This window comes from Armigeres subalbatus, chromosome 2 (assembly GCF_024139115.2).
Source record: "Armigeres subalbatus isolate Guangzhou_Male chromosome 2, GZ_Asu_2, whole genome shotgun sequence".
Taxonomy (NCBI): domain Eukaryota; kingdom Metazoa; phylum Arthropoda; class Insecta; order Diptera; family Culicidae; genus Armigeres; species Armigeres subalbatus.
Genome location: NC_085140.1, coordinates 430,855,825 through 430,957,124, shown reverse-complemented (window position 1 = coordinate 430,957,124; position 101,300 = coordinate 430,855,825). Strand labels below are relative to the sequence as shown.

Sequence of the window (101,300 nt, the reverse complement as noted above, 5' to 3'; positions counted from 1 at the left end):
TGTCAGACGATGAGCCCACCATTAAATAGATGGTGCGTTTCAGGGTCGTAGGGTGGTCCTCCCAACACACACCAAGCGTCAACAAAAAATCTCCATTCTTTCTGCCCAAGCTTTCGTTTAGTGGATTGAATTGATCGCAAATCGTATCGAATATCCCCCAACCCCATAACTAAGGATATCATACATTTATTAATTAACAAAAATAGTCAACATGTGATACCACCACGACAGGATATGTCTTTGGTTGCCATATTAGTGCTAATGGCGTAAGCCCACCCACCGCGGCAAGGTAACATATCCAAGGGGAGGGGTGTATCTAAATTAACAAAAATTGCATAAAAGCTAGCTAATATGCGGTATACCACGTAGTACGGTGCTTGCTTACAAATTCTCGACATCTGATATTCTGGGGCCATGTAGACGCATTTAGAGCAATGGACCTCCATTTATTTATCAAGAACGACCTTGAATGAAATATAGTCCATTTCTTCGCACGACTTCCATCTTGATACGAGCTTTGTAACATTATGTGTTTCTCCTAATCCCGTTATTCCGACTGAATGGCATACTAAAGTATCGACACAGAGAAACAGACGTCTCACTTAGAACAAAATGGAATCAAAATCATCGTCACGAAAACATTACCGCTCAATGCTAAAAGCACTGTAGGTGGACAAGCGGCAACCAGGTGACGGTAGTGATCAAACGTCAAACACAAGCAAAACCGATTGAAGCGCCATCGGTGGCCGATCGACCACCTACAAAAAATTGAATCCACCGTTAAAAAGATGAACGATGATACATGTGTAGAGTGAGACGTCTGTTTCTCTGTGGTATCGATTTCTCGTTCTGTTATCCGATTATCGATGTTTGATAGCAACAGTGAAAACGATTGTTTCGCTTTAGCACCAGTGTTGATATTTGAGCCAACACTGCAAGAAGCCTCCAGTCCAACAAATATTTCATCCAGAGCCTGTGATGAGGTGATCGGCGTAGAAGTCTGTCTTGGCGAAGATGTAACGTGCATTTTTTGCGCAAAGTCTTCACAATGTCGGAAACTTGGCATTTCAATATGCTTATTTCGCTCATTATTTGTTCTTCTCCCCTCGCTTCTGGCCCAGTGTGCTTCTTCACATGAACTCCATCGCACGCTTGGAACTCATCGGTTTCAAACAGCAATGTAGATAAAGTACTCAAACACTCGTTGCATCCACATCAACATCAACATCCACAGCTGGGTCTCAGATCCACAGTAGCTTGATTGCGTCCAACGCAGTGTGCGTGGAACCTTTCGCAGCACCTACCTCCGCATACAACAAAAATCTCTGTTTTGATGTTTACTGATTTAGAGCACTTTGGACAATCCATGCTGCGTGTTTGAAGAGGTGTAATGGAGTCCCGGAGAGATGATTTCCACAGCGAATATAATAAATTCGAAGCTTCGGCAGAGACCCGTTCTTGAGCAGTAATTTCTATCCGCCAAACACGAAGGTCATACAGCAGGGATTCTGATCAGCGTTCTTCTTCAATTATAACAAGCGGTAAGACGGTTTTAAATCAGATTTTCTCGGCAATAGAAAAGTGAACCAATGTAATCGTCAGATACACATCCAACATCAAATATACGTATATGAATTGATATGAAATGGTTCCCGTTTTCCTTGTGCGAACAAAATATTACAAGTCAGTCAAAAAGCCGCTTGGTGCGGTTTGGCTGAACCCCGACCAGTTCAAAGTTTTATCAATGTTAGACTTGATATCAAATATTAAATTGTATTCTTTAATTGAACTTTGTCTACTGAGGGCGGAACTGAGGGTGGTCATTTTAAGTCCCCTCCCCGTTCCAAGTGCCCCTGTACATGGTACTTACGACGAGTGAAGAACTGATTCAAATATCAATTCACATAAAGAAAAAAAAAATTAAAAAAATAATTGGAAATTTTGAATGGAACACTGCTGGATAAATCAGGGAATCTGTTCTATTTTGCTCCAGACTCAAACTAGAATAGTGGCCGAAAGTTTGGAATGAAACTACTGATTTCACTCTTAACAGTGATTGTTACTACCGGCGACCATGCGTCTGCGGCATGCACAGGCATGGATGTCCGTGTTCATAAAGTCGTGCTGCTTTAGCAACGCTGAAGAAATTGGACCATAGAAAATAATTGGTTGGTTCAGCGTTTGCAAGATCCATAATGTAGGCAATTATTTATGATGTGTATCATACTAAGGCAAAACCAAGGGATTGAATCGAGAAAGGCATCGTCACCGCTAGGTGAATTAATCTGGGTTTTTCTAACGATTTTTGAACATCATCGATCATATGCCCCAACCAGCTCTTCGCAAAATGCACTTCCGAGGAGTCACTTTCACATGTATTTTCATCACTGCATTCTTTGTCTTATTAGGACATCGTGTAATATTAGGAGGCGAATGTCGCAAATTGGTGCGGCCTTCTCTCGTTCGTCGGCTTCTCCTTTTCAATTGCCTTCGGTATGTTATTTTCTCGGGAATATTCTTTCCTTGACAAAAAACCACAATTTCGATTTATATAATAACAACGGGTGACTCCTTCCGTAGGTTTTAATATGAGCTTCCGTACATTTTCCATACCTACGTTCCAAGTTTTTTTCGAATTATTATCCAGCATGTTATTATGGGAGGCAATGACGCGAACAGAACTAGCCTTTTCGCAATTTCTGTTTGTGGTATGTTTTCCTTAACTAAACCGGGTATGATCTCTGCATAATTCCCCATATTTTTCATGCGGTAGACGTTGCTAAAAATAGAACTTACCGTCCAGAACCAGCTGCTTCTTAGGCCATCTTGTTGATGATGGCCGTTTGTACCGAGTTGATCTGGCTGGACCACTTCTCGATAGCGCTATCACGTGCTCCGCATCGGGCTTCCTTATTGAGCTCTAGCACCTGGTTGACTTGATCAATGCGTCCCTGGATAGTGCTGTGAAGATATCATGAAAGTTCTATTCTCATAGCTATACCAAAAAAAGTATTCTCACCTATCCAGAATACATGAAACCAGCAAACTCTCGACCTCGACGGGTTCGATGTTCAATTCGTTTGATATGAACGGAATCGTAATCTTAGTGTAGGGACGAATAAGCTTGATCAGCACCTGAGTCCGGATGTTGCGCAGCAGATCCTCGATGTGCTCCCGGATGAACGGATCGGCCATTATATTGTTTCGATTGTTCCGCAGAATCGATTCAAATTCCATAATGTCGTTGTTTTGGTAGCTTACCACTAAGTTGGTCATGGCCAGTATCTCCGGATCGTTCTTGTACGGTTTGGCTTCCTGGGAATCGAACGGGTTGATTCCCGACTTCATCAGCATATTTGCCAGCACCAGGTACTTGAGGCAGGTTGTACGCCGGGAGGATCCCGATTCGTCGTAATTTTTGAACGCCTCGAAGAAGTCCGTGTGTGCCTTTTCGAACTCGCCCTCTCGAAGGTGCATCTTGCCACCGCACTCTCGAATCACGCCCATAATTAGAGGGTGCGGGATGGCTGATTTTATGTGCAACGACTGCTCGTAAAGAGCTTTCAACTTCTTATTGTTCTTTTGAACGGTGTACATTTGGATTTCAAGTGCGTAGATTTCCAATAACTGGGTGCCCTTCTTCAGATCATCTTCGCCGTCGTCCGTTTGACACGATTGATGTAACTGCTTGAGGATCTTTTGAAGCTTACCAAAGTCGCTTCGGTCAAAGTAGAGTTTACCGAGTTTGGTATTGGTCTTGAACCAAAGCCGATCATTCTTTGCATCTTTCAATGCATCCAAAGTGGTCTCGTAGAAGTTTTGGAGAAGTTCCATCTGGAATTATCAAAAAAATATCATTAAGCTGGTGTTAAATATTTTTTCAAGACTTCATTGACGCAAATACGAACGCAAAAAAAAGTTAGTTAATGTAAGTCAATGGGTTCATTAAGGTATTAATAAATGCGGTCGTGGCCAAGTAAGCCTTTAACCAAAAATGATCTTTATACAGTATAGATAGACTCCAATGCTTATTCAAAGGGACGTATGTGACTTTGTGAACAAAGATTCAAACGTCTATTTGAATAAGTACCCGAGATTTGTACTCCTGGAGAAGATTCATTGAGTATATCACGCAATTAAAGGTTGCGATCGTACGATTTTCGTATTATCATCAAGACTTTAGTAATGATCGTCACACTTCTTGAAACCACATTCCCCCTACAGACGTGACGAACTTTACCGATGACCCCTTACTTAATTTGAAAATAATTCAAACTTACGTTCTTAGACGTCGAAATGTAATCCAGAATTGAATTAATAGATTTTTCCGAATGATTTCGTGTTACGGCACTTTTGATGTAAGTCAGCAGTTGTTTATATCGGGTCATCATTTCTGGATAATTTTGCTACAAAATTCCAAAGAAGTTGAGAAAAAGAAATACTTGAGAAATTGCCTTGCAAATAGAATATTCTCATCAGTCACCTACCAATTTGAAATTGATTTTAATCATCTGTTTGAGGGCCTTGAAACCCCATTCGCCCTTCTCGCCATTTTCCAGGTCCAGCACCTTCTGGAAGGACTTGAGCGCTTCATGGGGTGCCTCCTCCTTGAGCGCTTTACTGTTGTAGTATTGATTCTCTAAATCCACATCCGGCTCCGAGTTGCTGTCTTCAGAGTACTCCTAAGAATTCACAACAGAAACGCAAAAATAAAACCATCGTTAAAAATAGTCGCGCACATAACGGAGATTCCTTTCAAGCAACATTCGAAGTCTTTTTATTTTGTCCGGCGAATTGACGAAAGGCTATTTTTCAACTAGTCGCCACTTACCAATCCGTAGTCCTCCTCATCTTCGCACATGAAATCATCGTCGATATCGGACATTCTCACCGGTTTTCCTAATGCTACTTGTTTTCACTGCGGCTACGCTGGAATCTACAGTAGAAATAGGCTTACTACTGCCGGTTTTGTAACTAAAATTTGAAAAAAATAATTTTTCTTCCGCTGCCGACGTTCTGGTTTACTTTTTTCTTGCGGGCCAGTGCGCGAGAGGAGCGAGGTGACGGCACCGACGGACGGCTTGCAAGCGAATGACAAACACAAAACGGAAAAGGAAATATGTCAGGGGATAGGAAACTTCTATCAATCACACGCACGCTCATTTGAATCTACTCAAAAGTGAGCCCAAATGACTCACTTTTGAATTTTAATGCTAATGTCAAAAAGTAAGTAAACATCCCGAATAAAAACAACCATAAAAAACAATAATTTTAATTGTTACAAAATAAAAAACATTAAAATTACAATAAGAAACAATGTGAGTTTTACAATACATACACAACACAAGGGCTCATTCACAAATTACATAACACTTTAAGGGGTGGGTGGGTACACAATATTGCGTTACAAATCGTTACACTGCTAAAAATCCACACATATTTATTGGCAAAAATCCATAGATTTAACTAGAGGCTTGAATAAGAGAAACGCGGATAGAAAATATATCTCTGCCAACACTGCATTCAATCTTCTGCATCAAAGAACAACACATGAAAAGAAAGAAATGGTTTATGTAGATAAAAACTCACAATCCGCTATTTTATGTGTCCACATCGCATAACAAAAAAATCCAATAAACAATGGAATTTCATTTCATAATCTATAAATGACTTGCATATATTATTGCAAACTAATGTAAAATACATTCGATTCTAAAAAATGGCATAAAATCAAATTTGGCCGTTTTCAGTATTTGAGCCAACATTTTGGCTGCTTGACAGGTCTCCTGCTCGATTGGCTGCTATTTTTTGATGGTTCGATTAGCGGCACATACCTATCCGCGTTTCTCTAATTTAGGCCTCTAGATTTAACTTATGATCTATATCAGCACACACCTAACCATTCTCCACGCGAACTACTAATAAAATATATATCCAAATAAATGTTATGTGTGGTCTCGAATTAGCAATTATTTAATTTATGTGTGGTTCTATATCGATTATATTAGGGTGGAGAAAAGATATTTTAGTTACTAGATAAAGATTGTCGTTTCGGTTCCCTTTGTTCGGCTGTCCGGAACATGTTGGGTACCAAGCTGTCAAATCGTATGGATTTTCCTTCTTTGACATTTAGCTCCCCTATCCTCGCCAGCAAAAGATGTTCCGGACAGCGACGACAGCGACAATCTTTATCTAGTAACTAAAATATCTTTTGGGTGGGGCTATTGCAAAAATTAATAACGGTGACACATATATCTTATATAAATATTTTTGGCAGTGTACGGTTGGTCTAATAGTACGTTCAGATTATGAGCTATATCACTTGATATAGCGAATCTTGACATGAGATGCCATATGCATTATTTCCAGTGAAAACTAGATGTACAAACACTGATGTCAAAATGCTCTATATCAAGTGATATAGCTCATAATCTGAACGTACTATAAAGGGGTGTGTGGGTTTGTTCAATTCTGTTAGAGTCCCCATCTGGGTCCCTATCGCTATTTCCGGGCCCTTTATAGGGACTCACTTGTACACCGGAGGTATCTAAATGGGAATGTAAAATAAGAACGCAACTCAAAATTAGCCGTGAGTTTCCAAATTTAGCGCCCCATACTGGGTTGCTAAATTTCCATACAGGGTTGCTATTTTGTGAAACGTCACTTTGGTATTGATAAAAAATTGCAGAAAATTTGTTTTTCTTTTTCAGAACAATTTCGACGTAAATTGAATAGCAAAGGAAATATTTTTTTTTTGATCTAGTGCCCCAGTTCAACTTCGCGACGTAATTACAGTAATTAATAAAACTATAATGACTAGCGTTTCGCACCAGCGCCCGCTAAAGCCCGAAATATTCATAGATTTTTCGCGAATGAAAATTCTACTGTTTTTATTTTGCAAGTTAATTCGAGGAGGTCTTCCAGGATTCCCTCAGAAAATTCCTTTTGTATTTGTTCTGTATGTCCTTCAAGTAGAAGTAGCTCCTTCATAAATCTCCAGAAAGTTTTTTTTGCTGTAGTTCGTTTAAAAATCATTTTATCTTTGTGTTCTTTCAAGAATCTTTAGCAGTTCTCCCAGAATAGTTTTAGGCTTTCTTCCAGATTCTTTCGGGATTTTTTAGTATTGGAATTGCACTATAATTTTTTTGTGGTTCGTTTGAAAACATAGTTTTTTTAAGAGAATTCTCCGGATTCTTCCGAATGCTGTTACAAATGTTTTCCTTCAAAAACTCTGGGAGAATTCCTGCAGGATTTTGTCAAGAGATTCCTGAATTTTTGAAATTTCAGAAGGACTTTCTTCGACTGGAAGTATAAATTCCCGAAGGAAATTTCCAGGATGAAGGAAATCTAGAAGGAATAATGGTGAAAAAATTACTATGACGGGTCTCCAGTGAGACTTGCGAGCAAAAGCGTAGAATTGCCCTCCGGAGATGGCGAGCTCTATTCTCGATTTGGCCAAGGATGTTTTCGAGTGGGCTTCTTGGGCATAATTGTTTGTTACACAAAATACATACTCAAGCAATGGCGGGCACAGGAAAGCTTTCAATTAATAACTGAGGAAATGCTAATAGAATACTAAGTTGAGCAGCTAGCCAAGTTCCAGTTGGAATATAGAGCCATTGCAGTAGATGATGACTACTTTTAGCAACGCCCGGTGAGAACTTGATATGTTTACGAAGTCGCTATACCTAAAACAGAAACCACCGGTGGGAAGATGGGGCGCTATCCTAAAATAGCACTCGGGAAGGAGCGCTATTATAAGAATAGCGATGAGGCCTCCCGTGGAGGTGCTCTTACGGGTAATAGTACGTTCAGATTATGAGCTATATCACTTGATATAGCGAATCTTGACATGAGATGCCATATGCATTATATGGCATCTCATGTCAAGATTCGCTATAGAGCTTGCTGACGTTTGATCATCTTTCTCTTGTACGCGCACAGAATGGATAGGATTTGTTTTCATCGGGAAACGCTTCGGTAGCGTCTCCCGATGAAAACAAAACCCATTCTTTCTGTGCGCGTGCAAGAGAAAGATGACTAAACGTCAGCAAGCTCTATATCAAGTGATATATTCTAACATTTCTGATAATAAAATTATATAAGGGCCTGTTCAAATATTACGTAACGCAATAGGGGGTGGGGATTGTTTTACTTTTGTTACGATTTGTTACGCAAAATATAGGGGTGGAGGTCCTTTGAGAAATTGTTACGCGTAACAATTGAGGAAAAATTATTTACATTTTTCAAATAATAGTCTTCAAATCAGCATAAAATACACAAAAAATAATAATTCATTGTATCGCGGTATAAATTCTACCAAAAACAAGATTTAAAAAAAAAGTATTTGTTACGCGTTACGCATAGGGGTGGGGGCGAGGATAAATATTGTTATATTGCTCATATGCAATTTGAACAAAATTTTCAGAAGTTATCAATGATTAAAATGTATGCACTAAGGCTGTGAACCATTCCACCGATTCGTTTAACTTTTAGTTAAAATTTGACAGTTCGATGGTTATTTCGCCGTGGTTAAAAATAACCCTGCTCCGGAGCATGGTTAGATTTGACAATTCGATAGTTAAACTTTGTTCGCGAGAAAATTGGCGCCAAATCCATTTCGTTCCAAATAACTATCAATCTGTCAAAACTCAAATGGGTCGGCTTCGGGGTAAAATTTTAACCACGATGGGAAAATAACCATCGAAGTGTCATATTTTAACTAAAAGTTAAACGAATCGGTGGAATGGTTCACAGCCTAAATGTTCTAAAAACATTTGGAAGTATTGTTACATTAGAGAACTATGTTGACGTACTATATCCACGGTATTGATACAATATGGACAACCATCAAGAAACAATATATCCTATTGTATACCGTTGAGAGTATGGTAATTCAATTGTTTACATTGTTGAGCCTATGGTACACGTAAAAAAATTTAATGTTGTTTATTATTAATATTTCTAATACTTTTTTGCCAAAGCAGGCGCTTAATGACATGTATAAGAAAAAACTTATACATCGCATTAGTCACATACATTCGGAAACTTATACTTTTCATTAACTTATGAATGTTATTAGCTTTTTGATATGGGATCATTCATTAGGTGGCATAATGAAGAGTATAAGTATTTTCGAATGGTTTTTGTCATAACATATAAGCATATAAGGTTATTTTTTTACGTGTACACTTTTATCCGGGTAACCAGAGAAAATGCATGAAATCGTGAAAATAATACTGGCATCACTTGAAACTTTTTGCTTGCTTCTTATGAATGCAAAAAGTAAACAAGTCGAATTGGGACCGCTTTTGACGGTTCGATTGGAAACAAGATTGCGTCTTCGCCGATCTCTTATTGTAGTATTTCGAGGGAAAACTACCCAAATTTGGGTAATTTTTTTCTACGATATTCTCATCAGTGCGTATATTGAACTCAACTTTTGGGTTGATTTATCTGTCCGTGTATCAGTGTTTGATTATCTGGGTAGGATTCCTACCCCTTGCAACGCATGTATTTTGCGAAGAAAACACAATTAGGAACACCGTGATATAAACAACAAATTTTTTTAGAAAATCACAAAAAATATAAGAAATTGCATCGTATTTTAAATTTCTGCGGTTTTTGCTGATTGATCTTGTTTTCTAAATAATCTACTTTAAATGACCACCGTAAATGATCCGGAGCTTCATGCAAAAGTGAAGAAAAGTAAGTACTGCAGTAGAATTAATTCAGTTTTCAAGACGAGATTATTAACGCACATTACAGCGACTGAAAAAATCTCCGAGAATATGCACATCATAGCGAACGAGCCCAGTTTGGCCTTCTACCGAATACAGGAGCACGTTCGGAAGGTCATTCCGTTAATTGTGGACCGCAGGGGCGAGGTTTACCAGCTGCAAAAGGACTTGCAAGGGAAATGTTACGACATGGAATATGCGATACAGTGGGTTTCGTTCGCCATTGATTCCACAGACAAACAAACGTAACAATTATTGAGTGTTGCACAATAGTGCTGTCCAATGAGCAGCTCAAAGTTGTTCCCGTCCTGCTCGTTCTTTTTTGTCAACAAATGGGCATGAGCAGGACAGGGGGAAACTTCGAGCTACTTTTCTTCTACTGTATAATAAACACAATATTTCTATTCGAAATTTTATTTTGTAATATTACACTTAAAACACAGTATAAGAAAATTCAAACCTCGTACTGCTTATCGTTTTAAATTAAATTGCTTCTAGAATTTTTGAGAAGAATTAAAAACTTCACAGTATGGTTTCCCGTGGAGATTTTTTCGATTATCATCTTTCTGCTTCTTCTTCTTCTTCGTGCAACATCAAAGCGCCAATCACCTGATTGTGTTGCAATGAATTTTTGGTATTATATGCGCGTAACTTCTAATTGTTACACCTGTTTGTCAGTGGATATTGAGTAGTATGCAACGAGATTCTAATCCTACTAATGTGACTGCACTTTCATCCCGCCAGGGCAGTGAAGGACATTGAAGCAGCGGATGAATCGCTGAAAAACATCCAGGAAGCTCTAAAAAATGCAATTTTCCTCAAACAGCAGCTGAAATACGTGGAATCACGACGACCCAAGAAGGATTCCAATAGTTCCGTGTACAAACGACTGTCGGCGCATATCACGTTGGATTTGCCAGACCTGCCGGACATCTCCGGAGTTATGCGGGAAACTTCGAATAGAATGGAGCACATGATGTCTCAGGCGCGAAGTTCCTCGACTGGCAACGGGACGGGACCAACGGAGTTGCAAAGGTCCTACACGACACTACATTGAAAGAGCGTTTTAATAGTTTGTTGTTTATTTCTGTGATTGCTTAGTTTTTTTTTCAGCGAATATTTAAATTTAATTAACATGACATGATAATAAAAGAATAAAATTATAAAATGATCTCTGCAGAAACTCTTTAAATTTTAGATCGAAGACGACATTGTGAGAAATATTATAAACTTGTTTTTGTATATTGTACTAGCGAAAGAAACCCAACTTTGCCCGGGTGTTGCAAATGTCACAATGAAGTATTTGCAGCACCGCACTCTAGATCAATTGCCGTGCATTTGTTTTGTTTTTCTTAACAGCTAACCCAAAATTGTATTCTAATGATTTTTTACATTTCCCCGTTAAATTCATTAACTTTTTGTTTATACAAACCTTGCGGATCCCAAAACGAATTGATTAGGGAAAAAATCTTGCAAATCGGTCAACCCGTTCGCGAGTTAAATCGTCAGGAAGGAAATCTCAACTCATTTTTATTAGGGGGAATGACGGCTTTGGCAGGTTTTGTTCTATTATTGGCAGGGGTTTTCTTATGACTGACTAGGCTCAAATTTGGCCTAAACATTATTTGCATATCAAAGAATATTGTGACCAAATTTCATAAAATTTGGTCGACAAAAACCCCCCTGCCAATAATAGAACAAAACCTGCCAAATCCGTCTTTCCCCCTATATAGAGAAGATATTTTTTCGATTGTTGTAGTCTTAATAGACTGTTACCATGACTGGGTTCTCCGTGTAATACACATACGTGCATACTTGTACCAAATTCAAAAAAATGAAACTAAAAATTTCATGTAGAATAAAACTACAATTTCCATTGCTGGTGTCAACCGACACTTAATATATTTGTTACATTTGGCTTGAAGGCCTTCAATGTGATTTTTAAAAGTTAATTTTTGGTCCAGCAGAATCCTAAATATTTGGCTTCGCTAGACCAATTAATTGGAACCCCATTCATAGTGACAATATGTCTGCTAGAAGGTTTCAAATAAGAAGCTCTCGGCTTATGTGGGAAAATTATAAGCTGAGTTTTGGAAGCATTCGGGTAAATTTTCCATTTTTGCAAGTAAGTGGAGAAAATATCCAAACTTTTTTGCAATCTACTACAAATGACACGAAGGCTTCGCACTTTGGCTTAAAGGCCCGTGTCATCTGCAAACAAAGATTTTTGACACCCTGGTGGTAAATCAGGTAAGTCAGAAGTAAAAATGTTATACAATACGGGCCCCAGTATGCTGCCTTGGGGAACACCAGCTCTTACAGGTAATCTATCAGATTTAGAATTCTGATAATTTACCCGCAGTGAGCGATCTGATAAATAATTTTGGATCAGTTTAATGATGTACAGAGGAAAATTAAAATTCATCAATTTTACAATCAAACCTTCATGCCAAACACTGTCAAATGCTTTCTCTATATCAAGAAGAGCAACTCCAGTCGAATATCCTTCAGATTTGTTGAGCCGTATTAAATTCGTTACTCTTAATAACTGATGGGTGGTTGAATGTCCATGGCGAAAACCAAATTGCTCATCAGCAAAAATAGAATTGTCATTAATATGAACCATCATTCTATTTAAAATAATCTTTTCTAACAGTTTGCTTATTGAAGAAAGCAAACTAATTGGGCGATAACTAGAAGCCTCAGCTGGATTTTTGTCCGGCTTCAAAATTGGAACAACTTTGGCGTTTTTCCATTTATCTGGGAAGTATGCCAATTGAAAACATTTGTTAAATAAATTAACCAAAAAGGATAAAGAGCTCTCAGAAAGTTTTTTGATAAGTATGAAGAAAATACCATCATCACCCGGGGCTTTCAGATTTTTAAATTTTCTAGTAATAGATCTCACTTCATCCAAATTAGTTCCCAACAAAGGGTCGAAAACATTCTCTTGATTGAGAATGTCTTCGAAGCTCCGTGTAACCTGATCCTCAATTGGACTAGTGAGACCTAGACTAAAATTATGGGCACTCTCGAACTGCTGAGCAAGTTTTTGAGCCTTTTCGCCATTTGATAATAAAATTTTATTTCCCTCTTTAAGCGCTGGAATTGGCTTTTGAGGTTTTTTTTAAAGAATTTTCGTTAATTTCCAAAAGGGTTACGAACAGGGATCCAACTTCGAGACATTATTCTCAAAGTTGGTATTTCTCAGAATAGCGAAACGATTTTTAATTTCATTTTGCAAATCTCGCCAAATAACTTTCAACGCGGGATCACGAGTTCTTTGGTATTGCCTTCGCCTGACATTTTTAAGACGGATCAGAAGCTGAAGATCGCGTCGTCAATAATAATGGAGTTGAATTTAATTTCACATTTAGGAATTGCAATGCCTCTGGGTTCGACAATTAAATTTATCAAAGATACGAGCGCATTGTCAATATCACTTATGGTATCCAAAGGAATATCAACATCAAAATTCCTATCGATATATGTTTTATATTGGCGTAACTAACGAAAAATTCTAGGGGGGACTAACTTTTTTCTTCTATTTTTATAGTCAAAAATCAAAAAAAAAAGTTATCGTTCTCGCTCAACACTCGACCCAAATCATGTATACTGTTCATAAACTGGCCTACAGCTATTTCAACAGATCCAGTGACGACTTGAACATTACAAATAACGTTCATCAAGGCCCAGCACTGCTGACTTAAAAAAATCTAGATACGTCTTAGGAAAACTTTGGTACGTTTTGAAGGAACTTAGCAATAAATCCATCTGAAAGTTCTTTCACATTTAAATTTTAGTTGCCTCTCCTTGAAATCTCTGAGTATGCCTTGATAATCCTTTTAGTAAGGTCATGCATCTTTTAGGGCCATATCAAAAAGCGGAAGGTCACACGTTCGGAAAAAATACTCCCAAAGCTCTGAAAAACGTGTAGTTCTTGGGGGCTGTACATGTACCACGTGGACAGGTTTTGGTCAGTTTTAGTTACCCCCCTCCCCCAGCGTGGACATTTGTTCGTATAATTTTTTAAAATTAGTGTGGACCGTGGACATTTAACATACCCCCTCCTCCCCCCTAAGCAGTCCACGTCCACGGATTGGGAGATTTTTTATTTGTACATCTAATCCTTGAAGAAGGTAAAATAAATTACCGAAACCGTCACATGCGGAAATAAACTTATTTTTGCTGCGTTACAAGACTTCAACAGCAGAAAACTACACGCTCCGCTCTGAAAATAATTTAAAAATATTAAAGGATTGATCATTTGCTGCAAAAAATCATTGAAAATCAGAGTTTGCTACAAAATTTCTGGTAATCTAAGCACCCTATGTCTCTTTGAATCTAAGACAATTTGCCAAAAAATTAACTTCTTCTTCATTACATCATTACATCCCCACACTCGGACAGAGCCGCCTCGCAGCTTAGTGTTCATTAAGCACTTCCACAGTTATTAACTGCGAGGTTTCTAAGCCAAGTTACCATTTTAGCATTCGTATATCATGAGGCTAACACGATGATACTTTTTTGCCCAGGGAAGTCGAGACGATTTCCAATCCGAAAATTGCCTAGACCGGCACCGGGAATCGAACCCAGCCACCCTCAGCATGGTCTTGCTTTGTAGCCGCGCGTCTTACCGCGTCTTACCGCACGGCTAAGGAGGGCCCCACATTAGCATTAAGGTTCCCCCAAACACACGCGACGCGACAGTCGCGACGCGATTCTATCGCTTGGCGACAACGGTTCTGTCGCCGTTGGTATGGAAGCGTAAATAGAACATTGCCTGCAGCGACCCAACGATAAAATCGCGGCGACTTGTTGTCGCCGTTGCGGCGATGAAATCGCTTCGGTCTGGGGGAGCCTCTACTCCCTGTAAAAAAAACAGAAGGCCTGCCTTTTCAATTTGGGCTGAAAGTCTCGTTAAGAAAGACAAAAAATAAAAATCTGTATCCAGTAGCCTACCGAGCAAAGGCGTAGGATTGCATATCCGGGAATGGCGAGTTGAATTCTCGGTCCGGTCTATGATGTTTTCGGGTTGGTAACTTTCTCGACACCATAGGCATAGTGTATCTCAGGGCTGCCCAACGTACGGCCCGCGGGCCGGATGCGACCCGTGGCTCCATTTTTTGTGGCCCGCGGCCATAGGCGTAACTAGAGTCTCGGTCTAGGGGGGGCCATGGCACCAGCTGGTGGGATCCTTTGGATCCCTATAGTGTTTTTTATGAGTCATAAATTCCATGAGTCATAAAATTATGAGTCATAAATCAAATTCCAGAATAACATAGGGTTTTTGTAGTTACTGACGTTAGGAAGAGGCTTTATTATGGTTTTCTGAATAGGTGAGAGATTTCTCTGCAAAAATCAAAGAGACTTAAGAAGCAACCAAATCGATCTGAATTGTGCTGCAAAAGAAATGTTTTCTGATACGAACTGGTTTCTAAATCTAATTTTTTTTATCTTAAAAAACAAATTCTAACTGCAGGCACAAAATAGTTTTCCGATGATCCTTATGAAATCGCCAAAAAATTAAATGGAACAAGATCTTTTGAGTATTATAAAAATATTTCTTTAATGCAATCTCTGTTGCGAGTGCGAAGGTTGCCTAAGTTTTGTCCTAAAACTTGCAATGGAATGCGTTGTTGATTTTTCTGTCATTGTAACAAAGATTTATAAGTTTTATAATTTTATATCTTTCTGTGCCAGAATTATATAGCGAGAGCAAAAAGCTCCATGTGGTGGATGGTGTGCAAAACTGTGTGAAGATCTCGGGCGAACACTCCAGTTCGTTCGAATCGCACCGGGGACTAAGACAAGGTGATGGACTTTCGTGCCTGTTGTTCAACATTGCGCTAGAAGGTGTCATGCGGAGAGCCGGGTGTAACAACCGGGGTACGATTTTCAACAGATCCAGTCAATTTATTTGCTTCGCGGATGACATGGACATTGTCGGCCGAACATTTGCAAAGGTGGCAGAACTGTACACCCGCCTGAAACGTGAAGCAACAAAAGTTGGACTGGTGGTGAATGCGTCAAAGACAAAGTACATGCTTGTGGGTGGAACCGAGCGCGACAGGGCCCGCCTGGGAAGCAGTGTTACGATAGACGGGGATACCTTCGAGGTGGTCGAGGAATTCGTCTACCTCGCATCCTTGCTAACGACTGACAACAACGTTAGTCGTGAAATACGAAGGCGCATCATCTGTGGAAGTCGGGCCTACTACGGGCTCCAGAAGAAACTGCGGTCGAAAAAGATTCGCCACCGCACCAAATGTGTCATGTACAAGACGTTAATAAGACCGGTAGTCCTCTACGGACATGAAACATGGACAATGCTCGAGGAGGACTTGCAAGCACTCGGAGTATTCGAGAGACGGGTGCTTAGGACCATCTTTGGCGGTGTACAAGAAGACGGTGTGTGGCGGCGAAGAATGAACCATGAGCTCGCCCAGCTCTACGGCGAACCCAGTATCCAGAAGGTAGCTAAAGCCGGAAGGGTACGATGGGCAGGGCATGTTGCAAGAATGCCGGACAGCAACCCTGCAAAGATGGTGTTCGCTTCCGATCCGGCAGGTACGAGACGACGTGGAGCGCAGCGAGCGAGATGGGCAGACCAGGTGCAGAACGACTTGGCGAGCGTGGGGCGTATTCGAGGATGGAGAGATGCGGCCTCAAACCGTGTATTGTGGCGTCAAATTGTTGATTCAGTGTTATCTGTATAGATGTAGACTAAATAAATGAAATAAATGAAAAAGCTCCATAGGAATTTGATCAACTGTTTTGTATGCCACCTTGCGATTAACTCGAAGATTTTCGAAAGAATGGTCGGTCGAAAATTCATTGACCGGATTTGTGTACATGCGCTCATTTTGATGTAGTTGCTTCAGTCTTTCTTGAAGCGGATGGTAGTTTAATAGAACAGAAATATTTATATCTTAATACAATTATGTTTTTATGTTTCTGCGACCAGGATACTAGTCAAACAAATGCAGAACAAATTTATTATTTTAAGCTAGCAACTGAATTAGAATCGGCATTGATTTTAGCTTAAAAATCGAGAAAATGTTCTCGGGGGTCCAACTTAAATATTTCGATGCTTTGCTGAACAAATGGTCATAGATGTGATAACGCAACAAAAAATATGTTTATAGAATTCATAATCAAAATTAAGAAATATGTAGGAAATATGTAAATGAAATAAAAACTGACTAAGTTGGAATTACTTTTCAAAATTTTCTGGGGGGGGGGGCACAAGTAGGTCTGGAAAGGGCCAGGCCCCCCCGGCCCCCCCTTATTTACGCCAATGCCCGCGGCGTGTGATAAAAAATACTTCATAACCAGCCCGAAAGCTTTTCTATCTGGCATGAGAAGCTCCTTCTCATTGTTTATTAATGTGAGTGCATATTTCTTAAACAGATGTAGTGTTCCGTGACCTTAGTTTCTGTCAATCAGCTTGTAGAAGCTGTTTTGTATAGTAGCCATGATTTTTAACTCTATGGTGTCTATTTATTAATAAATACTGTAATTTATTACTGATTAAAAGATAAAATATGTGCAAGAACGGAGTCAAACAATGCAGTACAGGCTAGTATTGCTGTTAATACAATTTTGTCATTACGGATGAAACCTTTCCAGGACGGCTGTCGGCTTCAGTAGCATTAGTTTGTCGTAAAGCACGATGGAGAGTTACAGTTCTCACAGAAGATTTGAAAACTACGTTGCGTGAAAAAGCCACCTGCTCCTGATTATGTACCTCCTCGCAATCGATGAAAATACTTAATGTAAAAAACAAGGTACATATAGCTGTCTTAATAAGGGGAATTTATGATCATCTTCATATTTTCACAAAGGAATTAGCAGTCTTGATCCCAATGAAGGAAACGACTACCGGTATCGACCTGGGGAAAGCTGTTAAGACCTGAATGAAGGAGCATGAATTCATCCTTGAAAACTGAAGGGCTAACAACTGATGGAGCTCCGGTAATGATAGGAAAGAACACTGGCTTTGTGACACTTGGAAATTAAAGCAATTTGTTTATTTTTTTTTATGAATTGTTAATCAATTTTGCATTTTTCATCAAAAAGGATCTATGTACAAAAACGATGAATAATCGTGATGTAGCGTCGCTCATTATTAAGAAAATCAACTTTACCTACGCGAAGAAACTCAACCACCACTAATTCAGAATTATGTGGACGGAAATGGACGAAGCTAAACCAATGCCCAAGCTGCATGATCCTGAATGACTTGGCCTTTATAGTACATGTCACTAAACATCTCAATGACTTGAACATTAAGCTGCAAGTTAAGGATCAATAGGTTGAACTTTCATTATCCAACATACAAACTATTGAAACAAAATTGAAACAATTTGACACAACTGATTGTCGAAAACTAATACTAATCTACCCTAATCCGTTAGATAACAGTTTCTGCAAATCTGTTGAACATGCTGGTAAACTCGAAGCCTTTCGACATTACTTTCAAGCCTCTTCGCTAATGTTTGAGAACACCGTTCCTCAATACCTTTTCCTGATGCAAATGCACCTGAAATGTTTCAAATGGAGATAATTGACCTCGAATGCAACAACGAGCTCAAATTTAAATTTTTTAAGGCAGTTCTCTTGGAAGTTATTTTCTCTCTCCAGAAGTACATATCTGTGTGAACAGCGCTTATCAAGAATGAAAGCAGTAAAAAGTAGTTGCTGATCTTCATTATCTGCTGCCAAATTCGATCACCGATTGTGAAGTCAATATGCGTCGAGTATTGGAAAGAAGTCAACAATTCCATGTCCTGTTACTAAAAAAGAAAAAAAATAAGCACACACAAAAATGATTGCTTAAACGTAATTATATTGTGTTTAGTTTTTCCTTTAAAAAATGAGCCATTCTGTAAAACTTAATCCCATTCTGAAAAAAATGTATTTTACTTTGGTTATTTTGAAAATGTTTAAAAAATATGTTCCGAATATTTCCTTGGCGCCAGCAAGTGGCCAATTTGAAAATTGGCCCGTGTGGCTTGAAAAGGTTGGCCAGGCCTGGTGTATCTATTGCACTTGCCACACAAGAAACATACTCCAGGGTTCGTAATGCTCACTTAATATCAGGAGCACAGGATGCTCCCTCACGTAAACTTTCGGGGAGAAATCACTTTTCGGGAAAGAAAAACAGTCTGGAGAGTAGACAGGCCCAGGAAACAAAAAGTTGTCGAATTTCACGGGGCACCCTCCAGGATTGTTTCTTTTGGTGAGAAAATCAATCTCTGAAAATTTCAGCTCAATCGCTTGTTGCATAAGCTGGCGCATTTGATTTGAAGTTTGTTTGGGAATTTCAGTCAAAATATATTGGAAAATACACCTCCGACACTCATTCGATCTGGAAAGTAGTTCTGATTGCTCGATTGAGCTCAGAATTGCAAAAACGGCTGATTTATTAGGGGCTGTTTTGTGTACTTTTGGATTTATTGATCGAATCGAGTCAGCTGAAAAGTATATAAAAGTTCATTTAATCATCGTGCAATGTTTGAAATGTGGAATTAAAAAAACCTAAATGATTCTCTCTTTATACTGCAAAATCATTTTTCCAAAATCCTTCCCCATATCCGTATTGAAATCAAAGACGTAGTCCTACGTCAAAACAGCAATCAGAAATCCTTGCAGGAGCATTTGATAAATACAGTAATATCCCGTTTTTATCACTCCCTGGTAAATTTTGGAGTGATAAAATAGGAAATGTGACAAAATTGGATTTAAGATTATTTCCACTTGTCATAAGACGAGTTTGTACAATCCGCTTGAATTCCACCACTTAGTTGTATCTTGACAGATACGTATTTCAACAGTAAGGCCGTCTTCAGTGTCTCGTACTTGACTCGACTTCTTTTTGAATTCATTTGTATAGACGACGACGATCTTTTTGAATTCATTTCACAAATATGTTGCCTATGATCGCATATCAGACCCATTTTTGCTGGATTTCCTATTCATATTGGACAAATATTCGATTTTGGGCATTATGTGTCAGTTTATGCCTTGAAAAGGTAAAATACGTTAACGGTACCAGTCACTTCTTGCCAAGAAGGCTTAACAAAGCCTTGATATACACTACGAAATGATTCATAATAAAACACAGACAATGAAAGTTATTTCAAGAAAATCTTTTTTGTTTCTAGGTTTATTTACGAGAAAGAAAAGAACGACTAAATTTTTCAAGAATTTTTTGTAGATCTAAAGGCCTTACTTCAGATATTTCATGGATGACAAAGAACTTATGCTTTGAACACAGTCTATCCTATGAGTCACAAAGAGCATACATACCATATATGATACAGCCCGATAGATCTTTGATTACGCGTGTAGATCTGAAAGGCTTAATTCGAGGATTTCTTGGATGACTCAGAGCATATCAGCATATGTTGTGTTCATATTCTTGTTTTCTATCAGATGGATCATGTATCATATCCCGATCTAAACTAGTGTACTATAACCTACGAACAACACCTAGCGAACAAATAGGTAGAAGCCCCGTACATTATAACTAGCAACTAAAAAAAACCTCAGTGTACACTAATTGCATGTTCAGTTTACGAAGTTTTTCCTTTGAGATAATCTTCTTCTTCTTCTTCTTATATATAAAAATGAAATGGTCTGTGTTCGTATCCGCATAACTCGAAAACGGTTGGATGGATTTTTTTCATTTCTTCAGCAGAAACATTCGTTATAGTTTCCGACGGGTTTATATGATATTTCCTCAGTCTAAAATCATTAGTAAAGTTGAGTAAATCATGAAATACTAAAACAAAGATTGGTATGGGAATCTCGCATAGGCAGTTCTCAACTTTCATTTTCGCCTACTATGCAGGACAACGTCTGCCGGGTCAACTAGTATTAAATAAAAATAAGATGAGGAAGCTATAATATCAAGATAATCTTCATCGTGTCATAAAGCTTGTAATCTGAACATTCTTAAAGAAATCAAATGAGCGCAATCAGATCCGCTCTGTTAAAGCAATGATGATAAAATCGTGATGATTTAAAACATGGAACACAGTTTAACATCTAGTTCATCGCTTACTATGATTTACGATGTAAATTCCTTTGTATCGCAGCAGCAACAACTAACAAGTAATATGCTGTGGGCTGTTTAGTCAACCGACAAAAGCTCGCTTAGTTCGATACAAGGCCTGCGCGCGATCAAACGAACGGCACATCCTGAGACTGACTTGGTTTTTTTGTTTCTGGTATTTTATTGTAGGTAAAGAGCGAAAGGCGGTAGAAACAGAAGGTTTTGCTCTCCCCGAGTGGAGTGTCGCACGCCACCCGTTTCTGTTTTTTCTGCATACGGTTTCAGTTGGTTGGTGTAAAGCACGTGCAAGTGTGTGATGCTGACTGCTACTGTTCAGTGCTCAGTTTCTGTATCGCCGTGATCGTCGTCGTTATCGTTTTGTCTCGCGTGGCGATCTACCGCCCAATATAGGTTTCCGAGGTGCATCCCTATTAGAAATTCTGAAGTGTTTTCCATGGGCTGTGTGTGTTGAACAAAGCTGATAAGGCTTGTAGGAGTTTTCTAACCATTTGCAACATTCGAAGCAGTTAGTTTGTCCCGAAATCATTCCCAATAAAGTGTGCTGTTTAAGTGTTGAGTGTCTACTAACAAGGAAGAATAGAATATCTTTTTGGTGGCATTTTGCGGCATTTGGTGAAGGTCAGTTGCAAAACAGAGCGCTGGAAGCTAGCCGCTGACCTTGTGTTGTGTTAGTATATAGCGCCGTATAAACACGTTGTTTGGATAGCGGTGGCGTGATAGTTTGCAAGGTATGTTGGTTTCGCTTCTTCTCTTCGTTAGTAACGTGGTAGGACTTAGTTTAGAGGGTCTTGTCGGGGCTCGTAAAGAATGAGTATAATGTTTGCAAAAACAAGCAAAAGGGCACTGAACTGGGTCAAATGTGGCGATGTTCGTATCGTACACATTTGCGATATTAAACCAGTATTGGTGCATCTTGATTGAAGTTTGTAAAACGTGGAAAAAAACACAATAAAATCCTTTCTCTCTTTTGCCTAATCGTACGAGTTCCCAGCTCATTCATCTGTTGAATGTAATAACGGCGCGTTTAGTAGTTGGAGGTAAAATATCACTAAAACTTCGTTCCAATCAATCTCAAAAGTTCATTTCGAAAACATTTCGAAAATTGGAAATTGCCCTTCAATGAGAATCACAGGTGGATTCAATAGTAAGACCAATCACGGTGTCTCTATGGGGAAATATTATTTTTCAAAAATTACTATCTCAGAAACACCCACCACGCGAAAGTATAGGCTCTCCTCTTTCATATAGTGGGTGAACTAAAATGTTCTATCGGGGGATCTAGAACAATTTTTATTTTTTACACTATTTTTTGTGCAAACTCCATAGAAATTTCAAACGATTTCACCTCCTCAAAAATGTATGAAAAAATGACTTCCGATAGGACATTTTAAAAATGCACCTATGTGAAAGAGGTAAACCTATACTTTCGTGTAGTGGGTGGGTGGGTTATTTTTTGAAAATAAGACTCTTCGGACAAAGACACCGTGCAATAAGACATCTGACATTGAAAATTATTGAACTGTTAAGTTTAATTTGATCTTCATTTGGTGATATAAGTCAGCCTCGGGCTGAAAATCTCGTTAATATAGATAAAAAAATATTTCGTTCTTCGTTTCATGCCCAAATGCTGTTAACTTTCCTAAATTTGGTAAAGGTAGTCACGCACCTCGGGAATTTGGTGCTGTTTTTGGGATTTGGATGTTGTTGGATGTTTGGAGTTTATTAGGGTGGTTTCAAAAATGCCTTCATAGAATTAGGCAAGACGGGGAAAACATTAAAGATTTTATTTAGAATTTTATTACAGTGTTGACCCGATTTTATCACTCCTCGATTTTGTCTATCCTTGTTTTCGACCCGATTTTGCAAACATAATTTTTTTTTGAAATTTTAGTCATTCTTTTTATTTTCGTTAATAATACCGCACACTACAATGATTTGCATGAAATAACATTCACCGCCTGTGGTTTATTATGAACCATTTCTGAGTGCTTGTCAAAGATTTTGTAAGCCGGGGCGACAAGAAATAACGAGTACCGTTCACGTATTTTACCTTTCCAAAGCTTGAACTGATTCATATGTTTGTAAAATTAATTAAAAAGTTGAATTTAAAAAAAATGGATTTCGCACATTCCCTATTAATATATAATAGGATAAAAATACAGTACCTTCCCGATTTTGACAACATGGCCAGATTTTTATGTTGTTAAAAAAAGGAAAAAAAATCATATAAAATTTCATTTTTTTAATTTCATGGTTAAAGTTATACAGTAATATCTCGATTTTATCACCCCCCTGATAAATTTTGGGGTGATAATATAGGGCAAGGGCATGTGACAAAATCGGATTTTTTTTTATTTTGAATTTTTCAATTCATTTCACAAATATGCTTTGAGAAAAAACGCGTGAACGGTACCTGTTATTTCTTGTTGAAAATGCTTACAGAATCCGTCACAGGTACTCAGAAGTCATTCATAATAAACCACTGGCGGTAAAAGTTATCTCATGAAAACCGTTGTTGTTTGCGGTATTATTCACGAAAATAAAAAGAAAAACTAAAATTTTCAAAATTTTTGGGTGTGACAAAATCGGGTCGAAAACGTGACAAAATCGGGACGTGATAAAATCGGGTCGAAAACGTGATAAAATCGGGGGTAGACAAAATCGGGGAGTGACAAAATCGGGTCAACACACATGTTGGACATGTTCATATGGGACATGTTCTACAAATTATTTGTAGTATAGTCATATGATGCAGGAGAGTAATTCTCGCTGAGACCGGGCCACTATTTGCACGAGGTTTTTAAAAATGCCTAAATTTATATTCATTTCAAAGCTTTCGGCGAATATATTAAGGATCCGAGTTAAATTCTTCAGAAAGATGAACCCCTCGTTAGTTATACACGAAATCATTTTAATGGACCCCTTGATTTTTGTCAATTTTTAACTTACCAAAACTGTCATAACTCCAATATTTCTCAACCGATATTAGAGGTCACCATATTGTTGGAAAGAGGAAAACTGTATAAAAAAACTGTATGGTGAGTCAAAAATTGACAAAAATCGAATGGTCTGAAGAATTTAACTCGGATTCTTAATATACTCGCCTGAAAGCTTTGAATGAATGAATGAATATAAATTTAGGCATTTTTAAGAACCTCGTGTAAATAGTGGCCCGTTCTAAGCGAGAATTACTCAAGAGCATCATGATAGCTCGGGTACTTATTCAAAAGGACGTATGTGATTTTGTAAACAAAGATTCAAACGTCGTTTTGTCCAATCTGATAGCACTCCCACGCAAACCATCACCTCAGACAAGTAGGAGAAGCCTTCGGCTACATGTTGGTGGTGTTGGTTTGCGTGGGAGTGCCATCAGATTGGACAAATCGACATTTGAATCTTTGCTTACAAAATCACATACGTCCTTTTGAATAAGTACCCGAGACAGGCGTTTTTCGATATTATAAATTACCCCGAGGGCCAAGATCACAAGAACATAGTTCAAACAGAAATGTAACAAACTTGAGAATGGTGTTTTAACGATAATGTGGCCAATAAGCTGGTTTTTATGCAAAGTAATGTATTCTATAATATCAACTATTTAACGGTTACGTCCTTACAACAATTAGTAATGATTTCTTTTCTGAGTATCTAATACAGTTCATTGATATGCTGACTTCAATCCAGCTTGAAACAGTCGATCATTCATATCTGATGTTATCATAGTCTACTATATGAAACAGATAGCGTTTCGATGGGTGGAAGAAGGCGATATGCGCAGCGAGCAAAATTAATTGATTAAGTGGAACACGATTTGTGTGGACTAGATGGTAGACAAAGTACAGCCGAGGACCGAGCTGAATATATTAAAGTATTACAGATAAAATATACTTTGAAATTGTTGAAGACTTCATTTAATTTAAAGCGCTATTAATTACAACATACGATATATGATTTGCGTATGTAGAAAAGACTTCCTGCTTATAAAAACGAATAAAATTAGCTCTAGAATTCCGTTTAATCCAGTATAATGAAAGTTTATTGTCTATATTTTGGGTATTGACCACCCTATATGGTCATTAATTTTCATGGGAGAGATTGCTGCAACACCGCAGGAGAGCGAACGAGGCACTATACAAAAAGGTGCGGAACAAACAAAACTCAATTTTCCGAAGGAAAAAGTGTCAGCAGGAAAATCGGAATTTCTTTGAGAAGTTGAACTGTTCGCGTAAGGGCCACGTGCCGCAGCCTGATATGTGTAAGGAATAAAGAGAAATCTTCTTACGGACGAGCGTAAGGTGATCCAAAGGGGGTGACAGCACTGCGAAGAGCACCTGAATGGCGATGTGGTATGCAACGAGGGCGGTACGCATAACATACGTTTTCCAACTCCGGATCGCCAGGAAATCCAGGAGGAGATTGGCCAGCTAAAAAACAACAAAGCCACTGTCGTTTCTCTTTTTCTTTCAAAAATCATTACACTCCTTAGTGATGCTGAATCACGTTTTCAGCGTTTGCATTGAATTTTACCATAAGAGTGGTAATAAGGCCTAATTAGCGGAGGTAGTCCTGTATTAAAAGCGCAACTAGCGTATAACGGTATAACCATGTAAATCAATTAATGGGAAAATTAAATTCCCACATTCTCGTAATGGGCATGGTGAAGGTTAGATTCTCACGTTACCGGGTTCTCACGTTCTCAACAGTGGACCTTGTCACAGTTCATACATCTGATTTTCACGGCAATTAAAAAATAAGGCATAAACTTATAGTCTGAACACACTATTAAACTTCTAAAACATTTTAATCAATAAACTTTATACACGTTTCATATACTGAACTACTAAACGCACCTTTCAAATGGGCAAAAAATCGCACGACCGCGGGACTTTTATTTTAGAAACGGAGAGATGAAAAACGATCGTATGATTTTTGCTGAGGTTCAAGTCCCCCTCGACAGCGTGCCTTTGCATCAAAGCGCCGTAGGCAGCGCATGGCCAACTCACACGCGCATTATGCCACGCCACGAGAAATCGCGTCGCAGTCGCGCGCGACTATGCAAACAACCGCCGCGAAGCTCTTTCGCTCTATCTCTTTGTTTTGTTTTCACTATGGTGAAATTTACATGATTGCTTCGATCTGAGATGCGAAGGAACGCGCGTGTAAAACACATGATAGGTAGCTGCATGTTTACAATGTAGGTATAGACTAAAAAGAATTACGAAGCAGAATAAAGAATATCGCAAAATATTTCAAGGGAAAAATGGTACCGTGCCACGATCCATTGTAATATTTATTGTCTTTGAGATGTACGATCGACACGAATTCCGCCTGACGGATAAATAACACGCTGTAGCTTCTTGTCGCATGGCGTGTAGATTGATGTTTGAACGATTGTGCTCTTTTTCTGCAGTTGCTTCAAGCGGCACTTTTTGGTTGGTAGAGTATGTCCGCAGTCCCACAAAAAATGTCCACAAGATGCTTAGGAAAGATTGAGTCTGGAGCCTGATCAGCTAGTTACTCACGATGAGTTGCGCGTCGGGTTCAAACATCAGAGTTGAGGCATTTATGCAGTCATCGAGATAAGAATCAAAATGCGCTGATAGCTTGGACGGTTGTTGTATGAACTTTGGATTTGAACATGCTGAACTGACATTCGATAAATAGACCAGAAGAATCCGCCTAGCTATGCGAAGCTGTTGATGAGATTCGCTTGGCTTATGTGTTACTAAATCATTTTTGAATAATTTAAATTTACATGGATGATGTTTGCATATTAATAAGCATACAGTGAATTTCATATGATGGCAAGGGCGGTGTAGTCCAACCTAGTTTGCGAAGCTCTCATGATAAAAAACCTTTCTGAACTGACTCAATACAAGTAGATAAAGTTATACTTCAATAGTTGTGTCGAAATGGTCAACACAAGTAAATTTTGAATATTTGAGTCCTTGATTCGGTCAATTTATTTGTCATAAGACGGGTTTAGTACTATGCCATTTTATTCCACCACGTACTTGACTCGACTTACGAGACACTGAAGACGGACATACAGTTAAAGTCGAAATGCGTAATAAAAGGTAAAACGGTGTAAATTGCAACAACTCTTCGACTCGCTTGATTTGACTTGACTCTAGTTTTGGCATCAACAAGTTTTTTCAACAGCAAAACAAGGGAGACCCTCGAAACTGTTTCTGAAAGGGCGAAGCGACGTTTTGTGGACAACGAAATCTAGAATCTCAAATCAGATAGTGTAGAGAAAACTTTGTTTTCACCCAGAAAAACAGCAGTAATCACCGAGACATAGACATCGTAAAACGTCCTTCGTAGCTTAGTTTTAGTTAAAAGCACCAGTCTAGTGTAGTGAGTGTCGTGGGTTTGAGTTCCGAGTCGAAGGAAAGTGGTTACCTCCAAATCTCCAATACATTTTTCAAATTAAAATCTTCCACATAATGTACATATTCACATCACATTGTAAATTAATGTCCAAGTCGGGTGGTCCAACACCCGGAAAATAGGCAATTAACTTTGATTGAACTGAATTCAACTGTAATTTAAACGACAATAAAAATATGAAGGACGAACGCTAGTATCGTCTTTGGTAATGCATATATTTTTTTATTCTTTATTAAAGTGAATTTACAAAAATTTAAAGAGTTAATTACTAAAGTAATGCATATAGCACAGGCATGTATATTCCGGTTGATCACTATGGCGTTCGTAGTACTGATACGCAGCATTTGTTTCTTGCCAAATTGTGTAAAAACCAATTAGATTAAGATGATGAATAAAAATAGTAAAACCACCTTTGTTCGAACAACTACTGGATGATCTGAGACTTGATCAGCGTAGAAGCTCTTAAAAATTCGCTTTGTAACCGATCTTGTTTTCTTCTGCCAGCTCATGGACTTTACTCTGCAAAACTTGTCTTACCTTATCCACAGTTTCTGTCTTATATAAGATACATTCCGTTCCTTCCTTAAAATTTCCTTCTAATTGTAATAACTGAACTCAGTCTCAGTCAAACAGCAATCTAGTTCATCGCCGGTGAGATCTGAAATTTTTCTCTAAGCTTCTTCTAAATACAGCAATCTCGTAATGATATTTGATACTATGTTTTGTAGCGTAACTCTGTATTCTTTTCAAAACCGGAGGAGCAAATAATATTTTTTCCATGCCGCATTGCTTCTGCCCATGGCACTAAAGCGTATACATCGGAAACGTACTTCGTGTATATTCGATTATCGCTTTACTTTTTATTGTGTAGTGCCAGCCTTGTGGTGTAACGATCTTTCTGCTGTGAGCTTAACCAGTTTCTCTCGCCCCATGTCCTTCGTCAAAATTGTGCACGCCCATTTCTCCCCCTGAGTCCTCCTGCCATAAAAGGCGATGAACATTTTCATACATTTCTTTCCAGCAACTCTCAACTGCATTTCCAGTGGCTTTATTTTTGCGTGAGTCTCACATATCTCACTCTTAAGACTTTCAGAGAGTAATTTAAATCTTTTAGATTTCGTACCACATTTCTCACACCTGTGTTGAGGATAACTATTGGATCTTCCTAATTGAAGTGAATTATTACTTAATATAGATCTTTGAAAATGCCCACAGCCTCATAATGTAGAAGAAAGACTCAATTATGCTATTTATTAAATTTTACATATACTATATAAATAGACATAGGAATAGGAATTCAAAGAAGAATTGCCAGAAAACATATGCGACATCATCAATGCTTCGATTCGTCAATCTCGTATACCGTGCTGTGCCCTTATTCCGTTCACCTAAGACAATGCGCTATGTCCAAAAGCTCTAAAAATGGCCGTTTAGTATTTTGAAGCTGCAATTTCGCTGCATAGTGTCATTTTCTATATACAATTGAAAATAAAATATGTTGGGATGCATTCATAGACTTAGGCTCCAATAGTGAAAACAAAATTGACCAATTATGCGGTCCTAATTCCAATCGCCTGAAATGCCATTGTTCCTAATTCCGTTCATTCGTGTTCCTAATTCCAATCACCCGAAAAACATTTGATTTCTTGGAGATGCTAATACCAGGCATCATTTTTCTCACAAATCCATCTTTTCATTTATTATATTATTGCAAATAAAAAGCTTAAAATGTAATTTCCTTCCAAATTTTAAATACAAACAATGAAAGATATTTTCTTATATAGGCAAGTTGACTGTTTTTTCGTTTGTTTCACTTACCATTCGAGATATATTCAACATGAACATTGATGCTAGCTGCCCAGTTGCATTAGGTACCACAGAAAAGGACAGATACAATACCTTATCGGAGTTTTACACCTTATCCTCAACGTAATTTTTACTTGAGCCTGGATACTAGGCCTTTAATTCTGACCTGAACCTTCCAAAACAATGTCTCTGTTTGTTTAGAATTGTTTGTACCACTGTTTCGTTCAAATTGAATATTATTTAATGTTTCGGTTCTTTTGAGTACCAGATAACCCTTTTTCTACGAAGTATTCACGGATTTCGGTAAAACATAATCTTATTTGCAGCTCAGAGAGGGCAGTGTTTTTTTTTATAGAAATTCGCCAAGAAATTTCCGGATAAAGCTTGTAAACAAGAACGCCACTATTAAATGGATTGTGCTGTTTAAAACTGTCCGTATTCTTCGAAAACCCTTTTTCAACATTTTCCAGCATTAACTTTATAAATCATCATTAAATCATTAACTGAAAAAACTGTATTTTCCCGGCACGAGTTGAAAAAGGTCCCATAACTTTTTCGCGTAGAGTCGTTCCTTTCGGTCTGCCTGCTTGCGGGATAAAGTTTCAAATGTTCACCATTCATATGGTTTCATGTACGATGTATTTTTTCTTGCCATTGATTATATTCTCAAACACGGAATTTTCAGAATCCATCCTCCAAACCCGATGAACGGAATAAGGAACGAGTAGATTTAGATGTACCCTTATTCCGGTCAAGATATTTTTCACTTTTCAGCATTTTCTATCGGGAAAATACAGACAACAATTTGGTAATACGCTATAATGTTACCTGTTTTGTCTTGTCATGCTGCTGTATTTGAAATCCAGGGCAAATTTTCACTTAAAAATGCTTAAATATTATGACAGACGTTCTTAGCAAGTGGGTTAATGAAAACAGTCAAAATGGCGCTTGTAGTGACGACCAACAAATTTTGTTTTAATTTTCACTATTAATCGCTATAAATGACGCTGGTTTTCATTTCATTTCATGCATACATAACCATAGAAAAGAACAAGGATATTTTTATGTTGTTTTTAGACAAAAACTCTTTATTATTTAATATTTTGTGTTGCGTGAACGGAATTAGGCGCTGATTGGAATAAGGGCACAGCACGGTACCAAGTGCTCTAAAAATTGTTAAAAGTAGTAGCAATTCCGAAAGGCACTATGTCAACTGGGTTCTCGGACTTTAGACCCATTTCTATTCCTTGCGTAGTCGACAAAATTTTGCAACGAATCGTCAATGAACAGCTCATGGAACATCTCGACCATCATCGTTTGCTTTCACCATACCAATACGGATTTCATCCTAAGTCTAACAGTCAAGCAGCTTTGTTCGATGTCGTTTCAACAATTCAAACATTATGTGACCAAAAGCAGAAGGTTGCTGCCGTTTTTTAGACCTTAGTAAAGCTTTCGATACATGTGACAGAAAAATACTGCTGCGTCGTTTGAATGAACTTGGGGTAAGAGGAAATAGTTGCAATTGGTTTAGAGATTTCCTTTGTCACCGCAAACAGTACCTCTCCGATAAATGCATCAATAGTACAGAACGTATAATTGGCATTGGATTTGATCAAGGTAGCACGCTAGGCCCAACGTTGTTTAACTGCTACGTTAATAACTTGAAGGACCTACATCTGAACGGAATGCTATTTATGTACGCCGATGATATAGTGCTTATATATAGTGGAACACTCTGTGAAGAACTTCAGCAGTTAATCAACCAAGATCTGGAAGTTTTGCGTAAGTGGATGAATCAGCACAAGCTCACGGTCAACATCACCAAAACAAAATACATGTTGTTCAATGTACCACGAACAAGCAATATCGTTGTTTCATACGGAAATAACACAATTGAAAGAGTCAGTGGCGTAGCCACGGGGGGGTTTTGGGCATAACACCCCCCCCCCCAAGAGACGAAATTTTTAGAAGAAATTTTTTTTGGAAAAAAAAAATGTTCAAAAACCCCCCCCCCCCCCCAGACCAATTTTCTGGCTACGCCACTGGAAAGAGTATACTCTTTCCAATATTTGGGAGTACTTCTAGATGAACAGCTTAAATGGAATGAACACATCAACAAGCTTAGTTCTAAGCTTGCCCAGATTGCTGGTGATTTCAGGAAAATTTCAGATCTTGTGCCATTAGCAATGAAACGAAATCTGTATTTCTCTCTATTTCATAGTCATCTTACCTACGGAATACTAGTGTGGGACACTGCAAGCAAAACTTCACTAAAAGCATTAGAAAATATCCAGAATAAGGCAATAAAGAATTTGTTTGGCTATCATCGGAGAACATCTACGGCATTCATCCACTCACAGCTTAACATATTGACCGTTAACAGCGTGCATTCCAGCGCAGCTTGCACACATGTCCACCGAATCCTAAATCGTGATATTTATACAAATACAACAATTAATCGATTCCACGAGCAACACAATCATCGCACCAGAGGAAGAGACCCCCTAATATCAACCAGACAGAACACGACAACATTTGGTCAAAACTCTGCCTTGAATAAAGCAATTAGTTTGAACAACGATCTTCAGCTAGATTTAAAACTTCTCCCACCAAATGGTTTTAAATTTAAATTTAAAGCAATGCTTTTAAATAACCAGTGCCACGAATAATCTTGTTCTTGTTTTGTTATATTTATTATACAGTAATGTAATTAGTTTGTTCACATACAATGATGATATTCGAAGATGTAATGTTTTTTCTTGCACATCAAAGTAATTTTTAAGTTTATGTCTCTATTTCTTTTTATTTTTTAGAAAGTCACCACGAGCCCAAGGCTCATCGACAAATAAAACATTTAAATACAATTTAAATAAATAGACATAACTTATCTATCAATAATACATAAATGGCCCTCCAGATTATACTCGAATAGAAGAAACCCTACAAATATTGGAATATTAAAATACGGTCTAGTAATAACCATTGGGAGCGGTAACAGGGGTACCAATACAAAAAAAGGTTCTTTCCCCTATTTGAAATGTATTTATGAATTGCATCAATCTTAGCACCAGGTGCAGCAAAATCTAAAGCTCGGCGATACGTTTATGGTCTTTACTGCTGTCAAGTTCGATGGTATTTCACTTTATCAGCGAATCGAGCAAAAAATACGTTCGATATCACCTCGGTGTTACAAGATCAAAGGGTATTACCACCCAAGAGAATGTCACACAACGAATTGGGTATAAATAATTTGTCAATAAAGTGTCGATAGCGCACATGAGGTGATAACTCGGCCAAACATACCACCGTGGATTTGGTTCCGAAAATAAATGGAGATACACCATCAAATACTGTCACAATGACGTACTCAAATGACCAGCACATATGTCGATAGTCGATCAATCAGCTGCAATAGAATGCGCATCATCGGCATGTGAACCTGCACCATGAATTTCAATATTTATTGTTTGTATATAGTAATTGGATTAATAGATATTAAATTCTCAAAAGAAAAAAAACGTTTCCCTTTATGCACCTAATTGCGTAAGTTATCTCTTATCAGTTCATTTAAATATATTACTCATCTGTTATCAAGATATTGAGTATCGTATGAGGGATAGAATTTCAATCACCCAAGAGATAATGTTTTACGCACTTCATTAATGTTATAGATTTTTCTGTTAGGATTCGATGGTGTGGTAGTATCTATGATTATGTTGAAAATAAAATTGACGTTTTCGAAAAAAAAGCATGAATTATTTGAATGCAAACGAAAGTGTTAATCAAAGCAATCGACTTCTGCATGAATAAGTGCCCATGATTATCTTGATATAAGCTCGATTGACAGAACAAAACAAACAAAAACAAAAACGATTCTGATTCGAACATTTGGTACATCGCCTATGTTTCACTTAGGTTTCACTAGAGCCACATGTTCTTGCTGGACATACCTACTTGGTACTTGTGAGTGTGCAGAACCACGGTATACAGAAAACAAGGTAGGCTCGTTAGAAAAATGACACTTCGAATGTGACGCATGTTTTATCGCCACATGTTAGAGTACAAAAGTAAGCATGCTGCGACCGTAGAGCATCGTCTCGGTCCAGCTTGTGCGAAGATAGCAGTGACGTCACATGTTTACATTCAAACTGAATATTTATATACGTGATGAGCCTGCCTTGTTTTTTGTATGCCGTGGTGCAGCACATAAAAATTCAGATATTCGACGGATGTCTAAGCCAAGGTGAATACAAACAGGTGTAGCAGTATGCCAATTACATGATTCAGCCATCTTGGATTTTTATATGGGGCAGCCACCGAGTTTGTTTATGTTTTGCACTGAAAATGAATCTTTCACCCCCGCGCTAGTCTCTCCCATCTACTGTCGAAGTGAGTGAACCCTGATATAAGAACCCTGGTCTAAGCCATTCGCTCGGCCACGACAGATGGATTAAGAGAAGCTCAGATCAACTAATTACAGTCGACTCTCCACATCTCGATGTTCTACATCTAGATATTTTCGCCTATGCCGATGGTTCCTTCGGTCCTTTCAGTTTTCGTACAGTTTTCCTTCCCATATCTCGATAACGACCTTATCTCGATATCTCGCTATATCGATGCATTCTTGTTGTTTTTTGTCCGGATTCACTCTCCTTATGTCGATGTGCATTCGATTACAGGCTACAAGACTTTATTCTACGTAAATATTAATCCAAAACGTTTAGAAATGTGACGTTTGCTGTTTATGCTTTACATTTAGTTTTGTTATTTCCTAGTTCAAAATGTTTAAGTCAAATGAAAAAAGAAAACTTAAAGTTCTGACTCTTGATGAACGCCTACAAGTTATCGAGAAGCATGAAGCCGGAAATAATATTTCAGAAGTGGCCGCGACGTTCCGGCACGTACCACAGAGGACCGTTTCTACGATCGTGAAAGAGAAGAGCAAATTGCTGGATAGGAAAAGAAGTAACAATCCGATGACGAAGAGGTGTCGCGGATTTACGATTGGAAAGGTCGATTGAAATTTTCGTCTAACATGCACGTGCAAATAACTTGCCATTATCGGGAACCATTATCCAGAAGACAGCAAGAGAATTCGCTCAGGATTTCAATCTGTATGAATTGAAAGCTAGTTCTGGGTGGCTGACAAAAATTGTAAAACACTCAAAGTTTTCATTCAATTCAAGAAACTCTGTGGAGAAAGCGCTAGCGTAGACACTAACATGACGGATGGCGATGACTGGATGAAAAACATATTTCCTGGAATTTAAAATTACGAGCCTCATGACATTTTTAATGCCGACGAAACAGAACTGTTCTATAAGTGTCTCCCGGATAAAACTTATACTTCCAGAACGAAATTTGCCATGGCGGAAAATATTCTAAGCAGAGGGTTTCCGTCATGTGTGCCAGTAACGGATGGTAGCGAAAAGTTACCTTTATAGGTTTTAGGTTTAGCCAAAATCGGCGTTGCTACGAAAACAATACGAAAGCCTGGATGACTTCCGTTTTCGAAAAGTTGTTGATTGGATTAGATGAAAAATTCGAACGAGAAGATCGTCAAGTGTTGATGTTCGTAGATAACTGTACGGCTCATCCAAAAACTGTACAGCTGAAACTCAAATGCATCACATTAATATTTTTCCCGCCGAACGCTACATCAGTGCTCCACCGTTAGATCTTGGCATCATCAAAACACTCAAGTACCATTATCGATATTCTCTTGTAAAACGACGACTGCACGAAATGGAACAAACCAAGGTAATGATCAATAAAAAAATCAATTCGCGATTATTAAAAAAAAAATCTAATTACTTTGCATTCAACAATTTCAGGATTATTCAGAAATTACAACTGGATGCAATAAACATATTATCTCGATCCTGGGAAATAGACCTCAAACCATCAACAATAACGAACTGCTTCCGGAAGGGTGGATCCGCTTTCAACGATGAACCAGATATATTCACAGAAGATGTTGATTCAAGATCCCAAGATCATGCTTCTGATACAATAATGTTTGACCTATTGCTTATTGCTTATTGCCTACATTTCGGCGGGTAAGGCTTAAATTACCGTCATCCAGTCATTGACGAGAAAGACAGCCACGTGCTCGTACCACCCCCCAGTAATAAAACCACCCACCGAGGCGAAAAAGCAGTCTCCAGCTGGATGGGGGAAGTATTTTCGATTCAAAACTACATCATCCAATAGCGAAGACTGAAGACATAATTATATCCGGTGGATACTTCATTTGGTTGAATTTCGGTTTAGTTTTCAAAAAAACTGCCTTTTGCAACATTTTTTCCCATGAGGGGAAATCGACGATTTACTCTCACGCTCTCTTATATATCAAGACAAAATTTTCAAAACGACTTATCTGCTTTTGTAAACAATGATTCAAACAACTGCAAAACTTTCTATAAATATAAATGAATGTGAATTATGGAATATATTCACCATATCGAAAGTGCTTACTTTTTTTTCTTCATACATTTTTTCATATGTAAAGCATGCGAAAGCACATTAACCGGATAGGTGGATAATCAGACGTTGTCTTATGGGCGTACATTAATTAATTCAATTTACTGAAATCACATTGATATTAAGTTTCAGCTATCAAAAATTAACTGGAGGAAGGAAAAAATTAGAGTGTAAAATCTTAAATTATTTGCTTTCATGGTACAACCCATTACAAATTGAATGGGATTAGTTTTGTAATAGTCACCTGATATAAATTGCACTCTGAAAAAGGGACAATTGATGCAAATAAGATTTGATTTTATGATGAAAAATCAACTTCGCGAAACCTAAATGACAGTTCAAGTGTTAACCACGTTAGTGTATGTATTATAAATTTTAATATAGTATTAGTGTGGCATCAGATCAGCATATTCTGCACAATGTTATGGTGTGCGGTAAAATCTGTAAGTATGTGCAATTCCAATTTTTTGAATCGATTTACCATTTACCCCTTTTTCCATTTCCCCAATTCCTATTATAATCAACTGTAATTTTGAAGAGATAAAACAGTTTAAACTAAATCAAAATGGCGCCTATTATCAAAGCTATCTCGAATTTCGATAGGTTTCAGCAGGATTACCTATACAAAATTGATAGTTTGAAAGAAAATGTAAATCGGCATGTCAACAAAATTATTAAGAAAATCGGAAAGAAACGCACTGTCAATGGATTTTTCCAATATGCGTTACTTTATTTGTCCGTGCAGCATTGATTTGGCAACGGTTGAGCGAGGTTTCGAGCGGTCGCTAAATTTGCCAACCCACCGTTGATAGAGATAAGATTTTTTATGTACAGGTTATCCGACGTGTCAATATCCCCAACTCAGCCATCTTGGATTTTGTATGGAATTATGCCTCGTTTGTTTACGTTTTGCACGAAAATGTATGTCTTCGTGCTGGTTATTCCCATCTACTGACGAAGTCGGATAACCTGAACATAAAAAAAAATCTTGGATAGAGATTGCTATTTTTGGTTTATTCACGCAACTGGTGGGGACTGTTTATGGTCAACTCTTTTATTTCCTTAGATCAGATTAAACTGTCTTCTTTGGTAGTTATCCTCCCTGAGCCACTCTTTTTCATTCTGTTATTTAGGGGCCACCCGTTAATGCTGTGTGAAACGATTAAAATACACACGTCACGTGTGTGGTGAGATGAGCTGTTGATCACGTTCTAATCTTAAGCCGTGAACAGTGGCCGAAAGAAGTCTGCCAAGCATCATTGGACAGTATCTTTGAAAAAATCGTTATGTATTACAATCGACTCTCAAATTCTTGTTTTTCTTGACTCTTGATAGGCGCCTTAAATGTTAAATTATTTTCCACACGGATGAATGGCTATTTTTATTCCCGCACTTTTCCTGTTGTCCAATTCAACATAAAACGAAATCGATCGACATTAGATCACAAATGTATAAGCGACGTGTTTAGGTTGAGCTTGGTACGCCACCTTTGGTGGTTTCATTCATGCATTGCGCAATGCATATTAAGAAAGAATCAAAGTTTTTGTTTTTCCATAATGAATAAAGGTCTCTTCGATATAACTGATATTGCTCACAATGAAGATGTATAAGTGTTCATCTCTGATCAACCAGATGCATGTTTAGCACTATACTATTAGTTTTTGAAATTTTTGATTTCACGCAAACCAACACCATCAACAGGTAACGGAATCCTTCACCTACCGATTGATGTTGTTGGTTTGCGTGGAAGAGCTATCAGATTCGTCAAATCGTCGTTTGAATCATTGTTTACAAAAGCAGATAAGTCGTTTTGAAAATTTTGTCTTGATATATAAGAGAGCGTGAGAGTAAATCGTCGATTTCCCCTCATGGGAAAAAATGTTGCAAAAGGCAGTGATTAATGAACGGCTAAAATGATTAATGATTCAATGTGTGACAAGTATTTTGTTTATTAAAAAATAAAAATATAATCCAAACTGCTTGATTTATTGAAAAACAAAAACAATACTTATTGTCCAACTAGGAAATTTGCTCCATCGAATGAAACCAGCTGCACTCGAATCTGTCAAGTGGGCTACACACATACACACTTTTGGAGTGAAATTATAGTCTTCTGGTATTGTCTATCCGGAACAAAGTTATACCGCCTTTTATACCGAAGTTGGATTTTTCTCCAGATACAGGCAACTTTCCCAACTTCGAAAGTAGTGCGCTGGATTCACCTAAAGATGCGCTAAACAACGCATCAATTAGTTTGACAGATAACACTTCGGAAGAAAGTTCGGTTCGGAAGTCCCGACTTCCGAATTCTAAGTTGGTGCTACGCCGACAATACAACTTTGTTGTACGAGAAAGGCAAAAACTTACTATGGAATTCAATATTATCGGTTACCATCGAGAGGGATAAACATTTATTCTAGATTGCTTTGAGAATAGGTCGTATGTGCAAAAGAGAGATTCTCTTTGTTCACGCTCTCTTTCGCTAATAGATCGGCAAGTTTAGCATTTTCTGCTACATTTTCACTTTAGCACGCTAGACAAAGTTATTGTCTTTAGATATCTTTCAAAAAATCCAACATAAATTTGTGTATAGCTTTGTAATAATCGAAAGAGAATGTAACTGAAGAGAGGCTCTCTTTTGCACATACGACCTATTCTCAAAGCACTCTAGTATTAATCGTTTGTATGGAAAAACAAAAAACTTTGATTCTTTCTTAATATGCATTGCGCAATGCACATGAATGAAATATACACCAAAGGTGTGGCAAAGATACCAAGCTCAACCTAAACACGTCGCTTATACATTGTGATCTAATGTCGATCGATTTCGTTTATGTTGAATTGAACAACGGGAAAAGTGCGGAAATACTAAAAATGGCAGATTCGTGATCCGAGTGGAAACGTAATTGGTATTAGACAAATCAAGGCCAAGATAAACAAGCTGTCGTCAAATCAAAATTTCAAAGAATTTGAGAGTCGATTGTAATACAAAACGATTTTTTCGCAGAGACTCTCCAATGATGCTTGGCAGACTTCTTTCGGCCACTGTTCACGGCTTAAGATGAACGTGATCTTAACAACTCATCTCACCACACACGTGACGTGTGTATTTTTAACGCCGTTTCCACACAGCATTAACGGGTGGCCCCTAAATAACGGGAATGAAAAGAGTGGCTCAGGAGGATAACTACAAAGAAGTACAGTTTAATCTGATCTAATATGAAATAAAAAGAGTTGACCTTAAACGATCCCCACCAGTGCGTGAATAAAGCCAAAATAGCAATCTCTATCCAAGATTTTTTTATGTACAGGTTATCCGACTTCGTCAGTAGATGGGAATAACCAGCGCGGGGGGGAACATACATTTTCAGTGCAAAACGTAAACAAACGAGCATAAATTCCATACAAAAATCCAAGATGGCTGAGTTGGGGATATTGACACGTCGGATAACCTGTACATAAAAAAATCTTATCTCTATCAACAGTGAGTTGGCAAATTTAGCGACCCGCTCAAACCCTCGCTCCAACCGTTGCCAAATCAATATACGGACAAATAAAGTAACGCATATTGGAAAAATCTCATTGACAGTGCGTTTCTTTCCGATTTTCTTAATGATTTTGTTGACATGCCGATTTACATTTTTTCTACAAACTGTCAATTTTGCTTATAAAAATCCTGCTGGGAAACCTATCGAAATTCGAGAAACTTTGACAATAGGCGCCATTTTGTTGGATTTAAACTGTTTTATCTCTTCAAAAATTACAGTTGATTATAATAAGGTGGGGGGAAATGGAAAAAGGGGGTAAATGTAAAAATCGATTCGAAAAATTGGAATTGTACATACTTTACAGATTTTACCACACCATAACATTGTGCAAGAATATACTTTGATGCCCACACTAATACTATATTAAAATTTGTATAATACATACACTAACGTGGTTAACACTTGAACTGTCATTTTAGGTTTCGCGAGAAGTTGATTTTTTCATTCATAAAATCAAATCTTATTTGCATCAATTGTCCCTTTTTCAAGTGAATTTATATCACAGGTGACTATTACAATAAAACTAATCCCATTCAATTTGTAGTGGGTTGTACCATGAAAGCAAATAATTTAAAGATTTTACACTCTAATTTTTCCTTCCCTCCAGGGTTAATTTTGATAGCTGTGAAACTTAATATCAATGTGATTTCAGTGGTAATTGGACTAATGTACATAAGACAACGTCTGATTAATCCACCTATCGGTATTAATGTCTTTCGCATGCTTTACATATGAAAAAAATGTATGAGAAAGAAAAAAGTAGCACCGGTAGGTGAATATATTCCATAATTCACATTCATTTATATTTATAGAAAGTTTTGCAGTTGAATGCATTTTTTTGTGCGAACAAATTGGTTTAGGACAAGTGCTTAAAAATAGGAGATAATTTTGTACGTATTTTGCGCACACACATACATACAAACACGCAAACACAGACATCACCTCAATTCGTTAAACTAAGTTGATTAGTTTATAACCCTGTAAGCCCCATTTTTCCTACGAAAAGTTCATCTTTGGGGCGAACCTATAGATTTTACGTACACTTAATGTTCGAGAAGGCAAAACCAGTCCTCCACTAGCTATTACGAGAGTTCCTTGGGGACCTATTCCGCCAATGAAATTATTCATCAAAAGATACTCAGGGTAATTATCGTTTTGATTTTAGTTATATGTAACTACTCATCACAATTGAATGTCAAGGTAACATTGGGCTAAGTGGTAAAACCACTCCTAATTTTTAATTTTTTTTCCATCAATTTCAAGCAACCGCACAGTTGATGCAAAATTGACTGTTTTTGATAGCCCATTTTGATTGAATGCATTTAGATCATTTTAATTGGTTTTACACTAATTCAAACATGCACTATCGATTTTTCCTTTTCCACTTCCCCCAGTGTACCTTATATGATAAAGCAAACTCCATCAAAATTGACCAATCTGTCTGTTTTATATCGTCATGTAAAAGTGTCCTCTCAATAAACTGAACAGTCCATAGCACTTGTCATAAGACGAGTTTGTACAATCCCATTGAATTCCACCCCTTAACCCCTTAAGTGGTGGGATTCAATGGGATTGTACAAACTCGTCTTATGACCAAGGATGTTAACGATCATTCAGTAATTTGCGTTCGATCATTTAGTAGTTTATCAATAACACATTCCAGAAGCTGAATTTCAAAATATGTTGTATGGTTGACTTCTAGTGCGAAGGTTTTTCTACAACTTCGCCTAATGGTTCGTTATTAGAATTCAACTAATAACGGAGTTACCCGAGCAAAGATTGAGAGCAAATCGATAACTAATTTTGTTGTAGTGAAATCGCCTAATTATGATAACTCAGGTTGATATCCTTTTGGTCGTTTTAACGGTTAAAAGATCAAAATCTACAGCAGAAAAATCTTACTGTGACATCAAATCGAAAACTATTCCTGCTATCGATGAGAGCAAATCGAAAACTAATTTTGATATTGGGTCCGATAACAAAATAAGTACACAGTTTGATGTCAGATCATACAATTTAGAAATCAACAGCAAAATGAGATCAAAATATGTAATCAGTCATAATGATTCATATTTGAAAACAAATTATGATTCAATATCAAAATATGTTTTCTCTATGCTCTCATTATGTTTTCAGACTTTGCTCGGGTAGAGCGCTAGTGGCAGTAACTTAAACTAAATGATTGAAATTTTGTTATCATTTAGTCTAAGTTACTGAAACTATAGCTATAATTCCGTTACTAGTGGAATTCAAACAACGAACCATTAGGAAGAGTTGTAGAGAAACCTTCGCACTAGAAGTCCACCATACAACATAATTTGAAATTCAGCTTCTGGAATGTGTTATTGATAAACTACTAAATGATCGAACGCAAATTACTGAATGATCGTTAACATCCTTGCTTATGACAAGTGAAGACATTCCACTAAAAAGCTCAAAATAATTTTCTTAATAGTCCATAGCAGCCATTGTAATGAAGGTCAGTTCAGTTTGGATTTCGATATCTAGGATACTACAAATTTCAGGTTTCCAGGTTTGATACCGATACTAAAATTTCCAGAATATTACCGTCTTCTATAAAGGTGTTCGGAACCATTATGGTAGCAGCAATTTTAGTTTGAAGCTACCTGATAGGTTCGATATCTCGGTTACTGTATTTTTTACAATTTTGCCGGCCTCTACAAAGTTGTTTGGATGGTCAGAGCCATTTGATGGAAACAAATTTAGTTTAGAATTCAACTGCTTGGCGGGGCTAGTTGTATAGAAAAATTACCTGATTGGTTCAATATCTCGGATACTGAAATTTCCAGAATATGTATTGCCGTCTCCTACTAAGTTTTTCGGATGATCAGAAACATTATGGTGGCAGTAAGTTTAGTTTGAAATTCAACCGCTTGGCGGTGCTAGTGTATAAGAAGTTACCTTATAGATTAGATAAATCGGAATCTAAAATATTTAAAATATTGCGGTATGTGAAATTTTACTTGGATAAACCATTTCTTCCTTTCCATGTGTTGTTCTTGTAAGGAAGAAGATTGACTGCAGTGTTGGCAGAGTTACATTTTCTATCCGCGTTTCTTTTATCAAGGCCTCTAGTCAGAGCCATTTTGATGGAAACAAATTAAATTTGAAATTCATCCGCTTGGCGGCGCTAGTGTATAAGATTGGCTTCTTCTTCTTCTTATTGGTATCACATCCCCCACTGGGACAGAGCCGCCTCGCAGCTTAGTGTTCATTAAGCACTTTCACAATTATTAACTGCGAGGTTTCTTAGCCAGGTTACCATTTTTGCATTCGTATATCATGAGGCTAACACGATGATACTTTTATGCCCAGGGAAGTCGAGACAATTTTCAAGCAGAAAATTGCCTAGATCGGCACTGGGAATCGAACCCAGCCACCCTCAGCATGGTCTTGCTTTGTAGCCGCGTGTCTTACCGTACGGCTAAGATTGGCTAATAGAGGTAAAAAACTATAGAGGAAGATTGTCGCTGTCGTCACTGGCGAAACATCTTTTGCTGGTGAGGATAGGGCACTAAATGTCAACGAAGGAAAAATCAGTACGTTTTGACAGACAGGTACCCAACATGTTTGGGGACGATAACAAAGGGAACCGCAGCGACAATCGTCCTCTATACTGCTGTAATCTGACAAAGTGACGTATGCGCCAAATTACAACATGCATGTTTTCTATTTTTCTGTTAAAGAGCTCGTTAAGTATTACTCGTTAAAACCATTTTTGGAAAATGGCATATACGTCACTTTTTCAGATTACGGCAGTATAGTTTATTACCTCTGTTGATTGGCTAGATATACGGATAACATGTTTGAATAGAATCTATTTATTTCTAGAACAAATTGAAAATGGTATTGGTGGTGGTGGTGCGTATTTATTTTCATTATTTTACACTATCGCTGTCTAGATAATTCATTGTACACGAGCATCACCAATTGAAGTGGTTAAAATACAAGTTGAGATAATGTTTCGATCATTCAAACAACTTTGTCGAAAATGTCGCCTTCAAAATCTTACAGATTTGGGAGTATCTAATCAAACAGATAATACCTTATACACGAACGACGGTTGACGAACGCAATGTGGTTGATTTTTAAACTAATCTTGCCTCCATCATAACTGTTTCAACCATCCGAATAACTTTATAGAAGAATACAGCTTTCCAAATCATACAGATCTTGAAATATCCAACCTTTCGTATCTACCTAACATGTTATTCCTTATACACTAGCGCTGCCAAGGGGGTGAATCCCAAACTAAACTGTCCTCCATCATAAATGTTTTGGCTACCCGAACAACCTTGTAGGAGACAAAATCTCTCAAAGTTTTATAGATCTCGAGATATCCATCTCACTTGTTGCACATACGCTAGCGCCATCTAGCAGATGTGTGTCTAACTAAGCTGATCATCGCAAAATGTATAATGCGCATGGAGGTGTTACAAAAGTTGGAGCGCGTTAAAAAAAATGGAACTAAGGCTGTGAACCATTCCAGCGATTTGTTTAACTTTTAGTTAAAATTTGACAGTTCGATAGTTATTTCTCTGTGGTTAAAAATAACCCTGTTCCGGAGCAAGGTTAGATTTGACAGTTCGAAAGTTTAACTTTGTTCGCGAGGAAAATCCAATTTGTTCCAAATAACTATTAATCTGTCAAAACTCAAATGGGTCGGCTTCGGGTTAAAATTTTAACCACGATGGGAAAATTACAATCGATCTGTCAAATTTTAGCTAAAAGTTAAAAGAATTGGAGAAATGGTTCATTTCCTGAGTAATAAGCGAAACATGATTGTACTTCAACACCCTTGATAGAAACAAAATAAAAATAAAATATCAACGCATTTTGTTCCTATAGTAGACACTCGTATAGATACGATCCGGTGGCAGGGTTTGGATCTAAAGGAGAATGAGAAAATCTCTCACTTATCATGTCTGTATTGTATACACTCTAATTTGGGGGGCTACAACACATGATAAATTTGTTTTAATAAGCCCCAATTGCGGGGGGACACCGGTTGCGATGATGCATTTCAACTTGTTTTATGCAACGTACACACCAGTCAAGCAGTTTGACGAACATTGACTCCGCCCCCAAGAAAACGCTTCGGTTGCTGCTTTGTTTGAACGTGTGTGAAGTTGTTCGAACAACCATTTGACAGTTGGCGGCTCGGTTGGAAAAAATTAAAACGGTTTGATTTTGGTTTCAGTTGTCGGGGGTGGAGTCAAGGTTCGTCGAACGTGTTCGAGCATTTGTAGTGAAGTTGTACAAACCCCCATATATCAACCGTCTAAGACGAATTAAGTACTGTCCATTTAATTCCACCAGTTAATTTTCGTTATCTTTGCAGATACGTATTTCGACCACAACTGTGTGGTCGAAATACGTATCTGCAAAGATAACGAAAATTAACTGGTGGAGTTAAATGGACAGTACTTAATTCGTCTTAGACGGTTGAATACATTCCACTAAAAGAGCTATATATATTTTCCCCCATATATATTTTTTGATGGTTGGTGCTCAAGTTGGCGCTCCGGTCGTTCGTGTGTGATATTGTTGGTCGAATAAATTGATTGTTCGTGCCGCTGTTGGTAAAACTTGATGGATGTTTGAATAAACGAGAGGTGGAGTCAATGTTGGTCAAACTGCTTGACCGTGTGTACGTTCCATTACACAGCTGTGCGAAAAAAATATGGTTCCCAACATGAAATGAGCGAGAACAACGCGTTTTATCAAACTCCATCGGTGGGGGCCGCCTATCCGAATCAGTTTTTTTTCCAATTTGTATACAAGTGCGATAGTTTTGATTTCATGGCTTGTTATGATTCGAAGAGGTTTTTTTTTTAATTGTCTTTATTAATGAGGTTTTCGAAAAGATATTTTAGTTACTAGATAAAGATTGTCGCTGTCGTCGCTGTCCGGAACATCTTTTGCTGGCGAGGATAGGGGAGCTAAATGTCAAAGATGGAAAATCCATACGATTTGACAGGTATGTACCACACATATTTTGGACATCAGAACAAAGGGAACCGAAGCGACAATCTTTATCTAGGAACTAAAATATCTTTTGGTTTTCGGCCCTAGACCGGTTCACCACATACCCATTCGAAGAGGTTTTTGCCTCTCTTTTATCGTTGTTCGTTATCTATTGAGTGAGAGCGATTTCTGCAAAGGGGTCGTACACTTATTACGTAAGCAATTCTTCTTGGCTTTTCGACCCCCACTCACCCCATGTAAGATTTTTTTCATACAAATGATTTTTTATTTATATGGAGCGTAAGATATTGCCCAACCCCCTCCCCCCATAAGTGCTTACGTAATATGTGTACGGCCCCAAACCCTGACCGGTGGGCAAAGTCTTAGTCATCAAACTTAGATTAATGAATATTAGCATATGGTCCGTGGTCCTGTTGATGAATTGCTTCGTGTTCTTGGCCTTGTAATCATTTTTGTATACAATGGAGCTAAGGAAACAAAAACAATCCTATGACAGTTTTTGAAACATTTCACGCTCAAAATGGTTCACCGTGTACTCACACAATCTTCACACTTTTTTTTTTTTAACGGGCTCGGTAAATGAATTACCGATTTCTCAACAGCTGAACTCTCGGTAGTCAGCTCAGTAAAAAGTTCAACAATTTACCGAGTTCTCAGTTCTGCATTCTCGATAACGAAATGTCAAATATTACCGAGCACTCGGTAAAGAAATACAGGGCGATCTGTATAAAAAATACGGGCTTCTGTAATACAAATTACCGAACAGAATGTAATTTCGCATCCTTTTTGTTTTAGCGGAAAAAAGAAAAACAAAAGTATTTTCTATTGTAACATATTTCTTTATTAATTTCCAATACGAAGTGGGAATAATGGGGAGTTATATTCGCAGAGCTTTTAAACATCTGAATCTCAACTGCCGACTTCCTCAGCCCTTCTTGTGAAGGAAAAACGGGCCGTTCTCAGCGGATGCTGTCGAATTCCTGCAATTTTTAAACTTCGATAATTTTTCTGTTGGCTGAGAGTTTTATGTTTTTTCTTACCTTAACATTAACTTAAATCCGATACGACGATCTATCAGTGGACAATTTAATTCCTCGTAAAGGAAAAACACTAGAGAAATTAAAATGCAAATCTTCCAGCAAAGCCATCTAAAAAACGAAAATTGTTAATTTAAAATCCACTTTCATTCTAAAACTGACGGAAAACTGATATTATTATTGAAACTTACCTGCCGGCAACTCAATTATTTCCATTTCCATTGCAAATAAAACGTGAAACGTGCGCAACACACTGCCTCAAGGAAAACATATAATTTTTTTTTTTTTTACAGGACAAATATGGCGGTACATTAGGCGTCACGGAGGTCTTTCGGAAACTGAGAAGTCGGTTATTAAACTACCGTAAGCTCAGTAAAATTTTTTTTTACCGAGTGCTCAGTATAATTGTTTGACAGAATTTAAAATTTTGATAAATATCGAGTTATTCGGTAATTTACACTACCGAGGTCCAGTACTTCATTTTATAGTGCTGAGGCATCGGTTAAATTATTACAAAGATCGGATAATTCTGATGTTTTTACTGAGCTTTCGGTTTAAAATAAGTTATACAGGATAAAATCGGTAAAAATCTTTACCGAGCTGAAATTTGGGATTTAAGTGTGTTGAAAGAATTATGTGAAGAAATGCGGGTTGCAGTACTTCCTGTTTCGACGGCATGTTGCAAATAACTGAATATGTTGGAGTGAAAGCGTGTGTGCGACAATTTTCTGAATATTCTAAAGATTCATTCACAGGTAATATTTCTCTGAAAGCATTAATGTTCTGATCTGATAGAAAAGTATTCGAGTCATTCCCGTTAATTAGTAACCGTTCGATGCGCGCATTCATATGCAAAAATTGCTGCGTAGGCATCAGGCCTGAAAAAGGTGTGTCAAATATCAGACTTGTTCAAAATAAACTTGTTAAGGAGTTTATTTCTCAACATAGATTCTGGACCATGACCAATAAAAATTGGTGAAATAAGTACAAAAAATCAGTACTGTTAGGTGGATGATTGTGTTTTGTTTTGTTTCTGACAGTGTTCAACACTTTATCTCTCAACGACTTTGTAGTGTATCAATATTAACCCCCTAGTGCCTAGTCGATGACTGAAAACGCAATCTTTTGTGCTTACGTCGTATTCATGGTATACCCATTAGCTTATTAGATAAGTTTGAATTTAATCTGAACCAAGTTAAACGAGGGTGAGCTCGTTTCGTAAAGATAAGCAGAACCGTACCAAGGTTGTTATTGAGTTTCAAACCCAATAGTACAGCAGGAGTTTGATAACTATTGAGTTTCAGTTTACAAATGCCGTTGTGTTCACTTTTGCTTTTCGGATTCTCGCTTTTACACGAAGTTCAAGGTTTTCAGGAGATCCATCAAGTTCAGTTATTTTTAAAGGTTTTTTTTGTTAGCTGATTAGCACGCTCAAGCTTGAAGATTCATGTCGTCAGTCTTGAAACTGGTCTAAGGTTGATTCAGTTGCATTTTCATAATTTAGTCCATTGACCATCTCTACAAGAAACACTAAAAATACAGCTGATGGGCAATCGAAAAGATTTCAAAACATTTTACATTTGTACCACAGTTCGGGTCCATATAATTTGATCATTTTACAAAAAGAGCGCCGAAAACTCGATTCGACTACAGGTCATAGAATAAGCGCAGTCTACTTTTTAATCCAGTTGAAGAAAACATCCAAATATCGGTGTTGTAATAACTGAGACAATTTATTCAACAATTCATTGTCATCCGAATCTTTGAATATACAAATAAATTCACAGCATTTTCAGTATTTCCAGAAATATCCAGGTTTCAAGGCTGATCAATCGGTTTTCTATTGATGCGCAATCGATTCATGTTTCATTACTTGAGTATTCGAAAATGACTCCCATAGCTGAGCCATACATATCGTATCACGCAACGGCTGGAGTGCGTGTCACTCAACAATTATTAGTGCCGTCAGTGTCAGTACTGTGTGAAAAATATAATGCCAGTTTTTGACTTTTGAAAATGGGATAAAAGATACAAAAAAACAACCTAAGTTAATGAATAGAAAAATCTAATTTTATTATGATTGATGAGATCCGTATTCTTCTTTGATTTTCCTACGTGTTTTTCTTGTTTCTTTCTAATTCATTCTCCCGCTTGGTGGATTAACTTAATTGTTTTTCCAAGCATATTGGCCAAACACAATGGATACGTTTGCGTGCGTTTTGCAGTTTTCCCATGGAAAACGTGCGGAAAACTGTCAAAACGCACGCAATCGTATCCATTGTGTTTGGCCCATGAAAATGCACAATGAATTAATTTTCTCTTTTATTTACTACAGGTTTTAATCAGGTAATCGTCCCAAACATCCAATAGTGATTGACATTATAATGCAGAGTCCACTAAATCGTTATCATAAATTGTCTTATTTCCGGAGAAGCACCCAAACAACATTGTTGTACCAATTGTTGAGACAGCGTGGTTTAGATAGATCGCTACAAACTAATCAGACCACTCAAAGTCCACGCTTCATTATTATGCATCCTCACCGGCGCAGTTGTTTACCGTCACTTCGTCTCTTGGACCGGGCCATCGGGGCACAAACTATCAGCATTTTTTTTCAACTATTCAAACCCCACATTTCTTCTCATGATCAGCAGTAAGTGGTGGTGCTACTAAGTTGTCCAGTCACCTCATGGTTGATAACTTAACGCTCAATTACCCATCTCCCTCTCGGCGGCTAAATCGTTATTTATGTGATGATAGCTGGATAATCCATCCGGAACAAAGTCCGGCCGGCCCAAAGACGCTTGGTCATTGCTATCGAATCGACTGATAGTTCGAGCGATTAGGCTTGGGCCAAGTGCTGCGCCTACGCCTTATCGACCGATACGAAATCCGACAGTCGGTGGTTCTACGATGAGGGAAACGGGCAAGAAAGGAAGAAGCCTTTGGCTTAAGCTAAGCAATACTTCGGTTGTAGTGGGCTTTTCGTTGTGTGCACATATAGTACGTGGTATACTAATGATGGTTATCAGTCGTTATCGCATTTGCAGTATGAGTTATTTACTGCTCCGGTCAATAATGAGCAGGTTAGAAGTACAGATGCTGACAACTGTTATGAGACGGGCCATGGCACTTAATAACAATGTATCATATGAATAACTCATTAGGGACTCATTAGTTTCTTATCTCGTAGAATAGATTATTGAAAACTACCAAACTGGTGAAAAATAAAAATGACAACGCAGCCAATATATCTAGACCAACATTTGAAAAGGGCGTAACAGGTTTCATAATGTCGTTGCAGATAATATTCCTTTAACTATATAAGTAAACCGGATTCACTTTAGCCAACGAGAAACAAAAAAACTTATGTAAAATACATATAATTTTTTGGTTTAAATTCAAATAAATGGTTTTGTAACTCGAAGGTTGGTTTAAAAACTTCCGTCCTGCCAGTGGCGTAGCCAGAAAATTGGTCTGGGGGGGGTTTTCCGAACATTTTTTTTTATGAAAAAAAAAATTCTTCCAAAAATTTTGTCTCTGGGGGGGGGGGTTATGCCCAAAACCACCCCCGTGGCTACGCCACTGCGTCCTGCATGTAGTTGAACAGCTCCAGAGGCGTTGGCCACGTTCCGAGACGTGTGTAGGACAAAAACTGAGTTATCATATCTATAAAATACTTACTTTTAGGGAATTTCAGGGACTTTCCGTAGCTTCTCTCGGATTTCAAGAGATTTTTTCGGACATTTTTTTTAAGCTTTATTATCGTGTTTTTTTTATTTATAGATAAGTTCATCACGTTTTTTCGGACATCCTTAGATATATAATAAAACTTCTTATGGCTGTTAAGACAATCAATACATTTTCAGAGTTTATAGAACATTTCCAAGAAGCATGTCTTCAAACATATTTACGAATTTCCAGAAGAGATATTGGATTTCTTTAAATTTTATAAAATATTTAGTAGTATCAAGCAATTATCACAAACTTCTTGGATTTCGAACCTTAAGAAATCTTTAAAAACATCGCTACGATCTACCAGTAAAGCTTATGATCGTCGAAGAATCTGTTTACGGATTTCAGAAATCTCAAGAATAATGTTACTCCGAATTTAGATTTCTTTCTTTCTAACTTCTAAGATTTCATGCAATGTAGGTATTTTTGATTCTCATAGATTCCAATAAACTCTTAGAAGCTTTCAGAGTTCTGTCGCACATAGGCTTGCTACTACATATCCTCATGTGCTACCAATAATCATAAACTACTTCATATTTGGATATTTCTGTAATTGTTCTCTCATATCCTTGGTTAATTTCTCAACATTTGAAGACGAGCTCGACAGTCCTGTGACTACAGCTTCTGTCTTATAGGCAGGAGGTCTAGCAAACGCTACATCACATAATTTGGCATAGACTACATGTAGTCGATGTAGTCGAGTAGTCGGCTCTTCGTGGCCGTGCGGTTAGCGACCCCAATCGTCTAGACGCATGGGCTATGTAGCGTGGGTTCGATTCCCGCCCCGGTAAGAAGGAAACTTTTCATGATCGAAAAATCCTCCACTGGTCCACTGGGTGTTATGTGTCCTGTCCGCTGTCTAGATGTTAAGTGTTCAGTCTGTACGACCTCTGGTCGAAGACGGTGTTCCTATCTTTATACTTCTCTTTATCGACTCTACCGAATTACCCAAATTTCCTTTCCGTGGTATTGTGGGGGAAGCAGAGGCTGTCTAGGTCTCTAGTAGAAACAATAACCACACACTAACATTCCTCTCCTTTCCCAACTGACTGGCGTCTCTATTGATCTATATTTGAGTGCTGCTGAAACGTGTACATAAAGAATAGAAGATAAATCTCAACCATTATTCACCTGCAGCGTAACGCAATTTACACAAATTCTGATCAGTTAATCGTTGACCAGTACAGTCCGGCTTGTTTAGATATTCAACTTTTGTTCAATTCGCCTGTCGGTCTGTCAATTCTTATACAACTTAAGAAATTCTCTGAGCCTCCATGAACTAGCAGAAATAATAACGTACTTCTAGAAAGTTTTCAACAATTTTATGGAAGAGCAAAAACTATTATAAACTGATAAGAAAATTATTTTGAGCTTTTTAGTGGAATGTTTTCACCTGTCATAAGACGAGTTTATACAATCCCATTGAATTCCACCACTTAATTGTATCTTGACAGATACGTATTTCGACCTCAAAAGTAAGGCCGTCTTCAGTGTCTCGTACTTGACTCGACTTAGTCGTCGACTTAGACACATTTTTGCTTTTCTCGTATACTAAGCATACGTAAAGGCTATATGATCACTCCAAAACTAAACTTTTGATAGAAGGCTCGGAGATCCATAGCCAATCGACTCAGCTCGACGAATTGAGGTGATGTCTGTTTGTGTGTATGTATGTATGTGTGTGTATTTGTACAAAATTTTGTAGACACACTTTTTGGAACTTAGCATTGTCCGAATTACTCGCAACAAGTTCCATTCGACTGATAATCCTGTCCCATTGTTTGCTATTGGAAATTGGCCAAATTGAACTATGGGATCAACAGCAAAACACGCTAAAAGCACTCATTCATATTTTTAAATTTTTTTTTTTGCGCGAGAAAGGCACCAACACCGCTAGATGGATTGATTCAATTTAATGGAGAAAAATGTTCAAAAGATTTTCCCCACGCTAAAAACAATGTTCTTTCGTGTCAGCGACTGCGAACCTCTGTCAGGACTTGAAATTGGACGGACGATCGTCGCTTCTCAACGGATGACTTAGTTGCACTTGAAGTGTACTGGGCGTTGCGATAGAATCCCATGAGAGAGGATGCTGATAAGTTATCCCGAAAGACAAACACGAAAGGGAATTTTTGACGTACCTACCTACACTTGCTGTACGCTGCGCTGACCCGACTTGGTACTGATTGGTGCCGCTGTGATAGGAGGAACGTTCAATTGATAATGGGCCCAAAATACACGGTCCAACAGGCTGATATTAGAAATAAATTGAGTAATACGAGCGATATGGGACGAGGAGGCTTTTTTTTGGTTTCATTTCGGTACTCTCCGTCACCAATGGTCTGCGTGCCACCGCTACGGCGTTCTTCGCTGGTTGGTACTTGAAGATATGCTTTGATAGGTATATAACGGAACGATGACGGCGGTTCGAAGTACTACGACGACCGCTAGTTAATGATTAGATTATTTGTTGTTATTTTTTACGGATCGCATGGATTTGTATGGGTGGTTTTGAAATATAGGTTGGAACATGTCGAGGAAGCTAGCGGCTCTCTAGGATTCAGATCTCGGCAGAACGGTTTCAGTGTCAGTCGGTGCATCGAAGCGGTCAGGTTGTCGCAGCCTTTTGAGTTCGGTTCCGCGTGGAAGTGGCTTTGGTGGGTTATTCGAGATAGTGAGCTAGCAGCGTGATCAAAAGTGATTGTTGAGTGAAGAATCATTGTAGTGACCTTACGCGTGATCGGCGAGTTTTGAAGTAAGTGTTATTTGGCAATATCTTTGATAAAATGCACTTTTAGCTAACGGAGTGCTAAAAACTTTTTTTTAACCTAATAGCTACATATTATGTAGATTTCTGCATGGTGGTCAAGTGTTGATACAAATTTTCTCGCCGACCATACGAAAAAATGTAGAAAATAATTTCTCGCTCGGAAGATTTATAGAAATTAAGAGCAAATTCGAGATAGGCACTTGAACGTTTTGAAAAAGTATCTCACAGTAGAAGTGTCAAATCATTCGAAACGTATCATAGTTCGTTATAAGATTGATATTGAAACGGTGAAAATTTGTGAATGTTTAACGATGTTCGGACACATAAAACATAATTTTTAAAAAACTAAAAAAGTGGACAAGTGCAAGCAATAAGTCTCCAAATTAGTATACATATTGTGAAGCTAAAAAACGAATGTAGTTTTAATGCGATACTGGTAAAACAATGAGTTACCAGAGTCATTTATAATTTGATATTCATCTAATCTATGGTCTCATTGGCAGACTAATTCCCTCTGTTATTGTCAAGACGTCAATGCGATATAACTTCATTTGTTTAATCAGTTTTTTTTTAATCACACATTGAATAAAACGCTATCAATATACGCGAGTAACATCATTGCAAAACAACACATGACATTTACAGAAACTCGTGAATTATTTATCTTTCAGGACTGAGGCAGAAATTCATATGAATAAAAAAACTTTTTACAAATGTGGTGAATTTCTGTTCTTTTTTCTACAATTTTTTGAGTTGTGAATTGTTTTATAATTCTTTTAACACCTATAATAGACAGTTCCACAGATATCTCAATAGAAGAACTGTTTGGTGAATAATTTGACCGATAGTTATGACGATGATTCGACGAAATTTCTTGGAAATCTGTGAAATGAGTAAAGCACACACTTTACGATATAGAAATGAGTAAAATGCACACTTATCGATATTATATTACTGAAGTATCCTAACAGAAAGCAACAGTCTCGTTCGTTTCGAAGTACTATCAAATAAATTACTATGCCTCCACTCCCTGATAACACAATGGAAGCATCTGGTTGGTGGGTGTCTCGTATCAGCTCTAAGGGCCTGTCTCAATTGCCACAATCGAGTGACAAATAAAAAAGAATGGTGTTTTTTCTCAAAATATTAACTAGTATTATACTTCAATTGAATTTAAATAAATTATTTTTATTGAATACAGTTTGTAAAAAATCTACATAATAATATTATTGTGAAAGTTTTTCTCTTTTAATGAGTGTAGTTGACACTTCAGAACAATCTCTAAATCGTCATGCTATCGCTTTACACTACCATATTTATTATTCTTCTTCGTTTGCCTCAAAATCGTGAAGTAAGCTTGAGCCTAAAATGTGAAGAAGGTTCCTGATCCGATCACACTCTCAGGAATGCCATTGACATGCCCAAGTACACACTCGGCAAAAATATTCAAACAAGGAGGCTCTTCTGTCCGAAGATTATTCCGGGTTGGAGTGGGTTGGCGTTATGTCCTATTGCTATGCAGTTGCTGCAGTATCTGTAGTGCAAAATCCGTCGACGACGGCGCTGGGAGTACAGTTCCATCCCCCGACAGCAGATGCATCGTGCAATAACATCCATTTTGAATGCTGGCTTTTTACCTCAACAGCATAAGGACATCCGTATTATCTCCTCTTACTCACGTCGCATCGCAAGCCGAAAGAGATTGATTGTACAAGTTGTAAGCAAAAGATGATATACAAGTGACTAATAAAGTAAGGGATGGGAATGCGATTATCAAGGATGTACACACCAATACCATACTGACATTCAGGGTTTAATATTTGATCTTTTTGTGAATACTGTTCGCAAGTGGTGTATAAATGGGAAGTACTCTTTATATAACTCTTGAATTGATTCACGTTCGTCGCAAACTTTCTGATTAATCAGATTGTCCTATCTGTAATCAGGCGAATACGTGTGGATTCCAGCTCATTTGTTCCAAAATGCTAAATTGCTTCCAATTGCTGTTCTGGGATTGAGCTTCACCAATCGGCACAATAGTTTGCAATTATCCTTATCACCAAACAATCAATTAAAGCAAATCGAATCGCAATCACATTCACCTGCACCATCCCCATTTCTAGGCGAGCGCATGTTCCGGGGACCGAACGAGCCCGTTATCGGAGTGTGTTCTCTGTTCCCGCTATCGCATGGCAACATCCCGGTAGAAAATGTATGCACACATGCATATTGCATGAGGGGCGCCACCAAGCAAGTGGGAAAATGATTAAATTCAATTATTTCACTTTCCCGGCACACATACGCGTGCAAGATGATACGCACCGCGTATCAACAACCGACCACCACTCGACGATTGGCAATCATCATCCGGTGGACTGATGCCGGTGCAGCGCCACCGGAGAGCGTGGCTTTAAGAGTCACCTGCTTATCAGTAGTGTGTGGTGATGTTGTTCATTAACGTACCACGCAGCACCATCATAGACATCCTTATCGCCGGGTGACGTCGAACCCGAATCGCAAAATCCGAATGGCCTTCTCTGGAACATCGACAAGGACATCGAGCATCATCATAGGGCGAGATTCACCAGTAAGGGACTGCTAAGTGAACGGTTGCGAAGCTCTGTTCTAAATGTTGAATATAATTTTGACTCTCTATTTTAATGATAAAAATATCCTCTTGTATGAAACAAATCTAACAAAATGTTCGGATTAACGTAACCTGATGCTTGATCAAATGAATTATGTATGCTATATTTTTAATTGTCTTTTTGAAACGAATCCTGCGCTGGTGAACATCCCCCTACAGTCCGACATATTGCTAGGGTAAAATGCCCAATAGTGGACCCCCAACCAATAGTGGACCCCCCAGACATTTTTTCATTATTACAGCACAATGGAAACATTTTGCTATGAAATTCCATCGGGAGAACCTACCTTACAGTCCTATGATTTGATTACATGCATTGAAAATGCTCTAGAAAGTAAAATTAGCTGATTTTTTACAATTCTATAAAAAATAAACACGAGAGTGTCCATTATAGGAATATTTTGGGGGGTCCATAATAGGGAAGAAGAACGTTCCGAAACGAAACATAAAAATCAAATGAAGTGTCGACTATGGGGAAGCAATTTCCGATTATGGACCCCCAGGGGGTCTACTATAGGGCAAATTTAGTCCAACTTTACAATGCTAATTTCAAAGAATAACGTCGAGTATTTGAGTGTTTTTTGTATGTATCGTGAACAGGAGATGCAGAGCTTAATATTAGATATCACGCAAAATTAATATTTTGAAAATTTCTACTCCTTATGCCAGGAAAAGCAAAATTTCGCTACTAGGGGGTCCACTATTGGGCATTTTACCCTAATTGCGTGTCGATTCTTTAAATTAAATCATGCTGAAATATTTATTGTGATTGATGCGTGGGATTCTGCGGTCGTCGAGTCCAGATAGGAGCGAAAACAACATACAGTGCGTCTCCGATACGACTCATTGTTAGCACATGTGCGTGCGGTGTGATTCAACGATCAACAACATTTGAAAGCGTTTTTCCAATAAATAACTCTTGTTCGCTGCTTTTAAGCATGGAAAAAGCGGTTCAAATCGAATGTTCATTTTACTGCTAGATATCAGTGCTATTGGAGAATTATTTGAATTGATTTTGAATGTTACCTGCGTTGATAAGCGGCTATCGTCTTATTGATAAACAATTGACGCCATGCCCAATCGACTTACGATAATATGCACGCTCGTCATACGGTTAAGTCCATTTTGTTACTATTGCGGGGAAATCCGCTTATGCAATTTTTTTTCTACAAAGGCGACAAAAGCCATTAGAATTAGCGTGATTTTGTTTTGAGTAATAAATACTGTTCACGTGATTTTTCTTGCGAGACCTAACCTTTGTTTTTTTGGGAGCTCGGCGAAATTGGGCTGTGAGCTCATTTTAAAAATAAAAAGGATAATAGTACTCCCTTACTCGATCGATTCAATAACATATGTTAAAACAAGGGATGTTAACTGTAGTTTAGGCATGAATGCTGATTATTGAGAAAATAATACATTTTTGCATTAGACTTTCCCCGTTCCATTTCCATTCGGTTCAGTAATAAGTTATTACTACTTACCCATAACGAGAAAAATACCTATAATTATGTTGGGTGGTCTAAGCTAATCCGTACTCCTTCATATGTTATTGAAGTGCTTACGACAAAATTGCGATGATTTAATTCGAATGGAATTCAGAACGCTTTTGATAAGTTCCTGACCAGATTATTCCGAAATAAGACACTATCTGCTACCATTTAATCGACCAACAACAGCTGGGGACCACTTCTATTTTTAATATTCACGTTTTTTTCAATCTCTTGATAAGTATTTTTACTAGAGGAACTTTAAAGGGAAAGGTGCTCAATAACGATAGGTTAGGGTCAAGTCAAGTGGATTTCTCACTCCGGTTGAAACATAGACTCGGACTAGAGATAGGCTCCTATCAAAAAAAAAAAAAAAAAAAAACCTTGTTAAATCAACCTAGCGGTAATGCTGCCTTTCTCGTGAATTATAAAAAAAAAACTTTTATAACTTTTCGAAATCCATTTATAAACTATGAAAGATTTTGGCATTATAAAAAAACCTCTTTAATGCCTTCAATGCCTTGATTTTTTAGAACTATGAGATTTTACAATTCTTCCATTTACTTCCATTATTTAAAAATTTGTTTGAATCAACACATCAAACTAGTGTATGGCAGATTTTTGTACATATTTTTGTCCTATATAAGAATCCTACGGAAACTGTATAAAATTTTGGTATATACAAATTCGGAAGTTTTCCATATGATCTTTGTATTAAATCACATTTTTGTTAAGAAAATTATTTTGAGCTTTTTAGTTGAATGTCTTCACTTGTCCACAAGTGAACACATTTTTGTATTATTTAAATACAATGTCTGTATAAAAAGCATACATCTTTTGTATTAAAACCTTGCTGAATTGTATTTCCTATTGTCTAATAGAATTCAACATTTTAACGACGTATGAATGATTTTGATAAGTTCCTGATCAGATTATTTCAAAACAAGTCACCATTCAATCGACCAACAACAGCTGGGGACCAGTTCTATTTTTAAACATTTACGTATTACTGCATCTTCTTGATAAGTCTCTTCACTTTACGAACTTTAAGGGGAAAGGTGCTCTAATAATGATAGCATAGGGTCGAGTCAAGTGTCTTTGACTGCAATTGAAGTGGTGAACCTCATCTGAAAACGATTTGTAAACACAACATGTTTGGGTTTCTCAGTCCGTGCAATACCGAGTGATACACAGACTCGTGCTAGAGATAGTCGGTGTCCTATCAAAAACAACAAAAAAAAAAAGATGTGCGCAAATGAACTGATTTGGTTGCAGCTGACCGAATGTAATGTAAGTTAAATGTAGTTGAGCGAACCGTTATTAACCTTTAGATTACACGACAGTCTCTCTTTGGAAATTGTTTTTAATTTCTTTTTGCGTTCAAAATTGCTAATTAATATGCGTCAAAACAAACATTAAAATGTTTTCGACTACCAGTAGCGCAGCGAAATCAACAGCAAATCTCACTTGCAAATTAACGCACCAATGTGATCGCTGGCATTTAACAACACGACCAATCAGCACCGCCTAATTACGGGAAATATTTTGATCATTATTAATTCTAAATCATCTAAGAAACACGATCTGCATTCGCTTTTAAATTCGTCAAGCGATGCCTTGACCTGGGTGTTCTATTAGAACGATCATATTATGGTGTTAATTTTATTAACCTTTGCGGTTCCGAATAATCAAATTTGAGATCAATTTTTCGTCATTGTTGTCATTATTGTCATTATAAAAAAAATGTGTTTGGAATTTGTCAAATCTCGAAGAAAAAATCTCGATCCTTTCTTCTTCTTCTTCTTCTTCTTCTTATTGGCATTACATCCCCCACTGGGACAGAGCCGCCTCGCAGCTTAGTGTTCATTAAGCACTTCCACAGTTATCAACTGCGAGGTTTCTAAGCCAAGTTTACCATTTTTGCATTCGTATTATCATGAGGCTAACACGATGATACTTTTATGCCCAGGGAAGTCGAGACTATTTCCAATCCGAAAATTGCCTAGAACGGCACCGGGAATTGAACCCAGCCCCCCCTCAGCATTGTATTGCTTTGTAGCTGCGCGTCTTACCGCACGGCTAATCTCGATCCTTCAGTACTCGCAATATTTACTGAATTTGACATCCCTCGTTGGATAATTGTCTTACGCTTGCCGCTTGGCATCTCACTAAACAAACTCAACTCATCGCGGGATTAGAAATAAGTCAATAATTTAGTCGATTTTTATCGCTCATATACATGCTACACCCAAAAAACAAATCCTACAATTATTGTATAAAACCTTGGCATATACAATTCTGTAAGGTTTTAATTCAAGATACTGCATACGGTTGTATGTAAATCTTGACATGCAATAATTTTATACAGTTTCTGTATGGTTCTTATGCAGAGCTGTATTAAACTCTGTCATCCGCTGTTTGGGTGCAATGAAATAAAAAACAAAAATATCGATTGTTGATTGTACATATGTTTTTAGGAGCTTTGGGCTAAAGAATCGGAAGTGTAACGTGAAAGGATCGTTTGGTCGAGAGCTATTTGGCCGAATACCGCTCGGCCGACTTCCACTTGGCTGATTGACACTTAGATTAACATTAGACTTTCTATGGCCGTTTGACCATTTGGTCGAAGGCAACTAAGCCGAAAATTGTTTGATAGAAAATGTCATTTGGACTAGTGAACCATTAGGCCAAAACCAGAGCATTAGTGATTAATCATAGATTTAAGCATGATAATGGTTTATTTAATCATTATTCATTAATCATAATCATAGAATTTTGAATTGAATTAATTTTCTTTATTTGCGAGATTTTCGGCCCTAGATCGGTTCTCAAAGAATTTTATTTTTAATCATTAATCACTAATCATATTCATAATTGTTTTGAGTTTATTCATTAATCATCAATTTTGATCATTGCATACCTCGCTTTTATTCATTAATCTTTAATCATAATCATATAATTTTTATACCTTTTAATAACCCAATTTGGAATAAAGGTTACTTAATTATTAAATCAATCATTCAATTTGATCATTTATAATCATTAAACATACACGTATTGTGTCAACATTTAATCACGATCGGTAATCGTTAATCATAATCCAACGGTTTTTTTCATTATTCACAATCGTTAATCATTGTCAAAAATGAATTTAATCGTTAATAATTATCAGTTATCATTGTCAAAAATGAATAAATCATTAATCATAATCTTTAATCATAGAGTTGAATGATTTAATCATAACTAATTTAATCATTCGTTGGAAGCTTTATTCATTAACGCTCTGGCCAAAACCCATCTGGCCGAAATGGAGATACGGTCAAAAATGTTGTTCGGCTAAACTGGTCATTTGCTAAGCTTAGACGGCGTCAAGGAAAGTGTTATACACTCCTCCCACAATTATGGATAACCCACAATTATGGATCACTTTTGTGTTTGACATTGAATTTCTAGCTTGATATCAATAATTTAACACCGGATATATTTTTGTTACATAAAAACACTTATTTTCTAACATTTATTGCGTTTATCATGCTTTTCAACAATGGTAGTTTTACGCAAGTGCATCTGTCAAAATATCAACATTTTTTGGTGGCTTCACAAGAAGTGGTTCCTTCGTTCATAAGCTTTTAAATCGTTAAATTTCCATATCAAAGTGAAAAAATGGCCCGTATACCAAAGGATATGTTTTTCACAAATCACACGGACTTTACTTCATTTTCACTTTATTCAGGTAAAAATTGAAGTATATTAAAGTAATCCATTATTGTGACCAGAAACGAGTAGAGTACCACAATTATGGATCACTTTCAATCGAGGTATTTTCTTGAATCTAGTGATTCTCTCACACTGCCGTGTCGTTCTTGGGAATTCGCAGGTCCGTTAAAACAAGCACGAATTTCAATAAGATTCAGTTAAAACCAGCAATCATCATCATCCATCTTTCACTTTGTGTATGTTTTTGCTTATAAAACAAGCTGTTTTATGAACGAAGATATTTCTCACTCTAATTTAGGGAACGTCCATAAATAATTACGTCACTCAAAAATCGGCCACACTTTCAGAAACCCAACACCCACTCCTAAAAGCGTGGATGACCCCCTTAATAACATGTTTTGAAAAAAAAACGCAAATACCTGGATAACCATATGGAGATGAAAATGAGAATATCAGTATACTGATCCATAATATGTACCAAATTGATCCATAATTGTGACCGCTTATAAAAGTGATCCATAATATGGGTTTTGGCCAATCACAATGGTCGGATTCGTCAAATTTCACGACATAAATCGATAACTTGAAAACCATCAGTGTTAGAGTTTGACGAAATGATATACAAGAAAAGATCTATTTCTGGTGTAAGCTGCCATTAGGGTGGCTCCTTTGTGTTTTTTTGGAAATGTATTTTTTTAATCTTTTGAGTTAGGTAGTTGCTTAATAAACATTTTTTATCTCGTATAGGTAATGTTTTATGACAAAATTACTAAATTTAGATAGGGTGGTCCCGAAAAAAATAGTTTTTACCTTCCACTTTCATCAATTCAAAATAATTTGAAAAACAGTCTTAGCTACAGGGTGTCTACTAGCTGGAAAAACCTGGAAAACCTGGTATTAACAGGGAATTTCTCCTTACCTGGAAAATACCTGGAATTATCAGGGAATTCCTGACATAATCAGGGAAATTTCAATACCCGGTGATCATGAGTGATATTCTCTCAAAAGACGAAAAAAATATCCTTAAAAATATTTGAATAAATATATCAATCTATTGATAATGTAGTGAACGTTAATGGATCGTTGTTCCGCAAAAAACGTTTTGCCATCTTATAAAGAATTTCCGAAACTACTCTTGGTGAAATCTAGGAATTTATTCGGGAAATCAGTTAGGGATTACTTTGAAAAATTTTTTTTTTTTAATTATTTTTAAATTATTTACTAATATATTAAAAAATACTAAATTAGTTAGGATTTTTCATAACAATTCCTGGAGGAACTTCCGAAGGAATTTCGGGATCAGTTTTCCATGGAATTATTCAAAGAAATCACTAGAAGCGTATCCATAAGAATGATTAGCAATATTCTAAATTATTTCTAAAGGATAAAAACCGAAAAGAAAAAACGGAGGAATTTCAAAACGAATTTCTGGACGATTTTTCGTATGGTTTCTTTGAAAAATTCCCGAAAGGGAACCTGAAAGGATTTAAAAAAATGTGTAGAGTAATTTGTGAAGGATTTCCAAATGAATTTTTCAAGGGATTTTCTAAAGGTATTCTCTTTCCAAAGATTTATTAAAAGCAAAATATACGGGAAAAATCCTCCGGGTGTTTTCTAAAGCTTTCCTCAAGATACTTCTGACTGAGTTCCTAAAAATCCCAAGAAATTTAAAAAAATATATCACAAGCATTTTTACAGTAAATAAGGGTTTCATAGTAAAGCAGTAATATAACGCTGTAACCATTGAATTTATTCTCCCAAAATATGCTTCAATAAGCTTAATAGCCTATTCAGATTACGATTAGATTATTTATCGTATTAAATATCGTGTTAAGGCCCAAATTACCGTAATCCAGTCATTGACAAGAAAACAGCCACGTGCTTGTACCACCCCCAGGAAAAAATCCGCCCACTGAGGAGAAAATGCATTCCCCAGCTGAATCGGGGAAGCACTCTTGTTTTAAAACTACATCAACATATAGTGGTGACTTCAATACATCCGTGGGATGCTTCATTTGGATGAATTTCGTAATATTATTTGAAAAAACTGCCTTTTGCAGAACATATTGCAAAGTTGAAAAAATATTTTTTCAGGAGGGGAAACCGTCGATTTACTCTCACGCTCTCTTATACTTTGCAGATACTCGAAAATCATCGTTCAGTGTTGCGTGATGATTTGTTCTATATGTTATGCTTGTTTTCTCGAATATGTACGTAAACATCAAGCAATAATCTATGAAAATGATGCTTTTCATGCTATATATTGACACTAAATATTAGATGTGAGCTAGAACTGTAAAAACGCAAGCATTCATAAGCAACGCAGGTTATTTATTTTTTCATAATTCAAGTGTTGATAATGTAATGTAATGCTAAAATAATAATGTAATGCTAAAACGGCATCACTTTTCATGTACACAGAGAGAAGACCGATCATATGGTCATGTAAACAATCCATTGAATGTGGACGAACATTTGAGAAGGTAGTCAACTGCATCATAATTTTACATTCATGTAAAATGCATGTAGGAAATTGTGTAATTAGGAGAAGGATGCACAACAAATCAATCTCAGATGCATATTTGAGGTTGTTTATGCGTATCACTATAATCTGTGCGCTGTACAGGTATTGAAAAGGACGTTAATATTTTGTGGAGATATATAGAGTTTGATACCTTTTGAAATGTCTGATCTGAGCGAATGAGTAGGCTCTCCGCAAAAAAAAGAAGCGAACAGCAAGAAAAAGAAGTCGATTTGATGTATGACATTTGAACCTTAAAGCGGATTTTTCCCAATCATATTTCCGGAACATTTCCTTAAGAAGTTTTTTTTAAGTTTCTTTTAAAAACCAGATGAAATAAAATTCAAAGAGATTTTCGAAAGAATTCTTAACCAAGTTTCCAAAGAAATTCCTAAAAAAAAAGCAGAAGAATATCTAAAGAAATCTGCAAAGTATTTTATAAAGGTATTTCCGAGGGATTTTCACAATACTTTTTCGAACAAACACCTAAAGGAATTTAAAAAAAAATCGTAAAGGAAACGCCAAATGCATCTCTAAAGGAATTTCCGGAACAATTCCTTGAGATATTTTCTAAAGTTTTAGCAAAGAAATTTTCAAATTAAATCCTGGAGGAAGTTCTGAAGCAATTCTTAAAATCCGGAGGATTTTCCGATGGAATCTATGGAGAAATTTTCAAAGTGATTTCGTATGTGATTCCTGAAGGAATTTTGATTGAATGGCTGAAGCAATCTCTAGGTGAACTTGCGAAGGAATTCCTGGATGAATTTCTTAATAATTTACAACATTGTTTATGTGAGGCTACCAAAATTAAATTTTTTTTATTTGTTAAGTATCTTGGCTGTGCATATGCACAGCACATGTTTCGAAATGGACAAATTGATATGAAATTTGCGAAAAAGAATCCACGTGTCTTGGAGATTCTATACCAGCCCGCCCTGCCCGTTGTTGGGGGGTATGGAGTGTGATCCTCTCGTTTGATAAACAATGTGCACTCGCTTGACTGTGGATATACAACAGTAAAGCACATGTGGAGATTGGACAAATCAAGCATCCGAAAGATATTCAATTTGCAAAAAAGAGAGCTAACCGCGGTGGAGGTTGGTACTCGCATTCTGATGGCTTTTCCGCAAACGTGACCTTTAAGTGGTCTTGTTGTGTAGAGGTTATCACGCATATCTAGAGAGTAGGAGGTTGAGGGTTCGAGTCCCTCCAAGACACGTGGATTCTTTTTCGCAAATTTCATATCAATTTGTCCATTTCGAAACATGTGCTATGCACATATGCACAGCCAAGATATTTAACAAAAAAATGGTTTTTGTACGGCCGAGTTGCCGAATAATATGCAATTAATTAAAAAAAAAATGTTTTTCGTAATATTTACCTTTTTGGGTTGATTATTTTGCTGCTAAAATCTATATATGACACGTTTGTTTTTCCCTGGAAATTAATGTAAAACACCTGGAAAAAAACTGGAAAAATCAGGGAATTTTGTTTTTACAACTGAGTAGACAACCCTGTAGCACCGCTTCACGGTCTTTGGATAGCGCATTTTTTGGTTACATAAGATGGTTGATAGCTTCATTTTCAAGCATATTATAAGCATTTTTTTTTCATGAAAGCTGAGCATTCTACTGCAGCTAGTAGCAAATATTAGCAAAAATTTCAATCGTATTCTGAAAGTATACATTCAGGCCCATCAAATCCATGATATTTCATTTGTCCATCTTTGTCCACTTTTGTTTGATGATAGTATTAATTTTGTACGAAAAATCAGGAATTTCATATGAAACACATACACCATCTTTTGGATTTTCACAATATTTGGTCCGAAATGCAAATAACAAGGCCAGTAAGCGTCAAAACATCAGGTCAAGACAGTGTATGTTGGCAATAAAAAAAGTTTCTAGTAGGCACCATTGCTTGCTCTGAAAACTGTAGTTTTCTTGATTATTCAAAATCTGGGTGGTGCGAATAGAATCGATTAGGTTGTCAAACTGAAGCCAAAATTTCTATTGTGCCGGAGCCAATTATTGAAAATTATATTGAGAAGTATTGTTATTATTTGGGAAAAATATAAAAATATTCTTAGTTTGAGTTTTGTGTTCTTTGTAAAAAATGTTTTCACATTATATTTTAAGTGGAAAATAAGTATGCAATTAAAAATTCACAAGATTAAACAGCTGATTGGAGCAGCAATGTATGTAAACCATCGTAAAGTCATGTAGTCTCGCGCATTTGAGAGCAGCATGCAGCATTAAAAGAGAAATTCGAAGAGCGGGAAATGTTTGACTGCTTAGTAACTGCAAAATCATTTTGCTCATGGGGGAGTGATTTAAAACTATCCCTATACTCGCTTGAGAGCAAAAAAGCGGCTTTATTCGCTATTATTTACCGTATGAATCAATATGGTCAAAACTTGGGCACCCAATTCAAGATATATCTAAACCCTGGTAAAATTTTCAGCAAAAGTTCAGTTCTTGAGCGACAGAGATCTAGATTTCAAAGTTTGGCCCTTTTGTATGGAAACGGCTGTTGGGCGCACTATTGTGCTGGCCACTGTGGAGTCACGGAAGATTTTTTTTTCTTAAGCATGAAAAGTTGTCCACGACCATTTCATGACGAAAGCATTTAGATATTCTGTGTGCCGGTTCACAAATCCCGGTAAAAGAATTAAGTGTGTAGTATTCTTATTTCAATTTTAAGATTCTCCCAGAAATCTTTCTTAACATTGAAACTACGAATTCCAATAATCATATTGGAAAATAAGGTGTCGATTAACACCATTATTCCAATATTAAAGCATTTAGTTCACCCCAGAACTAGATTATTTAAACAATGTGAAATCTCTCGATTTTCTTTGATTTTTTTTGAGAGTTTTATGTTAGAAGATTGATAAGGTTTTTCAAAGTTCGACTATTTTTTTTTAATCTGTCTGATCTATACACGTTACACAATCAAATGAGATCAACGTTAGATCAAAAATTTTATCATTAGTGTTATTCAATACTGTGACATTTTTTTATACGATTAGGTACTTCCCTCATCACAAAAGTTTATTCCATTGAATGAAATTTCACTGCCTCTATTCATCATCTAATGCTGATTTAACGATTGCGTTCAACTGCCTTATCAGTATCCCATCAGTTTCAAACCGTCTTAAATGTGAGATTTGTTTACAGCTGATAACCTTAACTGTGATCGATGGCAGCGATACTGGCTCAAGTGTTCTACGACGTGGAATTAGAAATCTGCGTCATTCCGTTTGAGCTTGAGACTTCTTAGGAATTGTCCCATCAAATTAGTTATTTTTTATTCATGTGATTGGGACACTATTATCTAGACATTTTTGTCACGAGGCAAAATTTATGGCCCATTTACATATACGCTAGTTCTAGCGGACAATGCACTATCCGACAATACTAGCGCGATATTAGCATAATGTAAACACTATTAGCAGATGACAATTCCTGTTTACATTATGCTATTGTCGGACAGTGCATTGTCCGCTAGAACTAGCGTATATGTAAACGGGCCATTAACGAGGCTAAATTTGACTAGGACGAATATTTGCTTGTCATAAGACGAGTTTGTACCTTTCCATTTAATTCCACCACTTGATTGTACCTTGACAGATACGTATTTCGACCTCAACAGTAAGATCGTCTTCAGTGTCTCGTACTTGACTCGACTCGACGGCAAGTCGAGTTAAGTACGAGACACTGAAAACGATCTTACTGTTGAGGTCGAAATACGTATCTGTCAAGGTACAATCAAGTGGTGGAATTAAATGGGAAGGTACAAATTGAACCGTTTGTTTGAGAAACTGCATATGTAACATTTTTGGCCAAAATGAGATTTTTATATATTCTGAATCCTCTTCCAAAAATACGTATTCTGGCAAAAAATACGAAAAAAAAATTTTTGTTCAGGAATGTATGAATTTTTTTTCGTTTGTTTGAGAAACTACATAAGTCCACGCACTTTGAAGAGCAATTATGGAGTACTGTTTACAGTTTTTGCACTGGAAGTGCCTCAGGGTGTTGAGTTTTGCCAAAAACTGTTGATCTGTATCGAAGAAATCGAAAAATTTGGTGCCCATTTGTTCAAAAACAGTTTTTTGTTGTTTTCTCGAAATTGTGTAAAATGGACTTATGCAGTTTCTCAAACAAATGGTTCAATTCGTCTTATGACAAGTGAAGACATTCCACTAAAAAGCTCAAAATAAATTTTCTTAACGAAGCTGGTCAGGAATAACGTTCTAAGGCGATATAGAGCACTGCACGCATGGCCTGCCAAGGTTTTTTTTCAAGGCCTTTGCTGCTTATTTGTCTTGTTGTCAACATCACTTAATATGCGATTTTTTTTTCGGTTTCTACAAATGTTTTCTAAATCAGCTTTGAACTTTTTGGATCTCTTTGGAACTAATGTAATGTATATTTTTTCAAAAAAAATCTTCCCATTGAATTCCACCACTTCGAGTCGAGTCAAGTACGAGACACTGAAGACGGCCTTACTGTTCAGGTCGAAATACGTATCTGTCAAGATACAATTAAATGGTGGAATTCAATGGGATTGTACAAATTCGTCTTATGACAAGTGAAGACATTCCACTAAAAAGCTCAAAATAATTTTCTTAAATAAATCTTGCTTTCAACTTGGTTTAATTAATAAACCAAGAAGTTATCACGCTTTGCAAACACATAGCAAATACCCAACAAGCGAGTTGCAGAAAATAATCAGCGCAATGTTACGCACTTTGACGGATGTTTGTACGGTCTCATTAAATAAACTAAAATTTAAAAAATCAAAATAAACTCTTTATTCTGAAAGCGACAATATTTCATTCTTATAAAACATAAAAAGCACGCAGTCGTGGACAAAATAAAGAGCAATGACAATATTTTTTACTCGAACGTTTTCAGATTTGTTTTTATAGGAATTGTTATTTTAAATTGTGTGTACGGCCATGCTACTACAGGAAGTACATTTTTTTCATTACTGTTTGCGTTGAATACGAGTCGAATAAAAACAATTCAAAGAATTGACCTTTCCCGTCAAAAACTTTTATTCGCTTAATCGATTCTTTGGCTTATTTAGGGTCAACTTTCTCAAAGAAACCATATTTTTTGACGCCTTTTTGGGTTTTTGCTTTCGATTTTAAAAATAGTTAGAGGCTTAAAAAATATGGGTTCTTTAGGAAAGTAAACCTTAATAAGCCAAAGAATCGACTGAGACAATGAAAAGAGATACAATTTTTGACGGGAAAGGTCAATTCAGCTCATAAAAAACCGCTCCGGTAATCGCAGAAGTCGCGTTAATGGTGTGGGATATATGGGAAGTGTGCGGCCCTAAGCAAATCTCTTAATTTAGCAGTTATTTTATCTAAAGAATGATATTTTCGAAGTGTTTATCAATAATTTAACATATAGGTCATTGTATGATTTAAAAAAAAGTTCATAAACAAACAACAATACTGCAATACTGCAAGACAGTGATTTTATTATAAAATATTATATTTCCATCTAAAATTAACGATTCTGGGTAATACGCGACACTCAGATATGATAAACAAAATACACTTATATATTTCACTAAAATTGTCACACTCTTCTGCACAAGATTAATGTAAATCATATTCTTCATATTAGTCAATTTCCCAGACTGATCTCAATATGGAGAAAATATTTCGTATCTAAAAAATTAAGGAAACTAACCCCGAAATTGCATCAAAATGATCAAAAAACATTTTAGTTTTTTTCATGTGAGGGCTTATTGGCCTTAGACGCTGTCTATTTTACGACTAAATTTGGGTTATGTATGACCTAAAGAGAATGTTGTGGTGAGTTTTTTATCTTCCAACATAAAAGGGACGCAAAAGACAACAAACTGATTGAAAAATGCTCCAACATTTACTCGAATGTCACTTCATTAATCTTAATCAACTTCAAAGTGAATATTTGGGAATATAAAAAGTCATTCTTACTGTTCCTCCGGTTTCTACATAAATGGAGTTGTTTTAAATAATAAATAAGCCATAAGTTTATTATACTTAAAAGCTGTTGCGTTGCGATTCAAGAGGGCACAAAAAAGAAACCATTTTTTTTCGATTGACATTGTTTCGTTGTGGCTTGTATTTTTTTTTTAGTGAAAATGATAGTTTGGGAAACCAAACTACCAACTGATTTGAGTTCATTGGATGGAGTAACCGTGGGAAAATGATTAGGATAATGTCAGGTCATAATTTAATGATAATGAATTGTTCACACAATGTTCATTCCTACTGTGTCTAATGCAGCGTACACACCAGTCAAGCAGTTTGACGAACATTGACTCCGCCCCCAAGAAAACGCTTTGGTTGCTGCTTTATTTGAACGTGTGTGAAGTTGTTCGAACAACCATTTGACAGTTGGTGGCTCGGTTGAAAAAAAAAAATAAAATGGTTTGATTTTGGTTTGAGTTGTCGGGGTGGAGTCAAGGTTCGCCGAACATGTTTGAGCATTTGTAGTGAAGTTGCACCAACCCCCATATATTTTTTGATGATTGGTAGTCAAGTTGGCGCTTCGGTCGCTCGTGTGTGATATTGTTGGTCGAATAAATTGATTGTTCGTGCCGTTGTTGGTAAAACTTGATGGATGTTTGAATAAACGAGAGGTGGAGTCAATGTTGGTCAAACTGCTTGACCGTGTGTAGGGGAAACTGGACACACATGATCCCCACTTTTTGTTTAGGATATTTCTCGATGTAACATGCACTGATTTGCACGCTTTTTGATGGACTTGATAAAGAATTTAATTAGTTATTCAAAAACGTCATTGGAAGCAATTATTTGTTCATAAAAGTTACCAAAAACTCGATTTTGCCGAAAGATAGAAAATTTGGCATTTTCAAAACTTGCGGGAGACTTGATCCCCATATAGGGGGAAATTGATCCCTTCATGAGCTGAACATGTTTAGGTTCTTCCAAGCCTAATGAAAGGTCAAATTGGTCTATTCTCAAATCCTAACAATTATTCATAGTCTGTCGTAATAGCAGTCGTGCGAAAATGAAATGTTGTTGGTATTAAGCAAGGCAAGTATTTTGGTTCTCGAATAGAGTAATAGTGACAGATAGAATGTCGGCTATAGCAACAAAGTTGGCATGGTGATGATGATTTATCTGCAAACCATTCACTCCACTGAAAGACAGTGGTCATATCATGACAACCATGATGTTCCCAAGAGGATCTCTTCTGAAAATTGGCCACACTGCAAATGCCATGGCCAATGGTAAATATGCCTGAGTGCCTGTTTTGGGACCAGCGAAAAAAGTCTGTGATACATCGAGGTCGGCAGACTACTACCAATACCAAAACCGTGATCATACCAGGATGCTGACTTCATACATCAATAATGGCCCTGTCACTCATCCTTTAAACATCATATTTTTCTGTAGTGCGTGTTATTATTACACAAATGCGATTTCTCTTAAACGACTGACCAAAAGTTGTTGAATGAACATACTATTAAAAATTCTTTAGATAGATTTACAAATAAATGGTGATTATAAGCAAACTTCCCCTAGTTGCAACGGAAAGAATTGAATACCAGATCGAACAATATTGATTTTAAGCCCAGTGATTTGTTGAGTATTTTCAAAGCTTATTTTATACTCGTTTTCATTGAAAATAATGTTGAAATGCATTTGATAAAACTAATCAAAACTAAGTATGTGCAACAACACTTTTTTCTGGTTCATGAAATAAGGTTATTGAGACATTCAAATTGCGCGTGTATTGCCTGATTGACAAAATTAAAGGGGAAATAAAAATTATTTATACTGTTTAACTAGAAAAGAATTTTAACGAATCAATTTAGTTACATACAATACAAAAATATCCCATGGTATACAACAAACGCCTTAATATATGCAATATCGGGATCAAGTGTGTCCAAACTGTGGGGGATCAAGTGTGTCCATGTTGAGTATTTATCTTATTTCGTTTATTGTATTAAATTGAAATAAGCAATAATTAATACAATGAATTTGTTCAATTCTACAATAATAAAACTTTGTCCAGTAAAAATTTGACACGTTTTGGTTGGACATATTCACAGTTATTAAACTTTTCTCCTTTGAAGAAAAAAAGGATTGAGAATGTTTAAATAATAAAACCTCTCTAAAACCCATATACATAAAGTAACTAATATCAAATGTTACTCAGATTCAATAATCTATCTAACGGATCCTTTTGCACATATCAGTGGCATAAAAATGTAATTAGTTTTCGAGAAAACAGGGGGGGATCATGTGTCCCCGGGGATCATGTGTGTCCAGTTTCCCCTACGTTCCATAAGATCTCGTGATCAATCCCAATGTCCATTCTACTATTTCGTATCTCCATCTGTGTCATGTCAGTGATTGACGTGAACTGTCAGTGAAGAAGAAGGAAGGAAATATCTAGTTTTTTGGTAGTTTTTTTTATCATTGTTTTAAACATTTCCTGAAACACGTCTTTTAAGTGCTAGGCAAAACTATGTTTCTAATAGTCTTCTGCATTAAAAAGGCTATAAAAGGGAATACAGTCAACCCTCCATGAGTCAATGTTCTATGAATCGATATTTTTTTGGATTGTTTTTTTTTTTCAAAATCGATTTTTTTTTCAGAATCGATTTTTTTTTTCAAAAGTTGTGGTAATGCATAATGCTTGTTTTTGCCTGAGATGAGATAAGACATCTCGGAGCTGAATGCCCTCACACAAATTATCCACAATCCATTTGTACGTCATAATTGCAGTTCTAACTAAGATTACACCATTTTTATTATTCATTCTATTTCACGTTGAAATTAATGAAAGAAACGTTTATTCGTGTTTACTTGTTTCTTTAGAAACTGAAGTTGGAAAATCTCCGACTACTAGCAACACCGCGAAAATAATAACAAAGCACCCACCAACAAAATAACGCAACGCTGCGCTTGCCGGCGTCTGTCAAATCTCCCAATCAAAACTGGTCTTTTTTGACAGGCAAATGGTTTCAAAAAGGGACAGTGTCTTATCTCATCTCAGGTTTTTGCAAAAAAAAAAATAGAAAAAATGCGATCTAGACCCCTAAAGTGGTTTTAAGAGCTTTCTAATGTGATTTTTCCAATACATTTTATGCTACCCGAGAAAGGCATCGTCGCCGCTAGGTGGATTAATCTGAGTTTTTATTCTTCATCTCGATATTTCCATGAATCGCCTCAAAATTGATTCATGGAGGTTTGACTATAATCATTACATATAATATTACTATTACTATCAGTTTCCATTTGAATTGTATTGACCAGATTATTTGGTAAAAAAGCAGAAAAAGAAGAAATAGGCTAGATGTAGCAGTTGTGGCTATAGCGCCAGTTGCCGCACTAGTGTTTTATATGCCAAATGGCCAATCAAATCACCGCAAACCAAGTTCATATGGATAAAGCGTATTCATATGATACGATAACACCTTTGATCTCCTCCAAAACAAGCAAAGCATAATTGTAAAAATTGATTTTGCTTAATTTTTGACGTACTTTGCACCAGTTGTCGCACTAGTGGTCCCAATTTGGCCAATCCCATAAGAAAACAATGGGATTTGCCAAATAAGGAACCAAAATTAAGAATAGTGCCATAACTGGTGCATGCGTTCCTATTATGGATTAATCAATTTTGAGGATTATAACAAATTTTATTGTAGTTTTCACAGCTGTTAGAAGGAGCAGGAGATAAAACCTTTCGCTTGATATATAAAGCCCACCCACATGCCTTTTACTTATTTTTTTAAAAATAATTGTTCTTATGTATGGCGACAATTGGTACACCCACCCTATTACTTAATATGTACAGTACATGATGCCAGTTGTGCAAAATAACGATCAGATGTGTAAGATGTGTGGGAATGAAAATGAACATGTCGTGTGTGCGAAGGTCAAGTCTCAAAGTACGCTAGACTCTAGTCGACAACATCCTTTGATGATTAGCCTTTACTACCGGATCGAGTTGTTCCTAGCTCCTCGCGGTGCAGGCGTGTTTACAGGGCTTGTAAGTTGTACGAACGATTAGCTGATAAGTCGAGCTGCGATTGCTGTTGGATGGAGCCGTTGAACGCAATGCCAAATAAGTGAATTGATTTAATTGGATTAGAAACTCAATTTAAAAAAGTCGCTTTATCGTTCTCGCACATGTGTGTTTTTGTTTCTGGAATCTTATCGAAACTGCCAAATCGCACTTTATTGTGGCTACTTTACATTTTGCATTGATACGCACATCGTCAATTCAGTGCATAATCCAAACCGTGACGGTTTCGCTTTCTAAAAGCGATAAAAGCCTCCAACGTTTGCGTCATAGCTCGGATATCAATTTCGTATCGTTTCTTAAATGACGGTTAATTAGCAAATAGCTGATGTAGATTGTGAAAAGGGGCTTTACGTGCTCTGATAGCCACCATTAACGGACATACTTAATCTATGTACTGGGTCTTGTCTAGATCCTTTCTAAAGCGAATCGGATCGAATGTTTTATCGCAGATATTATTTTGGTAAAATCTAATCATCCAGCCTTGAATTGAAATAAAATGGGCGGTATTTTGTTAAAACGAACCAAGTACCTATTAACAAAATATAACCAATAACCAGTAATTAAGAATAAAAGATGTGTGCTTTTTTTTGTAATTATCTTATTTGATTAAGTGCTATCAATAATTTTTGAGTATATGCAGAAAAGAAACACCTTCCGGAACTATTGGAATGTGACTAACCAAAAAGTTTGGCGAACAGTCATTCAATGAAAGGCAAATGTCGCCTACTATTTGCTTCTGGTTAGTTTCTGCTGCGCATACGATGACAACCTAAAGTCAACATTACAATAATTTAAAAACAATTAGCTGAAATGACATTTTTGTAGGTACCCGGGGGTTGATTTGCACGCCATGATAATAACCGTTTTGGCTAAATACACGCACTCGGCCCCACTGTTCGGTCGGCAAAACGATTTAATTACTACTGTTAATCACCATCTAATGGAGAAAAACTCGTTTATTAATTCCTCATCATATCATTGTTTCAGAATCCAACTGTTTGGAACGGATCGCGGAAGCTACCGCCTACCTTGCAGACTGCTGCAACTGTAGTTCTGGAGCCCAAACAAATCCATCCTTATACTGCGACCAGCGTTCATTCGTAAAGCAACGAAAATGTCCGAACAGCTGCAGGAGGAGAAGTTCGATCGCTTTGGGCGCGTCGAACCGGTGGAAAACTTCACCGCCACGGACACAAACGAGGCGGTGAAGCTGCGCGTTTCCAAGGAAGGAATCGGTTCGTTGGATCCGATATCGGTGCCGGATTTGGTCAATCGTACCGTGCGGGACTATCCGGACCATCCGGCCATGGTGTACAAGAATGCGCAGAAGATCTGGACTACAATTACTTATAAGTGAGTATCTTTCAATTTTTATGTAATTCATATGAAAAAGAGTTGATAATAAGCTTAGTGTGCTAAAAACATAATTTGGAGATGCGGGGCATCGATCCCCGTACCTCTCACATGCTAAGCGAGCGCTCTACCATCTGAGCTACATCCCCTGATATTGAATGAAAACAAATTGACGATACGAGACCGAAAATGTTGAAGTGTAGAAATCGAGAAACAAGTTTTCGGCGCCACAACCTGGCTGACGTTGTGTATACAAAAGTAAGAAACAACCGTTGCCGGGCTGGCGGACAGTAGTGACTGAAGTGAGGTTCTGTTTTGTTTGATTCCATTTTCGCATCGCGTGACGAATTTTAAACTGGACTGTATTTGATCAGCTGTTCGTAGCGGCGCTTGTGCGTGGTAGGGAGTCTGAGATAATATGCAGCGCTTATTGGTTCGGATCTGTTTTCTTACGTTGGTAATTCGGAATGATTTATGGAGTTCATATGAAATTTACATGGTTTCACATAGATGTATGAAATCCTATTTTCAGGCATCTTTCCATATTTCAATTCCGATCAGAGCCATGCCAGTATGTGTAACCATGCTTCTCCATAGAATAATATGTTAGTCAATGTTTGAAGCAATCTTGAAATATATAAAAATTAACTCTAGATGTATTTAAACAACCGAATTTTGTTGGCACTGTTAAATGATTTCATGCATTTTGAGTAGCGAAGCGTTTTTGACTATGTTTGCCATTTGTCTAAAACGGGCTGAATGGTTGAATGAGTGATTAATGTGGCAGGTGTTTTTTTTTATTTTTAGATTGGAAAATCTCTGAGTTTTTAATGATGAAAAACAAGAACGATTAGGTGTTAAGTAAGAAACAATAAAGTTAAAACAGTGGATATTACTTACTATATTCCATTGTGTTGCTACGTCGCTGTTCAAGCCTGCAGTTGTGGTGGGTCGCGATTAGTCAGCGACTAACAAGCTGTTTCGAGATGATTTTTTATTTTGAATGCTCAAAATTTTCTTCAAAAAATACTTTTCTGTGTACTCCTCTTGAAGAGAAGAAACAAAAAGTAACTTAGGACATATGGCATGCGCCCTCATGGGACCCAGACTAGCGCTTAATACACTACAAAAGACTCAGTATAGTTTAAATACATAAACAATAAAATGAAACAAATCTCGGGTACTTTTTCAAAACGACGTATGTCGCAAATTGTAAACAAACCCGTTTTCAACAGCATATGGCATCAAATTCATCTAAAAATGTGTATATCTTCAAAGCTGCATGAAAATGTGTTTTTAAAAATGTAAATCAATATTTTGCAAAACGGTGTAACATCATTTTTGAAAATATTGCACATACACCGCTTAGCAGAAAATGTACTTTAAAAAGTTTTTTCGAACAACTTTTTCATCACTGATTTCAAAATTAAGCATGTCGCTTAAATATTCTGATTTTCGTTAAGAAAAACATTTTACGTTGTTTTTCTGCAGCAAATGTTGTTACGTCGTGTTGTAAGTGTTGCAATTTTTTGTCGCATGTGCGTGAAACGTTTCAACTTGACGCAACATTTCGACGTATCAACAATGCAGCGTACGGAGCAGCGTAACATTTCGACGAAAGTAGCATGACCTCGGTCATACTGACGTATCAAAACGACGTATGTGATTTATCTGCTGCAGAACGTTGTAACATATATTTTTATCAAAATAACTGAAATGTTCACACGCAGTGCAGATTTCAAGGTCAGTGACGATGAACCTTTTCATAATGTATCGTTGAGGTGTATTCAATTGCAATAAAAATGATTAGTTTCTAAATAGGAATAAAAATGAAATCTGAAAATTTTCAAGCTCATTTTCTCAGCTTGATCAAAATGTTACATACGCCGATTTGAAAAAGTTCCCGAGAAATATCAAATACGAGACGCTGAAGACAGTCTTACTGTTCAGGCTGAAATATGAAATATGGAATTAAATGCGATAGTACATTCAGATTTTTTTCTTGAAATTAAAAATGTGTTCTTTAAAAATAAAATTTATTTTATGCAAATCATAATAGTTGCATAATGGTTTCTTTATTATTCTTTATTTAGTTGATTTTCAGCCCTCGGTTGACTCACCAATTGCTAAATTGCTTAATTTCATTATTCCCAATTTCAGGGAATACCGCGAACGGGTCCACAAAATAGCCAAGGCGTTCATAAAATTGGGCCTGGAGCCCCACCACACCGTAAGTGTCCTCGCCTTCAACAGTCCCGAGTGGTTCGTCTCTGAACTGGCAGCCATCCACGCTGGGTAAGTATCACTCGAAGAGTGGCCGGTTGGTGGCTTCTCCTACACTGGACTACAAAATCCTAATCAATCTTCACCGCTGTCCCCCGCAACAAACAGTGGCATCATTACCGGCGTGTATACGACCAATTCGGCCGAGTCGGTTAAGCACGTACTGGAGAGCTCCCGGAGCAACATCGTCGTGGTGGACGACGCCAAGCAGATGGAGAAAATCTACTCCATCAAGAGCCAGTTGCCACATCTGAAAGCTGTCATACAGACGACGGCCCCCTACGCGCCGTACGTCAAGCGGGAGGATGGCTATTATCGGGTGAGTAGTGGGGCGGCGCGGGGTAAGGAACCTGGAAACGCACTATGAAGAGGAAATTCATGAAAATGTGGACATTATGGTGCTCGTTAAATGACAACGATTGTCAGTAGCTTTCCCGGGAAATATAATACATTGTTGTGGACATATTTTGCGCTATGTTAGTAGCTCTGTTATGGATGGAATCAAGAAGGTTCTAGGAATGAAGAGACAATATTAATAACACAATGTATCCAGAAACCCTATGTCTTTTCGCTACGCTACGTGCGGCGAAAGTACCATGTCCAGATTGTCTCGTTGCGTAAGATTCTGTGTTTTCACATCCAAACAAGAACAACGTTTGTTAGTTGGCTGCGGATAAATTCGTTTTCAATTCACGCAAACACAACTATCTTTGATCTTTCGTTACAGGAAGAACTTGTTCCTTTTTTTCATAAACGGTTTCTTATAGAGTGTAGATATTTTTGTTATATGAGGAAGGAATGCTTGATGATATGGCCTTCGTCGTAAATTATGCTCTTTCTCCTATAAACTCAGTGCCGCCTGAATTCGGAATAGGTTTAGCATCATTTCCCTGAGTGAGTTTCAGGAATTTCAGAAACAATTTTTACAGGATTTTCTGGAGGAATTTTCATACAATTTCTAAGAAGAATCCTGAAGATAATTCAACAATAACTCTTTAAGGAATTTCTAGAGAAATTTGCTTAGTACATCTTGGAGGAATTTTATCTTCAGCTGTTTCGATACAAGTAACGGGTGCATCAAACGCTGACGGATATCGCTTCTGTACTGCTGTAAATGTTACAACTTTGGCGAAATCCCACAAACAACTGCAATCTGGACTAGGATTTCCGATGAAGACACTGGAGGCAACTAGTACAATTACAACTTTTCCGTTTTTGAGTCAATTACACAATTTGTCCAATTTGTCATATTTATTCAATTGATCTTTCTAGTCAAAAATTTGCTTTATCGAATCTTTAATGAATTTTAAGAAAACTTTCAAAATAACCCATATTTTTAACGCCTCTAACTCTTTATAAAATATAAAATAAAAAATCAAAAAAGTACTGGTTTTGAAGTTTGGCCTGCTATTTGCCCGATTTTGATCCATTATCAGGCCAATTTTTCAGCCCGGTTTACTAGCGCAGCACTTTTTCATTTTTTGTTTTAGATTTTTTAAATAGTGAGAGGCTCCAAAATATATGAGTTCTTTGGGAGAAATTGACCCCAAATAAGTCAAGGACACCCAGGTTTTTTACAAGGTTTGGTTTTACTCGTTTAAGATCTTCAGCGCCAATAGAACAATGAGTGAACCCCACGAAAAAATTTACAGAAAATCAAAGAAAATTCAGGGGGTATTTAAAAAGCTGTAAAAGTTTAGGTTGACCGAGAAATTAATAAATTCCAATCGCGTAAAAAAAGCTGGGTGTACAATAAAAAAAGACAGTTTTTGACGGGAAAGGTCAATTCGTGAAATTTGTTGTTTCTCCAATTTTCCGATCTGTCCATAAAGTCCAATTTGTAGATTTTGATCAATTGGTCCAGTTCTTCTAATTTGCTCCACTGCCGTGAATCGCATATCTGTACCATCTTTGCTGGGTTTCCTATTAATATGGGGCATACGGTTCACGGAAGTCCATTTGTCCAATCTTTCCAATCTATCCAATTTATCCAATTTGTCCAATTTGTAAAATTTGTATAATGTGTCCAAATTGTCCATTTTTTTCAATTTGTTCAATATGTTTAATTTATCCAATTTGTCAAATTTTTCCTTATTGTTCGAAGAAAGAATGTGGTATAGAACAGCAGTTATCAACCTGGGGTACTTTAACTGGTCTCAGGGGGAACCTATGATAGAAATATTACGCATTGGAAGATGTTTGAATTATAAAACAAGCAAAACCAGAAACAAAAATCTCTACAAAGGGCAAAACGAAACCCCTTGTTTGATTGGTCCGATGAAAGATATTGATTTTTAACCCTCTCTTTTCCACGACTTTTTTCAAAGATTTTAATAGGAAGGAATAATCTATGAAAAAAATGCTAGAACAAAAGTTATTTGGCATAGCTAAAATTAGTGGAAAACGAAATAAAAGTTTTCGTTTGTAAATCAATAGTTACTTGATTGTTTTCAATAGTTTCACTATTTTTACTCAAAATTGATTACATTTGCAGTCCTATGAAACCATAAAGTTGTGCTAAATACTGCTTTTTGTTGTTGAAATAATTCGATGAATGCTGGAAGGTGTAAAATTTGATGGAGCTCTACAGCTACCATGGGAAGGAAAGGGTTAAGGTGAAAGATTTAATGATGCATATCTTTCAACGTGATCGGATTTGTTGGCTGTTTTTCAGCACGTGCTATCACTGAATCTAATCAATCCTGATTGACAGGTCTGGAAGATTCTTGACAGTTACTGCAATATAACGTGTGTGAGAAATAATAGTAAAATTGTTGCCTGGTAGCAGGTCACTTTTTAGTGACGTGGTCACTTTTTTCGGGTCATTCACTAAAAAGTCCCTTTTTTCGACCTCATGTCACTTAAGTCACTTTTTCTCGGAAAAAGTCACTATTTTCAAACTATTGACTAGGTTTCGTTAATAGCATCTTCGCGGAATTAAAATTCATGACGGACTTAGAAAAAATGACCAATTTTTGGCCCGAAAGCTGTTCGCAAATTCTTAGTGACTTCATCGTCCCTCGCTTTGAATCTCTAATTAGATTTTTAACAGCGATTAATTTAACGGTTTTGTGTCACAGTGATGCAATTGGGTATGCAAGCAGGATAGGCACAGGGAAATGAGAATATAAATATATTCACAAGGCTAATAATAGACCCTGCTTAATTTAAAACTTCTGTTCTGTTCTACATCTTATCAATTGAACTGTTGAGTATTCAGATTCATGTTTCCAATATTTCAGATATGTTCATCTCAATCCGACACAATTTTAGATTTAGATACAATTCCTGTTGTTTCGGGGAAACCTTGTAAAGTAGTGAAACTTCTTCGAATTCTGTTGATATGTCCATGAACACCTTCATGGTGCCTTGTCTTTCACATAAGCACCATTAAACATTTATTATTTAATGAAGTATCAATATCTTTTTAAAAAGGTGACGAGACGAGCAAGGACCAAATATATAAAAAATAGCTGAATTTATTTAGAACGGGTGACAAATTTCTTGCACTTCTATGGATTATGTACAAATGATGTTTTACTTAAAAGTGTCGTATTCCATGTTGATTTTTGGCCTCATGCTCTACAACAATATCTGAATTTGCCTAAAGCTAATTTTCATGATTAAAATCATCCCTGATTCAGGTAGAAACTATTTTGATGATTTTGTAAATGAATATGAGGGCTAGGCGATTCTTAATCTTGGAGGTGAGCTTGTCCCTAATATCCCATCGATCATTATTAATATTAATAATATCAATTTGTGCTGAAAAACGAAAAATTTAGGCTTCAAACCTTAAATTATGCAATCACGAAATTATATGAAAACTCGAATTTCAACTAAACCATCCTAAAATCAATATTTTTTTCAAGAGCGAGTAAGGTTGACAGAGTGCGTTTTCATTTGTATAACCCTTTTACATTATTGTTAACCATCCCTCGTGATAATAATGTGAAAATAATACTCACTTAAGTCATAACCAACGTTGGCGACCTTGTCCCACTTTTACCTACCCAAAACTAAAAAACTTTTTTTTATAACATATTTGTTTTACTCATAAACATATATATTTTGAAACATAAAAATATTTATTTTTGATTAAAAATGGAAAAATTAGAATCTTTTACATGTACTACGTAGATAGATTTTTCACATGTTTTTTTCCACAAGGAGCAAAATGGATGGTCTCTCGACATCTGCTCCGATAAATACTTAACAATTTTTCAAAATATATTCTGACGACAATTGGTACAGTCGAAACTGCATAAACTTTGGATATTATATCAAGAAAAATCGTTAGTTTTTTAGGATTTATATTATTTTGAGATTGTCTCGCCAGTTGATAGCTCGAACTTCTTGTTTGGGCTTTTTGAAATTCTGAACAAAATCCTTCAGGTTTCGTAATGATTCTTGGGTTTCAGATTCATAATTTTGTTAGTCAAATTAAATCTATGTCGAAACATTATTTAAATACATTTCTGTCATAAAAAAGTGCCATTTTTACAAAAGCAACGATTTTCCGAATAAGTTTGAACCCATATTAAACATTATTGCACCTTATTTTATATGACATGCCTTAAATTGTGTTTTTCAGTGGTTAAATACAAAAATAAATATAAAAGATAACAAAATAAAGCAAATTCATCAGATTTCATTAGTCATAAGACGAACTATTCCATTTAATTCCATCAGTGTCTCATACTTGACTCGACTTGAGAGATTAAAGACGCCATTACCGTCATTACTGTTGAGGTCAAAATACGTATACTTGTAAAAATGCAAAGTAATGGAATTAAATAATTCATGACAAGTGAAGACATTGCACTAAATAAGCACACACTTTTCTTTTCATCGGATTTGTTGAATAATGTTTTGGCAATTCATAATTTTTGCGGAATTTATTGCCCCTTCAAATTGGAATTTTCGGCCAAAACATATTAGAGGAAGACATAATTTTATTCGTAACGTAACGTATTCGTAACGGCCTTATTAACTTCATATAAAAGTCAATTTTTGCCACTGCAAATGCAATTAAAAGTCACTATTTTGTCACTTTTTCTGCAAATGAAAGTCATTATTTGGTCCCTTATTTTGACAGTGTTGTCACACTAAAGTCACTGTTTTGAACGCTACCAGTCCTGCAAATCTCATCCATTATTCAAATCAAGCGCGAGGCAAACCCCACCCCAAGCGAATCAGCTCGCGCATGAGGGGTGAGTGAGATTTGAGCATGATTCTACCAACACGATTATATAATTATTTTTGCGGGGAGAGAAGGTGCTTCGGACTACCATTTTGACGAGTCAAGTACGAGATACTGAAGAAAGCCTTACTGTTGAGGTCGCAATACGTATCTTGCAAAGGTACAACAAAGTAGTGGATTGAAATGGAATAGGACAAACTCGTCTTATGACAAGTGAATACGTTGATTACGTGTAGAAAATAATATTCTTTTTTTGTGTATGATTGCCTTTCAATTAGATTTCTCTTCGCACCAGCATAAACATAAGTGGTGCCAAAATGATTGTCAAGTTAGTAAGTAAACAAAAGTGAAGGGATGGAAAACAATTTTTCAAGTCAGTAATAACTGGCAGTATTTAGTAATAAATAATAAAAATGAGCTTCTCGAGTCAGATAGAAAAGCTTAATATTCTCTGTCTAAAGAGGACGATATTAGACTGGGTGGGAGTGTAGTAAAGGAAAGGGATTAAGGGCATATTTATGAAACGAACATTTTTGTATAACTTTTTACTGCATGGTTCGATTTAAACCAAACTTGGAACACGTATTCTCTATCCTACCTAGGTAAATGATTACAGAGGGTTTTGGTGAGTGATTTGGAATGCGGGAGGTTATTGGGGCTGGGTATTGTTTAGAACACTAACAATTCAGTGTAACTTCTAAACTCCTTAACCGATTTCCGTAATATGGGGACACCTTATTATTATTTTTATTATTTATTCAGACTAAGGCCGAAGTGGCCTGTGCGGTATGTAAGAGTCTCATTATCTCTTATATTGTTCGTAATTATTGGTTTTCCAGGCGGCTTATTGGGCCTGCGCAAACCTCCTGTCTCGCCGGAGGGCCGTCGTGTCAGGGCTGTTTAGCGTCCCACCTAACACCAGGACTTGGGCTTGTGCGCTTTGAGCGGCACACGGTCGCTTTGGTGGAACCTACTTGCGGATACATGCAGCTTTTTATAGAGGTTTAACAGGGCCCACTGTCAAACCCCTCCACATCCTAGGCAGGCGCCACAACTCGCAGATGGCCTGGGGAAGGATCGTCAAGCCCTTGGACAAAGTCCCTGCTGCTATTGGGACACCTATTCTCTATCATTAGCAGACGATTATGGATGGGGTAGGCCGGCCTTTGGGAAAGGGAGAGGTATGTGAAGGACATTTGGAAAAACGGTGTGTACAGCGTCAAAAGTGATCCCTTTTTTGAAAATAGACATTTGCCCAGAATAAGGCATTGGTGGATGTGGTTCCTTCTTCCTCTGGAAATAGGCGTTTGTCCGAAATAAGGTGATGGTGAGGTCGATCGCTTCTTTGAAAAGAGTCGTTTACCCGGAATAGGGCAATGGTGAATGTGACTCCTTCTTTAAAAGTCGGCGTTTTCCCGGAAAAGGACAACGGACAAAGAGACGCCAAACGCAGTGCGCTTGTAGCGGGTTGAGTGTTACTTGCAGTGCTCCCAGTAGCATTAACAGATCACTCAATTAGCACTAATAACCCAGCCCTTAGTTGAAGATTATATTTAACGTCAGGGACACTTTCGGTATTCCACACTTATTATCTTCACTGCAAAAAAATTTGACTTCTACTGGTAATGTAATCAATGAAACTAATGTAAATGCAGATCATGTAATCGTTTTCTCGATGTAATTATGCGTTGAAAATCATGCACATAAACAGAGCATGATTTTAACCGTATAAATACATTACCTTCCCATTATTACTACACTCTGTTGACAACAATACTTTATTCACCATGGAAATTCATTTATAAACCATTAAGTTTACATGATATTATGTGAACCGAAACTAAAGATATGGCCACGCTTGCGACGATCTCGGTAGAATGTAAACAAAACAAACAGTTCCATCACAGCAGCTGTAAATGCAGCGGGAAACCTTCGTTTTCGACCACAGTCATATATTAAAGTAAAAATTTTCCATCACGACTACAAAGCAACATCCATTATGCTGCATTTCATCGGTGTACTTCATCAGGCGTTTACTAAAATCGTTAGAAAAACTTCGAATTCTTGCACTTCATCCAGTCAGATTTTTCCCCCTGACGATGCGCATGCGTTTACTCAGAACATGTAAATTTACATTACCTAGACAGCACCCGATCACGACGGGTTCGATACTGGTATATTTGAATCGCCATAACTCAGAACCTGTTACTCTTTGGGCAACATTGGATTCAAGAAGTGAAGATGGTAGAGTGGTATCAGAACGGGCTATCACTCTGCGGACCTGAGTTCGATTCTCATGTCAACCATTTTTTATTTATATAGCATAAAATAGAACATGTAAATTTAAAACAACACAAAAATTTGGGATGTTAAGAGATGTAAAAATAAAATGAAATGTAAATTTCTATTGTTTATCATGCTCCAATTATGTGCATGATATTTGATGTAAATGTACATGATTCGTTCGAACTGTGAATTGTTATGCCTCACTTTGAAGATTCCAAATTAAAAATACCACAAATTATAACAATGGTATACAAACAATCTTACATTGGCTTCATTCTCGATTTTTTTTTGCTTATATATAGGGAATAGGCGTGATGAAGCTGTACCTTGCCACCAAAAAGTGAATCCTAAAGCTGACCAGGACCCATACAATTACAGTTATGCTACGCTTGCATGTAAGGTTTTGAGACGATTAGACAATTTAGAGACCATTTATTCATCTTCGCCTAGCTCTTATCTGATTTATTGTCAATCTAGCCCTAGCCATAACTATTTCGAATGTAAGCACCGCTTAAGAGTTAAGCAAAGATGAAGAAACGGTCTCTAAATTGTCTAATCGTCTCAAAACCTTACATGCAAGCGTAGCATAACTGTAATTGTATGGGTCGTGGTCAGCTATAGGATTCAATTTTTGGTGGCAAAGTACAGCTTCATCACGCCTATAGACGTAAAGATCGACCATAAGACTTCCTAAGCCCATCAACAAATCGAAGCGAGATGCAGAAGTTCAGGGCAATCAACAAGGATTGTGCAGCCACGTTCATCAGCTCATGTACGCAGTGGCATTTCAACATACTAGCTTCTCCATGGGTGGACTAAGGTGAAGGTGAAATAAATAATGATAGAAGCCGAAGGAATTGTTGTCCTCTGACCTATGTGCCATTGGAAGCAGCCGATCAAGAAGTTGACTTATAATCACCTCTGACTCTAAAGGGTCATGTGGAGTAATACAGACTACAGTTGATAAGAACGATTCACGTAACAGTTAGAGATCTTTAGAAACATAGAACTTTTTCTGGGCAGATAACTGCGTGAATATCTGCCGATTAAATGGTTTTGGATGGACGGACTAAATGGTTTGAAATCGTAAAGACTTTGGATGCTGGTGGCTTAGTCGTATACGAGGAATAGTTGAGAAGGGAACGTATCCTGGAGGGTTTTCCTGACAACAGTGGCAAGTTAGGTCAATTAGGTCAATTGTCAGAGGATTTTATCCTTAAAGGATTTCCGGCATGAATGTCCAGGGGAGTGACCGCAGAAATTTCAAGAGGAACTTTACTTCTCTCCGGACGAATTTCTTCTAAAGGGCTGGATGAATTTTCGAAGGAATTTGAAAACTGAATTAGCTTGAACAAAAACATCGTCAAAATTTCGTCACGCATAGATACAAATATTTTGTGATTTTAAATATATTTTCACGTACTTACTTGGAGCATACCAAACTCTCGGCCCAGAGAAAATTTCATGATTTGACGTGATTTGCATCGTTGCATGACGGACCTAGGATAGAACGCTTTATCTCCGAATCGGCAAATCTAAATTTATATATTCTCACTCTAACTCTTACTTACTAATTCTCGGATCAAAGTCTCCTTATTTTGCGTCGTAATAATTCTATAGTATAGTAAGACCAAACATTAGCCTACCGTTTTGACTCAAATTCCGAACATGATTCATATTCCGAACACTCGCGTGTAAATGCGCATTTTTGCTGTATTCGTGTAATTTTCTTCATATGATCTTGAATTCCTTTTGTAATCCTGATCGTCAGTGCGGAAAACCAGTGAAAATTTTAGTTTGAGGGCGCTGAAACGCCAGTGTTCATAATATAAGTCATGTTCGGGATTTGAGCCAAAACGGTATTATAATTCAAAATAAGGAGTCTTAGTCAAGAAAGACACAGACAAGCATAGATATTTAAAAGTTGAACAATATTTAAATATCTGTGAAGATAAGTACAGTTAGACAGAGCTGTTACGTTTATTGGGCCCGTATATTGGCTTTGGGAAGGATCACCCTCAAAAAGTTTGAAACCCCCTGCGCAGATGATAATTTACAATCACTGACATGAATTTAAATTTGTCTCCTCATTCCATAACTCCGACTTTTCCCAACCTCGCAGTAATTTCCCTGATAATTCTTCTCCCGGTGCTGTTGTTTTGTCCACATCCTGGTTTATATTCCCGCGAGCAACCGCTTCTCCATTGCTCCCGTGAGTCACTCTCTGCAGCAGACACCCCCTGCCAGCCTTGAATGAACGAACGAACAAACGAACCCAGCAGAATAAAGAAAGAACAGGACCTAAATAAAGATTGCTTTTCCCTCACCTAACTTCCAACGCGGCCTCTCACACCAGAAGTTTCACCATTTACGGGCACCTTTTCCTTGTCTTCCGATACGCGGTACGGTGCGGGGATCCAATTGAGAAACGACGACAATGCTTTAAAATTTTCCTAAAGTCGAACAGTGCACGGCACACTAATGACGATAACTCGAACACCTACCACCATGCGGAACCAGAAAACTTCCAGCAAACTTTCCTGGTTCGACAAGGGTAGATCGGTGTGCCATTTGTTGGCTTCATCCTTCTGTTCGAATACAGCGGAACTGATACCGCTTAGCAAAGTAAATCGGCAGCCGAGACCACCTGGAGAAAGTCATATCTCGGGAAAGGTTGGAGGCGGAGGTCTTGTCTGCCACTCCCAAAATGACACAATCAGCACGGAACCTACTGCCCGGGGTTGTTTTCGATTCAATTAGAATTTTATTGTGATTATCATTACAACGAGGCGTTCGAGTTGGTGTATCTATTTTCGCTACGGTGATCTTGGGCTGGTATGTTTCACTGTCTTACTGGGAAAGAGCCGGAACTGAGAAGAAGAAGTTGGGCATTAATGGTATCAATAGGAGATACTCTTCTGGCTAATTATGCCAAACTTATTCGCTCAGGTCGTTTTCGCAAACCGTTTTCGATATCGGATGAAATATTATGTTTTGGGGGTAATGCGTTGAGAACAAACAACACAAAGAGATTAAATATTTGTTCTGACTTTGTACCTACATATTAGGACTTTAATCAAAGTTCTTTGATTAGAATTGATGGATTTTGAAAAATAAATTTCGTTCAACCTTTAGATTTTGCAAAATAAAAATCATTTAGGTTATTACGTAAGTATAACAATTTACTGTGTAACATTCTGACAGAAATAGGTAGTTTCTAGATCAACATTAAAAAAAACAGAAACAAAAATTTAATCTTTTAGTTCTTCTTCTATGTATATAGCTATAATAGAGAAAGCGAAAGAATAATTTTGGCTGTTACGTCCTTTTCAAATATTGGTCTAGATTTGCCTTGAATCCATTTTTATACAATTCTGTTACCAAGATGGTTCCAAAGAGCAGCAGACAAAATTAATTCTTTCGATATTTTATACTAAGAGAGCAGCCGATTCCCAATATTTCTTTTTTGTGCAAATCTTATAAAGTTTGTTAGTCATGCATCTGCGCTAAACATCTGTTTTTGTTCGTAAAAATCAGGATTTTATTAAAACCTACTTTCTCAATGCTGGTATTTTCAGTTCCACTTTGTGTCACTTTATGCCACTTGTCTCTTTAACCTGCTGACCAATTTTTCATCCACTATTGATTACTTATTTTTCTCTTGAGGGTTATTTCTCGACAAATTCGTAGTGCACGAAAATACGTAGAAACGCTTCATATATATTATATCAAATTTGTCACCCGCATTGCCGTATTACCTACGCGCTGGCTATTTTTTCGCAATTACTCGCACGCTGCTACTGCTGCTGCTGTTCTGGTTGTGCCTGAGACGATAACAACATTGTGGGCCCCACGTTTGTTGAAGGAATCGTATTGGGACACAGCCCACCGTACTTGTCCTGTGTAGTCCGCAGTTCACCCATCCCGATGTCACACCATCTCGTTGTCGTCACGCTTCGAAGATCTTTGTGAATGGTGTCTGCGGGCGCGGCAATGTGCTGCTACTGACTGCCTGGAAACAGAACCAGCGCTTAGTCTGTGGGAAAAAAGCGGTGCCCGGGCAACAGACACGTCGAAGGCATATTTTTGATGCGCTTCAATATATCACAGATAATGAAAAGAAATAAATCATCGAAGCTATATTTGCTTTTTTCCGTAGTCTATAATTTTTTGATTGTGCTTGTTTATGTATTACCGCATTCGGATTTAATTTTAAACGAAGTTGTATTGCCCAGCATTTTAATTTTGAGTATACATTTATAGCATAAGATGTCTCATCATCAATGGTGGTTTGATAATTCGTTGATTAAAAAACATAAGAATTAAGAAATATTTGGCGAATTATTTACGATAAAAAAAATCTTATTTTTATTTAAATTCAACTGTAGGAATGATGCTTCTTGTTGCTTTAGGGGTTAAAAATTCATTTTAATAATTTTCGTGTCAGGAATTTGACCCCAGCCTTATTGTACTTATCTTTAATCTATATTTCAAAATATGCCAAAATTTGAAAATATGATCTTCTACCCTTAACACTTCCAAAAAAGGACGTTTTATTTGTAGTACATATTGTTTGTACAACTTTTTTTCAACTCCTCTCCGTTCACCGCCACATAATCATTGATTGCGCCTTTGTCACAATATCAAAACCTCTCACCTGTCCCATTTCGGTCCTTTTTTTTTGCTCGACTACCGAACATTATTGTTCAAATCGTTTCTCGACTAGAGGGTCTATTGGAAAACGATGATGGCGATAATGTTGTTGATATCTTTCCACTCCGCATCCGACCCTTCGTTTCCTTGGGTGGGGAAACAAAGAAAACTTGGCGCCAAAACGAGATTGGCACAATTGGGTACCAATATGCCGATTGGCGTCGTCTACCATTACCAAGTCCTCCCAACCCACGGCCATGAAAGCCAGGACGCGAAAAGTATGAAAACACGAAGTGACGGATTTTTAATCCCATTATTGTTGTTTTCGCTTTTTGATTTTTCCAAAATGGAATTGATGTTCATAATGCAATTATCGTCTTCCTTGCACTTCCGTTTCAGTGGAGCGAGCTGGAGGAGATGAACACCGACGACGTGGAGGAGGAATTTAAGACTCGTTTGGGGAACATCGTCATCAATAAGTGTTGCTGTCTGGTCTACACCGTGAGTCGACGCCTGAACGGACGGCTGGGGTAGGAAATTACTTAATTGGAATTTGTTTTTTGTTTTGCAGTCGGGAACCGTTGGAAATCCCAAGGGAGTGATGATGTCCCATGATAGTCTTACCTGGGATTCATACTCCATCGGAAAACGGTTGGACCAGATTCAGTATGGAAAGGAGGTGCTGGTATCGTTTTTGCCATTGAGTCACATCGCCGCCCAGATGGTGGATATATTCCTGTCGCTACAATTCGCCTGCACGGTTTACTTTGCCGACAAGGACGCCATGAAAGGAACGCTGGTAAACACGCTGCAGGAAGCCAAACCAACACGTATGTTGGGTGTTCCTCGAGTGTATGAAAAGATTCAGGAAAAAATGCTGGCAATCGGAGCGCAGAGTGGAACCGCCAAGAAAATGATTTCCACTTGGGCTAAGAGCGTTACGTTGCAGCACCACCTGAATGCGATGGAAGGGTAAGATGTCTTATTGCCCAATTATTCAATGATGTGAAACTTAACTCGACATTACTTTTCAGCAAACCAACCAATTCCTGGCAGTATCGTTTCGTGAGAAACCTCCTGCTTTCGAAGGTGAAGGACGCGTTGGGACTGAGTCGGTGTATCACGATGGTTACGGCGGCCGCTCCTATGGATCCGGAAACGAAGAAGTACTTTATGAGCTTGGACATGCCAATCATGGAGGCGTTCGGAATGTCGGAAACCTGTGGAGCTCATTCGTTGACCACGGTGGATAGCTACAATTTCGCCACTATTGGCAAGAGCTTAGGTGGATGTGAGACGAAGATCGACAAGCCGGACGAACGGGGCCACGGCGAAATTTGCATGCGAGGACGACACATCCTGATGGGATACGTCGGAGAGGAGCTCAAGACTAAGGAGGCAATCGACGAGGAGGGCTGGTTGCACTCGGGTGACGTGGGTTACATCGATGATCAGGGATTCATTTACATTACCGGAAGAATTAAGGTATGTTAGGTGGTGACAAATTTTATCATCGGAAATTGATTGAACTATTGTTTTTATAACAGGAGCTTATCATTACCGCTGGCGGTGAAAATATTCCACCAGTACACGTGGAAAATCTGGTCAAGAACGAGCTGATGCAGGTTAGCAATGCGTTCCTGGTGGGCGATAAACGGAAATTCCTTACCATGTTGATCACACTAAAGACGCATATGAATTTGGACAGCGGCGAACCGAAAGATGAATTGACACAGGAAACAATTAACTGGGTGAAGGGATTGGGCGTGGAGTACACTAAGCTGAGTCAAATTATTGCCGCTGGTCCTTGCCCTAAGGTATGTATCTCCTCTCCATGTGTAAATGTATGCAATCTCAATGCAGTCCTTTCATTTTTAATACGGCTTGACGCAAAATTCCAAAGAATTTCCTGAAGAAACGCCGAGGTAAATTCTTCGGAAAACTCTTCGGAATTTCATCAGGAAATTCCTCGGAATTTTCTCGGAAAATTATATGGAATTTCCTCGGGAGATTTTTTGGAATTTTCTCGGGAAATTCTTCGGAATTTTCTCGGGAAATTCTTGAAAATTTCCTCGGGAAATTCTTGGGAATTTCCTCGGTAAATTCTTGGGAATTTCCTCGGGAAATTCTTGGGAATTTTCTCGAGAAATTCTTAGGAATTTCCAAATACTTTGAAATTTCCTCGGGAAATTCTTCGGAATTTCCTAGGGAAATTCTTCGGAATTTCCTCGGAAAATTCTTCAAAATTTCCTTGGGAAATTATTAAGAATTTCCTAACGGAATTCTAAAGAATTTCCTCGGGAAATTCTTCGGAATTTCCTCAGAAAATTCTTCGGAATTTCCTCGGGAAATTCTTTGGCATTTCCTCGGGAAATTCTTCGGAATTTCCTCGGGAGTCCTTTCATTCTTCGGAATTTCCTCGGGAAATTCTTTGGAATTTCCTCGGGAAATTCTTCGGAATTTCCTCGGGAAATTCTTCGGAATTTCCTCGGGAAATTCTGCGGAATTTCTTCGGGAAATTCTTCGGAATTTCCTCGGGAAATCCTTGGGAATTTCCTCGGGAAATCCTTGGGAATTTCCTCGGGAAATCCTTGGGAATTTCCTCGGGAAATCCTTGGGAATTTCCTCGGGAAATCCTTGGGAATTTCCTCGGGAAATCCTTGGGAATTTCCTCGGGAAATCCTTGGGAATTTCCTCGGGAAATCCTTGGGAATTTCCTCGGGAAATCCTTGGGAATTTCCTCGGGAAATCCTTGGGAATTTCTTGAGAAAATTCCGAAGAATTTCCCGAGGAAATTCCAAAGAATTTACCGAGGAAATTCCAAAAAATCTCCCGAGGAAATTACAAAGTATTTCCCGAGGAAATTCCAAAGAATTTCCCGAGGAAATTCCAAAGAATTTCTCGAGGAAATTCCAATGAATTTCCCGAGGAAATTCCAAAGAATTTCCCGAGGAAATTCCAAAGAATTTCCCGAGGAAATTCCAAAGAATTTCGAGGAAATTCCAAAGAATTTCGGAGGAAATTCAAAGAATTTCCCGAGGAAATTCCAAAGAATTTCGAGGAAATTCCAAAGAATTTCGAGGAAATTCCAAAGAATTTCCTGAGGAAATTCCAAAGAATTTCGAGGAAATTCCAAAGAATTTCGAGGAAATTCCAAAGAATTTCGAGGAAATTCCAAAGAATTTCCTGAGGAAATTCCAAAGAATTTCCTGAGGAAATTCCAAAGAATTTCCTGAGGAAATTCAAAGAATTTCGAGGAAATTCCAAAGAATTTCGAGGAAATTCCAAAGAATTTCGAGGAAATTCCAAAGAATTTCCTGAGGAAATTCCAAAGAATTTCGAGGAAATTCCAAAGAATTTCGAGGAAATTCCAAAGAATTTCCCGAGGAAATTCCAAAGAATTTCAAGGAAATTCCAAAGAATTTCGAGGAAATTCCAAAGAATTTCGAGGAAATTCCAAAGAATTTCCTGAGGAAATTCCAAAGAATTTCGAGGAATTCAAAGAATTTCCTGAGGAATCCAAAGAATTTCGAGGAAATTCCAAAGAATTTCCCGAGGAAATTCCAAAGAATTTCCCGAGGAAATTCCAAAGAATTTCCCGAGGAAATTCCAAAGAATTTCCCGAGGAAATTCCAAAGAATTCCAGAGGAAATTCCAAAGAATTTCCCGAGGAAATTCCAAAAAAATTTCCGAGGAAATTCCAAAGAATATCCCGAGAAAATTCCAAAGCATTTCCCGAGGAAATTCCAAAGCATTTCCCGAGGAATTTCCAAAGAATTTCCCGAGGAAATTCCAAAGAATTTCCCGAGGAAATTCCAAAGAATTTCCTGAGGAAATTCCAAAGAATTATCCGAGGAAATTCCAAAGAATTTCCCGAGAAAATTCCAAGAAATTCCCGAGAAAATTCCGAAGAATTTCCCTAGGAAAATCCGATGGGTTTCTCGAGGTAATCCTGAAGAATTTCCTCAGGAATTTCGGAAGAAATTCTCCCGAAGGAAATTGAAAAAAAAATCTCTTGGAAATTCCGAATAATTTCCCGAGGAAATTCCGCACAATTTCCCGAGGAAATTCCGAATTATTTACCAAGGAAATTTCTAAGAATTTCCCAAGAATTTGTGGAGAATTCCCCAAGGAAATTCCGAAGAATTCACCGAGGAAATTCCGAAAAAATTTCCGAATAAATTCCAAAGAATTTTTCAAAAAAATTCCGAAGAATTTTTCAAGAAAATTCCGAAGAATTTTCCGAGGAAATTCCGAACGATTTCCCGAGTCAATTTCGAAGAATTTACGGAATAAATTCCGAATTATTTCCCGAGGATATTCGACAAATAAACTTTAACGCTGATGTTACACACACAAACAAAATAATCAACAATCATCTATTCAAAGGTGCTGCAAGCCATTCAGGAGGGAATCGAACGCGCCAACAAGAAGGCCATCTCGAACGCCCAGAAGGTGCAGAAATTTAAACTGCTGTCCGCTGATTTCTCGGTGCCCGGAGGTGAACTTGGTGAGTCGTCTGTCCAGTCAATGAACGTAAATTTCCATCTTGAATTGCACTAACCGGAAATCCGTACTTTTCATTCATCCCATAGGTCCAACACTGAAGGTGAAGCGAAATGTTGTGCAGAAAAAGTATGACGACATAATTGAGAAGTTCTACGACTGATGATGATGATGATGAACGGTGATCACCAATTTGCCAATACCAAATAGAAAATGAAACGCGATGCTTCGATGTTTACATGCTGTTATAATTTTTGTTTCGTCTTTAAAATTTTATTATACTGTTTTTTGTTTTCGTTTTTTGCTAAGAGGCTGTTGCCGTAACACCTTTAGCAATGGGACTTAAAGACACTATTACGTTCGTTGGGCGCTGCCTAATGAAATTCTAACTTTAGCTGAATTTTCACGCCGTATACTCCGATCACGCCGTGGATCATACATTTTAGGATAAGCTGGTGATATTATTTAGCAAACGTGTACCTACCGGGAAGAAGATTAGACACAACAACAACATTGATTCAAGTAAAGGTTGCACCTTGTTGGGACACGATATATAATGATTAATTCGAGAGAAATGGCGTTTTTTGTAAATATGATTCCATTTTAGGATGTAATTATTACCTCATTAGAACCATATTGTTGTCGAAATGAATGAAAGTGATACAAACTTCCTCTGGGCATCATTCGAATAGTGAGTGAGTTACAGAGCAAGCACCTAGAGAAAATGTTGAGAGTGGAGTTTAGCTGTTAATTGAATAAAATCAATTTGCCTATAAGTCATTCACGTTCAATGGTGGAAATAATGAGAACGGCCCTGATGGAACCAGATTGCACCGAGCTACGACTCCTTGCGGAAGAAGTGAAACATCAAGCCAAGAAGTGATTTAATGGGTTCAAAGTTTAGGCACATTGTAAGGACCGTATGCAAGGAAGCCCAGCAGCTACTCTTAGGGATGATGGGGAAAGTTTTGTTCTTTTCGCAATCTTAGTGGAGGAAGGGATGTCTTGCACCCTACACACATTGACGTAATTAGGATATTTTGTTGGAGTTCGTGTGGTACTAATTTCATACAGAAATTGCAAAGCAAAGTTTAAAGAAACACTTCACAGTAAAATATGTCAATAGAATAAAACCTTGTGAAGTGATCAATTTGAGTTGTATGCGTGTGTTCATTCTGATTGAAACTCAGAGTATTGCTCATATTGCGAAAACTGGCGTTTCAATATACATAATAAATTAAAATACTCAACGGTTTTAGTATGGAGTTGTAAAATCACAAAAGAAATGAAAATTCTTTGGAATTATTGGTGGTTGTAGTGGAAATGGAGTTGAAATCAATTTAGGAGAAAGCCAATCAAAGTTTCTGCAATACTGGATAGAAAATTTGGTCTAACTACGTCAATGTCCCATTCCTACCATCTATTGTGCCAGTGGTACATTTAAAATTCATCACGTCAGCTTGCGCCCTTGCTCGCTTGCAGGAAATCGTCGTTGCCCGTCGTCATCGTCGTCACCGTTCCCGTGCGTGGAGCATATCGGCGAACTTCTCGGCCCTGGAAGCTATTAGTGAAATATTAAACTTTGTTGCTGCTATTGCAGCTTTGGAAAATCTTAGCTTTCTCCTTGGTTGAGCACAATAGTTTCGAGACCACCAAAGGCTAATGGTGTGTTCTTCTTCGGCATTTCACTTCTGGTGTGACTTTGCCCATTCTGTCCTCGGTACGAACATGCGGTTGTTTGAGTTGTGTAAATGGGTTGAGCGTCATGGTCGGCTGCACGGATGTTCTGTAGTCACGTAGAAAGTTTGTTGGTTGCAGTGGGTTTCAGATTTTTCGATTTTCGATGAGTAAGATGGGCCGATTTTCGGTGGGAAAACCATATCGATAGAAAAGTTTTTACCGGAAACTTGTTCAAGCAATAGTTGGAAAGATCTTTGTTAGTTGAATTACGGTCTGTGAACAAAGTTATTATACCAAATTGTACTTGATTGAAACTTGCTAACAAAAAGGCAACAGTTATGGAACGTGAATTGAATCAATATGCTCTGCTCAGCTCATCGAATGTCTAAATTTTGTAACTGTCAAATAAGCTCTACTAACACGTTTCGATATCTATAACTTAAAGCAAGTGGAAAGTATTACTATTCTAAATGATGTGTTTACTCATGTAATAAGAACTTAGTCATATTTTCATATTTGAACATGAATCCTGAATACCTGAATTGTGAAATTTTCCCCCAAAATTCATGATCAAAATACGAATGTTGAAAATCGTGATCAAACGCTCAAATATAGTTTGTATGGATCATCAATGATCATATTTTGTGTATATGGTATACAAGTAAACATAATCCGGATAGTTGAAGAGTTTTTCGTCAAATGTTTGGAGGATGGATATATTGATTATGATTCATGAACCGTAACCAATAACGCAAGTCGCCGTTGCGCAGTGGCTGAAATCGTATTTTAAGCGCATTTAAGTAATAATATTTTAATTGCACGATTTAACGTAACGATATCAGTAAGTCAGAGCGCTTCTTTGTATTTGTTCACCATCTTCGACTTTGTCATTGTCGTACAGACTGCTTAATTTCTTACTTAACCACTAATTCTGACACTAATATTTTTTTGGACATTGAGAAATAGACTTCTACACAACCATTATTAAAAGAACGCAAGCACATGTTAAAACTATTATTGCAACCGAAATTAGTTCTATGAAATGGGCTAACTAAAAGCGGTGAGTTGTGGAATCTACGAGGAGGAACGTTCCATGGGATTGAACTTAAAAGATTTGGACAGTCAACATTTGCTACAATAAGGTTAAATATAAAAAGCCTTTGTTGTTTGTTGGGTCATTCCATGGTAATTGTCACAGGGCAAATCTAATGAAATGTTTTTGAATGAACGCATTCTAAAGAGTGCGTGGCATAAAATGGTCTCTAGGGTGGTTCAAAAAATCAATTTTGCTCCACAACGCGCATTTCATTCTGTATCATGTTCTGAGTGTCCTCTGAAAATTTGAACTCATTTGGATTAAAACTGATTTAGCACAAGCCGTTTCAAGCCTCATTAAGCGCAGGTTAAATAAAACCTACATAGCTAAAAGGAATACTCAAGAGCTTTCACTCAGTGAAAACCGCATCCTCATTAATCGTTCCAATAATTAGTAGGGGAAGTGCACCGGTTTTGGCCAACTTAGTGCCTGATTTGGCCAACCCTGGAAAATACATATTTTTCCAAAATAAACGATCAGTTGGAAGCAGCGTTGAACCGTGAGGGATATATCTTTTGTTGGAACTAATAAAATCCTCGCGAATTGCTTTATTTTTGGAGTTATTCGCAAAATTGGCCAAATTAGGAGCATGGCCAAAACCGGTACAGTTCCCCTAATCGATTTTAATACAGGCTGCGAATCTTTAGTCATGATTGTTAAACTTCTGGGGGCATCACTGAAACGTGCAGTGCAACATAGTAGCCTGAATTTGTGTGGGCTATCTTTCGCGCCACGGGCAGCAATGTTGCCTGTTTAGGAGTTACGCAATTAGCTCCAGAAAACTACGAAATAGATAAAATTCAATTATTAATTATTGGAACAATTAATTAAGATGCGGTTTTCGCTGAGTGAAAGCTCTTGAGTATTCAATTTAGCTATGTAGGTTTTTTTTCAACCTGCGCTTAATGAGGGAGCTCCATAATCTGTATAATGAAAAAATAAATTTCCCCATACTAATTCGCATGCAAACTTGAAACGGCTTGTGCTAAATCAGTTTTAATTCCAATGAGCTCAAATCTTCGGAGGACACTCAGAACATGATGCAGAATAAGATGAGCGTTGTGGAGCAAAATCGATTTTTTGAACTACCCTAATGGTCACCTTACCGGGGAAGCGTATTCTAAGATACTACGTACTAGTACACAAAACAGTATCTTGAGGCAATAAATATCTAAGAATTCAGCAGCACGTCGTCTAATAAAGCCTACTACAGTGTATGCTTTGGAAATCACAATGCTTATGTGTTTGCTAAAATTCAGCTTTGAGTCAATAGTAACAGATATTTACTTTGTATTTCTTGGCATTTACCAGCATGCCGTTGTCGTCAAACCAAGTCAGCAAACGGTTTAAATCATCTTGCATCACAGCACAATTAGTCAAGGAGTCGATAACTAAATTCTAAATGTAATTTTTATTGAAGGTATTCAGCTCGACAAAGTGAGATAGAAATTTTTTTTTGTTTTCGTTTTACATCATACAATGTATGCGTCTTCACAAAAGTTGTAATTTAACAAAAGTTACCCAGAAAAGCTCAGTAGAAGACGCAAATTTCATTACTTTTGGTTTATTACGTTTTATGCCAACAAACTTTGAACATATACATTGTATAAACATCAGTGGTGGAAATATTCGCTTCATGAGTAAGAAAAGAGTGTAATTTGACCAACCAAAAAAGCCTCATACGCGCGAACCTGCTGCTTGCATTTATCTGGTGTCATTCTGGTGCTTGCTTTGTTCGCGAGTATGGGCAGAGCAAAGACAAAAAGAATGGCAGTAGGCATATTTGGCATATTTTGGCATATTTTGTTCGCGAGTTTTTGTGGTTTCTACGAAAATAAATTTATTTCTAATTGAACCCAATAGCAATAAATATGTAAGTGTGTTCTTGCTCTAACAATTGTGAATTGATACAATTTTCCATGAACTTTAGACGCTTTTAAAGAAGGGGTCATCTATGGAAAATTGCTCAGTTTCATTGCTTTTCTATATTTCTTTATGGAAATTTTCATATTGGGGAACTGTTCCGTTTTCCATCTCACTGAACATATATTCATCTCATCGCAGAACAAAGAAATACAGCACCAATCTTGTCGCTTCTTTTCGCTAACAAGCGTGCTCACTGGTGAAAAAATCACAAAAATAAGAAACAAACCAATTCCTTTTCATTGCTTTGTTTTTGATGGGATGGAAATAGGAGCTATGGATGAAGTGCTGAACCGTTCCCCTGTTTTATTGCTCTTCATTGATCTTTTCATGGAAAGTTTATATTTTTTTGTGGAAAAAAGTATTCATTTTACGGAAAATTTTGTAATTGTTTAATACTAATATTGATTTATTTATGGAAATGTTGTATTTTTTTTCCGTGGAACATTTTGATTTCTTTATGGAAAAATCTTTTTTAACCCTCAAACTGCCTGGGCGAATCTTGACAACTTAAAACAGTTTGTTCTCGGTCAATTTTCATTTAAAATGCATGCAAAAGTTTCAACTGTGATCAAGGGGAATAGTAGTTCCAGAAAGTAGATGGGTTAAATGCTCAGCATGGCCCTCCCTCTTTTAAAGGGGGGAGCAAATGAACAATATTTTGAAATTTTTAACGTCATAACAGGTGTTTTAGAATAGATAATTAATGATCAATGTGTATGATTGACAACAATAGCCAAACAGACATAAATTGGCCTCCGGATGACTACCGAACAGGTTCTGGAAACCCGGAATATCCGGTATAAAAGGCCAACATAGAATCACAGTATATATCGGTTTTCTGACACCTCAAATCTCAGAATCTCATAAGTAACGCCATAGTTTCTTGCTAGGGTAAAACTGACCATTCGTGGGCCATGGAACAGGTTCCGGGAACCCGGAATTTCCGGTAAAAAAGGCCAACATAAAACTACAAAACAACTCAGGTTTCCGACACCTCAAACTTCTCAGAATTTCATGAGTTATCTAGAAAGCGCCATAGTTTTTTGGTAGGGTAAAACTGGCCATTCGATGGCCACGGAACAGTTTCCGGAAAACCGGAATTTCCAGTACAAAAGGCAATATAAAACTACCAAACAAATCAGGCTTCCGACACCTTAAACCTCTCAGAATCTCATGAGTAATTTAGCAAACGCCATAGTTTCTTGGTAGGGTGAAACTGGCCATTTGATGGCCACGGAACAGGCTCCGGAAATCCGGAACTTACGGCACAAAAGGCCAACATAGTACTACAAAACAGATCAGTCTTCCGACACCTCAAACTTCTCCGGTACTAAAGATCAACGTAGAACTACAAAATATCGCTGCATTCCCCGTATCCTTATTGTATAAGTGAATCTCGAGTTACTCCAATCCTATTGATAAGCAATGCCCATTAATGCAGTACCAGTATCGATACAGTTCTTGTTTTGTTCTCTCAAGAGGATCATGATAACCTGTTGAATGCGCCTTAACGCCTTATCAATAAGAATTCAATCCTTTTTTGGGAAAACTGAGCAGTAATAGGGGAAACTGGACACACTTGATCCCCGGGGACACATGATCCCCCCCGTGTTTTCTCGAAAACTAATCACATTTTTATACTAGTGATATGTGCAAACGGATCCGTTAGATAGATTATTGAATCTGAGTAACATTTGATATTAGTTACTTTATGTATATGGGTTTTAAAGAGGTTTTATTATTTAAGTATTTTCAATCCTTTTTTTCTTCAAAGGGGAAAAGTTTAATAACTTTAAATATGTCCAACCAAAACGTACCAAATTTTTACTGGACAAAGTTTTATTATTGTAGAATTGAATAAATTCATTCAATTAACTATTGTTTATTTTCCATTGTATACAAAAAACAAAACAAGATAAACACTAAACATGGACACACTTGATCCCGATATTGCACATATTAAGGCGTTTGTTGTACAGTTAAACCTCCATGAGTCGATGTTCTATGACTCGATATCGACTCATAGAAGCAAAATTATTATTATTATTTATTCAGACTAAGGCCGAAGTGGCCTGTGCGGTATATAAGAGTATTCTCCATTCGGCTCGGTCCATGGCTACACGTCGCCAACCACGCAGTCTACGGAGGGTCCGCAAGTCATCTTCCACCTGATCGATCCACCTTGCCCGCTGCGCACCTCGCCTTCTTGTGCCCGTCGGATCGTTGTCGAGAACCATTTTCACCGGGTTACTGTCCGACATTCTGGCTACGTGCCCGGCCCATCGCAGTCGTCCGATTTTCGCGGTGTGAACGATGGATGGTTCTCCCAACAGCTGATGCAATTCGTGGTTCATTCGCCTCCTCCACGTACCGTCCGCCATCTGCACCCCACCATAGATGGTACGCAGCACTTTCCTTTCGAAAACTCCAAGTGCGCGTTGGTCCTCCACGAGCATCGTCCAGGTCTCGTGTCCGTAGAGGACTACCGGTCTAATTAGCGTTTTGTAGATTGTCAGTTTGGTACGGCGGCGAACTCTATTTGATCGGAGCGTCTTGCGGAGTCCAAAGTACGTACGATTTCCAGCCACTATGCGTCTCCGAATTTCTCTGCTGGTGTCATTTTCGGCAGTCACCAGTGAGCCCAAGTACACAAATTCTTCTACCACCTCGATTTCGTCACCACCGATGCAAACTCGCGGTGGGTGTGTCTTCTCTTGAACCTCTTCCTATCATGTACTTCGTCTTCGACGTGTTGATGACTAGTCCGATCCGCTTTGCTTCCCTCTTCAGTCTGATGTAGGCTTCCTCCATCTTCTCAAAGTTACGTGCCATAATATCTATGTCGTCGGCGAAACCAAATAGCTGGACGGACTTATTGAAAATTGTACCACTCGTGTTAATCCCTGCTCTTCGTATTACACCTTCCAAAGCGATGTTGAATAGCAAACACGAAAGACCATCACCTTGCCGTAACCCTCTGCGGGTTTCGAAGGGACTCGAGAATGCCCCTGAAACTCGAACTACGCACATCACCCGATCCATCGTCGCTTTGATCAACCGTGTCAGTTTATCCGGAAAACCGTGTTCGTGCATTAGCTGCCATAGCTGGTCCCGATCGATTGTATCATATGCGGCTTTGAAGTCGATGAATAGATGATGTGTGGGCACGTTGTATTCGCGGCATTTCTGCAGTACTTGGCGAATGGCAAACACCTGGTCCGTGGTGGAGCGTTCGCCCATAAAACCCGCCTGGTACTGC

The 101,300-nt window shown here is 37.5% G+C and overlaps 3 protein-coding genes across 4 annotated transcripts; 2 read left to right on the top strand and 1 right to left on the bottom strand.

Annotated features, from left to right (window-relative positions):
• Positions 1 to 2,546: 2,546 nt before the first annotated feature.
• Positions 2,547 to 5,082, bottom strand: LOC134217939 (COP9 signalosome complex subunit 2). The gene is made up of 5 exons (XM_062696786.1): positions 4,832 to 5,082; positions 4,488 to 4,682; positions 4,281 to 4,406; positions 3,020 to 3,834; positions 2,547 to 2,961 (listed from the first exon to the last, which is right to left on the bottom strand). The coding sequence occupies exons 1-5, from the start codon at positions 4,883 to 4,885 to the stop codon at positions 2,817 to 2,819; spliced, it is 1,335 nt and encodes a 444-aa protein (XP_062552770.1). The 5' UTR covers positions 4,886 to 5,082; the 3' UTR covers positions 2,547 to 2,816.
• A 4,443-nt stretch (positions 5,083 to 9,525) lies between these two features.
• LOC134217938 (BLOC-1-related complex subunit 8 homolog) lies at positions 9,526 to 10,923 on the top strand. Its single transcript, XM_062696785.1, has 3 exons — positions 9,526 to 9,708; positions 9,769 to 9,946; positions 10,485 to 10,923. The coding sequence occupies exons 1-3, from the start codon at positions 9,663 to 9,665 to the stop codon at positions 10,795 to 10,797; spliced, it is 537 nt and encodes a 178-aa protein (XP_062552769.1). The 5' UTR covers positions 9,526 to 9,662; the 3' UTR covers positions 10,798 to 10,923.
• A 10,162-nt stretch (positions 10,924 to 21,085) lies between these two features.
• On the top strand, positions 21,086 to 94,115 carry LOC134213563 (very long-chain-fatty-acid--CoA ligase bubblegum). 2 transcript variants are annotated; one of them, XM_062692716.1, is made up of 10 exons: positions 21,086 to 21,551; positions 74,043 to 74,408; positions 76,569 to 76,703; positions 76,800 to 77,010; positions 89,233 to 89,334; positions 89,405 to 89,805; positions 89,868 to 90,318; positions 90,381 to 90,650; positions 93,223 to 93,343; positions 93,429 to 94,115. In XM_062692716.1, the coding sequence occupies exons 2-10, from the start codon at positions 74,170 to 74,172 to the stop codon at positions 93,500 to 93,502; spliced, it is 2,004 nt and encodes a 667-aa protein (XP_062548700.1). In that variant the 5' UTR covers positions 21,086 to 21,551; positions 74,043 to 74,169; the 3' UTR covers positions 93,503 to 94,115. The 2 variants fall into 2 exon arrangements, with proteins under 2 accessions (XP_062548700.1, XP_062548699.1); XM_062692715.1 differs by lacking the exon at positions 21,086 to 21,551 and adding an exon at positions 52,404 to 52,592.
• The last annotated feature ends 7,185 nt before the right edge of the window (positions 94,116 to 101,300 follow it).

Bases quoted from the DNA above. Each gene is read 5' to 3' on its own strand.
- LOC134217939 (XM_062696786.1), bottom strand. From the start codon at position 4,885: ATGTCCGATATCGACGATGATTTCATGTGCGAAGATGAGGAGGACTAC. The intron at 4,407-4,487 runs GTAGGTGACTGA...GGAATTTTGTAG, and splicing joins TTAAAATCAATTTCAAATTG to CAAAATTATCCAGAAATGAT. The intron at 3,835-4,280 runs GTAAGTTTGAAT...TGATAATTCCAG, and splicing joins ACATTTCGACGTCTAAGAAC to ATGGAACTTCTCCAAAACTT.
- LOC134217938 (XM_062696785.1), top strand. From the start codon at position 9,663: ATGACCACCGTAAATGATCCGGAGCTTCATGCAAAAGTGAAGAAAA. The intron at 9,709-9,768 runs GTAAGTACTGCA...CGCACATTACAG, and splicing joins TCATGCAAAAGTGAAGAAAA to CGACTGAAAAAATCTCCGAG. The intron at 9,947-10,484 runs GTGGGTTTCGTT...TCATCCCGCCAG, and splicing joins GACATGGAATATGCGATACA to GGCAGTGAAGGACATTGAAG.
- LOC134213563 (XM_062692716.1), top strand. From the start codon at position 74,170: ATGTCCGAACAGCTGCAGGAGGAGAAGTTCGATCGCTTTGGGCGCGTC. The intron at 89,806-89,867 runs GTAAGATGTCTT...ATTACTTTTCAG, and splicing joins CACCTGAATGCGATGGAAGG to CAAACCAACCAATTCCTGGC. The intron at 90,319-90,380 runs GTATGTTAGGTG...TTTTTATAACAG, and splicing joins ACATTACCGGAAGAATTAAG to GAGCTTATCATTACCGCTGG.